The sequence below is a fragment of the Gorilla gorilla genome, chromosome 15 (assembly GCF_029281585.2).
Source record: "Gorilla gorilla gorilla isolate KB3781 chromosome 15, NHGRI_mGorGor1-v2.1_pri, whole genome shotgun sequence".
NCBI classification, from domain to species: Eukaryota; Metazoa; Chordata; class Mammalia; order Primates; family Hominidae; genus Gorilla; species Gorilla gorilla.
In genome coordinates, this window is record NC_073239.2 from 86,280,013 (window position 1) to 86,386,606 (window position 106,594).

At 41.5% G+C, this 106,594-nt stretch overlaps 2 protein-coding genes across 7 annotated transcripts; one reads left to right on the forward strand and one right to left on the reverse strand.

Annotated features, from left to right (window-relative positions):
- Positions 1-210: 210 nt before the first annotated feature.
- On the reverse strand, positions 211-18,434 carry ERH (ERH mRNA splicing and mitosis factor). 2 transcript variants are annotated; one of them, XM_004055362.4, is made up of 4 exons: positions 18,313-18,434; positions 14,902-14,989; positions 7,036-7,156; positions 211-720 (listed from the first exon to the last, which is right to left on the reverse strand). In XM_004055362.4, exons 1-4 carry the CDS (start codon positions 18,313-18,315, stop codon positions 618-620), a joined length of 315 nt encoding a protein of 104 aa, XP_004055410.1. In that variant the 5' UTR covers positions 18,316-18,434; the 3' UTR covers positions 211-617. The 2 variants fall into 2 exon arrangements, with proteins under 2 accessions (XP_004055410.1, XP_055218171.1); XM_055362196.2 differs by lacking the exon at positions 18,313-18,434 and adding an exon at positions 17,711-18,046.
- Positions 18,221-85,747, forward strand: SLC39A9 (solute carrier family 39 member 9). Of its 5 annotated transcripts, none has more exons than XM_019009827.3 (7): positions 18,221-18,532; positions 47,364-47,472; positions 65,421-65,618; positions 76,613-76,681; positions 78,184-78,269; positions 79,104-79,238; positions 81,723-85,747. In XM_019009827.3, the coding sequence occupies exons 1-7, from the start codon at positions 18,221-18,223 to the stop codon at positions 81,951-81,953; spliced, it is 1,140 nt and encodes a 379-aa protein (XP_018865372.2). In that variant the 3' UTR covers positions 81,954-85,747. The 5 variants fall into 5 exon arrangements, with proteins under 5 accessions (XP_018865372.2, XP_018865374.2, XP_004055405.1 ...); XM_004055357.5 differs by having other exon boundaries at positions 18,466-19,553; XM_055362195.2 differs by lacking the exon at positions 18,221-18,532 and adding an exon at positions 65,184-65,324 and having other exon boundaries at positions 47,362-47,472.
- Positions 85,748-106,594: the final 20,847 nt, after the last annotated feature.

A 106,594-nucleotide genomic window follows, 5' to 3' on the forward strand; every position in this document is an offset into this window, starting at 1 on the left:
TAATTAAGATTCATTTAATTATGCTGGAAAAGTGAGGTAAAAGTATTATTAGCTTCACATAAATCACAGCAAAATGTGTTGCACACTACTTAAACTTTCTTCAAATTCTTTGTGTAGCAGCTATTGGTTTTTAAACTTAAAATGAAAAAATGCTTTGCAAGAAAATTCAATGTTCAAAGACAAAAAAAAAAAAAGCACTCAGGGAGAAAATATATCTAAAGGACATTTATTTATTTTTACCAAGACTTTATCTTGAGGACATGGCTAAACTGCATTTCCACCCCTCACCCCATCTTGAAGAAGGGTTAGTATGTGAATGTTATAAAGTAGATATGAACAGTTGAAGGACTGGAACCAACATTAAGTGACGAAGAACAACTTCCATCTAAATCATCATAAAAATGTTTAAGTAAAAAAAAAAAAAAGAGAAAGAAAAAGAGGAGGTAACGGGGGTTTCCGATTGAACAAGATCCTCACATTTCATCTAATACAGTCAATCTTGGCTAGAGTATAACAAAGTGGAAACAGGATTACTATGATACAAAACTTCCACTACAGCACGCTGTACACACCTGTGTTCCAAGCCCACCCGAACCCCCCCAGTGCTTCCAACACAATTATTTCCCAGCCTGTTGGGCCTGCCGACGAAGGAGCACGTAGATCTTCTCTTTAATCCAGTCCTTGTTATAAGGCTGGTATGTCTGGGTATCAGCTCGGTAACTGAGGAGAGAAAGGGAATAAGCAAAGTCACAGTGGTCAGTCACTGCCAGGTGTTTAAATCCCCAAATTATAACTGTCCAATGATGGCATAGATGTGCACACTTCCAAAAATGAACTTAATGAAAAGCTGAAAGAGCTACTTACACAGTCGTTGAATTTTAAGTGACATGAACTTTATATCACCTAGTACAATCTTATAGTGGAAAAAGAAAACATGACTTAGAACTTTTAAGTTAAATGCCCAATATGTTACATATCTACTTCTTGACAGAGTATGACCAGAAACCATGTGTTCTTCCTCCTACATAGTTTCTATTTTTATGGTTCCTTTAGTGATTAAAAAACAACAACAAAAAAATTGGCTGGGTGCAGTGGCTCATGCCTGTAATCCCAGCACTTTGGGAGGCTGAGGTGGGTGGATCACTTGAGGTCAGGAGTTCAAGACTAGCCCGGCCAACATGGTGGAACCTTGTCTCTACTAAAATACAAAAATTAGCTGGGCATGGTGGTGCACGCCTGTAGTCCTGCCTACTCGGGAGGCTGAGGCAAGAGAATTGCTTCAACCAGTGGAGGATGCAGTGAGCCGAGATCGTGCCACTGCACTCCTGTGAGTGAGACTCCATCTCAAAAAAACAAAAACAAAAACAACAATACTAGAACAAACTTTAGATTTGCAATGTTTATTCTGAATTAGCTAAAAAACCTTTAAAAAACATGCACTGGCGACAAAGATTTCTTGCTAATTTCCCTCCCCCTGTAAAGTATTAAGGAAATCTTAAACCTGTATTTTAGGATTTGCTTTTTAAAATAAATAATGCTAGAGGCCTATGGAGAAGAATTATCAGAAGATATAGTAAGCTCCAAAATATCTCTAATCAGAAGGAAAAGGAGTACACAGACTAGCATTAGCAGTAAAACTCCAATGGGACTGTGAGTAGTATCTAGTAAGATGTCACAGAGTACTGGGTGTCGCTTTAAATTCTTATCTGAATTAACTCATTTTTACAACCCTGTAAGTAGGTACAATTATCCTCACTTCCCCCCTCCCCACCGACCCCTGCTTTTTTTTGAGACAGAATCTCACTCTGTAACTCAGTCTGGAGTGCAGTGGTGCCATCTTGGCTCACTGCAACCTCTGCCACCTGGGTTCACATGATTCTCCTGCCTCAGCCTCCTGAGTAGGTAAGACTATAGGTGTGTGCCACCACGTCCAGCTAATTTTTTGTATTTTTAGTAGAGACCAGGTTTCACTATGTTGGCCAGGTTGGTCTTGAACTCCTGACCCTCCAGTGATCCAGCCGCCTTGGCCGCCCAAAGTGCTGGGATTACAGGCGTGAGCCACCGCACCTGGCCTCCTTTTTCATAAATGAGAAACCAAGGCTTTAAAAAGTGAAGCAAGTTATTAGCTAGGTAATGCTGGACTGGAGATAGATTTTAAATACTCCTGACTCCAGAGTCCTCACTGTTAATCACTAAGTTAGAAACCTAAACTACAATTTTTGGCAAGGGAAATAAATTCCAAAGTAGGAATGCTTTATAAAATTAACATCATATTCTTCCTCTGAACAGTAAGGTCACAATCTGGTTTATTAAAAATGTACAAGATTCCCATTTTTAAAAATGCTTAACCAAATTTAAAAATTCTAAAATGTAATTTTTTCTGAAAACTCTTTGTCCATGCTTCCTAATTAAATAAGCTCTAAGCTAGTCTACTGCAAAATGTAGCAGAAGAGACTATAACATTTATATTAACACTGGAAAATAACTTAAAAAGGAACAAAATTTCTCACAATTATCATATCTGGGTGGGACAGGCTTTGTTTATACCATTCCCCCCAACAAAAATCACTCTGGTTTGTGAACATTAAGGAATCCATCAACTTGCATGCAATTTTCCAACTCATCAAATAGTAGGCCAGGTGCCAGTGGCTCACGCCTGTAATCCCAGCACTTTGGGAGGCTGAGGCAGGCGGGCCACAATGTCAAGAGATCAAGACCATCCTGACCAACATTGTGAAACCCCGTCTCCACTAAAAAAAAAAATACAAAAATTAGCTGGGCGTGGTGGCGCGCACCTGTAGTCCCAGCTACTCGGGAGGCTGAGGCAGGAGAATCGCTTGAACCCTGGCGACATTGCAAGACTCTATCTCCAAAAAAAAAAAAAAAAAAAAAAGCAATAATGCCTTCTTTATGGAAAGCTGTGTGTCGATGGCTGTTAACCGGCACTTGAAAATGAGACAATTAAATGTTAAATACTTTAATAAAATGCCTAGTCATTGGCACAGATGAATCTTTTAACCTATTGTTATGGTCAATGAATGTAGGTTTATATAGGAACAGAAGCTGTGAGTCTGCGCAGTGAAATCAGAAGTGTCTTCAGTGATAACTTCTCTTACTGATCAGGAATACCTCTTGTCATTATAATAACTGACGGTGAAAATGTTCTTTATGTCTCTAAGCAAACAAGAAAATACTGCATAATCAAAAGGGTATTATTTTCACCTTACAAAAAGCTTATTTAAAAAACATACAGATCAGAAAACTGGAAAAATCTGACTCTGACTTTATACGAAATACAAATTTTCATGCCTAATTTTATTATTAATGCATGGTCAGTTTGCTCTGGGTTTAGTCATGTTACAAAGTAGAATCTTATTTATTCCATTTCCACCTACACTATTTAAAAAGAATTAATTAAAAAAAAGTCCTAGGTCACTGCCATGTAAATTTAATAGAAGCTATGAGCACACAACCATCTACAAACCAAAAATGGACCCAGTCTCTGGTCTGAGGAGTAATGGCCCAAATCACAGGATGTGCTGTGGCAGTGGGTGACCTCTTTGGAAAAAATACGTGATTTCTCCTGAATATTCAAAGAACAAAAAGGACATAACCAAAGTCACCTGGGGAAAATAGTTTTAAATCCTAAATTTGATTCTGAAAGTTTTTCAGAGGCCAGAAAATTTTCAACATTAGAAACAAACATAAATAGTTACAGGTTTTCAATCTATGATAATTTACGGTTTTTAACACTCTGAAACTACTAAAAAACCATAAATTATCATTAACCTCTCTTCTATATTTCTGGAAATACTGTAGGTGGGAAGAATTATCTAGGTAATAATTAAAGCTTTCCCCCTATTTTGCTTTAATATAGCAAATATTGTATTAAAAATCAGTTTAGTATGCTAGATATGGTTTCTAGTTTACATTTTAAAGTCTAATGCAGCCGGGCACAGTTGCTCATGCCTTTAATATCACCCCTTGGGGAGGCTGAGGAAGGAGGATCACTTGAGTCCAGGAGTTTGAGACCAGCCTGGGTAATATAGCAAGACCTTGTCTCTAAAATTTTTTTTTTTTATAAAGTCTAGTACAAAGTTAGAAAAGTTATGTTCTGTCATTAATGGCATACTTGTATATCATTAACATGTCACTTGTAACTGTTTTACTCTGTTCAATTTTCATATTGTTGAAAAAACCTCAACACCTTTTAAATCTCACTTGAAATTTATAATTTATCTCACACGTAGACATTAAAATTCATATCATTCTACTCCTGGCAAATTTAACAACATGCTTGTAATTAAAAATAAAACTCTATCCTGACTTCTTCAATCTAGTTGAAAAGGGAGTTGCTGCATATCTAATAATGCTGTGCTCAGCAAGCACTTGATCCTCACAAGGAGTCTTATGAACTAGATTTGTCTGAATTTTACAAATTAGCAAACTAAAGTTTAGCAATACAAAGCTGCCTTGTCAAAGGGAGCTAGCAAATGGTAGAGCCAGGATTCAAACCCAGCTATGTCTAATTCTGCCACTCCAGCTAGCTCTTAACCACAGCCTCCCAAGACAAGTAAAACATGATCCTTTGCTTCAAGTTTACTTCCCACTTACTGGGAGTAAGTACGACATCCCAAAAGCGTCAGGATTAGATCCTGAATGTTTCAGTAAGGTTCTTTTATAAAACCATAATGACAATCATTAATTTTTAATCAATGCAGAATATAGCTCTGTAATATAAATAAGGGAAATAGAAAATTATCAATAATTTTAGAAAGCTATTCCTCAAATAACAACACAAGTGACGTGCATTTATATAACCAATATTTACTCAGCACTAATTATGTACCAGAGATGCAGCAGTGAACAAACACAAAGCAACTTCTTCTTAAATTCTATCAATTAATATACACATTATTGGTAATTTCATATCCAGTGGATGATTCTGTCAACACTTAGGCCTCCCAATTCCATGAAGTCTTTTCCTCTAATGATCTCATCTCCTACCCTCTCTTGGCCAGATCCCTAGACCTTGTCATTTCCAACCACTTCAATTTCCTAATTTCAAGCATGTCATTCTCTGATCACCACTTCCTAACACTCTAATGTGAGCAATCCTTGATCCAGTGGGACCTACAATGAACTAATCTACCTCTGTTTCCAGCACCTCCTCCTACACCCCCAATTAAAGCTCATGGTCATTCAGTCATTGCTGTTATCCTCATATACGCCCTCAACCTTTAGCAAAATCTTTACTCTCTACCTACTCCTCACCTGTAACCATCCAGGTGAGAGAGACTAGGAAAAAAAAAAATCCCATGATCACAACGACTGATTTCACTTTAAATCACTATCAGATAGGTACTTTGGAGGACACTTAATGCATCCCTGAATTAATTGCAGTTCCCTAATTCTTTCACCTTCCTATTTCTTACTTTTCCACAAACCTGTAACACCTGTTTCAAATGATGTCCTTGCTCCTTATCTTTCTGAGATAACTGAAGCATACAGAAGATAATTCCACCCAGCTCCCAAATTTGCCTGTCCTCCCTTTTTTATGATTGAACTGTCCAAGAGCCAATTTGAGCTATCAGTTTCTCCTTCTCTGGTACATCATCCCATCAGCCTGCAAACTTACCATTACTTTTCCCACTTAAAAAAAAGCAATTTCTTTCTCCAGCTACAACCCCATTTTTCTGTTCTTTCAAGCAAAATTCTTAAAATAAAAAAAAGGAAAAAAAAAAAAAGCCTGTAATGGCCACCTATAAATCCTCTCTTCATTCCCTCCCATACACTGAAATCTGTAAGCATTTTACTCCTGGCACTCTACCACAACTGTTCTGGAAGTCACCAAAGACTTTCACAGTGTCAAATCCAGGGGTCAATTAAATTCTCAGTCCTCACATATCTGTTCTATCAATGATATGACACACTTCTTTATTTGGCTTCCAGGATATCATTGCTCCCTGCTCCTCCAATCTCCTAAGACTCTCTCCTTCACTCATTCCTCTGCAGCCTCAAAGGCTTCCTTAATGACTTCAAACATGCTAGGCACTCCTACTTCAGGACTTCTACACTAGCTGTCCCTCGTCCCCTCTGTCTGGTATGTTTTTCCTATAGATGTCTGAATGGCTTAAAGTACCACGCAACATTCATTTGAATGTTCTGAGTGATCAAAGCGAAATGGCTACAACTGGAACACAATGAAGAGGTACAGAAAACAAAACTCAAACATCCCAAGGAAATGCGTGTTTTGGAACTTTTGGGGAGACAGCATGGTGCAGCCCCATTCCATGATTGGCTCCAGTGGTGATCCAGGAAGTGCCTATGAGTAAGACTTGTATATTTCTCATCACTGCTCTTTCAACTTCTAGCACAGCACCTGACATGTAATAAATATTCAAGTATCTGATGACTGAGTATCGTATCATAAGGTGCTTCCATTTTCCTCGGTTAAATGAGCTGTATTTACACTCAATTTCTGTTCGCTAATGTAAAAAAGATTAGGTAAGTCTACAGTAACACTTTATGCTCCTTGTTAGTAGTTGTCAGAAGCAGATTATCATACAAACTATAACAAATACGTTAAAAAATCTCACTCTAACATACCAAAATATACGTACTTACACAGGGTAGGATTGAAATTAAATTTCAGCTATACACATATTTAAGTTTTTGAAATGTCATGAAAAAAAGATAATCTTAGTTTTAATCCAAAACCAATGGCTTTAGGACAAAGACTGTAAAGGAAAAAAAAATAAGGTATAAGGTACAAAGAACAGGGACATGGAACTTATTAATTAGGATCCTTTCTGGATACTAACTATATCAATTAGCAAAGTTACTTTTTTCTGTGCCTTTGGCTTTATGTTGCCAATCTCTTATTTCTGTAAGAGAAATATTAATTACTATACACTATGCAAATGCAAAGATCAGTATCAGGCACATAATTAGCTCCCAATACCATAAATCACCTCAAAGAGACAGAAAAACAATAGAAAATACAAGATAAAAGACATGTTGGCTAATACTTACACCAGGCAGCTGAGGTCTGCCAGATCATCGATGAAATCAAACAACTGACTGATGTCATATGTGATAGACGGACTGTTGGGATTCATTCTTTTCAGATGTTCTTCATACATTTTACAAACACCTAAGAAAGGATAGGAAAAAAAGCAAAATCTTACAATCGCATACACTTCTAGATATGAGCAGTGCTTATGAGCTGTGTTATATGTTGGTATCATATTTACGTTAATAAAGTTGGGCTGGGGAAAAGATGATAGATTGATGGCTTTTGATTATTGCCACTAGCAAATACTTTTTTATTTTATAAATTCACCAGGTCAGGTGTAGTGGCTTACACCTGTAATCCCAGCTCGTTGGGAGGCAGAGGCAGGAGCATCACTTGAGCCCCACAGTTTAAGACCAGCCTGCCTGGGCAACACAGGGAGACCTCATCTCTACAAAAATTAAAAAATTAGCCAGGCGTGATGGCGTGTGCTTGTGGTCCCAGCTACCTGGGAAGCTGAGGTGGGAGAATCACTTGGCTGCAGTGAGCCATGATTGCATCACTGCGCTCCAGTCTGGGCAGCTGAGAAATTCACCACAATGTTGGTGTAACTATTTTGTGTCTTAATAATAAAATGATTACTTCAAACCACTGGAGCTAAGGGACTTTAAAGACTTGCCATCTGATGGCTCAAACAAATAACATTGTGGGTCTTAACAGGTTTTTCAGTAATTCTTCCTAAAGCCACAGAGCAAAAAAAAAAAAAAAAAAAAAATTGGCAACAAGGAAAGAGATTATCCTAATGTATATTTAAGATCCTAGACTAGGCCGGGCACAGTGGCTCATGCCTGTAATCCCAGCACTTTGGGAGGCCAAGGCGGGCGGATCCACGAGGTCAGGAGATCGAGACCATCCTGGCCAACACAGTGAAACCCCGTCTCTACTAAAAAAATACAAAAAATTAGCCAGGCATGGTGGCAGGCGTCTGTAGCCCCAGCTACTCGGGAGGCTGAAGCAGGAGAATGGCATGAACCTGGGAGGTGGAGATTGCAGTGAGCCGACACTGGCCACTGCACTCCAGCCCGCGCGACAGAGCAAGACTCTGTCTCAAACAAACAAACAAAAAATCCTAGACTATGGATTCAGACAGACTTGAGTTCCAGCTCTGCCCCTGTCAAACCGAGGACAAACGATGCCATTCCCTGAACCACACCTGTCAAACAGAGTTAAGAGTGCCTCCTCATAGAATTGTGAGGTTTATTTGAAATAATACATATAAAGCATTAGCACATGAACAAGGATATAAGTACTTAAATATAATAAAAAAGATAATGAGCAAAATCATTAATAGCAAGCCCACATTACTAATTATAATTAGCTATAGAGTACATTATCTATTTAGTTTTTATTCAATAATACTCTCCTTTTTTTTTTCTTTGAGATGGAGTTTTGCTCTTGTTGCCCAGGCTGGAATGCAATGATGCGATCTTGGCTCACTGCAACCTCCGCCTCCTGGGTTCAAGCGATTCTCCTGCCTCAGCCCCCCAAGTAGCTGGGATTACAGGCACCCGCCACCACACCCAGCTAACTTTTTGTATTTTTAGTAGAGACGGGGTTTTACCATGTTGGCCAGGCTGATCTTGAACTCCTGACCTCAGGTCATCAGCCTGCCTCAGCCTCCCAAAGGGCTAGGATTACAGGCTTGAGCCATCGTGCCCGGCCTGATACTCTCCTTTCTTATTCCCACAAAAGGAGAATACACCTTTTCAGTCTATTCCCGCTGTCAACTATTTTAAGACTACTATGATGAATGGATAAGTGACATAAATGCTAGTTATCTAGAAAAAACATGTCCTATACTGTATACATAAGCCTTTTATTAGCTCCAAATTAACTTTATAAATTTCCTAATAAAAATACTATTCAACCACAGAACTATTAAACAACTATCTTAGGGTTTTTTATTGCTACTGGCATACTACATTGTGATCACAGAATATCACCCATGAGTTAATGAATGGAAAGAAAATAAAAACTAGGAAAATAAATTTGTATATGTTAAAAAGGCATTGACCCACAGTTATACTTTTTTTTTTTTTGAGATGGATTTTTTGCTCTTGTTGCCCAGGCCGGAGTGCAATGGCGCAATCTCGGCTCACTGCAACCTCCGCCTCCCGGATTCAAGTGATTCTCTTGCCTCAGGCTCAGCCTCCCGAGTAGCTGAGATTACAGGTGTGTGCCACCACACCCGGCTAATTTTTGTATTTTTAGTAGAGACGGGGTTTTGCGATTTTGGCCAGGCTGGTCTTGAGCTCTTGACCTCAGGTGATCCACCCGCGTCGGCCTCCCAAAGTGCTGGGATTACAGGCATAAGCCACCATGCCCGGCCTCCATTATACTTAATGGTTAAAGACGGGATGCTTTTCTGCTAAGATTAGGAAGAATACCAGAATATTTATTGTGCTACTTGTATTCAACATTGTACTAGAAGTTCTAGTCAGGGCAATTAGGCAAGAAAAAGAGATAACAGGCCTTCAGATTGGAAAGGAAGAAAGAAGTACAACCATCATTATTTGCAGATGACATTATCTTACAGATATAAAATCCTAAGGAAACAATAAAAATCTATTAGAACTAAGAAATGAGTACAGCAAGGTTGCAGGATATAGGATCGGTATATGAAAATAAGTTTTATTTCTATGCTTTAACAACAAGTCTGAAAATAAAATTAAGAAAACTCCATTTATAACAGTGTAAAAAAGAATAAAATTCTTAGAAATAAACGAAACAAAAGTAGTACAAAATGTGTACACCCTACACTATAAAATGTCATGGAAGGACTCTTTTCTTTCCCTTGAGACACAGTCTCATTCTGTTGCCCAGGCTGGAGTGCAGCGGCCCAACTGCAGCTCACTGCAGCCTTGACCTCTTAAGTTCAAGTGATCCTCCCAAGGATCTGTGACTACAGGTATGCGCCACCATGCCCAGCTAATTTTTGTACTTTTTTGGAGAGCAGGGGTTTCATCATGTTGCCCAGGCTAGTCTCAAACTCCTGGGCTCAAGCAATCCGCTCACCTTGGCCTCCCAAAGTCCTGGGATGACAGGTGTGAGCCACCACGCCATGCTAGAAAGTAAAGCCACCACACCATGCTTAATAAATGGAAAGACATCCCATGTTCATGAGTTGGAAGACCTGATGCCAATACTCCCCCAAATGATCTACGGATTCAACGCAATTCCTATAAAAATCCAAGCGGTTTTTGCAGAAACCAACAAGCTAATCCTAAATTTGACACAGAAATGTAGGAGACCCAAGACAGCCAAAATAATCTTGAAAAAGAACAACACTGGAGGATTCAAACTTCCTGATTTCAAAACTTACTATGAAACTACTCTAATCAAGACAATATGGTATTGGCATGAGGATAGGTATCCAGATCAATGGAACAAAAATGAGAGTCCAGAAACAAACCCTCACATTTATGGTCAACTGCTTTTTGACAAGCATGCCAAAACAATTCAACAAAGAACAGTATTTTCAACAAATGATGCTAGGACAACAGGATAGTCACATGTGAAAGAATGAAGTTGGACACATCCCTACAATAGACCAGAGACTTAAAAGTAGGAGCCCAAACTATAAGACCCATAGAAAAAAATAAAGGCATTAATATTTGTGACCTTGGATAAACCAATGGTTTCTTAGATATGACACCAAAAACACAAAAAGAAAAATATGCAAGTTAAAGTTTATAAAAATAAAAAACTTTTGTGCTCCAAAAGACACTATTAAGAAAGTAAGAAGACACCACAAACGGGGAGAAAACCTTTATAAGACATCTATCTGATAAAGGACTAATGTCCAAAAATATACAAAGAACCCCTAAAACTTAACCATAATCACTCAATGAAAAATAGGCAGAAGATCTGGATACCTCAATAAAGATGCAGACGGCAAATAAGCACATGAAAAGATGACATATGTCACTAGGGAACTGCAAATTAAAACAATAAGATACCTTAGAATGGCTAAAATCTAAATCAGTGACAACACCAAATGCTGGTAAGGATGTGGAACAGAAACTCATTCACGCTGGTGGGAATGCAAAATGGTCCTGCCACGTCTGAAGACAGTTTGGCAGTTTCTGACAAAGCTAAACATACTTGTACCACATAATCTAGCAATCACTCTCCTACGTATTTACCCAAATGAGCTGAAAACTTAGGTCCACACAAAAACCTACACAGAAATGTTTATAGCAGCTTTATTCATAATTGCCAAAAAATAGAAGCAACCAAGATGCTCTTCAATAAGTGAATGGATAACCAAACCATGGTACATTCATTCAAGGGAATATTATTCAGCAATAAAAAGAAATGAGCTATGCAGCCACACACACAAAAAGTAAGAACCATAAAAGCATACTGCTAGGTTGGCCAGGCATGGGGGCTCATGCCTGTGATCCCCAGACTTTGGGAGGCCGAAGTGGACGGATCACTTGAGGTCAGGAGTTTGAGACCAGCCTGGCCTACACAGTAAAACCCGTCTCTACTAAAAATACAAAAAAAGGTAGCCAGGCATGGTGGTGCAGGCCTGTAATCCCAGCTACTTGGGTGGCTGAGGCAGGAGAATCGCTTGAACCAGGGAGGCAGAGGTTGCAGTGAGCTGAGATTACGTCACAGCACTCCAGCCTGGGTGACAGAGTAAGACTCTGTCTCGCACACCAAAAAAAAAAAAAAAAAAGCATATTGCTAGGTTAAAGCAGCCAGTCTGAAAAGGCTTCATACTCCATAACTCTAACATGACATTCCAGAAAAGGCAAAATTACAGAGATGGTAAAAAGATCAGGGGTTTGGGGGTGGTGGCAGGAAAGGAGGTATAGGTGGAGCAATGGGGATTTCTGGTAGTGAAACTACTCTGTATGATACAGTAAAGGTAGATACATGTAATTATACATGTCAAAACCCACAGAATGTTCAACACATACAGTAAACCCTAACATAAACTGCGAACTTTAGTTAATAATAATCTATGAATATTAATTCATCAATCCCAACAAGTGTAATCAGACTAATAGAAGATGCACTAATAGGGGAAACTAAGAAGGGGAGGAAAGAAGGCGTATGCTGGAGCTCTGCACTTTCCAAACAATTTTCCCATAAGCCTAAAACTGCTCTAAAAACATGGTCTTAAAGTCTTTAACTGCTCTTAAAAAAAAGTAAGGGGGGAGGAAAAAAATGCTCTGATCTACAGGGGAATATTTACTACAAGAAAAAAAAAATAGAATAATAAAATTACCATTTGGCAACCAGATCATGTGAGAACTTATTTAATAATTATCTTAACATTTTTTTTAGTTTTTTAAATGGGAAATAAATCACCATTTTTAATTTTTAGAAAAAGAGCTACCAAGTCATGAAAAGACAGGGAGGAAACATAATAAATGCACATTGTTAAGTAAAAAAAGCCAGTTAAGAAAAAGCCACACACGATAATGATTCCAACTATATGACGTTCTGGAAAAGGCAAAACTATGGAGACAGTAAAAAGACCAATGGTTCCCAGAGGTTGAGGGTGGGGTAGGAGGGGATGAATAGGTAGAGCACAAGAAATGTTTAGGGCAGGGCAGTAAAACCATTCTGTGTGATGCTGTAATGGCGGACACATGACGCTGTGCATTTGGGAAAATCCACAGTAATGTAGGACATAAGAATGAAACCTAGTATAAACTATGAACTTTACTTAATGACAATGTTATCAGTAATGAATACTGGTTCGCCACTGTTACAAATGTACCACACCAGTGAAATTCATTAATAATAGGGGAAATTGTGTAGGGGTGAAGAAAGAGAGTAATATGGGAAAAACTGTAGTTTCTGTTCAATTTTTCTACAACCCTGAAACTGCCCTGAGAAATAAGAGTATTGCAGAATCAAAGACCAAATATGATAATGTAGGTTAGGTAACAATTTGCTAAGAGAGCTTGCATACAAAATCTACATCAATAGCAGGCAGAAACGTCAGCAGAGAAATGGATCTGTAAAGAGATGAAGAAAAAATGCCATGTTCTTCTTTAAGAATTAGAGTAGATGGCCTGGAGTGGTGGCTCACGCCTGTAATCCCAGCACTTTGGGAAGCCGAGGTGGGTGGATCACTTAAGGTCAGGAGTTCGGGACCAGCCTGGCCAACGTGGCGAAACCCTGTCTTCACTAAAAATACAAAAATTAGCTGGGCGTGGTGGCACACACCTGTAGTCCCAGCTACTGAGGAGGCTGAGGAAGGAGAATCATTTGAACCAAGAAGGCAGAAGTTGCAGTGAGCTGAGATGCACCACTGCACTCCAGCCTGGGCGACAGAGTGAGACTCTGTCTCAAAAAACAAAAAGAAACAAAGACACCTGCACTCATACGTTTACGGCAGTACTATACACAACAGCAAAGTCATGGAATCAACTAAGTATCCATCAATGGATGACTAGACAAAGGAAATGTGGTGTATGAGAATGCATGCGCACGCATACCATGGAATACTACTCAGCTATTAAAAAAAGAATAAAACCATGTCTTTGCAGCAACATGGATGGAATTGGAGGTCATTATCTCAAGTGAAGTAACTCAGAAACTCAAACATTTAATGTTCTTTTATTAGTGGAGGCTAAATAATGTGTGCACATGGACAGACAGAGTGGAATAACTGACACTGGAGACTACAAAAGGTGGGAGAATGGTGAGGGATGAAAAATCACTACTGCGTACAATGTACACCAGGTGATGGCTACACTAAAAGCCCAGACTTGGGTGGCGCGGTGGCTCATGCTTGTAATTCCAGAACTTTGGGAGGCTAAGGCAGGAGAACTGCCTGAGGCTAAAAGTCTGAGACCAACATGTGCAACACAGTGACCCCATCTCTATAAAAAAACCAAAAAATTAGCCAGGTATGGTGGCAGGTGCCTCTAGTCCCAGCTATTTGGGAGGCTGAGGCAGGAGGACTGCTTGAGCCCAGGAAACTGAGACTGCAATAAGCCATTATCACCACTGCACTCCAGCCTGGGTGACAGAGCAAGACCCCGTCTCTTAAGGAAAAAAAAAAAAAAGGCCCAGACTTTACTACTATGCAATATATCTATATAAGAAGACTACACCTGTATCCCTTAAATCTATTAAAACAACCTATTAAAAACAAACAGACACACAAGCCTATAGTGCTTGAGCTTAACCAGAATATATAAGGGATACCTGTAAAATATTTCCATACTGTAACAAAATAACATGTGACAAATAATAAGAGAATATTTATAAAACAACAAGCAGCTCTGGAAAGTCACTCATCATATACATTAGTTTAAAAAAAAAAACACCTAATACTTGTAGCAAGGAGGATACTATATACATAATTAATGTTTAAAATGTTCAACTGGCCAAGGCGGATTACTTGAGGTCAGGAGCTCGAGACCAGCCTGGCCAACATGGTGAAACCCCATCTCTAATAAATACACAAAAAATTAGCTGGGTGTGGTGGCCCATGCCTGTAGTTCCAGCTACTTGGGAGGCTTAGGCACAAGAGAATCACTTGAACCTGGGGGGCGGAGGTTGCGTGAGTCGAGATCGCATTACTGCACTCCAGTCTGGGTGATAGAGCGAGACTCTGTCTCAAATAATACATAAATAAATAAACAAACAAATAAATAAAATGTTCAATAATTATGGTCCATCCTAAATATCTGCTTTCCCTCCTAAAATCAGCAATTCAATAAATTTGGAGGGTTGGAAGTGATAAAGGCAGGCCCTGGGGTGGATGGACTATTAAAAAAAAAAGAAATTTGGAGGGGGAAAACCCAGTTCCTAAATGAGACATTTTTCTACTCCTTGATTAGTGTTAAACTCACCTTCCATGCATTCATTCACAGATTCGTAGTCAGCATAAGTTCTGCCTTCTGGCCTCTTGGTAGGCTGTACCAGCAAAATGGTGTGAGACTGCAGGGGGAAAACATGATTTCAATATAAGTTTCTATTTGAGAAATTCATAGTATGATAAAAAAAAAATCCCCATTTGTAATGCAATAATGATGCTAGTTATTAAAATGTAATTAGAGAGGCCAGGCATGGCATCCCATGCCTATAATCCTCGTCCTCTGGGAGGCTGAGAGGGGGAAAATCACTTGAGGCCAGAAGCTTGAGACCAACCTGGGCAACATAGCAAGACCCTGTCTCTACAAAAAAATAAAATTTGCCGGGTGCATGCCTGTAGTCCCAGCACTTTGGAAGTCTAAGGCAGGAGGATTCCTTGAGCCCAGGAGGCTGAGACTGCAGTGCGCCATGATCACACCACTGTATCGAAGAGTGAGGCCCTATCTCTTAAAAGAAAAAAAAAAGTAATTAGGATACTTTTCCCACAAAAATATTTATGTCTTAGTCTAAGTGTAGTATCTAGCTGGATTCACAACTCTGCTGTACGGTCTCCCTAAGTCTCCCAGTCCTACCGTACTTACTGCCTACAAGTAATCAGTATAAGCTACCTTGCCCTCCTTTTTCTTTTGTATCTTTTCTTCCCAACTAAATTATAAACCTGCTTAGGTTTTCTGTCTCCAGTGGTCACTTTCCATCTTTAATGCTCTTAAGTCACTAATAAAAACTCAGATGGGCTGATGAAAGGAAACAAAAGGGGAAATAGTATAATAGTCACAAGCATGGTTTCAACTTAAGCTTTTTTTCCAACCTTAGCATAAGAGCAAAGTCACATTTTATCCAGGGGTTAGACTTAACATTAAAGCAGTAAATTAGCAATATAAACATATCGTAAGAATTACCCTTAAAAATCCATTAAACTATTCACCTAGTAGATGACTTGCCTTACTGGGCTTTCTCATACCAAAATCACATATTAGTATCACACAGAAAGTTAGGTCATCACACTATGAGAAATGTGAAATAATGCCCGAAAAATAGCAGAGAGACTTGTCTTCCACTTCGTGCTCACTGGGAAACATGTTTTTGTTAGTGATCAGTCACTAACAAATCAATCTCAGTGTTTCTCAACCTGGGCTCTATTACATTTTGGGTTGACTGATTCTTTGTTACAAATGTCCCTTGGGGAGCAAAAAATCTCATCCAGCTGAGAATTCACTGGTCTGTTGAAAATATGACCCACCTAATTTTTTGCTACATGTGTAAGGTTAATTAAATGCAAGTATGATGCAACTCCACTGTAAATCCAGTCCCAAATCAAACTATTCACCTTTTTCCTTCTCTTCTGCCGTACTAGTATTTTTCAGCCAAAAACCAGAAAACAAAAATCTCCTAACAGGAACCCTAAACTGTTTTGGAATAACATAATTTTTTTTTGGAGACAGTTTTGTTCCTGTTGCCCAGGCTGGAGCGCAAAGGCGCGATCTCAGCTCACCGCAACCTCTGCTTTCCGGGTTCAAGCCAATCTTCTGCTTCAGCCTCCCAAGTAGCTGGGATTACAGGCATGCACCACCATGCTCGGCTAATTTTGTCTTTTTAGTAGAGATGGGGTTTCTCCATGTTGGTCAGGCTGGTCTTGAACTCCCGACCTCAGGTGATCTGCCTGCCTCGGCCTCCCAAAGTGCTGGGATTACAGGCGTGAGCCACCGCGCCTGGACAAAATGATCAGAATTTTTAACCATCAAATTGGAACTGAAATAGCTGAAGCCCAGACTTTCTGAATAAACAATGGAAAAATAGTACATTTAACATGACATGCAAAACCAAGGGTTATCATACCCTTCTCTCCCCATCAAGAACTAAATCACTTGGACTAAAAGTTTCAGAGGGTTTGACATAAAAACGGAACTTGGTGACAAGAGACGAAGGATTAACTCTCACCTGTAATAACCTGAGCAGTCAAAGCCTTTGTTAAATCGATTTAAAAGCCACAGAAAGCATCATATTAGATTATTTGTTATACAGAAGTCTTTGTAAGCTATCTACTCAAAAAGTTTGATTGAGTCATTTAAGAAAAAATAATTTTGTAGAAACCACGTGCATTCTTGCAACAGAGCTTGCCCTATACACTAGCTATCTCAACTGCTACTATAATAATTGTATTCCAATTCTAATGCAAATTAAAGGACTAATTTGAAAGGGTAAGAATGGAAAAAGCTATACAGCATGTTGCTTTTTATATCTAGTCTTAAAATGAACACCGGGCAAAGTTTACTATTTTCAATACTTACTGCCCAAAGACAAGGATTAAAAATCACTAAGAACATAACATGATACATTTTAAAAACTGTGGTCAAGTGGTTATCATTTTTAAATGGCATTGCTTTCCTGCTCAAATTCTTTACAGATTATACCACCTCTCAAGCCAGTTTTGGTCACTTTCTTCGAATTGGAGCTTACTGATCATCCCGGTTGGGTTCTAATAGAGCTGGTCTCTGAGCTGAGCCTACTTTTCAGCCTCCAGCCCCAAGAGGATATAAATACAGATAAGTACAGGATCGAGGGCTGAGGGACGCGCCACATGCAATACCTAGAGGTCTCAAAAACAGGAAAAAAAAAAAAAAAGGCAGAGCACAGGAAAACGAAAGCTGAGAAAACACACTGCAAAGCAAATACGTCCTCTCCTGGCCCACATGCTGGGTATAGCTGGATCTGTCAGCTTCGAGAATAGTTAGACAACCCTGGCCCATTGTTCCTACAGCAGGCTAGAGCATTTGGAGGGAAAAATACCATATCCGGCAGGGCCCGGTGGCTCACGCCTGTAATCCCAGCACTTTGGGATGCCGAGGCGGGTGGATTGCTTGAGGTGAGGAGTTCGAGACCAGCCTGGACAACATGGTGAAACGCCGTCTCTGCTAAAATAAAAAAACTAGCCGGGCGAGGTGGCGGGCGCCTGTAATCCCAGCTACTAGGGAGACTGAGACAGGAGAATTGCTTCAACCCAGCAGGCGGAGGTTGCAGGGGTCCGAGATCCCGCCACTGCACTCCAGCCTGGGCGATAGAGTGAGACTCTCTATCTCAAAAAACAAACAAAACACCACCCCCACGTCTCCCTCTACCGAGTAACAATCGGGAGAGAGTTCATCCTCAGGCCCAAGGCACGCCTGACCCGAGCGAGCAGGCGGGCGCGCAACCGCACGGCGGACCGGGTCTCCGAGGCCTAGAGTCAGGCCTGGCGTCCCTGCGGCGGGAAGGATCAATCCACCGACTAGAGTGGCGGGGAGCATCACGCGGCGCTGCATGGGGCTCGTGTGGAGAGGAAAACGTATGGGGCTGGGGTCGCTCTGGAGGCCGGGGACTCGGACTCGGGTAGCCGCGGAGGCCTTTCTCACCATCGCGCCAAACTCTCTTCGCTACAGCAGCTGCCGACACCGTCGCCGTTACACGAGCTTAACTACAACGCCGCTAACAGCCAATCCTCGCGAGAGGAGCCGCCGGAAGTCGTCGAGAATGCAACGCAAAAGAGCCTTTTGGATCATAGAGGCACAGTCACTTCCGGCAGCTAGAGCAGCTACTGACTCTGTTTCAGCCATCTTCGATAAAGGCAAAGAGGTAAGTAAGGGAAAGTTTCCAAGCTTTAGGAAGAATTATTTTTTTTTCAAGACGCTGTCTTCCGTACTTTCGTTATTAAACATACGGCTCAAGTGATCACCGGTATAGACAGTGACATCAGACATCTTTAATTAGCCCTACTCAAAAATGGCGGCAACGTAAGTATCCTGGGCCAGAGGTCGGTTGTAACCCGGAAGTGCCTTTGTAAAGGAGGGGGTGGTTAGACAATCCGGAAGTGGATGGAATGAAGAGGTGCCACTTGGCGGCCATGGCAGCTGTAGTATCGGCGACTCCGGGTCAAGGCCCGGTCGAGTGCAGTACCATGGGCAGCACCGGGTATGGGGCAGAGACAGCTTTGTGTCAACTTTGCTGCTGAACCCCTAGGACCCATCGTTAGAGACCTGCAGGACTCCTTTCCTCATCCCAGGCTCGGAGGAGAGTTTGCTGGGACTGGTGGGCTGGTTTCCTGCTCTGGGGGGCGGATCACCTTCGGGGCCGCCTCTTGGAGACAGGGGCGCCTAGGGAACGAACAGGTTCGCTTGAGTCACTTACCCGCCGCCGCCTAAGACATTGTGCCACCCTCAATCCGACAATCGAAGAAATCGATCATTCGCACATTTTCCCCATTGACTTTTTCCCATCTCTGTTAACCCACGAGAATCTAATGACTGGCATCTGAGAACCCAGAACCTGGGACCTTAGATTGCTGTAAGCTTTCTCTGGTGCTAATATCAGCAAAAAGGGTCTGTTGCCGGGTACATTCAAGAGGAAGGTGCCTCGTGAACACATCTGCTGGTGGGAAGGCCTAAAGAACTGGAAAGCCCACTCTCTTGGAACCACTACACCTGTTTAAAGAACCTAAGCACCATTTAAAGCCACTGGAAATTTGTTGTCTAGTGGTTGTGGGTGAATAAAGGAGGGCAGAATGGATGATTTCATCTCCATTAGTCTGCTGTCTCTGGCTATGTTGGTGGGATGTTACGTGGCCGGAATCATTCCCTTGGCTGTTAATTTCTCAGAGGTAAGAAATTCTCAATTTTCTGTCAGCTGTCAGGATGGCTGTGAGATAGTAGTTTTAGTTGCAAAGGGAAGCTGCTTCCCTAGTTAAATCTCAAAGCTGAAGGTCTCATTAAGAAAGACTATCTTTTTTAAAAGATACATAACAGTTAATAATAGAAAGAAACCTCATATTCATTAGTGGAATTCTTAACCTGGGGTGGATAGATATTCCACGGAAGATCCTAGAGTATTCTGAATCCCCTAGAATTGCTTACAAAAATTTGAGGTTCTGTGCATTTACCTGGAGAGAGGCACCATAACATTTCTTTTGATTCTCAGAGGTTTCATGAAATCAAGATTCCAGATTGTTATCAAGAAAATAAATGGAGGGCTGGGCGCGGTGGCTCACGCCTGTAATCTCAGCACTTTGGGAGGCTGAGGTGGAAGGATCGCTTGGGCCCAGGAGTTCTAGACCAGCCTGGGCAACGTGGCGAGACCTTGTCCCTACAAATGAGGCTGAGGCAGGAGGATCGCTTGACCCCAAGTGGTTGAGGCTGCAGTGAGCCGTGTTTGGGCCACTGCACTGCAGCCTGGACAGCAGAGTGAGATCCTGTCTCCAAAAAAGAAAAAAAAAAAAAGAAATGGAGAATGTTATTTTTCTACATGAACTGAAATCAATATGATAACTTCTTTTTGAGAAAGTCAAACACACCTTTCTGAGGAAAGCTGTTTTGTTTTGTTTTTTGGATGCCTGTACTAGAATGAATGTAAGAAAAAACTAAAATAGATTGTTTTTAACTCACATTTCCTTTTAAAGAAGGGGAGCCTTGGAATTGATATTCTGAAGTTGTTTCAAATCTATTTGCTTAGCAATGAATTTTTGGTTAATACGTTTTGACATTTTCGTTAATTTGATTGGCACCTTGAACAGACGTTAAGCGAGGGTCCCGGGAAGAGGGATAGATGAAAGCACTGTTCAGTGAACATGCTGATAGGTCCTTTAGGTAGGCATAAGGAATTCACGAAGTGCACAGCGTTCAAAGATTTAGGGGGGGAAAACTACTACATTCAGAGGGAACAAGATTTCATGAGTTTGTCCTAGAGTTCAGCAGTAAAATAGGCCCTAGTTTCAATGCCATTCCTGAAAGTACTTTCAAAGGAGGCCTGAAGTAGAAAGAAAAGGTATAAATGAAATATTAAGTACACCTTGAAGAAACCTGAGGAAGAGGAGACATTACAGGTGAAAATAGCCTGTGGGTGGGAAAGAAGGTGGGACAAGGTGTTGTCAGTTTGAGGAAAAGTAAAGCCCATAGCCAGATGGAACAGATGCTTAAATTGTTGCTGTTCTTTTTCTGTTTCCTTTTTAATCTGTACCCCTCAGCATCTAATGATAGCATTTTAAAAAATTACGTGCATTACCTAACTTCACTTAAAAAACTCAAGCTGGGTGTGGTGGGGCGCGCCTGTAGTCCTAGCTACTCAAGAGGATAAGGTAGGAGGATTGCTTGAACCCAGGACTTGGCCTGGGCAACATTGAGACTCTTTCTCTTAAAAAAAAAAAAGAAAAGAAAAATCAGTGACATATAGATGAGGAAACGGAGACTGGATAGGTTCATGAAGTTTGTTAGAATCAGAAGAGAGGTATTTTTTCAGTCTAGCTTTTCTGACTCAGACTAGTTCGTAGCCACTAAGCATTTCGGCAAAGGTACATGGTACATATACATGGTAGCCTGTGTGCCAAATCCAGCCTGCAGACTGTTCCATTAGCAGAAGTTTATTATTGTTGTTCTTTACCAGTATTTCCTCAAGGCAAAGGTTGGGTCGGGCTGAGTAGCAGCTGTTAGGCACAATCCTCCTTGCCCTTGAAGCCTGTTTCACTTATTTGGGTTACCTGCCTGCCCAGTACTTTGTGAACCTGCTGTGTTTCCTTTGACATAACCATATTTTCTTATAACTATATTAGAATTGAATTGACATTAGTAGGGCTGACATGTGTGAGACTTGGGTTGGTTTGTATATTTTTAAACATATTGAAGTAACATTTATGAATAATCATAATTAATTCTGATAAGCAACCAGTAAAACTTTTTATTTCTATAAAATGCCTTTAACTTTACCAATTCCAGTATTTTTTCAAACTACCTTGAATGATTATTGCAATATGCAGATATATACTATTTCCTTTTTCACTAGAAGGAAATGTTTACAGGAGTGGTGTTAATAACTGGGCCATTAATACAGATAATTAGTATGTCATGTCATTTGTGGCTTTCTTAAATTGATGGTCAGGTGGTCTTTTCCAGCTGTAGGTCTTAAAATGCTAAAATCAGCATTCATAATATCTGTTTATTATTAGAGTAGATGCAATGCATTTTGAGCTATTAGAATAAAAAATGAAAGTTATATATAACTTAAAGACATCCTAGAATTCAACTAGGATTTCTATCTCCTAGGAACTAAACATATTTTCTAGGTAAATTATGCCATTATTATGGACCAATGTTGTAATGAAACTAGTGAGATGGTAAATTTGTAAAAATAAATTTCATCACGGGGGACTGGAAAGCACCATTTCTTTCCTTAGAAAATAATTCCCCAAACTCCTACACTGGATAAATGACTTGCCTTTTTAAGGAAGTCTGGCTTTCTTAGAGACTAGTGTTATTGTTTTACAGTTCACTTTCGTTTACATCAGGGGTGTCCAATCTTTTGGCTTCCCTGGGCCACATCAGAAGAATTATCTCAAGCCACACATAAAATACACTAACACTAAGATAGGTGATGAGCTAAAAAAAAAAAAAAAAAATGCAAAAAAACCTCATAATGTTTTAAGAAAGTTTATGAATTTGTGTAAGGCTTCATTCAAAGTGCTCCTGGGTTGCATGCGGCCCACAAGCCATGAGTTGGACAAGCTTGATTTACATGAAAAGATATGCTTTTTATTCATGTTTTTAATCTTGCTGCTGCTTTCTCATTCAATACTTTTTCTAAAAATTTCTCAGAACAGGAATAAAAGTCAGATGATCAATTATGGCAAGATTAGTATTTAAAAACGAGTTAAAGTTAGGTAGTCTGAAATTGCAGTAGTGGTGGGGTCTGCCTGCCAGATGTGACCACCAAGAGGTTTATGTGACATTGATTTCTCTGTCAGTTTCTCCTCACCCCAAAACTACCTTTCTTGATACTTTTGTGGCCTTCTTCCTTGCCCTTTGACCTGGCAACTGTACTTTCATGCCTTAAAAATTTATAAAACAAAGGAAAAAAAATCCGATTCTCAAATGCAATTATAAGTAACTATGATAATCAGGATGTAAATTTTTTCAGGATACAGGAAAGAGAAACACTTTTAACTTTTAAAGGAGGCCAGCCATGCACTAAGTGGCTCACGCCTGTAATCCCAGCACTTTGGGAGGCTGAGGTGGGCGGATCACCTGAGGTCACGAGTTCAAGACCAGCCTGGCCAACATGGCGAAACCCCATCTCTACTAAAAATACAAAAATTAGCTGGGCGTGTTGGCACGCGCCTGTAATCCCAGCTACTCAGGAGGCTGAGACAGGAGAACTGCTTGAACCCAGGAGGCGGAGGTTGCAGTGAGCCGAGTCCCACCATTGCACTCCAGCCTGGGGAACAAGAGCAAAACTTTGTCTCAGAAAAAAATAAAAATAAATAAATAAATAAAGGAGGCCAAAGCATGCTTTACACAAAGGAAGCCCTGTTTGGTAAGGGAGCGAGACCCGTTGGTTTATAGTTAACACTGTCTTATGTTTTTTCGATTGAATTGCCAATGAGTAGTTTTCTTTGGCTCTAAATAACAATGTTACATAAGTAGGTTGAGAGCCTATATTACCTAGTATAAACTCAGTGCTGCTGCAGTTGATAAATGGAGCTATGATACAAAAACAGATGGCTCAAGTGGGATTTCAGATTGATTATCTGAGGGTTGTTACTCACCTGAGTATGTCTCCTCTTTGTCACAGAGCTGGTAACAGAGAGCAAGCTGTTTTTGGCTCAGAGCTCTACAGCAATATTCCTCAAACTGCCTGGTAAAGGATCAGTTTTTGTTTTTAATATTTATTTCAATCCATACCAATACACTTATAAAAATGAAATAGTAGGAAAATGAAGTGAAAAAAAGACATAGAAAATACAAGCCCAAATGTATTGTTAAATTCAACAGATAAAAAATTACTACTATAATTGTAATAATCATATTGCTCTAAAAATTTCTGAAGGCTTTATCTCAGTTTCCATACTTTTGTTATTGCACACCAGTTTGAGTTATAATGCCACATTTTTCATGTATTAAAACAGCAAAGCAGGCCAGGCGTGGTGGTTCACGCCTGTAATCCCAGCACTTTGGGAGGCCAAGGCAGGCGAATCATCTGAGGTCGGGAGTTCAAGACCACCCTGACCAACACGGAGAAACCCTGTGTCTACTGAAAATACAAAATTATTTGGGCGTGGTGGCGCGTGCCTGTAATCCCAGCTACTTAGGGGGCTGAGGCAGGAGAATCGCTTGAACCTGGGAGGCGGAGGTTGCAGTGAACCAACATTGTGCCATTGCACTCCAGCCTGGGCAGCAAGAGCAAAACTCCCTCTCAAAAAAACAAAAAACAAACAAACAGAAACAGCAAAACTGGGTGTAGTGGCGCACACTGGTTAGTCCCAGCTACTCCAAATGCTGATGTGGGAGGATCACTTGAGCCCAGGAGTTCAGGGTTTGCAGTGAGCTATGAGTGTGCCTGTGAATAGCCACTGGCAACATAAGGAGACCTACTCCCTAAAATAACCAACAGCATAAATCCGTAAGTTGGCAGATGAAAGTAGTGCTATTCTTAGGATGATTTTAAAGATGAATATGATTAATAATGCACTGATTTCAAAAGGGACTGTCTGAGACAGTATCATTGAAAGTCAGCGTTACTACTTGAACAAGCTATTAAAATCCAAATCTCTTCTCTTAAATGACCTTCTAGGATTGTTGTGAGGTTGAAATAATATAAGCACAGGCTTAACACTATGTCTAGAACATAATAAAAACTTTCAAAAATATTGAGGCAGATTCTCAATACTGATTAGAAAAACTTTTAAAGATTTTCGTTTTTATAACTTTGTTCTAATTTATAATTGTTAAACCTTTTATTTGGAAACAGACTTAATAATGGGAACCTCCTCCCCCTCCTCCCCTTCCCAGTCATGGAAACTTCTTGGCAATTTGTTTGGAATCCAAAAGTCTTGTTTTGGGGTTTGGTTTGCATTACTATTTACCATTCTATTTGGAGAGGCCAGGGCTTTTCCTCTACCCTCCCTGCTTTGTACTATTTTTCTTAGTATTTAACTCTCTTTTCTTCATTATGCTTACTCTCATTTTAAGCTTTGTTTTGTTCTTTCATGTTTTAAAGTTTTGTGTCTGTATTAGTCCATTCTTACACTGCCAATAAAGACATTTCTGAGACTGGGTAATTTATAAACGAAAGAGGTTTGATTGACTCACGATTCAGCATAGCTGGGGAGGCCTAAGGAAACGTACAATCATGGCAGAAGAGGAGGCAAACACATCCTTCTTCATGGGGCGGCAGGATGGAGAAGTGCTGAGCAAAAGGGGGAAAGCCCCTTATAAAACCATCAGATCTCGTGAGAACTCACTGTCACAAGAACAGCAAGAACTCACTATCACAAGAACAGCATGACCTCCCACCAGGTCCCTCACATGGGAACTACAACTCAAGATGAGATTTGGGTGGGGACACAACCAAACCATATCAGTGTCTGATTATAATAACTGACTCATTCATAATAAGTATCTTTAGGGGTTTGAGTTACCCGCAGATCAAAGGTTTATTGTGTCTGAACAAATTTATTCAGTATGCTTCTGCCTCTGCAATAGGTTCTCTTTGAAGTAGATTTAACAATGTTACATTTTTAAGGACTTTTATATTGTCTGGTACATTGCTCTTACCCTCTTATGGTAATACGAGAGATTTTATACCTGTTTGGAATTTCATTTGTAAATTCTAAGATTTGAGCCGGGCATGGTGGCTTATACCTGTAATCCCAGTGCTTTAGGAGGCTGAAGCTGAAAGTTTGCTTGAGGCCAGGAGTTTGAGACCAACCTGGGCAACAAGTGAGACCCTGTCTCAGATGAATGAACGTAAATTATAAAATTTTAAACTTTGCAATCTCAGTAAATTTATCCATATCTGGAAAGAAATCATCAGCTTGTCTTTTCTCAGATTGAACTACAGATTATTGTTTCATAAGGATCCTTGATAAAACTAAGTTTGGATCAAATAAAATCCAGTTGCAATATGATTCAGTATTATTTTCCTGAAAAACTTTGTTTTCTCCAGGATACTATATTGATAAACATAATTAAGACTTATCTGCATAATAATATTAATAATGTTTATTGAGCTCTTTCTGTATACCAGGCAATGATATGCACTATCTTATTAATCCTCAGGACCAAGACTATGAGATACTGTTAAACCTCACTTTACAAATGAGCAAACTCAGGCTTGAAGAGGTCACAGACTGTGGTAGAGGTGTGATTTGGAACTAAGTCATTTTGATTCCTGTTGCCAAATCAATCACTTGACTACTAAATGTTGCCTTTCCTAATGAATGCTGTGTAAAGGAGGAATGAAAATAGGATCTACCTAAATTGATGCCTTTAGCTCCCCAAATTAGGAATATCTTTCATACCTTCCACAGTATATCTCATGCTTTCTGCCTAGTCAGTGGAGTAGAACTTGAAACTCCAGAGGTAAACAGTCTCCAAATACCATTGAAACCTATAAGAAATAAGTTAATATGTCTTAGATGCCCTTTAAATTAACACCTGCCAATTTGGAATCTGAAGTAGTTCGTATTGTGAACTATCCAAGATGAATTTCACACTTGACATCCTCACAGGTTAGTCAGTCGTAAATTGTGCTGTTCAAGAAGTGACATTCTTTTCAAGAGAAGATGACGTGAAATGGATTCAGAATGTTTCTGTATATGATAGTCTTAACCTCTCCTCTAATTAAAGAATTTAGTGATGAGACTTTTGTTGAATGACAAGATCCCCTTCAGCTCAGTATGGAATTCCAGACTGGGCTGAGCGCAGTGGCTCACGCCTGTAATCCCAGCTACTCGGGAGGCTGAGGCAGGAGAATTGCTTGAACCTTGGAGGCGGAGATTGCAGTGTGCTGAGATTGTACCATGGCAATTCAGCCTGGGCAACAGAGCGAGACTGTCTTAAAAAAAAAAAAAAGTAGTAGTACTAAGTATGAGTACTGGTATTTCTTAAAACCTATAATGAAATTACAGAAATCTCAGTCTTCCTTGAATACTAATATTCAGTTTTTAACTTGTTGAAATAAAATGGAAATAAATATTAGTTAGACTGGAAATTCTTTGTTTTTTTTTTTTCTGAGATGGAGTCTTGCTCTGTCGCCCAGGCTGGAGTGCAGTGGCGCGATATCAGCTTACTGCAACCTCCCCTTCCCAGGTTCAAGCAATTCTCCTGCCTCAGCCTCCCCAGTAGATGGGATTACAGGTGCGTGCCACCATAACCGGCTAATTTTTTGTATTTTTAGTAGAGACAAGGTTTCACCGTGTTAGCCAGGATGATCTGGATCTCCTGGCCTTGAGATCTGCCTGCCTCGGCCTCCCAAAGTTCTGGGATTACAGGCATGAGCCACCACACCCAGCCCTGGAAATTCTTATATGGAAATTCATTTTTAAATGAAAAGGTCTTGAGGGTAACTAATAGATAATTACATCAAACTATCTATTGCAAACCCTGTATTTATCTGAGGTTAATTACCTTCCTTCCTTTCTTTCCTTTCTTTCTTTCCCTTCCTTCCCTTTCTTCCCTTCCTTCCTTCCTTCCTTCCTTCCTTCCTTCCTTCCTTCCTTCCTTTCTTCTTTCCTGCCTTCCAAGTTTCACTCTTGTTGCCCAGGGTGGACTGCAATGGCATGATCTTGACTCACCATAACCTCCGCCTCCCAGGTTCAAGTGATTCTCCTGCCTCAGCCTCCCAAGTAGCTGGGATTACAGGCATGCACCACCACGCCCCACTAATTTTGTATTTTTAGTAGAGACAGGGTTTCTCCATGTTGGTCAGGCTGGTCTCAAACTCCTTACCTCAGGTGGTCTGCCTGCCTTGGCCTCCCAGAGTGCTGGGATTACAGGCGTGAGCCACTGCGCCCGGCCAATTTTCTTTCTTTCTTTTTTTTTTTTTAATTTTGAGACAGAATTTTGCTGTTGTTGCCCAGGCTGGAGTGCAATGGCACGATCTCGGCTCACTGCAACCTCCTCCTCTCAGGTTCAAGAGATTTTCCTGCCTCAGCCTCCCAAGTAGCTGGGTGGCACCTGCTACCACACCCAGCTAATTTTTGTGTTTTTAGTAGAGACGGTTTCACCATGTTGGTCAGGCTGGTCTCAAACTCCTGACCTCAGGTGATCCACCTGCCTCGGCCTCCCAAAGTGCTGGGATTACAGATGTGAGCCACCAAGCCCAGCCTGAGGTTAATTTTCTATTAACCGAAACATTGTACCCTAGCTCCTACACCTTGTTGTATACTCCTTTCATTAGTTCTTTATGCATTTGACAGAGACAAATTGGGGAAAGAAGATAGATCCTAAAAGCCAAACACTGAACAATTAAATATGTCTTGTAGAGAAGCAATTTAGCATAGTGTTTAAGATTATATATTCTGGGCCAGGGACGGTGGGTCACGCCTGTAATCCCAGCACTTTGGGAGGCCGAGGTGGGTGGATCATGAGGTCAGGAGATCAAGACCATCCTGGCTAACATGGTGAAACCCCATCTCTACTAAAAATACAAAAATTAGCTGGGCATGGTGGTGCGCATCTGTAGTCCCAGCTACTCGGGAGGCTGAGGCAGGAGAAGGAGGATCACTTGAACCCAGGAGGCGGAGGTTGCAGTGAGCCAAGATTGCGCCACTGCACTCCAGTCTGGGTGACAGAGCGAGACTCTGTCTCAAAAAAAAAACAACAAAAAAAGATTATATATTCTGGAGCTAGACTACATATAGGTTCAGATCATGGCTCTGCCGTTACTGGCTGTGTAAACCTAGGCAAATGGAACTTTCTATGTCTCTATTTCCTTGTCTCTAAGGTGGAGATAATAGAAGTATCTACCTCATAAGATTGTTTTGAGGATGAGTGAGCTAATATATGTAAAGTGACTATAATAGAACATGCCTGGCATAATAAGTACTTAATAAATGTTATTATAATTATGATGAAGGAGAAGAATTTTAGTAGCACCTCCCTTGTGTAGAACTTGGCCGTCCAGAAGCCACATTAATCTAAAGGACCAGCAAAGTCTCTTATTAGCCAAATAGCCTGAAGAACAAGCATTTTGTTTGCTTTATACTGTTCCTGGTTCTCATTTGGCTCCTGTGTATCTTTTTTATGTAATTCTGGTAGGCTAGTGAGCCAGTTATCAATTTATTTCCTCTCAGCTTTAAATTCACTCTTCATTGACTATTCTGCAAAAATGCATCTGAGCCCCGTAAATATTTTTCCTCTACCAGCTGGCACAATGTTATGCTTTGTCTGCAAGGGGTACTGGAGAGAAATTGTAAGTGGAAGCGGTTTTCCTTCTTGGTTCTGGCATGCTTGCCCGGCACCAATTTCTGTAGCACAGGCAGCCTGCCCGGTGTCCAGTTCCTGCAATGCACCCAGCTTCTTCAGCACAGGTTCCTGCAGCACATGTGGCTGTGGCTTTTCCAGCTTCTAGCCAGACTTCCCTGAGACCCAGCTCCTGCAACACCAATGGCTTCTCCAGCCCTAGCCTCCTGCTGCACACACAGTTGCTCACGCACCCAGCAGTCAGTAGTTTCCCCTGGCACCCCCTTGGGTGGTTTTGTAGTCTTGCCAGTGAGCCACTTTCCCCAAAACCTACAGTACAGATTTCCAGCAAGTTCCACCAGCATGGCACTATAGAAACTTCTCTGCCATTCGCCAAGCCCCAGCCATCCCCTCTTCAACAGAGTTTGGATCTCAGCCTTTGTGGGGCCTCTTCTTTGAGCACTCTTATCTTAGTGCTAGGATAGTAGCTGCGCCTTATATCTGCTATTATATTCTTTTTTTTTTTTTTTTTTTTTCTGGAGATGGAGTTTTGCTCTTGTTGCCCAGGCTGAAGTGCAATGGTGCGATCTCGGCCCACTGCAACTTTCGCCTCCCAGGTTCAAGCGATTCTCCTGCCTCAGCCTCCCAAGTAGCTGGGATTACAGGCGCCTGCCACCATGCCTGGCTAGTTTTGTAGTTTTAGTAGAGACAGGGTTTTTCCGTGTTGGTCAGGCTAGTCTTGAACTCCCGACCTCAGGTGAATCCGGCCTCCCAAAGTGCTGGGATTACAGGCATGAGCCACCGCGCCCGGCCCTGCTATTATATTCTTTACAGTTCTCTCTTAGTCAATTCCTCATCATTCTAGTCCCCTTTTATGCTTTTATAGGTATTCCTTTTTTCTTTCTTTCTTATTTTGAGATGGAGTCTTGCTCTGTTGCCCAGGCTGGAGTGCGGTGGTATGATCTTGGCTCACCACAACCTCTCTCTTTGGGTTCAAGCGATTCTCCTGCCTCAGCCTCCCAAGTAGCTGAGATTACGGCTGCCTACCAACACGCCCAGCTAATTTTTGTATTTTTGGTAGAGACAGGGTTTTGCCATGTTGGCCAGGCTGGTCTCAAACTCCTGACCTCAGTTGATCAGCCCACCTTGGCCTCCGGAAGTGCTGGGATTACAGGTATGAGCCACCGCGCCCAGCCCCCTTTTGTAGGTATTCTTTATGTTAAACTTTCTCTCTTCAAATTACTTTATGCTTTCTCTTTCATGAAAGGACCCTGACTGATAGAGGTAGGTAATGGATCATAAAATCAAATAAGGCTGAACAGAGAATTAAGCCTGGAGTAAAATAAGACAGCCCCAGTGTCATGATATATGGCAGCTGACCTTCAGTGTCAGTGCCTGGGAGTCATTAGGGAGAAGTGAGAACTGTGGGCATCTAAAGGGCACATATCATTTGATGACACCAAATCTTCCTATTTTTCCAAAGCTAGAAATCTGGATTTTTATATGAAGTCTCCTGAATTTTATCCTTTGGCTACTTATTCAAATATTGCATCAGTGCGTGGGCCAAACAATCCATGTTTGTGAGTCTACAAGCCTCTAGACTGCCTGATTTCTAAGCCCTCTGCATATAGAAGGGGTGGGCAAGCAAGTAGAGGAAGTAAGTTACAGCATGGCAGTGGGGGTGGGAGAGACAGAAAAACATTTTGAATTATTACACAACGTCAAAGTGCAGTTGTTTAGAATCACTTAGTAGAGGGGAAAACATCTCTATGTTCACATTAAAGACACTATATTCTCTAATCTGACTATAGTATAATAATTAATGACTACATGTCAACTGATATGTCAGGTTCTACGTTGATTTTAACAGTAACCTTGAAAGGGAAGAATTCTTGTCCTGCTCGTAGATAAGGAAACTGGGCTTCAAGTTTAGTAAGTACAAATCCCCTATTTATATAGCCTTTAATTAAATTAACAATTTTTTAAAAGATGCTGTGGAAAATTTGGAAAATATGGTAACGTATAAAAGGAAAATAAAAGTATTATCCTACTGTTGAATTAGAATCACTAATAACATTTTTGTTTCTTTTTTTTATTTGTTTGCATTTTTAACATAGTTAATTATGGTTGATATGTACAATTTACATTCTCCCTTTTATAACCTGGTAGTATATCATAAGCATTTTCCTTTATTCTTAAAAACTTGTTCTAGTTATTTGTTGTTGTTGTTGTTAAGGCAAGGTCTCACTTTCTTACCCAGGCTAGAGTGCAGTAGCATGTTTGTTTTGGCTCACTGTAGCCTCCGCACCCTGGGCCCAAGCGATCCTTCTACCTCAGCCTCCCTAGTAGCTGGGACTCAGGCATGTGCCACCAGGCCCAGCTAATTTTTGTATTTTTTTAGAGGCAAGGTCTCACTATGTTGCCCAGGCTGGTCTCAAACTCCTGGGCTCAAGTAATCAATCGTCTTGTCTTGGCCTCCCAAAGTGCTGGGATTGCCAGTAGGGGACACTGTGCCCTGCCTTGGGCGTTTTAAAAAATGTCCTCATTACATTCAATTATGTACAGAAATTCTTAATATGCATTTAATATGTTTTTACATTTTTGTCATGATAATAGTGTTGCATGAATATTTTCTTGTCTCAAGCATTGAGTGTATTTCAGATTATTTTTTTCAGGGATAGAATGATGGGGCTAAAGGACATGAATGTTCTTCAGAAGGTTCTCAATCTATATTACCAGTTTTTTAAAATGCATTTTTACAACAAATGCAAATAACGCTATATTCTCACAAACATTATCATTATTCATTTTTAAAACTGTACCAATTTCATAGAGGAAAAGGTATATTTACTATTTTAGTCTGCTCAGTTCAGTTGAACTCTTATGTATCAATGATATATTTATTGGCAATGCTTTTCCAGGTTATTTTTCAATGGATTTTTGTTTGTTTTGGCTTTGTAGTTACATCAAACGATCTTACGGGATTTATATTTATTTCTTTTATGTTTAGAAAGGAATTTTATGCAAAAAGAAAAATAAATTAATCTTATTTTCCAAGATTGGAGGAAATGGCATTAATAAAGTACTTGCTTGTTATTACTGCCTTAGAAGGTGTTAAGCAACCTTGATGTCAAATGAGTTAGGAAATAGGAAGCTTATACGCCCCCGGCAACATGGCAGAATTGTAACTTCGTTCACTGGAACTTTCATTATTCTTGCAGTGGAAGTGCTTAGAAGCTTTTTTTTGCATGCTACCGATGATGCTGAAGACAAGTAATAACAACACCTACTCTGCTAAGTGCACTAATATCCTGCTCCTACACAATAATAATACTAGTAGCAGTAGCCCCTTCTTACAGAGGAGGCCATGAAGCCCAGGAAGGTTAAAGACTTGTCCTGTTTCACACAACTGCTCCTTAGAGCCAGGAAGCTTTTGGGCATCTTGTTTCAGCTGTAAGGACTTGAAGAACCAAATTAGATCTGAGTTTTCTTTATTATCTGTTACTAACACTTAGCAGCAGATAATGTAGTGGCTAAATTGACATTAAGAAATATCTCTTTCTTGAAGCAGGTTTGTTTGTAAGAATATGGGGAAAAACTTTGTTGCCTGAACAAGAGTTACTTCATAGCCTGTGATATTTTATCTCTTCAGTGCCTAAAACTTTGAAGGGATCAATCTTATGACAAGAGATGTACCTTTGATTTTTTTTTTTTTAGGAAGCTGTAGCTGATACTTTGACTACTAAAATGGGCATGGCACAAGGAAGATTGAGATAAAATGTTTTCCGTATCAAAAGCTTTTAAAGACTGGATGCGGTGGCTCATGCCTGTAATCCCAGTACTTTGGGAGGCCAAAGCTGGTGGATCACTTGAGGTCAGGAGTTCGAGACCTGCCTGGTCAACATGGTGAAACCCTATCTCTACTAAAAATACAAAAATTAGCTGGGCATGATGGCACATGCCTGTAATCCCAGCTACTCAGGAGGCTGAGACAGGAGAATCGCTTGAACCTGGAAGGTAGAGGTCGCAGTAAGCCAGGTTCACACCACTGCATTCCAGCCTGGGTCATAGAGTGAGATTCCATCTCAAAAAAAAAAAAAAAAAAAAAAAAAAACTTTAAAAATTGTTGGCTTGTCTTTAGGTGAACCAATTTGTTGACTGTTTCTGTGAGCAGGGAAAGAAAGACCATTTAATTACCTTGGTGTCTGCCAAGAAATATTAAACTGACTTCAAAGCTTGTGCTGATGGTTAACGGCATAGGGTGCAAGCTGTTGTTTTAATTAATATATCTAGCAGATCCTTTGGTTTAGTCAGGCTGCAACTGTGAACTTCTAAAATGAGATAACATAAAACCAATGGCATTGCACAGTTCATGCCTCTCCTGAGCAAATACTTCATTTCACTGACAGAAACTGTTGGTTTGGGAACTGTCTTTTCATCTTGAATGACAGTTGGAATTTGTAGTTCTCCATTTAAATAAACTTTTTAGTGATTTACCATAAGCAAAAGAGAGAACCTGTCAGCATTTTGTTAACTTTAATATAAACACAACTTGAGACTGAATCCCAAGTTGTGTGAAAGAATACAGCCATACAAATACATGAAGCCACAATTCTAGCACTTAAAATAAATCAGATTGAGTCTAAAATGATCAGGTAAAGAATTTTTTTTCAAATTAAAATAGAAAGTGCAATTGGCAGTAATGCTTATTTTTTGGACTGCTGGTTCTTTTCATCAAAAGTGTTGTTTCTGTAATATTGGTTGCCATGAAAAGGCTCATAGACATTTATCAAGCTGATAAAAATTTTGTAGGACAATCTTTACATTGCTTTGCTGAAGATTAAAACAAGGACTGAGGCTGGGCACAGTGGCCTGTAATCCCAGCACTTTGGGAGGCTGAGGTGGGAGGATCACTTGAGTCCAGGAATTTGAGACCGGCCTGAGCAACACAGGGAGACCCCACGTCTACAAAAAAAATTTAAAAATTAGCTGGGCATGGTGGTGCACACTAGTGGCTTTAGCTTCTCAGGAAGCTAGAGTGGGAGGATCACTTGAGCCCAGGAGTTTGAGGTTGCAGTGAGCTGTGATGGTGCCACTGCACTCCAGATTGGGTGACAGAGCTGTCTCAAAAAAAAAAAAAAAACAAAAAAACAGGCTGGGTGCAGTGTCTCATGCCTATAATCCCAGCACTTTGGTAGGCCAAGGCAGGCGGATCACCTAAGGTCAGGAGTTCAAGACCAGCCTGTCTCTACTAAAAATACAAAAAAATTAGCTGGACGTGGTGGCATGTACCTGTAGTCTCAGCTACTAAGGAGACTGAGGCAGGAGAATTGCTTGAACCTGGAGGTGGTAGCTGCAGTAAGCTGAGTTGTGCCTCTGCACTCCAGCCTGGGCCACAGAGCAAGACTTCGTCTCAAAAAAATAAATAGTAAATAAATAACTAACAAAACTCCTTTCCTAAGGAGTTTTGAGCTGCTTGGGAAAAATATATGTCATAGAAGATGTTTGCACTAATAAGACAAATGACAGCATTGCTTCAAATTTATTATGAAATTCTGTTATGATGCTTAATATATTTATATGAAATTCTATTATGGCCTTGTATTGTATTGTATTGTATTGTATTGTATTGTATTTTTGAGATGGAGTCTCGCTCTGTCACCAGGCTGGAGTGCAGTGGCGCGATCTCGGCTCACTGCAACCTCTGCCTCCCAGGTTCAAGCGATTCTCCTGCCTCAGCCTCCCGAGTAGCTGGGACTACAGGCACATGCCACCATGCCCAGCTCATTTTTGTATTTTTAGTAGAGATGGGGTTTCACCATGCTGGCTAGGATGATCTCAATCTCTTGACCTCGTGATCTGCCTGCCTCAACCTCCCATAGTGTTGGGATTATAGGCATTAGCAACCACACCCAGCCTATGGCCCTTTATTAAATGTATTTGCCCGCTGGGCGCAGTGACTCACACCTGTAATCCCAGCACTTTGGGAGGCCGAGGCGGGTGGATCACGAGGTCAGGAGATCGAGACCATCCTGGCTAACACGGTGAAATCCTATCTCTACTAAAAATACAAAAAATTAGCCGGGCGTGATGGTGGGCGCCTATAGTCCCAGCTACTCGGGAGGCTGAGGCAGGAGAATGGCGTGAACCTGGGAGGCGGAGCTTGCAGTGAGCCAAGATCACACCACTGCACTCCAGCCTGGGCGACAGAGCGAGACTCCATCTCAAAAATAAATAAATAAATAAATAAATGTATTTGCATGCCCCTTGAGTGAAACTATCAATTCTGAATCGACTAATCACTGAAAATTCTTGATATAGTTACAAGGAATATATGAGGTCTATTTCCTGGCATGAATATTCTAAAGAGGTTCCGCTACATTTGTGTAATTGTTTGTATCAGAGCCCAGTGGCTGGTACCAAGTCCCCAGTGCTTTGCATGGTGGTGGGCATTTAATTCATTCTTTCAATAAATATTTAGGGGAAACTGCTGTGTGCCAGATACTTCCTTATAAATTGAGAATTCAGCAGTAAATTAAAGATCTCTGCCCTGACAGAATTGGTAATTTTGTGGGGAAGGGGTTACAGGGACAAACAGTAAACATAGTGTTGGGTGGATATTTAACTTCATTTGGTAAATAAATGCACTTAATTTCAAAGTGAACTGAAAACAATACAGTAGTTTTACCTCACGCTGCCTTTCTTTGAAGGAAATACTGCAAAGCTAGATGATTCATTCAGATTTACCTTGATGGTCTCATCCTACAAACTCAAATTCTTTGTTTCTGAATGTTTGATGGTATTATAATTTCATGTTTGCACTTAGATCAGGGTTTTCCAGCTTTTGGGTTTCATAGATCAGTCATATATTTAAAATTTCAAAGAATCGGCCGGGCGCGGTGGCTCACGCCTGTAATCGCAGCACTTTGGGAGGCCGAGGCGGGCGGATCACGAGGTCAGGAGATCGAGACCATCCTGGCTAACATGGTGAAACCCTGTCTCTACTAAAAATACAAAAAATAAGCCAGGCATGGTGGCAGGCACGTGTAGTCCCAGCTACTCGGAAGGCTGAGGCAGGAGAATGGCGTGAACCCGGGAGGTGGAGCTTGCAATGAGCCAAGATCATGCCACTGCACTCCAGCCTGGGCAACAGAGCGAGACTCCGTCTCAAAAAAAAAAAAAAAAAATTCCAAAGAATCAATACAGGATTACCTCCTTTTAATTTTGCCATGTAAGGACACTAAAAATAAAAACAAAAACTGTTGTCACCATCATTTCTTAAAAGAAAGGATGTTATAACCAAAATTAGGTAGGATATAATCTCAGAATAAAAAATAGTTCTTTACATTGAAGAAATAAAGCTTTATGATGTGCTCACTGTATTGTCCTTATTTTATTTTGTCATGAACCATTAGAAACTGTCAATAGAGAAGAATTATAACTATTTATGATTTTGTTTTTTCTCTCAGTGTTGCTGAGGGATTTTGCTGATTCATACTATTTTGAAAGGTTGCATGAATATCATCTTTTTTGGAGATAAATTTTTTTATAATGGATTGTATGTATTATGCTATGCAGTGAGCATTGTCATGAAGTGCAATGCCGAATCTAATCATCCCTGTAACCACTAACTAGCTTAGTCATGTGATCTTGGGCAAATCACTTCTCATCTTTGGCCTTCGATTCTCCATCTATATATTGAGAGAAAATCATTTTTTATATTTTCTCCCAGTTCTTTAATTTGAATTGATAACTTTGGTAGCTAATATCCCTATTTTTAAAACATGGGTCTAAAGATTAATAAAAGCCTTCACTGTGCCTTTCTAAAAACTTGCACCAAACTCTTTGCTGTTTATATTTCATATTCTTTTTTTTTTTTTTTTTTTTTGAGAGAGGGTATCGCTCTGTCACCCAGGCTGGAGTGCAGTGGCACAGTCTCAGCTCACTGCAACCTCCGCCTCCTAGGTTCAAGCGATTCTCTCTCAGCCTCCCGAGTAGCTGGGACTACAGTTGTGCACCATCATACTCGGCTAATTTTTGTATTTTTAGTAGAGATGGGCTTTCGCCATGCTGGCCAGGCTGGTCTCAAACTCTTTTCCTGCTTTTAAAACTTATCTCAGTGTAGTTTTTCATGTGACCCCAGGGTAGAGTATTATGAAGCACTTGGTAAGTGCCTAGTGAATTGTGGGCTGATCCGGAATTGTGAACACCACTGGTTTCCCCATAATGTTATTGACATAAAATTGTGGTGAATTATTTTTAAGAAATATCTGAATGGCAGATGAGATTGTTTAAGGAAAATTTTTGGAAGGGCCTTTTAGTATTCGAATTAGATCTCTGACCTTGATTTCAGAGAACTGCCGTGAGGAAAGAAGCCTTGTTAAAACTGAATATTCTAAAATGAATCCTTTCAGAAGTCCTGGCTGAGTAAATTACTACCCAATTAATTTTTTTTATAAATAGATAATTTTATAGAATGAAAGGTACAGATCTTAATATAGTTTGATGAATTTTAGCAAATGTTTACAAATGTAACATCCCAATCAAGATTTAGAACATATCTATTATTCTAGAAAGTAACCTGATGCCACTTTCCAGTGAATCCCCACTGTGTGGCCACCCTCTCATCCCTGGTCACCAGAGGCAGTCACTGTTCTGATTTCAATCTTTGTAGATTAGTTTGGCCTGTTTTTAAACTTCATATACATTTATTCATACAGTATATACTCCTTTGTGTAAGGCTTCTTTCACTCAAACATCAGGAAAATGTTTATGAGATTTATTCATTTATGTGCTGTATGTAGCCGCAGTTTATTCCTTTTTATTACCAAGTGGTATTCCATTGTTTAAATATACCACAATTTGTTTATCCATTCTCCTGTCGATGGACATCTGATCCAGATTGTGGCTATTCTTGATGTAGCTTCTATGAATATTCTTGTACAAGTTTTTTGTGGACGTATGTTTTCATTTCTTTTGGGGAAATGAAAAAGGGGAATGCTAGTTTAACTTTATAAGGGACTGCTAATTTTCCAAAGTGGTTGTACCATTTTATGCTGCCACCAGCAACGTGTGAGTTTTCCAGTTGCTCTATATCTTGTAATTATTTAAAGTTATCAGTCTTTTCAATTTTGGCCATTTTAATGGGTATGAAAAGGTATCTTGCATAGTTTTGATTTACATTTTTCTGATGACTAAATGATGTTGAGCACCTTTTCATGGGCTTATTAGCCATTCATACATCTTTTGTGAAGTGTCTGTGCAGTGTTTTACCCATTTTTAATTGGTTGTTTGTCTTTTATTATTGAGTTGTAGAAGTTCTTTCTACTTCAAATACAAATCCTTTGTCAGCGTCATGGAGTCTGTTCTGCCTCCCAAGCCAGTACCCCAACCACTGGAATACTCTCAGTTTACAAGTACCTCATAGCCATTCTAAATGTATAAGGGTTGACCTGGCTGTGTGCTGGGGATCAGGGGGGATTCTTCTCTTGCTATATGGCAAGTATTAATTGGTGTTGACGTTGCAGCTTTAGTTTCCCCTTTCTCAATAGATACATAGATCGCTTTCTTCCTCTCCAAACAAGGAGGGAGTAATGTTTCAACCAGCCTTTCAGCTAAAAAAAACTATTTTCCCATAGAGATAATATTTACAAAAGCTAGTTAGGCTCCCAGCCTCTCAGTCAGAAGTTCAGTAATGTATCAGAGATAATAGAGCTACTGTTTTTGCTAACTAACCTCTTTTTTATTATCATTATTATTATTAAACTTTTAAGTTATAGGGTACATGTGCACAATGTGCAGGTTTGTTACATATGTATACATGTGCCATGTTGGTTTGCTGCACCCATTAACTCGCTATTTACATTAGGTATTTCTCCTACTGCCATCCCTCCCCCAGCCCCCACCCCACGACAGGCCCTGGTGTGTGATGTTCCCCACCCTGTGTCCAAGTGTTACCCCATGACAGGCCCTGGTGTGAGATGTTCCCCACCCTGTGTCCAAGTGTTCTCATGGATCAATTCCCACCTATGAGTGAGAACATGCTGTGTTTGGTTTTCTGTCTTTCCAATAGTTTGCTCAGAATGATGGTTTCCAGCTTCATCCATGTCCCTACAAAGGACGTGAACTCATCCTTTTTCATGGCTGCATAGTATTCCATGGTGTATATGTGCCACATTTTCTTAATCCAGTCTGTCGTTGATGGACATTTGGGTTGGTTCCAAGTCTTTGCTATTGTGAATAGTGCTCCAATAAACATACGTGTGCATGTGTCTTTATAGCAGCATGATTTATAATCCTTTGGGTATATACCCAGTAATGGGATGGCTGGGTCAAATGATATTTCTAGTTCTAGATCCTTGAGGAATCACCACACTGTCTTCCACAATGGTTGAACTAGTTTACACTCCCACCAACAGTGTAAAAGCGTTCCTATTTCTCCACATCCTCTCCAGCATCTGTTGTTTCCTGACTTTTTATTGATCGCCATTCTAACTGGTGTGAGATGGTATCTCATTGTGGTTTTGATTTGCATTTCTCTGATGACCAGTGATGATGAGCATTTTTTCATGTGTCTGTTGGCTGCATAAATGCCTTCTTTTGAGAAATGTCTGTTCATATCCTTTGCCCACTTTTTGATGGGGTTGTTTCATTTTTTCTTGTAAATTTGTTTAAGTTCTTTGTAGATTCTGGATATTAGCCCTCTGTCAGATGGGTAGATGCAAAAATTTTCTCCCCTTCTGTAGGTTGCCTGTTCACTCCGATGGTAGTTTCTTTTGCCGTGCAGAAGCTCTTTAGTTTGATTAGATCCCATTTGTCTATTTTGACTTTTGTTGCCATTGCTTTTGGTGTTTTAGTCATGAAGTCCTTGCCCATGCCTATGTTCTGAATGGTACTGCCTAGGTTTTCTTCTAGGGTTTTTATGGTTTTAGGTGTAACATTTAAGTCTTTAATCCATCTTGAATTAATTTTTGTGTAAGGTGTAAGGAAGGGATCCAGTTTCAGCTTTCTACATATGGCTAGCCAGTTTTCCCAGCACCATTTATTAAATAGTGAATCCTTTCCCCATTTCTTGTTTTTGTCAGGCTTGTCAAAGATCAGATGGTTGTAGATGTGTGGTGTTATTTCTGAGACCTCTGTTCTGTTCTATTGGTCTATCTTTCTGTTTTGGTACCAGTACCATGCTGTTTTGGTTACTGTAGCCTTGTAATATAGTTTGAAGTCAGATAGTATGATGCCTCCAGCTTTGTTCTTTTTGCTTAGGATTGTCTTGGCAATGCGGGCTGTTTTTTGGTTCCATATGAACTTTAAAGTAGTTTTTTCCAATTCTGTGAAGAAAGTCATTGGTAGCTTGATGGGGATGGCAGTGAATCTGTAAATTACCTTGGGCAGTATGGCCATTTTCATGATATTGATTCTTCCTATCCATGAGCATGGGATGTTCTTCCATTTGTTTGTGTTCTCTTTTATTTCGTTGAGCAGTGGTTTGTAGTTCTCCTTGAAGAGGTCCTTCACATCCCTTGTAATTTGGATTCCTAGGTATTTTATTCTCTTTGTAGCAATTGTGAATGAGAGTTCACTCATGATTTGGCTCTCTGCTTGTTATTTGTGTATAGGAATGCTTGTGATTTTTGCACATTGATTTTGTATCCTGAGACTTTGCTGAAGTTGCTTATCAGCTTAAGGAGATTTTGGGCTGAGATGATGGGTTTTCTAAATATACAGTCATGTCATCTGCAAAGAGGACAATTTGACTTCCTCTTTTCCTAATTGAATACCCTTTATTTCTTTCTCTTGCCTAATTGTCCTGGCCAGAACTTCCAACACTATGTTGAATGGGAATGGTGAGAGAGGGCATCCCTGTCTTGTGCCAGTTTTCAAAGGGAATGCTTCCAGTTTTTGCCCATTCAGTGTGATATTGGCTGTGGGTTTGTCATAAACAGCTCTTATTATTTTGAGATACGTCCCATCAGTACCTAGTTTATTGAGAGTTTTTAGCATGAAGGGCTGTTGAATTTTGTCAAAGGCCTTTTCTGCATCTATTGAGATAATCATGTGGTTTTTGTCTTTGGTTCTGTTTATGTGATGGATTATGTTTATTGATTTGTGTATGTTGAACCAGCCTTGCATCCCAGGGATGAAGCCAACTTGGTCTTGGTGGATAAGCTTTTTGATGTGCTGCTGCATTTGGTTTGCCAGTATTTTAGTGAGGATTTTTGCATCGATGTTCATCAGGGATATTGGTCTAAAATTCTCTTTTTTGTTGTTGTCGTGTCTCTGCCAGGCTTTGGTATCAGGATGATGCTGGCCTCATAAAATGAATTAGAGAGAATTCCCTCTTTTTCTATTGATTGGAATAGGGTTTCAGAAGGAATGGTACCAGCTCCTCTTTGTACCTCTGGTAGAATTCAGCTGTGAATCTGTACCTCTGGTAGAATTCGGCTGTGAATCTGTCTGGTCCTGGACGTTTTTTGGTTGGTAGGCTATTAATTATTGCCTCAATTTCAGAGCCTGTTATTTGTCTATTCAGGGATTCAATTTCTTTCCTGGTTTAGTGTTGGGAGGGTGTATGTGTCCAGGAATTTATCCATGTCTTCTAGATTTTCTAGTTTATTTGCGTAGAGGTGTGTATAGTATTCTCTGATGGTAGTTTGTATTTCTGTGGGATCGGTGGTGATATCCCCTTTATCATTTTTTATGGCATCTGTTTGATTCATCTCTCTTTTCTTCTTTATTAGTCTTGCTAGCGGTCTATCAATTTTGTTGATGTTTTCAAAAAACCAGCTCCTGGATTCATTGATTTTTTTTTGAAGGGTTTTTTGCATCTCTGTGTCCTTCAGTTCTGCTGATCTTAGTTATTTCTTGCCTTCTGCTAGCTTTTGAATGTGTTTGCTCTTGCTTCTCTAGTTCTTTTGTGATGTTAGGGTGTCAATTTTAGATCTTTCCTGCTTTCTCTTGTGGGCATTTAGTGCTATAAATTTCCCCCTACACACTGCTTTAAATGTGTCCCAGAGATTCTGGTACGTTGTGTCTTTGTTCTCATTGGTTTCAAAGAACATCTTTATTTCTGCCTTCATTTCATTGTTTACCCAGTAGTCATTCAGGAGCAAGTTGTTCAGTTTCCATGTAGTTGTGTGGTTTTGAGTGAGTTTCTTAATCCTGAGTTCTAGTTTGATTGCACTGTGGTCTGAGAGACAGTTTGTTGTGATTTCTCTTCTTTTACATTTGCTGAGGAGTGCTTTACTTCCAACTATGTGGTCAATTTTGGGATAAGTGCAATGTGGTGCTGAGAACAATGTATATTCTATTGATTTGGGGTGGAGAGTTCTGTAGATGTCTATTAGGTTGGCTTTGTGCAGAGTTGAGTTCAAGTCCTGGATATCCTTGTTAACCTTCTGTCTTGTCGATCTGTCTAATATTGACAGTGGGGTGTTAAAACCTGCCATTATTATTGTGTGGAAGTCTCAGTCTCTTTGTAGTTCTCTAAGGACTTGCTTTATGAATCCGGGTGCTCCTGTATTGGGTGCATATATGTTTAGGATAGTTAGCTCTTCTTGTTGAATTGATTCCTTTACCATTATATAATGGCCTTGTCTCTTTTGATGTTTGTTGGTTTAAAGTCTGTTTTATCAGAGACTAGGATTGCAACCCCTGCTTTTTTTTGCTTTCCATTTTCTTGGTAGATCTTCCTCCATCCCTTTATTTTGAGCCTATGTGTGTCCCTGCATGAGAGATGGGTCTCCTGAATACAGCACACTGATGGGTCTTAACTCTTTATCCAATTTGCCAGTCTGTGTCTTTTAATTGGGGCATTGAGCCCATTTACATTTAAGATTAATATTGTTATGTGTGAATTTGATCCTGTCATTATGATGTTAGCTGGTTGTTTTGCCCGTTAGTTGGTGCAGTTTCTTCCTAGCATTGATGGTCTTTGCAATTTGTTATGTTTTTGCAGTGGCTGGTACCGGTTGTTCCTTTCCACGTTTAGTGCTTCCTTCAGGAGCTCTTGTAAGGCAAGCCTGGTGGTGACAAAATCTCTCAGCATTTGCTTGTCTATAAAGGATTTTATTTCTCCTTCACTTATGAAGCTTAGTTTGGCTGGATATTAAATTCTGGGTTGAAAATTCTTTTCTTTGAGAATGTTGAATATTGGCCCCCACTCTCTTCTGGCTTGTAGAGTTTCTGCTGAGAGATACGCTGTTAGTCTGATGGGCTTCCTTTTGTGGGTAACCTGACCTTTCTCTCTGGCTGCCCTTAACATTTTTTCTTTCATTTCAACCTTGGTGAATCTGACAATTATGTGTCCTGGGGTTGCTCTTCTTGAGGAGTATCTTTGTGGTATTCTCTGTATTTCCTGAATTTGAATGTTGGCCTGCCTTGCTAGATTGGGGGAGTTCTCCTGGATAATATCCTGAAAAGTGTTTTCCAGCTTGGTTCCATTCTCCCCATCACTTTCAGGTACACCAATCAAACGTAGATTTGGTCTTTTCACATAGTCCCATATTTCTGGGAGGGTTTGTTCATTTCTTTTTACTCTTTTTACTCTTTTTTTCTCTAAACTTCTCACTTCATTTCATTAATTTGATCTTCAATCACTGATACTTTCTTCCACTTGATCGAATCAGCTACTGAAGCTTGTGCCTGTGTCACGTAGTTCTCATGCCATGGTTTTCAGCTACATCAGGTCATTTAAGGTCTTCTCTACATTGTTTATTCTCGTTAGCCATGCGTCTAATCTTTTTTCAAGGTTTTAAGCTTCCTTGCGATGGGTTTGAACATCCTCCTTTAGCTCGGAGAAGTTTGTTATTACTGACCTTCTGAAGCCTACTTCTGTCAGCTTGTCAAAGGCGTTTCCATCCAGCTTTGTTCCATTGCTGGCGAGGAGCTGCAGTCCTTTGGAGGAGAAGAGGTGCTCTGGCTTTTAGAATTTTCAGTTTTTCTGCTCTGGTTTCTCCCCGTATTTGTGGTTTTATCTACCTTTGGTCTTTGATGATGGTCACCTACAGATGGGGTTTTGGTGTGGATGTCCTTTTTGTTGATGTTGATGCTATTCCTTTCTGTTTGTTGACAGTTTTCCTTCTAACAGTCAGGTCCCTCAGCTGCAGGTCTGTTGGAGTTTGCTGGAGGTCCACTCCAGATGCTGTTTGCCTGGGTATCACCAGCAGAGGCTGCAGAACAGCAAATATTGCTGCCTGATCCTTCCTCTGGAAGCTTCGTCTCAGAGGGGCACCTGGCTGTATGAGTTGTCAGTCAGCACCTACTGGGAGGTATCTCCCAGTTAGGCTACACAGGAGTCAGAGACCCACTTGAGGAGGCAGTCTGTCTGTTCTCAGAGCTCAGACACCATGCTGGGAAAACCACTGCTCTCTTCAGAGCTATCAGGCAGGAACGTTTAAGACTGCAGAAGTTTCTGCTGCCTTTTGTTCAGCTATGCCCTGCCCCCAGAGGTGGAGTCTACGGAGGCAGGCAGGCCTCCTTGAGCTGCGGTGGGCTCTACCTAGTTCGAGCTTCCGGGCCATTTTGTTTACCTCCTCCAGCCTCAGCAATGGCGGATGCCCCTCCCCCAGTCAGGCTGCCTCCTTGAAGTTGAATCTTGGACTGCTGCGCTAGCAGTGAATAAGGCTCCATGGGTGTGGGACTCGCTAAGCAAGGAGCGGGATGTAATCTCCTGGTGTGCCGTTTGTTAAGACTGTTGGAAAAGCACAGTATTTGGGTGGCAATGTCCCGATTTTCCAGGTACAGTCTGTCATGGCTTCCCTTGGCTAGGAAAGGGAAATCCCCTGACCCCTTGTGCTTCCCCGGGTGAGGCTTCGCCCCGCCCTGCTTCAGCTCGCCCTCCCTGGGCTGCACCCACTGTCCAACCCGTCCCAGTGAGATGAACCAGGTACCTCAGTTGGAAATGCAGAAATCACTTGTCTTCTGCGTCGATCACACTGGGAGCTGCAGACCGGAGTTGTTCCTATTCGGCCATCTTGGAATGGACTGCTCGTTTGCTAACTAACCTCTTAAAAGAAACAAACAGATGAAGTTCATAATGTACCATTAAATTATTGAAAGTTTTTCATAAACAACATATATAATTATTCCCTTGTGGTTTTGTTTATTTTCAAAAATGGGGTCTCTTTATGTTGCCCAGACTTGAGTATAATTCAGCGAGATCATAGCTCACTACAGCCTCAGCCTCCCCATATCTGGGACAACAGGTACATACTACCATGCCTGGCTTCTTGTAGTTTTTTATTATTTTTTATTTTTTTAAAGACAGCTCTTACTATGTTGCCCAGGTGGGAGTGCAGTGATTATAGCAGATGTGATTATAGCACACTATAGCCTTGAACTCCTGGGTTTAAATGATCCTCTGCTTCCACCACCCGAGCAGCTGAGACTACAGGTGCACACCACCATGCCTGGCTCTCCTTGCCGGTTTTTTTGTTTTGTTTTGAGATGGAATCTTGCTCTGTCACCCAAGCTGGAGTGCAGTGGCGCAATCTCTGCTTACTGCGACCTTCACCTGCCGGGTTCAAGTGATTCTCCTGTCTCAGACTCCCAAGTAGCTGGGATTACAGGCACACACCACCACGCCCAGCTAATTTTTGTATTTTTGTAGAGATGGAGTTTCACCGTGTTGGCCGGGCTGGTCTCAAACTCCTGACCTCAGGTGATCCACCCACCTAGTTGTAGTTTTTTTTTTTTTTTTTTGAGACGGAGTCTCGCTGTCGCCCAGGCTGGAGTGCAGTGGCGCGATCTCAGCTCACTGCAGGCTCCACCCCCTGGGGTTCACGCCATTCTCTTGCCTCAGCCTGCGGAGTAGCTGGGACTACAGGCACCCGCCACCCCGCCCGGCTAATTTTTTGTATTTTTAGTAGAGACGGGGTTTCACCGTGTTAGCCAGGATGGTCTCGATCTTCTGACCTTGTGATCCGTCCGCCTCAGCTTCCCAAAGTGCTGGGATTACAGGCGTGAGCCACCGCGCCCGGCCCTAGTTGTAGTTTTTAAGATCATTTTTCATACTTCTAAGATCCCAGTAAGTCATATTAGGGTATACTGCTGCTTCAAGAAACTTTGAAACCTAATCTTTTTGTATGACAAGAGGGAGTCCCTCAGACTTGGCTAAAAAGAAGACAATTAGGATTAAGTTGGATTAAAACCACAGAAGAATTTTAGCATTAATGTCTAAATACATTTTTTTCATCGTATGAGTAATACATGTTTATTGTAGGTAAATTATAAATGTTTTAAAAGTTATGTATTTATATATTGCAAGTTATAAATTTTAAGTAAAAAATTGTTAATGTTTAATATAACTTGTTCTACTTATATATATAAATATTTTTTATAAATATGAGATTATCAATACATATTGATTGCCATCAGCTTTTTCCTCATAGCAGCATATCATGACTTCCTATATCTGTTAACATATTTATTTCTTAATTTTTAATGGCTGAGTGGTGTGGTACTCTGATGAAATTTATAGTTTATTTAGCCAGTCTTCTTTATTGGACATTTATTTTCAGGTTTGCATTAGTAATAAGCACAGTGGTCATCTTTGCACAATTCTTTCTTAGGATGAATTTCTAGAAGTAAAATTTCTTTATCAAAGAGTTCACATTTTTGAGGCTTTAAATCTAAATGCCAAAGTGTGGTCTCCAGAGGTTGTAGCAATTCACATTCCTTCCAGTATTAAAGTGTACTCATTCTTCCTATCATGGATAGTAGACATTTTCCCAAATCATTGTTAACCTGGTCATTTAAAAAATTTCATCTCACTCAGGCACAGGGGCTCACGCTTGTAATCTCAGCACTCTGGGAGACTGAAGCAGGCGGATCACCTGAGGTCAGGAGTTGGAGACCAGCCTGGGCAACATGGTGAAACCCCGTCTCTACTGAAAATACAAAAATTAACCAGATGTGGTGGTGCACGCCTGTAATCCCAGCTACCCGGGAGGCTGAGGCAGGATAATCGCTGGAACTTGGGAGGTGAAGGCTGCAGTGAGCCGAGACCACGCCACTGCCTCAGGCCTGAGCGACAGAGCAAGACTCTGTCTCAAAAAAAAAAAAAAAATTCATCTCTTTGTTTTAATTGGCATTACTCATGAAATTGATCATTTTTCATCTTCACTGTCTATTGTAGATGTTGGTCTCACAAATGAGCAGCTCACAGTCTTGATTACAGATACTTCAGAAACTTTTTCCCATTCATTAATCAAAGTTTGCAATGATTTCTTTTGCTTTCTCCCCAGGAACGACTGAAGCTGGTGACTGTTTTGGGTGCTGGCCTTCTCTGTGGAACTGCTCTGGCGGTCATCGTGCCTGAAGGAGTACATGCCCTTTATGAAGATATTCTTGAGGGTGAGAAAGGGAAGAGCCTTACTTGAGATATGTTATTGACTTGGAGGGTTAGCAGGAAGAAGCTTAGTGGTATGTTTTCTGAGCACAGTTCATGTTTACCATAGAGTTCTACCCTGAGAAGATTTGTTGAGAGATATCTTGATATCTTTGATATTGACACATCCTTAGCAGTTTGTCAACTGAATGTCCCAATTGATGAATACCACTTAATGTTTATTTGCCACAGTGCATGAATATGAGTCATTTTAAGTTATGACAGTTCTTTCTTAATGCTTACTCAAACACTTCCCAAATCCCAAATGATAGTGGCTGCATTTTTTGTTTAATTTAAAAATATATGGATATAAATAAATTTAAGGACCCTTTACAGTAAACTTTATAGATAATTGATGAGGACCCATGCAGTAAAGGATAACTGAAAAAATTAAAGAGGCCTTTCCTGACCCTAATAGCAACAAGCAGAGGGAACAGTATAGCTGTGTGAGAGTAAATGCTTGGTGGTCAGCTTGGCTTACTCACCAGCAAAGTAATTTGGTCCTTCACACAGCTGAAAAGCATACTTGATTCACATTTGTGACTTAGCAAAATCCGATTACTACATGTCATGAAACTTCACAGTTACCTGTGAAGGATTGACACCACAGCTGTTAAATCCATGAGCTGAATCCTCAAGTACCAAGTCTACCAGAAGTTAAGAATAGTATAAAGAGGTAGGCACTTCCAAATTTCTTACTAGATACAATATAATAAATACTTTTTCAGATCTTGGTAGAGGAAAAGAACTGCGTCCTTTATCCAGAATGGTGATGCTCTTAGGCCTGGGGTTTGATAGACAAAGAGTTTTGGCAGATATAAATGAGGATTGCAGAAGTGTTGCAAGATAGGACAGGGGCTGAGGAGTGGTCAGCTGTATTGGGGAACAGTAATAAATCAGGAGCCTTAAAGCAGTGGTCTCTACTTTTTTTATGGTCACACATCCTACAGAGGGAGGGAGGAATGATTTACATGCACTATTGCACTGATTTAATGTGTACATTATAAAATACGCTCCTAAAATAGGAACATTTTTGAGGCCTGAGATTTAAATATACATAGAACAGTATTTTCTTTCATATTCTAGTGGGTCATCTTGAATTTTTCTGGGATGTGATTCCACTATAGAAATCACTGTCCTAACATTTGTCCTTTTATGGGTGGCAGTTGTTTTCTAAAGTTGTCTGATAATGAAAATTCCTTGAGGAAGAGGTACATTTTAAAAGTATGATTTCCTGACCTCCAGGAAGGATCCCGGGAATATCTATTTTTAACAAGTTGTCTGCGATTCTTACGAAACAAGTTTCAGAAACACTGGAGTAGAGGAAAGAAGTGCTTCAAGTATAGTTTCTTTGTGTTATTTTTAATATCAATTTGAGATATAATTTACATACCATGTTTCAGGTATAGTTGGGGGTTTTGGGTTTTTTTTTATTTGTTTGTTTTGAGACATGGTCTCACTGTGTCGCCCAGGCTATAGTCCAGTTTTGCCATCACAGCTGAAATCTCTTGGGTTTAAGCAATCCTCCCACCTCAGCCTCCTGAGTAGCTGGGACTATAGATGCACACTGCTATGCCTGACTAATGTTTAATTTTTTTTTTTTGTAGAGATAGAGTCTCCTTCTGTTGCCTAGGGTGGTTGCCAATTCCGGGACTCAAGTGATCCTCCCAAGTTGGCCTCCCAAAGTGCTGGGATTACAGGTGTGAGACACCTCACCCAGCCCAGGTGTAGTTTAAGACTAAAATTATCTACCATGTGTTAGGTTGTGTGTAGAGAAAAACTCTCTCTAACTGTGTTTTTCCTGTGCTCTCACACCACAACAATCATAAACACAGAAGAAAACTTCTGTAACCAGATGCGTGGAGATATCTCCCCACTACCAAGCAGCAGACACCAGCCAGGTGTCCTCCAATTTAATTCTGACGCTGTCTACCTGGAGGCAGTATCAGATCCCACAGATCGAGTGCTCAGTCCCCAAGACTGCTCCCTCCTTCACCCATCACCAATAGCAAGCCTGGGCCTCTGGAACTTCTGACCAACTGGCTTCAAGTTGGGGTTCCCACAACCCCCTCTTTGGGTTCAGTTAATTTGCGAGAGTGGGTCACAGAACTCAGAGAAACACTTACATTTACCAGTTTACTAAGAATGATATTTTAAAGGATACAGATAAACAGCCAAACAGCCAGATGAAGAAATACAAAGACTAAGGTATGGAAGGGTCCTGGGTCCTGGAGCTTCTGACCCTGTGGAGTTGGGGTGCGCCACCCTCCTGGCACATAGATGAGTTCTTCACCTTTCTGTCAGCCTTCATATATGTTCAGCTAGCCAGAAGTTCCCTGAACCCTGTCCTCTTGGGTTTTTATGGAAGCTTCAAGATGTTAGCATTCCTCCCTGCAGGGTTTAGGATGGTACCCTCTCATGGGAGCTTAAGACCCCAAGTCCTGCCTTGGGGCAGGTGAAAAGAGGGCAGGAGAAGGTCAGAAGCCTGCTGTTGAGGCCTAACACACCCAACAGTATAACAAAAGACTGCAACAAAGGCTATGTAAGTTATGAACCAGGAACTGTGGACAAAAACCAATATATACACATAATGTTTGTGTGTGTGTGTATATGTATGTAAGTGTATAGTGTATATACTATGTATATATGTGTTTACATATATACACATATGTACACACATACACACACACGCATACATAAAATAACACCACAGGTTGCATTCCCTTATTTTCAGTTTTCCTGATTTTTGACCCAAAATAATTTTTTTTTTTTTTCAGACAGGGACTCACTCTGTCTCCCACGCTGGAGTGCAGTGGTGTGATCACTGCAGCCTTGACTTCCCCAGGTTCAGGTGACCCTCCTACCTCAGCCTCCCAAGTAGCTGGGACTACAGGCTCATGACACCACACCCAGCTAATTTTCAGATTTTTTTATGGAGACAGGATTTCACCACGTTGCCCAGGCTGGTCTTGAACTCCTGGGCTCAAGTGATCCACACACCTCAGCCTTCCAAAGTGCTGGGATTACAGGTGTGAGCCACTGTACCCAGCCAGAGTAATTTTGTGGTGTCATTTGAAAACAGATTACAAAGTGCTTTATAAGTCTCTTCTGAAAATAAGCATTCTGGTCTCTTTAACCTTTCATCATAGATTAGTTTCCAGCCCTAAGTCATTTAAATTTTTTAAAAAATATTTTCATTTATATATTTAGCATTCACACTTTTGGTGTACACATCTACAAGTTTTGACAAATGCATAGAGAGTGATGTTATTACCACTGCAATCAAAATACAGAATAGTTTTGTCACCCTAAAAAGTATGCTTGTGCTGTCCATTTGTAATGTTTTCTCCACTCTCAACCCCTGGCAACCACTGATCTCTGTCTATATAGTTTTGCCTTTTCAGAATGTCATAAATGGAATCATGTAACCTTTGGGTCTGGCTTCTTACTTAGCATAATGCATTTGAGGGTCAGTATATGAAGGGAAAATGTGTATTATGGAAAAACTATGGATGGATTTCAAAAAACTTTTTTGCACAAAAATGAACTTGCGCTAACTTGTTATAACATGTCTGAACAGGATCTACTTAGAGGCACTAAGAAGGTTAAGACAGCAGTTTGAAAAGAGCCCATATTGGAGCAACATGAATTCTGCTAAGATAGAAACAAGAATAAACATCAAATTTATGGGGAAGGTTGGGTGTAAGAATGATAAAATCATTGATGGTTTACAAAAAGTTTATGGGGGCCGGGCGCGGTGGCTCACGCCTGTAATCCCAGCACTTTGGGAGTCAAGGCAGGTGGATCACAAGGTCAAGAGATCGAGACCATCCTGGCCAATATGGTGAAACCCCATCTCTACTAAAAATACAAAAATTAGCTAGGCGTGCTGGCACATGTCTGTAATCCCAACTACTGGGAGGCTGAGACAGGCGAATCGCTTGAACCTGGGAGGCGGAGGTTGCAGTGAGCCGAGATTGTGCCATGCACTCCATCCTGGCGACAGAGCGAGACTCTGTCTCAAAAAAAAAAAAAAAAAAAGTTGATGGGGACAGTGCCCTAAAGAATTCAGCAGTTTACAAATGACTAACTTGTTTTAAGAAGGGACAAGATGATGTTGAAAATGAAGCCTGCAGCAGCAGACCATCCACACCTATTTTCAAAGAAAAAATTAATTTTGTTCTTGCCCTAACTAAAGAAGACCAACAACAACACAAAAAATAGCCAACCCCATAGCCCTCTAAATTGGTTCAGCTTACACAATTCTGACTGAAAATTTTGCACTGAACAAACTTTCCACTCAATAGATGCCAAAACGGTTGTGCCCAGATCAGCTGCAGACAAGAGCAGAGCTTTGAATGGAAATGGGACCCAAGTGGGATCAAGATCCTGGAGGTTTTTTTCAAAGAATTGTAACAGAAGATGAAACATGGCTTTGCCAGTACGATCCTGAAGTCAAACCACATTCAAAGCAATGGCTACTGAGAAGTGGAAGTGGTCAGTCAAAGCAGAAGTGGGTCGGTTAAGAGCAAAGGTCACTGGCAACAGTATTTGGGGATGTGCAAGGCATTTTACTTGTTGATTTTCTAGAGTGCCAATGAACCATAACATCTGCGTATTATGAGATGCGTATTATGGTTTTTAAAAAGTTACCCAAAGTGTTAGCAGAAGAATGCCCAGAAATGCTTGATCAGAGTCCTCCACCACAACAATGTTCCTGCTCATTGCTCTCATCAGACAAGGGCAATTTTGCGAGATTTTCAGTAGGAAAGTTTTGGGCATCAGCTTTATAGTCCTGATTTGGCTCCTTCCAACTTCTTTTTGTTTCCTAATCTTAAAATCTATAAAGGGTACCCATTTTTCTTCAGTTAATAATGTAAAAAAGACTGCATTGACATGGTTAAATTTCCAGGACCCTCAGTTATTTAGGGGTGAACTAAATAGCTGGTATCATCATTTACAAAAGTGTCTCACACTTGATAGAGCTTATGTTCAGTAATAATATTTATATTTTTAAATTTTTTTAATCTTTTAATTCCATTTTTCCACAAGCTTTTTGAAGTCCCCTTATATTGTTCTGTGTATCAATAGTTTGTACCTTTTTTTTTTTCTGAGTAGTATTTCATTGTTTGCATGAACCATGTTTGGCTATTCCTTCACCAGTTGGAAGATGTATATATGGGTGGTTCCTGGTTTGGGTGACTATGAATAAAGTCACTATTAATGTACTGGTTTTTGTATGAACATGAGTTTTTATTTTTCTTGCATACTTACAAGTGCCAGCCTGGGCAACATAGTGAAACCCTGTCCTTACAAAAAATTAGCCACGCATGGTGCCTCACACCTGTAGTCCCAGTTACTTGGGAGACTGAAGTGGGAGGATTGCTTGAGCCTGGGAGGCAGAGGTTGCAGTGAGCTGAGATTGTGCCACTGCACTCCAGCCTTGGCATCAGAGCAAGACAAAAGAATACTTACAAGTAGGATTGCTGGGTCACATGACAAATATATGTTTAATTTCATAAAGAAACTGACAAACTCTTCCTAAAGTGGCTGTAATATTTTGCATTCTCATCAATAATAGATGAGAGTTCCAGTTCTCCCCTTCCTTGTCAACACTTAGTGTTGTCTGTTTTGTTTTAGTTTTTTATTTTAGCCATTCTAATAGCAGCATAGTGATATCTCAGTGTGGTTTTAATTTGCATTTCCCTGTGATGATGCTGAACATCTTTTCATATGCTTAATTGCCATTGTTATAGCTTCTGTGGTGATAGCAAACATTTTGTTCATTTTAAAAATTGAGTTTCCTTATTACTGAGTTTTGAGAGTCCTTTATATATTCTAGATACAACTCCTTTATCAGATACATGTTCTGCAAATATTTTCTCCTAGTTCATGGCTTATCTTTTCATTCTCTTAACAGTATCTTTTAGAGAGCAGTTTTTAATTCTGATGAAGTCCAATTTATCAGTTACTTCTTTTGAGATTTTGCTTTTGGTGTCATATCTAAAACCCCTTGCTGAGCCCAAATTCACAAAGTTATTCTCTTTTGTTTTCTTCTAGAACTTTTATGATTTTCAGTTCTACATTTAATCCTATGATCTATTTTGATATAATTTTGAATGCAGGTGAAAGTTCATTTTTTGGCATATGGGTGGATATTCAGTAGTTCTAACACTATTTGTTGAAAAAAATCCCTTCTCTATTGAATTATCTTTGCACTTTTGTCAAAAATCAATTAACTGTATTTATGTTGGTCTATTTCTGGATTCTCTGTTCTGTTTTATTGATCTGTATGTTTACCTTTTACCAGCACTACGTTGTCTTGATGTAGCTTTATAGCAAATCTTGAAATCAAGTAGTGGAGTCCTTCTTTGTTCTTATTTTTCTTTCTTTTTTTTTTTTTTTTTTTTTCTTGAGACAGGGTCTCACTCTGTCACCTAGGCTGGAGTGTGCAGTGGCATGATCACAGCTCACTGTGACCTTGAACTCCTGTGCTCAAACAATCCTCCCACTTCAGCCTCTCCAGCAGCTAGGACTACAGGTGCATGCCACCATGTCTGGCTAATTAAACTGTTTATATAGAGACAGCCTCACTCTGTTGCCCAGGCTGGTCTTGAACTCCTGGCCTCAAGTGACCCTCCTACCTTGGCTGGGGTTATAGGCGTGAGCCACCCCAGCCAGCCCACTTTGTTCTTATTTTTGAAAATTGTTTTGGCTTTCCATAAAATTCTTTGCCTTTCCATAAACATTTTAAAATCAGCTTGTCAAATATCTATGGAATAAATCATGCTGAGATTCTAACCAAGATTAAGTTTAATCTATAAATTTGGGGGAGAATAGACATCTTAAGAATCCATGAGCCCAGTGTATCTCTCCATTTATTTAGATCTTCTTTGATTTATTTCATCAGTGTTGTAATTTTAGCATACAGATCTGCAGATAGTTTATTGATTTATGCCTAAATATTTCATGTTTTTAGTAATTGTAAATAATACTTTATAATGTTTTCAATTTCTAGTATTCTAGTATATAAAAAGTTCTAATATAAGAAATTTCATTACATATAGGCACTTTTTTGTAGATTCCTTGGGATTTGCTACATAAATAATCATGTCATCTGTGAATAGGGACAGCTTAACCTTTTCCTTTCCTATCTGCCTTTTTTTTTTTTTTTTACCTTCCTTATTGCATTGACTAGACTATCCATTATGAGATTGATTAGGGATGAAAATGAACATTCTTGCCTTACTTTCATTCAGTCTTTCACCATTAAATATGAGGTTAGATATAGGTTTTTTATGGATTCCCTGTTTCTCTTTTTTTTTTTTTTTTCAACTTTTATTTTAGATTCAGGGGGTACATGTACAGGTTTGTTACCTGGGTCTATTTCATGATGCTGAGGTTTGGGGTACAAATGATCCCATCACCCAGGCACTGAGCATACCAATAGTTTTTCACCTTTTACCGTCTTCCTTTCCTCCCCTTCTAGTAGTCACCAGTTTCTATTATTGCCATCTTTATGTCTATGAGTACCTGATGTTTAGTTCCCACTTGTAAGTGAGAACATGTGGTATTTGGTTTTCTGTTCCTGCATTAATTTACTTAGGATAATAGCATCCAGCTTCATCCACCTTGCTGCAAAGAACATGATTTCATTCTTTATATGGCTGAATGGTATTCCATGGCGTATATGTACCACATTTTCTTTATCCAGTCCACCATTGATGGGCAACTAGGTTGATTCCATGTCCTTGCTATCGAGAATAGTGCTGTGATGAACATAAGAGTGCGTGGTGTCTTTTTGGTACAGTGATTTGTTTTCTTTTGGATAGATATGCAGTAATGGGATTGCAGGGTTGAATGTTAGCTCTGTTTTAAATTCTTCGAGAAATCTCCAAAACTGCTTTCCACAGTGACTAAACTAATTTACATTCCCACCAACAGTGTATAAGTGTTCCCTTTTCTCCCTAGCCTTGCCAGCATGTTGTTTTTTGACTTCTTAATAATATCAATTCTGATTGGTGTAAGATGATATCTTATTTTGGTTTTGATTTGCACTTCTCTGCCGATTAGTGATTTGGAGTGGTTTTTCATGTTTGTTGGCAGCTTATATGTCTTTTTGAGAAGGGTCTGTTTTTGTCTTTTGCCCATTTTTTAATGTGGTTGTCTTTTACTTGTTCTGTTTTTTAAGTTCCTTATAGATTGTGGATACTAAACCTTTGTCAGATGTGTAGTCTGTGAATAATTTCTCCTATTCTGTAGGATGTCTGTTCTCTTGATAGTTTACTGTGTAGAAGCTGTTTAGTTTTATTAGGTCCTACTTGTCGGTTTTTGTTTTTGTTGCAATTGCTTTTGAGGACTTAGTCATAAATTCTTTCCCAAGGCTGATGTCCAGAGTGGTTTCCTAGGTTTTCTTCTAGGATTCTTATAGTTTGAGGTCTTACATTTAAATCTTTAATCCACCTTGAGTTAGTTTTTGTATTTGGTAAAAGGTAGGGGTCCAGTTTCATTCCCCTGGATATGGTTAGCCAACTATCCCAGCACCATTTATTGACTAGGGAATCCTCCATGGTGACTTTGTTGAAGATCAGATGGCTGTCAGTATATGGCTTTATTTCTGGGTTCTCTGTTCTGTTCCATTGGTATATGTGTCTGTTTTTCTACCAGGACCACACTGTTTTGGTTACTATAGTCTTATAGCGTAGTTTGAAATCAGGTAATGTGTTGCCTCTGGCTTTGTCCTTTTTGCTTAGGATTGCTTTGGCTATTTGATCTGTTTTCTGGTTCCATATGAATTTTAGAATAGTTTTTTTTAGTTCTGTAAAAAATGATGTTGGTAGTTTGATATAACATTGAATCTGTAGATTGCTTTGGGCAGTATGGCCATTTTAATGATATAAGGAAGTTCCATTCTGTTCCTAGTGTGCTGAGAGTGTTTATCTTGAATGGTTGTTGAATTTCATCAGATGCTTTTTTCAGTCTGTTAATGGAGTGAATTGCAGTGATTGATTTTCAAATGTTGAACTAGACTTGCATATACCCACCTCCTAGTTATTATATATAATTCTTTTTATATGCTACTGGATTCAATTTACTAATATTTTATTAAGGATTTTTGTGTTTCTGTTCATGAAGAATACTGGCCTGTGGTTTTCCTTTCTAATAACATCTATGTGTGGTTTTATCAGGGTAATGCTGGCCTCTTAGATTTGGGAAGTGTTCCCTTCTCTTTTATATCCTAGAAGAGAATATATAAAATCAATAATATTTCTTCCATAAATATTTGTTAGAATTTATTGGTGAATTTGCAATCTTGGCCTGGCGTTTTCTGTGATGGAAGGTTATTAACTATGAATTCAGTTTTTTAAATAGATAGATATAGGACTGTTCAGGTTACCTATTTCTTCTTGAGTATGCTTTGGAAGTTGTGTCTTTCAAGTAATTGATTTATTTCCTCCTACTTTTTAAAGTTTCTTTAGGTAAAGCTCATTGATTTGAGGTTTCTCTTCTCTTATCTTCTCTTCTCTTCTCTTTGCTTTTCTTTCTTTTCTTCTTTCTTTGAGGCAGGGTCTCACTTTGTCGCCCAGGCTGGGTACAGTGGCACAGTCTCAGCTCACTGCAACCTCCACCTCCCAGGTTCAAGTGATTCCAATGCCTCAGCCTCCCAAGTAGCTGAAACTACAGGCATGTGCCACCAGGCCTAGCTAATTTTTGTATTTTTAGTAGAGACGGGGTTTCACCATGTTGGCCAGGCTGGTCTCAAGCTCCTGGCCTCAAGTAATCCTCCCACCTCGGCCTCCCAAAGTGCTGAGATTACAGGCATGTAATTCTTTTCTTTTCTTTTTTTCTTTTTTTTTTGCAACAGAGTCTTGCTCTGTTGCCCAGACTGGAGTGCAGTGGCATGATCTTGGCACACTGCAACCTCCATCTTCCGGGTTCAAGCAATTCTCCTGTCTGAGCCTCCCAAGTAGCTGGGATTACAGGCACCCACCACCGCGTCCTGCTAATTTTTGTATTTTTAGTGGAGACAGGGTTTCACCATATTGGTCAGGCTGGTCTTGAACTCCTGACCTCAGGTGATCCACCTGCCTCGGCCTCCCAGAGTACTGGGATTACAGGCGTGAGCCACCACACCTGGCCTATTCTTTTCTAAGAATTTAGGCTAGGCATGGTGGCTCACGCCTGTAATCCCAGTACTTTGGGAAGCTAAGGCAGCTGGATAACTTCAGACCAGGAGTTTGAGATTAACCTGAGCTACATATGAAGACCCTGTATTTACAAAAAAATTTTAAAAATTAGGTGGGCGCAGTGACTACAAAAAAATTAGGTGGGCGCAGTGACACACACACCAGGAGGTTGAGGCTGCAGTGAGCCATGATTATGCTACTGCACCCTAGGCTGGGTGAAAGAACAAGACCCTCCCTGAAAAAAGAAAAAAGAATTTAATGCTATAAATTTCTTTCTAAGCACTGCTTTATTTGCATCTCAAAATTTTAGTGTGCTATATTTTAATCTTTATTTAGTTCAAAATATTTTCTAATTTTTCATGCAACTTCCTCTTTTACCCATGTGTTACTTAGAATTGTGTGATTTAATTTGCAAATTTTTGAGTGGTGGTTTTTAAAATTTGGTTGGTTGCTTGGTTTTGCCCCCGATTCTTTCTGTTACTGATTTCTAGTTTAACTTTATTATGGTGAGAAAATATACTTAGCATGATTTGAAAACTTACAGATTTGTAAATGCTTTTTTAATCGTCCAGAATATGGTTTATCTTGTGGGACGTTCCATGCACACTTGAATAGAATGTACATTCTCTTGTTCTGTAAATTTCAAATCAAGTTTGGTCTTCTATATCTTTGCTGATTTTCTGCTTCTGTCTATTACTAAGACAGGAATATTGAAGTCTTCAAATATGATTGTGGATTTATCTGTTTCTCTTCATTTCTATTAGCTTTTGCTTTATGTATGTTGAAGCTCTTTGGTTAGGTACCTACATGTTTAGGAGTGCTATGCCATGGTGAATTGACCTTTTTAATCATTGTGCAATATCCCTCTTTATTCCTGGTAATATTTCTTGTTCTCAATCTACTTCATCTAATTTTAATATAACCATTCAGTTTTCTCTTGATCAATGTTTCCATGGTTATATCTTTCCCCTCTATCCTTTTATTTTTAGCCAGTGCCATTCATTTAAAGTGGACTTCTTACAGATGGCATATAGTTGTATCATTTTTTTTAAACTCTAGTTTGACAACCTCTGTCTTCTAATTGATGTGTTTAGATGAGCGATTAGCAAACTTTTTCTGTAAAGCATCAGATAGTAAATATTTTAGACTTTGTGAGCCACGTGATCTTAATTTGTACTTCTTACCTCGGCCATTGTAGCCAGATTCCCTGATTCTTTCCTCTGTCCTTTCCAGTCTACTATTTTCTTTTTTTTTTTTTTTTTTGAGACAGGGTCTCGCTCTTTTGCTCAGGCTGGAGTGCAGTGGTGTGATCTGGGTTCGCTGCAACCTCTGCCTCCCGGGTTCAAGCGATTCTCCTGCTTCAGCCTCACAAGTAGCTGAGATTACAGGGGTGTGCCACCACGCCTGGCTAATTTTTGCATTTTTAGTAGAGACAGGATTTCACCATGTTGCCCAGGCTGGTCTGGAACTCCTGACCTCAGGTGATCCACCTGCCTTGGCCTCCAAAAGTGCTGGGATTATAGGCGTGAGCCACTGTGCCCAGCCATTTCCAGTCTATTATTGATCCCATCCAGTGAATTTACTACTTTAGATATTATATTTTTCGGTTCTAAAATTTCCAGTTGGTTTCTTTTTATAAGTGTCTGTTTCTCTGCTGAGGATGTTCATTTATTTAAGGAATTTTTACCTTTAGGCCAGGCGCAGTGGCTCACGCCTGTAATCCCAGCACTTTGGGAAGCCCAGGTGGGAGGATCACTTGAGTATAGGAGTTCCAGACCAGCCTGGGCAACACAGCAAGACCCTGTCTCTATTTTTTAAAAATTATTTTTCCAAAAGTATGTTATTTTTAGCTTAGAGAACATAGTTAGAGTAGCTGCTTTAAATAAGTCTTTGAATGTTCCAGTATCTGAGTGATCTGTGGGTTGGGTTGATTGTCTTTTCCCTCGGTAATTGGTCAAAATTTCCTGTTTCTTTGTATGTCAAGTAATTTTTGGTTGTATGCTGGACATTTTGAATATGATAACTTGAGAATCTGAGTCCTGTCAAAATCTCTGGAGAATGTTTATTTCTTTTGTTTTAGCAGGAAGTTAACCTATTTAGATTCAGCCTAAAAGTTCTGTTTTGTTTTTGTTTTTTGTTTTTTGGATGATGGTTCTCATTTTAGCTGAGTTTTCAAAGCCTTTACAATGCTGCTTTGGCTATGTCCTGTGTATACTGAGTTCAGGGGTGAGCCTGGGACTTGTGCCGTTTATACATAGGATTAAAGAACCCCTCCCTCAGCTCTTTCCTCTCCAGTGTTCCTTCCACATTGTTTTGCAAACAGACCCCATTTTCCTGGTCCTCTGTCAAGAAAGACAAGGTTTCTCTATAGAGTTTTGGCTGCATGTGTTGCATGTGTGGCTGCATGCAACACTACATGTGTGGCTACCACATAGTTCCATGTGACTTGGGCTTCTATCAAAGGAAAGTAACAGCAGAAAAGGCAGAACAGCATAACCAGGTTTCCCCCATACACTTCAGACTACTGGGATCCCTTTTTCTTTTCTTTTCTTTTCTTTTTTTTTTGAGACGGAGTCTCGCTCTGTGCAATCTCGGCTTACTGCTAGCTCCGCCTCCCGGGTTCATGCCATTCTCCTGCCTCAGCCTCCCGAGTAGCTGGGACTACAGGTGCCTGCCACCACACCCGGCTAATTTTTTGTATTTTTAGTAGAGACGGGGTTTCACCCTGTTAGCCAGGATGGTCTTGATCTTCTGACCTCATGATCCGCCTGCCTCGGCCTTCCAAAGTGCTGGGATTACAGGCGTGAGCCACTGCGCCCGGCCTGGGATCCCTTTTTCTATTTGCTCTGGCCAGAAAGATGGGGTTTTAACTGCCTCTGTTGCCACCATGCAGATCTGCAAATGGGGCTGCCTTAAAGGCAGGACCAGGAAAGAAAAAAGAGGAGGTAAAGAAAAAAAGGGGAGACTTTCCTGTACTTCACTACCTCTTAGCAACCTCTTTTCCTGGTCCTTTGGCCAGAAAGACAGGGTTTTTCTAGAAGTTTTTGCTGCCTTGCCTTCACTTGCTATTGTTTACTTTTTGTAGTCCTGAAGTAGTTGTTTTTTGGTGTGTTTTGTCCAGTTTTTGTTGTAATCAGTGGGTGATTGACGTCAAAATGCGCTTACTGTAACATGGCCAGCATCAGATGTCTCCAACATTCCTTTTAAAATGTAAAATGTTAATACCCCTGTTAAAGAAGTTTTTTTTTTTGTTGTTTTTTTTTTGAGATGGAGTCTCACTCTGTCGCCCAGGCTGGAGTGCAGTGGCACCATCTCAGCTCATTGCACCCTCTACCTCCCGGGTTCAAGCAGTTCTCTGCCTCAGCCTCCCGAGTAACTGGGATTAGGTGCCTGCCATCATGCCCAGCTAAGTTTTGTATTTTTAATAGAGATGGGTCTCACCATCTTGGCCAGGCTGGTCTTGAACTCCTGACCTCGTGATCCACCTGCCTCAACCTCCCAAAGTGCTGGGAAGAGTAACTCAAAAAAAATGTGTGAAGTAACTTAACCATGATATTACCTTTCAGCTAAGCTGTCTCCAGATTTTTTACATCTTTCTTCATACTGATGAGTTTAGACATATCATTGTAATTTTGTTCTGGCTGCTTTACTCTCTCTTTTCTTACCCTCTTCCCTTACCCTTTTTTTTTTTTTTTTTTTTTTTTTTTTTTTGAGACAGAGTTTTGCTCTTGTCACCCAGGCTGGAGTGCAGTGACACCATCTCGGCTCACTGCAACCACTGCCTCCTGGGTTGAAGTGATTCTCCTGCCTCGGCCTCCCTAGTAGTTGGGATTACAGGCACCTGCCACTAGGCATAGCTAATTTTTGTATTTTTAGCAGAGACGGTGTTTCACCATGTTGGCCAGGCTGGTCTTGAACACCTGACCTTAGGTGATCCACCTGCCTTGGCCGCCCAAAGTGCTGGGATTGCAGGCATGAGCCACCGCGCCTGACCCCCTCTTTCTTTATTGTAGACCAAAACAACTTTTCTTCGTACTTCAAGAAAGACGTTTGTATACATGTTACTATAGCCTATGGTTTCGTTCTTCTGTGGACCTTATAATTATGATAATACATTGTTTTCAGAACTCAGCATATCATGTTAACTAAGTGCTCTGATGCTTTAATAAGCATTATTAAATACTAATTAAAAAGGAACCTCTTACTCTTCTGTAATTATAGCTCTAAAATCACTGGAATTAGATGATTATCAGCTTTCACATTAAAAAAAAACTGTCTATAGAAACAAGTTTTAAGAACTTCAAAGATTGTTGGGTAATGCAGCACTTTACTGTGCAGCCAAAATTTGAAAACATCTCAAAATTCTTTGGACTGTTAGAATTGGTATGTTTAGGAAGGTAGACTATTGGGTCAAAGATGAAAATATAAATGTGATGTATTGTCAAAACTGCTATTGTCAGGCATGGCTCAATATAGATTATCCCACTCATTTTTACCAGTTCTGTAGGAATGCCATGTATCAGATTCTTTATAGAGGTATGATTAACTGTGGCTTTTTCTGTCACTTTACTGTACATTAAATAAAATGTAGGGGGCGCTAGCCAGAACAGTCAGGCAGACAAAAAAGATAGAAGGCATTCAGATTGGAAAGGAAGAAGTAAAGTTGTCTCTGTTTTCAGATGAGATGATCTTATGCATAGAAATACCTAAGGATTCCACACACAATAAATATTAGAACTAATAAACAAATGCAGTTAAGTTGCAGGATACAAAATCAGCATACAAATATCAGTTGCATTTTTATACACTAACAATGAACTACTTGAAAAAGAAACTATGAAAACAATTTCATTCATAATAGCATCAGAGGGGGAGGGAAAGCATTAGGAGATATACCTAATGTAAATGAGGAGTTAATGGGTGCAGCACACCAACATGGCACATGTATACATATGTAACAAACCTACATGTTGTGCACATGTACCCTAGAACTTAAAGTATAATTTAAAAAAAAATATTAATAGCATCAGAAAATAAAATAAAATACTTGGGCATAAATTTAACCAAGGAGGTAAAAGATCTATATGCTGAAAACTATAAAACATTGATTAAAAAAATTGGAGAAAATGTAAGTAAGGTATTCTGTGTTCATGAATTGGAAGAATTAATATTGTTAAAATATCCATAGTACCCAAAGTGATCTACAGATTTAATGCAACCCCTGTCATAATTCCAGTGGCATTTGCTATGGTTTGGATATTTGTCCCCTCCACATCTAGTGTTGAAACTTGATCCCAGTGTTGGAGGCGGGGCCTGGTGGGAGGTGTTTGGGTCATGAGGGTGGATCCCTCATGCACATATTGGTGCTATCCCCTTGCTGATGAGTGAGTTCTCCCTCTATAATTTAACAAGAGAACTGGTTGTTTAAAAGAGCATGGCACCCCTCCCCTCTCTCGTCTTGTGAAGTGCTGACTCCTCTTCCCTTTCTGCAATGATTGGAAGCTTCCTGAGATCCTCAGATTCATGCTTCTTGGACAGCCTGCAGAACTGTAAGCCAAATAAACCTTAATAGAACGATCCTAAAATTCATATGTAACCACAAAAGGCCCTGAAGTCGGGGTAATTTATAAAGGTCAATTAAAGAGGTTTAGTTGACTCACAGTTCAGCATGGCTGGGGAGGCCTCAGGAAACTTACAATCGTGGCGGAAAGCGAAGGGGAAGCAAGGCACCTTCTTCACAAGGCTGCGGGAAGGAGAAGTGCTGAATGAAGAGGGGAAGGGCCCCTTAAAAACCATCAGATCTTGCAAGAACTCACCATGTAATGCACCTGTAAACCCAGCTACTCGGGAGGCTGAAGCATGAGAACCACTTGAACCCTGGAGGCACAGGGTTGCAGTGAGCCGATATCATGCCACTGCACTCCAACCTGGGTACAGAGTGAGACTGTCTCAAAAACATAAGAATAGTGTCAGGCACGGTGGCTCAAGCCTGTAATCCCAGCACTTTGGGAGGTCAAGGTGGGCGGATCACTTGAGCTCAGGAGTTTGAGACCAGCCTGGGCAACATGGCAAAACTCCATCTCCACAAAAACAATATAAAAATTAGCAGGACTTGGTAGCTCACATCTGTAGTCCAGCTTCTTGGGAGACTGAGGTAGGAGGATGACTTCAGTCCAGGAAATGGAGGTTACTGTGAGCTGAGATTGCACCACTGTAGTCTAGTCTGGGTGAAAGGGCCTTACCTGTCTCAAAAAGAAAGAGAGAGAGACAGAGAAAGAAACAGAAGAGTACATTGTAACTGTTGTAAGGTTGGATATTATTTTGTGAAACTGTTTTGTTTTGTTTTGTTTTTTTGAGACAGAGTCTCGCTCTGTTGCCAGGCTGGAAGGCAGTGGCACAATCTCGGCTCACTGCAACCTCCGACTCCCTGGTTCAAGCGATTCTCCTGCCTCAGCCTCCTGAGTAGCTGGGATTACAGGCACGCGCCACCGTACCCAGCTAGTTTTTGTATTTTTAGTAGAGACGGGGATTCACCGTGTTGGCCTTGATCTCCTGGCCTCGTGATCCGCCCGCCTTGGCCTCCCAAAGTGCTACGATTACAGGCATGAGCCATTGCACCTGGCCTGTTTTGTTTTGTTTTTAAGAGACAGGATCTCTAGGCTGGACACAGTGGCTCATACTTGTAATCCACCACTTTGGGAGGTCGAGGTGGGAGGATCACCTGAGCCCCAGATTTCAAGACCAGCCTAGGCAACATAGGGAGACCCCATTTCTACAAAAAAATTTTCAAATTAGCTGGTTATGGTGGTACTTGCCTGTGGTTTCCCAGTTACTTGGGAGGCTGAGGTAGGAGGATTGCTTGAGCCCGGGAGGTCGAGGGTGCAGTGAGCCATAATTGCACCACTGCTGTACTCCAGCCTGGGTGAAAGATGAGACCTTGTCTCAATTTTTAAAGAAGGCTTAAATTGCTTAATCTGATTATAAATGATAAATGTCTAGTATGTTATTCTCTATTCATGAAATATAACAAAGATAAGCATTTTGGCCTTGAAGCATTTATGTTTTAAATGACAAATATGTTACTGTAAACTGGGATTATCAACTGGCCAGGTATCATTTACTGCAGTTCAGAGTCTCCCAACCTCCATATTTCTAGAACTGAATTTAGACTGAAGGATGTGCCTCTTAAACTGCTCTGCCCTTTTGGTTTCTTGCTGGCAATTGTCTGCTGATATTTTATAAAGCTAAAAATTTTCTACTCAATTTGTTCCTTATTTGACATTTTTATCTCAGCCTAGGTATAAACTAGATGAATTTGATTGCAATTATTTTCATTGTTACTGCTCTTCATTTGCCTGTTTTCATCAGAAAAAACAGTGTATTTTCTGGTGAGATTGGCATGAATTTCTCAGATAAAGGAATATTTGGGGATGGTGTCCCTTTGGGAATATGATTGCTTTCTTGCATGGTGATTTGCTTCCACTTCCCAGGTGTTGAGAATAATAGGCAGTCAGAAGGTCTGCATGCCAAAGGCAGAAGACATTTGGGAATTTTTTCATCATGAACTTTAAGTTGAAGGAGTTAATGATTGGCTGGATTACAATATAAAAAGTGGATGTCTTTACAGTAAAGTAAGTAGAGCTTGAAATACAAAGAATGGAAACTCCTACATGAAAATGTTTTTAGGGGAAAAACATATTTTCTCTTTATGGTTTATTCTGCTCTAGGAAAACACCACCAAGCGAGTGAAACACATAATGTGATTGCATCAGACAAAGCAGCAGAAAAATCAGTTGTCCATGAACATGAGCACAGCCACGACCACACACAGCTGCATGCCTATATTGGTGTTTCCCTCGTTCTGGGCTTCGTTTTCATGTTGCTGGTGGACCAGATTGGTAACTCCCATGTGCATTCTACTGACGGTGAGTGGCTCCAAGGCTTTCTGGGCAGTGCAATACATTTGCAGTTGAGAAAGTTACAAACGATCAAATATTTCAGTCTGTATCAGTGGCCATATTTAGTGCTAAAACTCTTGTCTTCCTTGGGTTCTAGTGAACATTTAACTAAGTGGGGAGAGCTAGTGAGTTGTGGCATGTGGCGCAAAGAAGTGTTTATTGGTTTATTACTTTGCTTGTCTTAAAGTTGTCACATTTGGTTGAGAGTCTAGGGCAGAAGTTCTTAACTTAGTTTTTTGCTGTGGAGCCCTTAGGCAGTCTAAAGACTGTGGACCTTTTATTGGAATATTGTTTTTAAATGTATAAAACATAGTACATAAGATCAAAGAGAAAACCACCTTTGTTGAAATACAGTTACTAAAACATCAGAACAAATTTGTGATATAGTAATGTATGTCTTTATCAGTGCATTAAATAATGAAATAATACATTTAAATCCTAAACAAGTTAGAGTTGAATTTTATTTTCTAGGACATTAGTATGCTAGATATTACATAATAATATGCTTGGCTTAAGAACATTAAATTATGAGGTAGTCTGTAACAAGGCAACATGTATGTCAAGTTAAACATCTAGTTGATTTTGGGTTTTTGTTTTGATGGTTATTGGTGTAGAAAATCTTGATTTACAAAGGTATTTTCTTACAAATGTACCTAAACACATTTGTAGCTTGCTTTTTAAGGAATCATAAGCTTCTCTAAAGGACAACTAGAATTCCCCAAGACTTTTCAAATTTGACTCCAGTCATAGTAACTGTTTTGTTTTAAGATCAATGAATTTACCTTTGGCTAGGTCAACATTTTTCATACGATTTATATTAATAAAAAAGGATTCTGATACATGATACACTTTGATCCTATGGTGATAGAAATAAATTTGGGAGTTATAAAACTTCTCCAGGGATTGATACGTAGACATATTTTTTCAGATATGTCAGCAGGGAATTTTGCAGATAGGAAATATTGGAAAGCAGCATAAATATCTTGGTCCCCAGTGGGAGAGCCTTGTGACTATCACTGTTTGGTGGCTGAGTGACTGTTAGATGCAGAGCTACTTGATAGTTGCCCAGCTCCATCACATGAGCATCTGCAGACAGGAAAGCTGTAATCACGCAGTATGGCAGCAGTTCTATAAGTCCTTAATTTAAAGTAGTGATGAGTGAAAGCGATAATTTAAAGATCATCTACAACCGTAAAATAACCTGATTAGTCTGATTTCTACTAGCAGTAAAGATAGTGCTGATATTACCTGTGGTTTATTGTCTGCATTCATAATTAAAGGAAATGAGGGGGCAGTCACAATGACTCACCTGTAATCCTAGCACTTTGGGAGGCCAAGATGGGCGGATCCTTTTGAGTTCAGGAGCTTGAGACCAGCCTGGGCAACATGGCAAAACCCCATCTCTACAAAAAATACAATAATTAGCTGAGCATAGTGGTGCGCACCTGTAGTCCCTGCTACTAGGGGGACTGAGGCGGGAGGAACGCTTGAGCCCAGGAGGTTGAGGCTGCAGTGAGCTGAGATCACGCCACTGCACTCCAGCCTGGGTGACAAAGTGAGACCCTGTCTCAAAAATAATAATGATAATAAAAATAAATGTGGCCAGGCGTGGTGGCTCATGCCTATAATCCCAGTACTTTGAGAGGCTGAGGGGGAAGGATCACTTGAGACCAGGAGTTCAAGATCAGCCTGGGAGACATGGTGAGATCCCATCTCTACAAAAAAAGAATAAATTACCCAGGCATGATGAGGCATGCCTGTAGTCGCAGCTACTCAGGAGGCTTAGGTGGTAAGATCACTTGAGCCCAGAAGGTTGAGACTACATTGAGCCACGATCACACCACTGCACTCCAGTTCAGCCTGAGCAAGAGAACAAGATCCCATCTCAAAAAAAATAAAGACAAAGGAAATGCTAAATTTCAGAGGTTAGTAAAAATAAAAACGCATTTTTTTCAAGTTAAAGTCACAGACATCCCCTGAATTCTACCTGTATTCACCTCTGTAGACCCCAGGCTAAGAATCTTTGGTCGACAGAAAAATCTGCAGAAAAGCAGGCAAAAGACATGAACAGATAATCGCAATAAGATATTAAAATGGCCCTTAAACTTATGAAAAGATGTTCAATTTCACTTGAATACAAGTCAAAGCTATGCTGAGATACCGTTTCTTACCTGTCAGGCAAAAATTCAGAAGCTAAACAATACACCCGATTGGCAAAGCTGTGATAGAATAGGCACTCATATATTGGGGTGGCAATGCAAAATGGTACAATGCCCATGGAGAGGAATTTGGCAGTATCTTACAAAACTACATATATGTTTACCCTTTGAAATCCCACTTCTAGGGATTTACTCAAATACAGCTCCAATATGAAAATACATATGCACAAGATTATTCAATGAAGCATTATTTATCATTGGAAAATACTTAAATGTTCAGTCATGGAGATTGGCTGAATGAACTATGGTATGTACACATAATGGAGTACCATGTAGCTGTAGAAAAGAGTAAAGATTCAGGCAGAGCGTAGTGGCTCACCCCTTTAATCCCAGCATTTTGAGAGGCTGAGGTAGGATGACTACTTGAAACTAGAGTTCAAGGCTGCAGTGAGCTATGATTGCATAACTGCACTCCAGCCTGGGTGACAATGTGAAACCCTGTCGCTCTAAAAAAAAATAATGAAAGAATAAAGATTCAGGTATCTGTGAACTGATAGGGAGAGATTTCCAGGAGGTATTGTTAAATGGAAAAAAAAAAGCAAAAAATGTAATGATCATCTAGCATATACTATGTTTTATGTAAGAAAGAAGGGGAAATAAGAAAAACATACAGTTGACCTTTGAACAATATGAGTTTGAACTGTGTGAGTCCATTTATACATGGATTTTCTTTCGATAAAAGTTACACTGAGTGTGGCTGCCTCTCCTGCCTCCCCTTCCACCTCCTTCACCTCTTCTACCTCTGCCACCCCTGAGACAGCAAGACCGACCCCTCTTCTTCCTCCTCATCCTCCTCAGCCTACTCAGTGTGAAGATGATGAGGATGAAAACCTTTATGATGATCCACTTCCACTTAATAGTGAATATATTTTCTCTTTCTTATGATTTTTAAATAACATTTTCTTTTACCTAGCTTACTTTTTTGTAAAAATACAGTATTAATACATATAACAAATAAAATACGTGTTAATCGACTTTGTTATCATTAAGACTTCTGATCAACAGTAGGCTATTAGTGGTTAAGTTTTTGGGGAGTGAAAAGTTGTATGTGGAGTTTTGACTGTGTAGGGGGTCAACACTCCAACATCCACATTGTTCAGTGCAGTGGTCAAGTGTATCTACTTACCTTTACAAAAAAAGAAACAGAAGAAGAACTGGCTAGAAAACAAAAGACATTTATTAACTGCATGGGGTGAGGTGGAGGAGTTGAGAGGGCAGAAGGGTTTTGGGAGCACATGATATTCCCCTGAGCATGCCTTTTTGGTATAATTCTGACTTTTGGAAACATGTTAATGTTCTACATATTCAAAAAATAGGATGAAACCAATATGGATGGGAGCGCTAACTGAAACAGATGAATTGTATTTCAAGTGAATAATACAATCACACTGAAGGGATTTAACAAAAACTAATTCAAGTAAATTATGAATGTAGTATTTGACTATATATGTTTAGTCTTGGGTAGAGTTGGGAGAAAACCATAAACAAATACTGAACTCGTTGTTGTTGTTGTTGTTGTTGTTGTTGTTTGTAATGGAATGGGCAAAACAGTTCTGAAGCTGCTTTAGATGTTTAGGATTGAGTCAATGGGTCATGTTGATGTTGGTGGAGTCAGGATTCTAAGTGTGGAAGAAGGAACACACAAGTATGGAGTGGAGGAAGGCAAGAAAGAACCCCTATAGAGACTTATTGGAATTGGAAGTATTGGACTCGGGATTTCTAAATGTATTTGGTTTTGTATATATATTTATATATACATATATATATATGTCCTAGCTCTGTCTGAAGATGGGGCCTAGAAATAAAGACATCCCACTAGCATGAGCATGCCAGGGCCCTTCAGAGAAGACTCAGGGCTGATTCCAGGACAGGGGCAGGGTAAGTACAAGTGAGCTTGGAACATCTAGAACTGAAAAAAACAGAAGGAAGGAAGAAGATGGGAGCATGTCATAGGATATAGGAACCCTCTTAAAAGGGTTCCCACTGGCCACATGTGGGATAAGTTGAGCACCAACATAATTAAGAACAGTAATAAAGCATAAACCATTCAAAAAATGGGAATCTGGCCGGGCGCGGTGGCTCACACCTGTAATCCCAGCACTTTGGGAGGCCTAGGCGGGTGGATCACCTGAGGTCAGGAGTTCAAGACCAGCCTGGCCAACATGGTGAAACCCCATCTCTACTAAAAATACAAAAATTAGCCAAGTATGGTGGCACACGCCTGTAATCCCAGCTACTGGGGAAGCTGAGACAGGAGAATTGCTTGAACCCAGGAGGCGGAGGTTGCAGTGAGCCAAGATTGTGCCATTGCACTCCAGCCTGGGAGACAAGAACTAAACTCTGTCTCAAAAAAAAAAAAAAAAAGAAAAAGAAAAAAAAATGGGAATCCATGAGCCCATCCGTGATATATATATATAGAGAGAGAGAGAGAGAGCGAGAGAGAGAGAGAGAGAGAGCACTTGCTTATAGTAGAATGCTCCAGTTGTTAAATGTAGAAAGAGTGCTGGAGTTGGAAAAATACTCATTTTTGCAACCCTCCGTAAAGGTTGGCTCAGGCACGCATCATCAATGAATGTTAAATGTAGGGGGCAAATTTTTATTTCCTTATTGGCTTCAAGGGGAAAGAAGTAACTAAATGAAGAAATCAGATGATACCTTGATCGGATAGTCAAAATTAAGGTCACAAGCATTCTGCTTTTGATATGACCAAGTAAGCTCTCAGATCAGCCTCCTTACAGGTAACTAAAAATGCTGGACAGAATTCAAAAAACCAGTGGAGAGCAACCCAAAGCAAGCAAATTCTGGAAGGGAGTCAACACTTGGAACAGGGTGCATTTCCTGTTTTTACTGCTTTCAGTAGTCAGCCCCCTGTGGGACAGCTAAAACTCTGATAGAAAACTCAGTCTTTCTGGACTGAAGAACCAGAGGACAGAGTTCAGGAGTTTCAGTGGTTACAGCACTGAAAATAAGGGAGAATCCTAGAAAGAAGAGAAACTCAGCCCCAAATTCTGTATATGAACCGCCTCGGTCTCCAGCTGACCCTGAACCATGCTTGGCAGACTCCAGGTAGCTCAGCTGAAGATAATTATGAACTAAACTGGGCTGGATGCAGTGGCTCATGCCTGTAATCCCAGGACTTTGGGAGGCCAAGGTGGGTGGATGGCTTGAGCCCAGAAGTTTGAGACCAGCCTGGGCAACATGTCAAAACCTTTTTTCTACAAAAAAATACAAAAATTAGCTGGTTGTGGTGACCTGTGCTTGTAGTCCCAGCTACTTAGGAGACTGAGGTGGGAGGGTAGCTTGAGCCCAGGACAGGGAGGTTACAGTGAGCCAGTATTGTGCCACTGTATTCTAGCCTGGGCAACAGAGGGAGGCCCTGTCTCCAAAAAAATAAAAAAAATGATGGGGCACAGTGGCTCACGCCTGTAATCCCAGCACTTTGGGAGGCCGAGGCAGGTGGATCACAAGGCCAGGAGATCGAGACCATCCTGGCTAACACGGTGAAACCTCGTCTCTACTAAAAATACAAAAAAATTAGCCAGGCATGGTGGCGGGCGCCTGTAGTCCCAGCTACTGGGGAGGCTGAGGCAGGAGAATGGCGTGAACATGGGAGGCGGAGCTTGCAGTGAGCCGAGGTCACGCCACTGCACTCCAGCCTGGGCAACAAAGCGAGACTCTGTCTCAAAAAAAAAAAAAAAAAAAGCACAAAAAAAAAATTAAACTGAAAATTGAGCAGCAACCCAAAAGACATTTTGCAGTTTTAATCCAACTAAGCTACTTAAAGCAAAACAAACAAAAAAGTCACTCTTTGGAGGAATATAACAAAATCTGACTATCCATGAGATAATGTTGGCAATGTCCAGGATATAATTCAGAATTAACACCACCAGTGAGCAGCAGATGTACATCCTGCACCTCTAGATGTGATACCCGGAGAAGCATCATCACCATTGTAACATTTCATCCAAGAACCCGTAGTCTAAGGACATACACACAAAAGTTTTTATTACTAAAAAAACAAGAAAGGAGGAGAATATATTATCCAAAAATGGCAATGTCATAAAAGTCAAAGCGAGAGGAAATGTTCCAGATTAAAGGAGACTAAAGAGTTACAAGTAAGTGAAATGTGTGATTCTAGACTGGATCCTTCCTGGAAAGGAAACATGCCCTGAAGTAAGTACTTTATTGAGCAGTTGACAAAATTACAATATGCAAGAAAATTAGAAAAAGTGTCAGTGTTGATAACTGTACTGTGATTATGTAAGAAAATATCTTTTCTCTTAGAAAATACACATTGAAGCATCTGGGGATAAAGGGTTATTGATGTGTGTGTGCAACTTACTTTTAAATGTTAGAGAAAAAGAATGTGTGTGTGTACAGAGAGCGTGAGTATAAATGATGAAGCAAATGAGGCAAAATGTTAATCAATATATTGGTCCATCTGAGAAAAGGATGTATGAATTTTTTTTTAACTATTCTTGCAACTTTACTGAAGGTTTAAAATTATTTCCAAATTAGAGTTTAAAAAAATTGTGGGAGTAAGCTTAAAACAAAACAAAATAATTTTGGTCTAGAACGGTTTTTAATCTCCTTGTATTTACTATGTGTTAAATTTTTTTCCATGGAGTTATATTTTTTAATAAAATCTTATCTTGGAAAGTTGATGTAAGAATAAATGGTTTTATTCACGTGCCTTACTCCAAACAGCAAATGAGAAGCACTGTTGGGTGGTATTGGACTCTGGCTGTATTACACAGTTGGCCACACTGAGCTCCAAGACATTTTTCTTGTGATTCTTGTCAGTTTCAGTTTAAAGTAGGCTGGGCCTGGTGACTCAAGCCGGTAATCCCAGGCGATTTGGGAAGCCAAGACGGGAAGATTGCTTCAGCCCAGGAGTTTGAGACCAGCCTGGGCAACAAAGCGAGACGCCGTCTCTACAAAAATCTTAAAAATTAGCTGGGCATGGTGGCATGTGCCTGTAATCCCAGTTACTTGGGAGGCTGAGATGGGAGGATTGCTTGAGCCCAGGAATTCGAGACTGCAGTAAGCTATGATTGTGCTACTGTACTTCAGCCTGAGTGACAGAGGAAGACCCTGTGTCTTAAAAAAAGAGAGAGAAAGAGAAACAAGGATGGTCGAATTTCACACTTGTGAACCTATAGTTCAGGGAGTTGTAAATTTCTCCTACCTGACCTTATTCATGGTCAGGACAGTGTTGTGAGTTCAAGAACAGAGAGTAGCTGCAGAAAGTAATGACCTTTTCTGTGTTCTCTGATCCTGGGAAGGGGCAAGTGGCTCTAGTTTCCCTCTGACATCCTGCTCTGTGTGTGTGTGTGTGTGTGTGTGTGTGTGTGTGTGTGTGTGTATACACATGTGTGAGTGTTTGCTTATGCAAGAAAGGAAGGGGGCTGGGCACGGTGGCTCACACCTGTAATCCCAGCACTTTGGGAGGCCGAGGCGGGTGGATCATGAGGTCGGGGTTCGAGACCAGCCTGGCCAACATAGTGAAACCCCGTCTTTACTAAAAATACAAAAAAATTAGCTGGGCGCGGTGGCGGGCACCTGTAATCCCAGCTACTTGGTAGGCTGAGGCAACGAGAATCGCTTGAACCTGGGAGACAGAGGTTTCAGTGAGCCAAGATCACGCCACTGCACTCCAGCGCGGGCGACCATGCAAGATTCCATCTCAAAATAAAAAAAAGGAAGAAAGGAAGGAAGAGGACCGAGCTGGGGCAAAGCTAGCCTTCTCCCAGGGTATCTTTCTTCCGTACCATTCTACTTTCTCAGAATCCTTGATCTGCCAAAGAGAAATTTGGAAAATGATGAAATGGCCACTTCACTTCTATGTGTTTTGAAACATGTATGTAAATGTAAACATGTTAAATATGTGAAATAAAATTTTTCCTCCTCAGTAAGTTGAAAGAAATTTCCATTTAACAAATGATTTTTTTAAAAAAACCTGATTCTAAAGATATATATGGTGATTGTCAGGCCAGTCACAATGGTGCATGCCTGTAATCCCAGCACTTTGGGAGGCCAAAGTGGGAAGATGGCTTGAGGTCAGGAGTTTGAGACCAGCCTGGACAACACAGCAAGACCCATCTCTACAAAAAAGTACTTTAAAAATTAGCCAGGCATGGTGGCACTTGCCTGTAATCACAGCAGGTGGCTGAGATGGGAGGGAGAATCATTTCAGTTCGAGGCTGCAGTGAGCTGTGATCGCACCACTTCACTCCAGCCTGGGCAACAAGCAAGACTCTGTCTCTAAAAAAATAAAAATAAAATGTGTGGGCGCAGTAGTAGCCAGTAATCCTATACAGAGAATTAAATGTAGCTTGTGTTCCATTATTCTTCTTCCTGTTTTATCTCTGAAGTCATTGTTTTTGCTGGCTTTCGTGTGTGATGACCTGGTTTTACCTATTTTCTGCAGAGTTTTATGTATTATAAAATGTCAATAAAATGTATTTATTAAATTTATGCTAAACTGCAGTCTTTATAGGTTTATAAAAACTTTCTAATTTTAAAGCCTCTAATTGTTTAAGATCCTAAGTATAACTGGATGATAAGGCTTTGTATAAAAAAAGGCCAGAGCCAGCTTGCACACAGTGTAATTTGACTGTTCCTTCCAGTTCAGGGTAGCATTGAGCTATTTGCTGGCTCAGGGTGATTAGGGTCTTTAGCTTCCCTTCTTTGCAGTGTTTTAATAGGAAAATATCATTTATTAATAAGAGGTAATATCTTACTTTACTTGTATACTTTTTCCATTGTAAACCCCTTCCTTTTGTATGCTGCACTCCTAAGAAGATTAAATCCCCTGTAACTTACTTGACTGATGTTCATCTGTCATTTTACCTGGCATTTTGATGTCCCCATCTTTTAACTTTATTTGCTTGTATGTTTCCTACAATAGCACTGACATCTTTATTTAATACACATAAATGCTTTTTTCACTCTTCAGCAAGGATTTATTAAGTAACTGTTGGGTGCCTAGTGCTGTGCTACATTGTGTCAGACATGTTAAAGGAAAAGAGAGATAGAAAATTTAATGCTTTAGCATTTACAGTCCATCTGGGGATAGAAAACATTCAAGTGAAAATGGCTTTGTATATCTGAGGTGGTGTATAGAGGAACCTTTGAAGACTGCCTGCATAGATCACTAGGTCTAGGCAAGGGGAGAGTTGCTTTGAGCTGGAATCAATTTTTTAAATTTATTTTTTATTTTTATTTTTAATTTTTCTTGAGACAAGGTCTTGCCCTGTCACCCGGGCTGGAGTCCAGTGGCATGAGCATGGCTTGTTGCAGCCTTAAACTCCTAGGCACAAGTTATCCTTCCACCTTAACCTCCTAGATACCTGGGACTACAGGCATGCACCACCACACTTGGCTAAATTTTAAAAATTTTGTAGAGATAGGGTCTTGTGATGTTGCCAGGCTGGTCTCAAACTCCTGGCCTCAAGTGATCCTCCCCCCTCGACCTCCCAGACTGCTGAAATTACAGGCATGAGCCACCATGCTTAGTCTTCAATTTTTTATTCTTTCTTGAGGGAAGTGGTTCTGTAATTAGACTTTGATTGATGTCCAAGTGTTGGCTTAACAAGCTGAGAAGTTCAGTATGTGCCAAGAATTACAGGTGAGGAGACTTGGGGAAAGGAGAATAAGAAGGTTTTGTTCGATGGTGTTAAGCAAACTGGTTTAACTAGACTGGGCATTGAGAAATAAGTTGGAACTAGTTGATAAAGGGCTTAAGAACCTATCTAATATAGCAGTTTGCCCTGAATTTGAAAAGCAGCAGATTCTTAAATGGTAACTGACACATCAGAAGGGTGGTGGGTTTTTTGTTTGTTTGTTTTTGAGACGGAGTTTCACTCTTGTTGCCCAGGCTGGAGGGCAATGGCACAATCTCGGCTCATTGCAACTTCTGCCTCCTGGGTTCAAGCAGTTCTCCTGCCTCAGCTCCCAAATAGCCGAGATTACAGGCGCCCGCCACCACACTCAGCTAATTTTTGTATTTTTTAGTAGAAACGTGGTTTCACCATGTTGGTCAGGCTGGTCTCAAACTCCTGACCTCAGGTGATCCACCTGCCTTGGCCTCCCAAAGTGCTGGGATTACAGGTGTGAGCTACTGTGCCCGGCCAAGGGTGGTGTTTTCAAACGATGAATCTGACACGGATGTGTAAGATGAATTATATTAGGGAAAAATGAGAGTAGGGAACCTGATGCTAATTTAGGTTTGAGTGATGAAAATTTAGGTTAGGGTGATGGCAATAAAAATGTGACAGATGTTAGAATGAAGATAAAGTTGCAGGATGCTAAGGAAGAGATAGACAATGACAATTAGATTGGTCTGGAAAGAAATGATCAGAGGCCATAGAGCACTTTCCTTGGAATAGTAGAGGAAGAGGATTAAGGAATAGGAGGAAGTTGGGGCCGTTGGGGGTTACACATTTCAGTGTACCTGTTAAGGTAAGGCTGAGTCAAATGAAGAGTTCCCTCTTAGCCACCTCTTCAGGACAGGGAAATCTTCTAAGGGTTTGAAGCAGAAAGAAAAAAGATAGTGGCTGGGTGCGGTGGCTCACGCCTATCATCTCAACACTTTGGGAGGGTGAGGCGGGCGGATTATTGGAGGTCAGGAGTTTGAGACCAGCCTGGCCAACATTAGTGAAATTCTTTCACCTCCAGACCAATGTTTGAACAGTTTCTGTCTCACATAGCTTAACGCTGTCTTTCTCATTTTCACTTTAGATCCAGAAGCAGCAAGGTCTAGCAATTCCAAAATCACCACCACGCTGGGTCTGGTCGTCCATGCTGCAGGTAGGGTTGGATTGCAGTGGAACTTCTTTGTTTTCTATCGCACAGGGGAGACCTTAGTGTTTATATTTCAGGGACTGTCCTCATTGAATGCTCTTGGACTGGCCTTTGAGGAAAAGGTTTCTTGATGAAGTCCTCCAACACAAGCACAAGCCTGGTGTGCTCAGTGTCAGGGGTTTGCAAGCTAAGAATGGTTTCTATACTTTTTAATGGTTTAAAAAAAAAAAAAGAGAGAGGAACATACTGTAGCACATGAGAATTATATAATTCAAATTAAGGAAGTTTTATTGGAACACAGCCTTGCCCATGTATTTATGTATTGTTTGTGACAGTGAATTTGATTAGGGAAAAATGAGAGTAGGGAACCTATTGCTGATTTAGGTTTGTTTGAGTGATGAAAATTTAGGTTAGGGTGATGGCAATAAAAAATGGAGAAAGGCAAATGTGACTGATGTTAGAATGAAGATAAAGTTGCAGGAGGCTGAGGAAGAGATAGACAATGATAATGATCCATCTCTTTTGTTTTTGTGCAACAGTGGCAGAATTGAACAGTTGCAAGAGACCAAATAACTGCAAAGCCTGAAATATTTACTGTCTAGCTCTTAAGAAGAAGTTTGCTCTTTTCATTCTTGGCTCTAGAATGTCATCTGGAAAAGAGCCTTGGCACTTCTGTCCTGAACAGCTCTGTTACCAGTTTATACACAAAGCACCAGTTTAAGCAGAAGTGGTATGCAGTGAAATGCAGAGGTCTTAGCATTGCTGACAGGGTACACTTTAGAATCATAACCCAAACCTAGTCCTAGTAATAGAATTCTGTCAGTGGCAAAGAAAGGCATGTGAAAGGTGGTACACTGTTACCTGGCCCTTTCTAAGTATAATATGCTTTTCTAACAAATTTCATTCATTCAAGCAGTGTTTACTCATTAAGTAGTAATCATCTATATAGAGTTCTAGTATCTTTATTTTATTTATTTCTTTTTTTGAGACGGAGTCTCACTCTGTTGCCGAGGCTGGAGTGCACTGGCACGATTCGGCTCATTGCAAGCTCCACCTCCCGGGTTTAAGCAATCCTCCTGCCTCAGCCTCCCAAGTAGCTGGGACTATTTTGTTTCTTAACCTATAAGATTAAGAGATGCTTCCTTTGAAATTCTTCTTTGGTATTTCCCTTGTTAGAATTTGATTAACTAATCAATGGGTTTTTGATTAGTTGGAAAATTGAATGTTAGTTTTCCAGTAACAACAACAGCAACCAAAATAACTAACATTGAATACTCTGGGCCAGATGCTATGCTCTTTACATAAGTTATCTCATTTAATCCTCATGAAAACCCTAAGAAATACATACTTCATTGAACACATTTTAAAGATAAGGCTGGCGTGTAGAAAGGTTAAGTAACCTTACTAGATCCAGCTGGACCTGACTGTAAAGCTCATACACTCAACCACTACACTGTTATTGTTGTTGTTGTTTATAGTATTTTATGTTTCCTTGTTTCCAAATATAGCTGATGGTGTTGCTTTGGGAGCAGCAGCGTCTACTTCACAGACTAGTGTCCAGTTAATTGTGTTTGTGGCAATCATGCTACATAAGGTAAGCAACATTTTGGTGTAAGGTTTGGTATTGAGTGTATTCATAATTAAAATTTCTCATGGTACTTAATGTTTTTCCTGGAATGGGAACATTTTCTTCATTTCATAATTGCTATTCATTTTGGAAAATTGAATAAATCTGTTCATAGCTTCTTGTTCCCATTTTCTTAAGCTTTTCCTTGAGGGGTTTCAATTTTTTTGTGTAGACATATACACAAATTGTCAAATTCTCCTCAGATTTTTATATTTCATAGTAATAATTTCTGTTCAAAAGTATTTTTCTTTTCTTGACTGTTTCTCTTTTTTACTATCCAAGAAACACACAAATAGGATCTTTTCTTGGCTTAGAACATTAATTCCTAAGAGGCATAACTCAGCGTTGGTACTCTGCCTGGTTTTGTTTTTTGGTTTTTTGTGTGTGTGTGTGTGTTTTTTGTTTTTTGTTTTTGAGATGGAGTTTGCTTTTGTCACCCAGGCTGGAGTGCAATGGTGTGATCTCGGCTCACTGCAACCTCCGCCTCCTGGGTTCAAGCGATTCTCCTGTCTCAGCCTCCCAAGTAGCTGGGATTACAGGTGCCCACCACCACACATTTTTGTATTTTTAGTAGAGACGGGGTTTCACCATGTTGGCCAGGCTGGTCTCGAACTCCTGACCTTAGGTGATCCGCCCACCTCGACCTCCCAAAGTGCTAGGATTACAGGCGTTAGCCACTGTGCCTGGCCTTTTGTGAGTTTTTCTTTGTATGAGAAATCATAGTCAAATGGCATATACTTGTTGATGTAGAAGCAATCCATACTTCTAGAATGATAATAAGAGATGATTTTTTATTTCCAGGCACCAGCTGCTTTTGGACTGGTTTCCTTCTTGATGCATGCTGGCTTAGAGCGGAATCGAATCAGAAAGCACTTGCTGGTCTTTGCATTGGCAGCACCAGTTATGTCCATGGTGACATACTTAGGACTGAGTAAGGTAAGCTAATCTATTCCCAGCTATCTAAACCAGTGTCTTGTGATCTCTTAGAATTTATGATCTCTTAGATTGAATTTTTCCAATACATTACTCTCTCAAACTAAAGATAAAATTAGGAGTAAAAACTGTACGGGGTAAATATCTTAATTCCAATGTGTCCTCTTCGTATTAGCATTTTCCTATTCATTTAATTTGAAAACTTCTTCCCTATCAATCAGTTCCAAGAATATTTGCATAAATATGATAGCCCTTCAATATTTAAAATAGTATAACGTAACCAGCCATGCTAGCTTCATTTGACAGATATCTAATAAGTCAAATCTGTCCATATTTAATGTGAGGTAGACACAGGAAGCGTGAGTAACAAGCCACATAGCCGCTTTGAGAAGAGCAGCAGCTGGGCAGAGATTGCTGTCAAGAGTTTAAAAAACTGACATTGATTACTGAAGTGATAGAGTAATCTTTTAAAGGGAACAACATACTGCTCACTGAAAGAAGAGAGGGCTTTTCAGGTAAATGGAAAGGGTTTTTATAACACACTGTTAGCAACTAAGATCAACAAACCCTTGCTTAACAGGAACTTAGCCATTCTTGGTCTCATTTTTCACATGTTCCTCCTCTTCTCCCAGCTCTCATGTCCCCAGATAGTAACTGTACAGTTCTTTCTATTGAATACTTTGTACTGAACATAGCTTCAGACCTGAGGTAACATGTGCTCTTCTGTCTCCAAGCTGGACCTTCCCATGCCTTGTAATCCTGTCTGTAGCTCTTAGCAACAACCCTCCACATTTTACCCAAATGTCAACTGGCAGGCAACTGGAGGAAAATCTTAGAAGCAAACTGACTCAGGGCTAGTTGATGGGAACTGCTTTCCCCAGCACCCTCTCTAAAGGTCATTGATTCTTCTGAGCATCAGTCAATTCAGTATTTGGCAGTAAAACCCATATTAATAGGAACATGTAAAAAATGAGACCAAGAATGGCTAAGTTCCTGTTAAGCAAGGGTTTGTTGATCTTAGTTGCTAAGAGTGTGTTATAAAAACCCTTTCCATTTACCTGAAGAGCCTTCTCTTCTTTCAGTGAGCAGTATGTTGTTCCCTTTAACAGATTACTCTATCACTTCAGTAATCAGTGTCAGTTTTTTAACCTTTTGACAGGAAGGTGCTGATAATTCTGGAGACATGGAGTTACTTGCTGCATCTATGGCATGTCCTTTTCTTAAAATTTTAATTAATTGTCTTAGTCCATAGGTCTACTTTTTTAACAGAAAAGGTTGAAATTAGTTTTATAAAGATTAGCTTATGAGATATACATATTATACACACACACATTTTTTTTTTCCTTTGAGATGGAATCTTGCCTGTCACCCAGGCTGGAGTACAATGGCGCAATCTCGGCTCACTGCAACCTCTGCCTCCCAGGTTCAGACGATTCTCCTGCCCCAGCTTCCGGAGTAGCTGGGATTACAGGCGCCCGCCACCATGCCCAGCTAATTTTTGTATTTTTAGTAGAGACAGGGTTTCACCGTGTTGGCCAGGCTGGTCTCGAACTCCTGACCTCGTGATCCGCCCACCTCGGCCTCCCAAAGTGCTGGGATTACAGGCATCAGCCACCACGCCCGGCCGCTTAAGAGATATTTCTAGGCTCTATGAGGTCAACTACTGCATCTTGATTACCACTGTATCTCAAGCACCTGGCCCAGAGCCTGGTGCATAGATGATGCTTGTTAAATATTATAGAATAAATAAATTCATGTCTGAAATTTAATATCTGCAATAATATGTTGTTGATTCTATCTCAAGAATAATACAAGCCAAACCTGTTGAACCAGCACTTAAAGTTTGTTTTAAAAAGCAATTGTGAACCAGGGGCAGTGGCGCATACCTGTAGTCCCAGCTACTTGGGAAGCTGAGACAGGAGGATTGCTTGAGCCCAGGAGTTCCAGGCTGTAGTGTGTTATGATTGTGCCTGTGAATAGCCACTCAACTCCAGCCTAGGCAACATAGCGAGACCTCATCTCTAAAGACAGATACAGTCAATGAATGGATGGACAGAATGATGGAACTGTGGTGAATGTAGTTTAATAATAGTGTGTGGTACATATCAAAATTGCTAAGAGTAAATTTCAGATGTTCTCACTACAAAATATGATAAATATTTGAGATGACAGATGTTAGTTTTATTTAATTATTCCACATTTTATTCATGAATCATAATGTCACTTTATACCCTATAAATATATATAATTATAAATTGTTGATTTACAATAAATTTTTTAAAAAATCAATTGCGTACATCACTGATATTCTTAAACCCTTATTTGGAAGCTTCCCATGAATAACTTAAAGTTGCTGTGTTCTCTAGATGTCCCCAGTGTCCTAGACAGCACCAGTTAAGAACAGTGAGTGTTTTTTAATTGGGACTTCTTCCTGACCCTGAATTTTACTTGACTTAGTTTTTCCTCTTTCTCTCTTCTAATTCACAGAGCAGTAAAGAAGCCCTTTCAGAGGTGAACGCCACGGGAGTGGCCATGCTTTTCTCTGCCGGGACATTTCTTTATGTTGCCACAGTACATGTCCTCCCTGAGGTGGGCGGAATAGGGCACAGCCACAGGCCCGATGCCACGGGAGGGAGAGGCCTCAGCCGCCTGGAAGTGGCAGCCCTGGTTCTGGGTTGCCTCATCCCTCTCATCCTGTCAGTAGGACACCAGCATTAAATGTTCAAGGTCCAGCCTTGGTCCAGGGCCGTTTGCCATCCAGTGAGAACAGCCGGCGCGTGACAACTACTCACCTCCTCAGTCTCTTGTCTCACCTTGCGCATCTCTACATGTATTCCTAGAGTCCAGAGGGGAGGTGAGGTTAAAACCTGAGTAATGGAAAAGCTTTTAGAGTAGAAACACATTTACATTGCAGTTAGCTATAGACATCCCATTGTGTTATCTTTTAAAAGGCCCTTGACATTTTGCATTTTAATGTTTCTCTTAACCCTATTCTCAGGGAAGATGGAATTTAGTTTTAAGGAAAAGAGGAGAACTTCATACTCACAATGAAATAGTGATTATGAAAATACAGTGTTCTGTAATTAAGCTATGTCTCTTTCTTCTTAGTTTAGAGGCTCTGCTACTTTATCCATTGATTTTTAACATGGTTCCCACCATGTAAGACTGGTGCTTTAGCATCTATGCCACATGCGTTGATGGAAGGTCATAGCACCCGCTCACTTAGATGCTAAAGGTGATTCTAGTTAATTTGGGATTAGGGTCAGGAAAATGATAGCAAGACACATTGAAAGCTCTCTTTATACTCAAAAGAGATATCCATTGAAAAGGGATGTCTAGAGGGACTTAAACAGCTCCTTTGGCACGTGCCTCTCTGAATCCAGCCTGCCATTCCATCAAACGGAGCAGGAGAGGTGGGAGGAGCTTCTAAAGAGGTGACTGGTATTTTGTAGCATTCCTTGTCAAGTTCTCCTTTGCAGAATACCTGTCTCCACATTCCTAGAGAGGAGCCAAGTTCTAGTAGTTTCAGTTCTAGGCTTTCCTTCAAGAACAGTCAGATCACAAAGTGTCTTTGGAAATTAAGGGATATTAAATTTTAAGTGATTTTTGGATGGTTATTGATATCTTTGTAGTAGCCTTTTTTAAAAGACTACCAAAATGTATAGTTGTCCTTTTTTTTTTTTTTTTTTTAGGTATTTCTCTTAGCAGATCAGCAATCCCTCTAGGGACCTAAATACTAGGTCAGCTTAGGGGACACTGTGTCTTCTCACATAACCACCTGTAGCAAGATGGATCATAAATGAGAAGTGTTTGCCTATTGATTTAAAGCTTATTGGAATCATGTCTCTTGTCTCTTCGTCTTTTCTTTGCTTTTCTCCTAACTTTTCCCTCTAGCCTCTCCTCGCCACAATTTGCTGCTTACTGCTGGTGTTAATATTTGTGTGAGATGAATTCTTATCAGGACAACCACTTCTCGAACTGTGATAATGAAGATAATAATATCTTTATTCTTTATCCCCCTTCAAAGAAATTACCTTTGTGTCAAATGCCGCTTTGTTGAGCCCTTAAAATACCACCTCCTCATGTGTAAATTGACACAATCACTAATATTCTGGTAATTTAAACAATTGAGATAGCAAAAGTGTTTAACAAACTAGGATAATTTTTTTTCATATTTGCCAAAATTTTTGTAAACCCTGTCTTGTCAAATAAGTGTATAATATTGTATTATTAATTTATTTTTACTTTCTATACTATTTCAAAACACATTACACTAAGGGGGAACCAAGACTAGTTTCTTCAGGGCAGTGGACGTAGTAGTTTGTAAAAACGTGTTCTATGACGCATAAGCTAGCATGCCTATGATTTATTTCCTTCATGAATTTGTCACTGGATCAGCAGCTGTGGAAATAAAGCTTGTGAGCCCTCTGCTGGCCACAGTGAGGAAAGTAGCACAAATAGGATACAGTTGTATGTAGTCACTGGCAACAATTGCATACAATTTTACCACCAAGAGAAGGTATAGTATGGAAAGTCCAAATGACTTCCTTGATTGGATGTTAACAGCTGACTGGTGTGAGACTTGAGGTTTCATCTGGTCCTTCAAAACTATATGGTTGCCTAGATTCTCTCTGGAAACTGACTTTGTCAAATAAATAGCAGATTGTAGTGTCTGGTTTGGTTTGGACAGTAGTGCTTTCTATCATATTGTTGTGTGCAATGGTAATTTGTTCTACTGGCCAAAGCCTCTTTCAGCAGTGCCTTGCCATCATGCTTAAAAGTTTGGCTAGTATATCTTGCTGGATGGAGCCTTGAACTCCGGCAAGGATTGAACCATCTGACTTCCAAATTTGCCTTCCCCTCTGGACCTCACTATTAACAAGCAAACCTTTCAGGGCCCTCTTAGCTCTCAGAAGCTATGTATGGGCTTTCCCAGATTTTAAAGCTGCTGCCTCGAGAACTACTCATTTCTCTCCTGGTCAGCAGACAGAAATAGCCATACTAATCTCATAGGGCTCAAATGCATCTTCAGGCAGCAGGGAACCAAGCAGCGTGGCACAGGCCTTCTTGACTGGAGGAAGAGCTTGCTGGCATGGTGGGCAGTATTCCAGGAGAGGCCGTGTCCGTTTTCACTTCTTGGCACATTTCAGTTCCGTTTTCCTCTTGTTTAAAACTGCCTCTTTAGATGTGGATGCCTTAATGCTGTAACACATTTGAAAACATTGGCAATACTTAAGTTGCTGCCATGATTACAGATGGAATTATTGGCTACCAAAGAGATGCAATTGATGATGAGAAGCATGATTCTTCCTTCCATATAACCAAAGTTAATCTTAATTGCAATTTGACTCCGTTTCCTTGGTAGGGATAGACTTTCTTCAGATTCCAAGTGCTCTCTTAAATGGCAAATTAAGTTCAAGAATACTACTGCTCCATTCCCCTCATTTATTCTCCAGTTAATTGCTTGTCAGTTCCATTTCAAGAAAGCAGTGATGTTCCAGGTTTGATTCAGTTTTCCTGTGCACACTGTTGCCAATTTTTTTTTTTAGCAAAGATTCTGCACTGGAACGTAGATAGTTGGAAACAGTACTACCTACCTAGAGGTTATGTGTTTTCTCTTTCTCCCCGCTTTCACCTCTTTCTTTCCCAATTCAAAACAGCCAAGTGAGCCCTGTTCTGGTATTTTGAATCATTAGAGAAAAGAAAGGGAGTGGCTGTTTTGAGTTGTCCTTTCTTTGCAGAAAGGAGAAAATGTGATTGTGGGTTTTTTTACTAGCCTACTTCTAAGTGTCACTGCCTGGTTTTTCTCTTTTTCAAGGATTAGAACTAAGAGGACACACCAGCATCGGAGTGTATTAAGCCCCTGAAACACGTGGTAGCTAGGGACTGAACACAGGAACCGTATGACAGCAGCACAAACCCCCAAAGGATGTTCCTGCCTTGTGGGCCCCTGAGCCCCTTGGGAGACTGAGAATCATGACCAGATTCATCCAGAACTGCTGCAGTGTTAAGTGAAAATCCTCTGTAGTTGTTCTGCAGAGGAACCTTCCTTCCATTAGAAAATTTCTGCTCAATACAGAATGGTCCACATCACCCAAAGTGCACTGTTGGAGATGCTGTGAAATTAAAACCTCTTTGTACCTGAGACATCTAGATTCACCTCAGGAGGCCTGAAGGAAATGTGTAACTTGTGGGAAAGAACTAGACAACCATTTAGGAATTCTCTAGATATACTCAGCCTAACCCAGTGGCTTAACACAAGGAGATTGGCTTTGATCTTTTTTTCTTGTGGCATCTTCCAGCAAGTTAGAAGTCTCATGGGATAAGACTGCAGTTCCCCTGGTTCAATAGCTGGAACAGTGATTTTAAATGTCCCTTTTTCTGGATCCCTTGTAAACATGAAATCATTCCATGGATGGCTGCCTTATAATTTTGTCTCTTTCCACTTTAATTGTGAATGGTTAAAAAAATGCTGTTTTCTGATATTAAATTTTTATTAGTGCATATGTTAATCTGAGTGGCTCATTACTTATCCTTTTGGCAGTTTGTTTGATGACCAGAATTGACCTGTATTTGAACATCAGAAAAGAGAATGAAAAGTTGTGATGGATGGTAGAAAGATGTACCTACCACAGGCACATCCTTTAGGGAAGGGAGGGAGAAAGGAGAGAGGGGAAATTAAGGACTTGATAGACCAATCTGCCCTGAAAGACACAAATGCATTGATAATTGTTTTTGCCTTGCTGTTGTTAGCAAATATTATTTATGAAGGTAGCTCTCTCTACTCTCAGAAAAGAGAAAGAGGCAACAGATCCAAACCACAGTGGATTCATTTCAAAGGGCAGAGTTGTTATATGAGTAGATAGATGCTATGAACAACTGACCCTGGAAATTAAAGAGATTTGATTAGAAGCGTGACTTGTGAATTTGATAAATGTTTTTCTCCCTCTGTGGACTTATGGTTAGTCATTAGATTTCATTAAATACTACTGGCCCACTTTGTGCTGGTTTTCTATATGTATAGTTACATGTATAGCTAGTTACAAAGATTGTGCTCAGGGCAGGCATGGTGGCTCACGCTTGTAATCCCAGCACTTTGGGAGGCCGAAGTGGGTAGATCACCTGAGGTCAGGAGTTCGAAACCACCCTGGCCAACATGGTGAAACCCCGTCTCTACTGAAAATAGAAAAATTAGCCAGGTGTGGTAGGGGGGGTACTTGTAAATCCCAGCTACTCGGGAAGCTTCCCTGAGATCAAAACACACACACACCTGGGCTTAGCCAAAATAGCCACCAATCCTTTTCTGTTTGGTGTCATTTTTATTTTATTTTTTCCTGCTCACATGATCTGTTTTTTGTTTGTTTGTTTGTTTGTTTTTTGAGACGGAGTCTTGCTCTGTAGCCCAGGCTGGAGTGCAGTGGTGTGATCTCGGCTCACTGCAAGCTCCACCTCCCAGGTTCACACCATTCTTCTGCCTCAGCCTCCCAAGTAGCTAGGACTACAGGCGCCCACCACCACGCCCAGCTAATTTTTTGTATTTTTAGTAGAGACGGGGTTTCATTGTGTTAGCCAGGATGATCTTGATCTCCTGACCTCATGATCCGCCCTCCTCAGCCTCCCAAAGTGCTGGGATTACTGACGAGAGCCACCACGCCCAGCCTGATCTGTTTTTTAATCTAGGTGCTGGTTACAGGGTTATAGCAGGTGAAAAAGCAGTACACATGATTTGTGCTTTTTACCTTATGTCATAGCTCAATAAAAAGTCTTTAAAAGTCAGTGTCACCAGGTGTGATGGTTCATGTCTGTAATCTCAGCCACTTTGAGTGGCTAAGGTGGGAGGATTGCTTGAGCCCAGGAGTTTGAGACCAGCTTGGGCAACATAGTGAGACCCCCATCTCTACAAAAAATTTTTTTAAAAAAATTAGCTGGGGCCAGGCACGGTGGCTCACGCCTGTAATCCCAGCACTTTGGGAGGCCGAGGTGGGTGGGTCGCGAGGTCAGGAGATTGAGACCATCCTGGCTAATATGGTGAAACCCCGTCTCTACTAAAAATACAAAAAATGAGCTGGGCATGGTGGCGGGTGCCTGTAGTCCCAGCTACTCGGGAGGCTGAGGCAGAAGAATGGCGTGAACCCGGGAGGCAGAGTTTGCAGTGAACCGAGATCACGCCGCTGCACTCCAGCCTGGGTGACAGAGCGAGACTCTGTCTCAAAAAAAAAAAAAAAAAAAAAAAATTAGCTGGATGTAGTGACATGCACCTGTGGTCCCAGCTACTTGGGAAGCTGAGGTGGGAGGATTGCTTGACCCCAGGAGGTCAAGGCTGCAGTGAACTGTGATCACACCATTTCACTCCAGCCTGGGCAACAGAGCAAGACTGTCTCAAAAAATTCACTTAAAAAAAAGAAAGAATTCTGTTCTAAATTAAGAGAGTCTGAAGAGATGAAATAATCAAATCCAGTGATTAACCTGGATTGGAGGTTCCTTTTTGATTGAACCAGATCAGAAATTTGAAAGTTCAAAAAACATGTTGGGGATGACAGCTGCACAATTCTGTGAACCTACCAAAAGCTATTGAATTGTACACTTAAAAAATGGGAACTCAACATTAAGGGCACATTCCTCCACAAAACTGCCCTCCAGACACCAGCAGCAAGTTCAGGAATTCCCAGGCCATCCTTACTTCTGACTAGATGGCTGCAAATTTGGAGTTTCCCACAGCCACTCTCCGGTCAGTAATTTGCTAAAACAACTCACAGAACTCCAGAAAAAACTATGTTATGATTGTAGTTCTATTATAGCAAAAAGGACAGACCAGAAACAGAAGAAGAGGTGCCTGGGGCAAAGTCTGAGAGAGTTCCAAATGTGAAGCTTCCCTCATTCTCAGGTACACATTGCCCTCCCAGCATTGAAGCATGAAAATACTCTGACCAGGGATGTTCGCCTGAGTTTTGGTATCTGGAGTTTTTATTGAGGCTTCGTTATTTAGGCATGATTGAATCATTGGCTATGTGGTTGAACTCAATCTCTAGCCCCCTTTTCCTTCCTGGAGGTTGGACTTGTATCACATGACTCAAAGCCCCAACTCTTAACTACATGGTTGGCTTTTCCGGGTGGCCAGCTCCCAGCCTGAGTCATCTTGCAAACATAAACTATCCAGGGGTCTTCCGTGAGTCACTGTGTTAGCAGAAACTATCACGTGGGATCCCAGGGGTCCACCGTGAATAATGAATACTCCTATCACTCAGGAAATTCCAAAGGATTAGAGGTTACTTCCCAGAAACCAAAGACAAAGGCCGCCTAATTCTTTACTACACAGATGGTCAGAGCTGGACACTTAAAGGTGAAACCTGGCCAGGAGTGGTGGCTCACGCCTGTAATCCCAGTACTTTGGGAGCCCGAGGTGGGTGGATCACTTGAGGCCAGGAGTTCAAGACCAGCTTGGCCAACATGGCAAAACTCTGTCTCTACTGAAAATACAAAAATTAGCCAGGCGTGGTGGTGCATGCCTGTAATCCCAGCTACTCGGGTGGCTGAGGCATGAGAATTGCTTGAGCCCAGGAGGCAGAGGTTGCAGTGAGCTGAGATCGCACCACTGCACTCTAGCCTGGGCAACAGAACAAGACTCTGTCTGGAAAAAAAAAAAAAAAAAAAGTGAAACCTCAACCAAGACTCAAAAGAAGTGAGTACCTGAGCCAAGCAGATACCTGGGAGGAGAATATCCCAGGCACAGCAAATAGCTAGAGCGCAGTTCCTAACATTAGAGCTTACTTGGCTTGTTCAAGAAGAAGCAAAAAGACAAGTGCAGCTGGAATGGAGTGAGGAAAGAATAGTTGAAAAGGAAGGGCCGGGAGCAGTGGCTCACGCCTGGAATCCCAGCACTTTGGGAGGCCGAGGTGGGTGGATCACGAGATCAGGAGATCGAGACCATCCTGGCTAACACGGTGAAACCCCATCTCTACTAAAAATACAAAAAATTAGCCGGGCGTGGTGGCGGGCGCCTGTAGTCCCAGCTACTTGAGAGGCTGAGGCAGGAGAATGCCGTGAACCCAGGAGGCGGGGCTTGCAGTGAGCCAAGATCGCGCTACTGCACTCCAGCCTGGGCGACAGAGCAAGACTCTGTCTCAAAAAAAAAAAAAAAAAAAAAAAGGAAGACACGTGGAGGGCCTAATTAAACTGACAAAGTCTCAATGCAAGCACTGACACAGAGATAGTGGAATGAAAGAGCCCAGCAGTAAGAAGCAGAATATTTAAGAATCTAAAATATGGCTAAAGATGACTTAAGGAAAAAAGAAAAAGCCACAGCGTAGAAAAACACAATGGTAAATGTTGGGAAATTTTAAGAAAAGCAATCAGATTAAATGCTAGGTTTATACCATATATGCAGTAAATGGTAGCTGGACAAAATAGTGAAATGTTGAAAGAAAAAAATGGATAAAATGGAAGCCAGTGTAAAGTGATACTACATTTCTAAAGAGCATACCAAGAGTTTGAATATATTTATGCTTTTTATCCCAGGCCTTCCACCTTTGGAATTTATTATAAGCAATTACAAAAATATATATTCGCCTAGAAATGTTTATGGGAAATGTATTTTTAATAGCATAAAATTGGAATTAGCCTAAATATACAATAATATATCTCATTGAGATTATGCCAGCAGAGGAAAAAATGGGATGATGTAATCTTATGTGACTGAAAGCTGGAACAAAATTTTGTTTATAGTTAGAAATATTTACCTGTGTTAATATAGTCTAGTAAAAATACATAAATTGAGTGACAAGGACTTTCAGTTATGAGTAACTTATTTTCTTGTTACTAAATGGCACATATTTGTGATTATGCCGCTTTGTAATTTTTTTCTTTTTTTTTTAGAGACAGGGTCGCCCAGGCTGGGGTGCAGTGGTAGGATCACAGCTCACTGTAACCTCCAACTCCTGGGCTCAAGCAACCCTCCCCCACCTCAGCCTCAGCCTGTAGTTAGGACTACAGGCACACACCACCACACTCAGCTAATTTTTTTAATTTTATTTTTCGTATGCAGAAATGAGGTGTTGCTATGTTGCCTGGGCTAGTCTCAAACCCCTTGGCTCAAGAAATTCTGCTCTGGCCTCCAAAAGTGTTGGGATTACAGGCATGAGCCATGCTGCCATGTCCCATATTTTTTATTAATAAAATTTTTTCATATCTCAGAGAAGGAAATCTTTCTACTTAAGCCTTCATTAAACTGAGTTCATCTCACTCTACTGAAACTTAAGATTCCTGTTTCCAACTCAAAAGGTCTTTTCTAGGTTGTCATTCTCCTCTAACTTTCTGGCCCCTGGACATTGTTAATTACCCTCTTTGAGAGCAAGGCAGTCACTCCTCAGGGAAAGCAGAATGTCCCATGCAAAGCCTCCTCCTAACATGATTCTATCCCCCAGCACCAAAATATCACTTCACTTCCTATCATCCAGGGCTGTTTCTTATATACCAACATATTACTCATAAATGAGAGAAATACAAACTCCTCCAGGAGGAAATAAGAGACTTGGTTTAAGGGTTCAGACCCTGCCCCTTAGTCATTAAGAGCAATCACTGAATAGCCAGAAATGTAGGTGGGATAGTCAATCTGGTGAAAGGGGAAGATAAGGCCCCGTGTGGTGGCTTATGCCTGTAATCCCAGCATTTTGGGAGGCTGAGGCAAGAAGACCACTTGAGGCTAGGAGGTGGAGACCTGCCTGGGCAAATAGCGAGACCCTGTCTCTATGAATAAATAAATAAAGCCAGGCATGGTGGCACGTGCCTGTAGTCCCAGCTACTCAGGAGGCTGAGTTGGGAAGATGGCTTCAGCCCAGGAGGCAGAGTTTGCAGTGAGCTGAGATTGTGCCACTGCACTCCAGCCTGGGTGATAGAGCCAGACTCTGTCTCATAAAAAGGTGGGGATTGGGGGGAGATGGAGTTTCAGGTGAGGGTCAGTAGAGCTGCTTATTATCAGCCCTCAAATCTCAACTATATGTGAACAGGAGGCACCTCAGAAGCTCCTTGGAATTTCACCACTAATAAATCATTTCTGAACAGGAGTTACATCTTCAACCATGGTGGAATGATGTCTATCTAGTGAGCCAAATTCCTGTAGTTCTCCAATACCTCATCTTGATACACAGCCTTCTGTGCTGGTTTCGATCAACCCCACTCCTTAGAGAAATAAAGGCCACATTCTTGAATGTCAGTAGGCCAAGAAATAAACACAGTTATTCATGAAGAGGTCAGGCATTCACATGTTTTGGGAGGACTTGTGGAATTAGTTAAGACCAGGGAGATAGTTCATGGATAGGACCATGTTTTTATCCAGTGTTCAGAGCCGTGAGTTAAACAATAACAGATTAGTTAAATTATGGAAAAGCAATACAATGGGATACTATGAGATCAAAAATGTAATTACAAACATGTTCATGATTAATTTCAGGTATGAAAAGCAGTTTACCAGACTGCATGTGGCAGATACTCCTTTCGAAAATTGTAATATAAGGATAGTGAAAAAGAAGGGCAGAGATAAATGAATACAACTAGTTCAGAAAATTATACCCTCAAATTTCAACTGTAATTATCTCTGGATTGTGGAATTGTGAGTAATGTTTGATTTATTCTTTTTATTATAAGTGCTTTCACATTTGTTGACAATCACCATATATTTCCTTCCTTCCTTTCTTTCTCTCTTTCTTTCTTTCTTTCTTTCTTTCTTTCTTTCTTTCTTTCTTTCTTTCTTTCTTTCCTTCTTTCTTTTCTTTCTGGGTCTTGCTTTGTCACCCATGCTGAAGGGGCAGTGGTGCAATCATAAGCCCATAGCTCACTGCAGCCTCAAACTCCTGAGCTCAAGCGATCCTCCCACCTCATCCTCCTGAGCAGCCAGGACTACAGGTGCATGCCACCATGCCTAGCTAAGTTTTTAATTTTTTGTAGAGATGGAGTCTCACTATGTTGACCAGGTTGGTCTCAAACTCCTGATCTCAAGCCATCCTCCTGCCTTGGCTTCCCAAAGTGCTGGGATTACAGGCATGAGCCATTGTGCCCCACCCAACAATCACCATTTATTTCTATAGAATTAGGGTTTTTTTTTAAAAGTCATTTGTTAAATGGAATTTTTCAACTTAGGAAGAGAAATTTTATTTTACATTCAAAATGTGCATATTTGCATTCAAAACACATAGAAGTGAAATGGCCATTTCATCATTTTCCGGATTTCTCTTTGGCAGATCAAGGATTCTGAGGAAGTAGAGATGGTATGGAAGAAAGATACCCTGAGAGAAGGCTGGCTTTGCACCAGCTCGGTCCTCTTCCTTCCTTTCTTGCATAAGCAAACACTCACACATGTACACACAGAGAGAGAGAGAGAGGAGGATGTTAGAGGGAAACTAGAGCCACTCACCCCTTCCCAGGATCAGAGAACACAGAAAAGATCATTATTTTTGGCAGCTACTCTCTGTTCTTGAACTCACAACACTGTCCTGACTATGAATAAGGTCAGGTTGAATACATTTACAACTGTCTCCTTGAACTATAGGCTCACAAGCTTAAAATTCAACCATTCTTTCTTAAGTTGTTTCTCTCTCTTTTTTTTTAAGAGACAGGGTCTCTCTCGCTCTATTGCCCAGGCTGGAGTGAAGTGGCAAGATCATAGCTCACTGCAGCCTCGAACTCTTGGGCTCCGGTGATCCTCCTGCCTGAGACTTCTGAGTAGCTGTGACCACAGGTGCACGCCACCATGCCTGGATAATTTTTTAATTTTTTTGTGTAGATGGGGGTCTCACTCTGTTGCCTAGGCAACGTAGAATTATTGGCCTCAAGCAATCCTCCCGCCTCACCCTCCCAAAGCACGGAGACGACTGGTGTGAACCATTACTCCCAGACTTAAGTTGTCTCTTTTTTGTTTTTTTTTTTGAGACTGAGTCTCACTCTGTTGCACAGGCTGGAGCGCAGTGGCATGATCTCGGCTCACTGCAACCTCCGCCTCCCAGGTTCAGGCATCCTCCTGCCTCAGCCTCCACTAGTAGCTGGGATTACAGGCACCCACCTCCATGCCTGGCTAATTTTTGTATTTTTAGTAGAGATGGGGTTTCATCTTGTTGGCCAGGCTGATCTCGAACTCCTGACCTCAGGTGATCCACCCACCTAGGCCTCCCAAAGTGCTGGGATTACAGGCATGAGCCACCGCGCCCTGCCAAGTTGTCTCTTAGTATCAGTAATCAGTAACTAAGGTCTGAGGTTTGCTTTAATTACAGTTTTTCGTTTGATCCTCAGCACCAAGCTGCAAGCCCAGCATTAACATTCTTTTTTTTATGAACAAAGAAAACTAAGACAGGCTTTAAGAAACTAGTAAATGGCTGGGCACACTGGCTCATGCCTGTAATCTCAGCACTTTGGGAGGCCAAGGTGGGCAGATCACTTGAGGTCAGGAGTTCAAGACCAACCTGGGCAACATGGTGAAACCCCATCTCTACTAAAACTGCAAAAATTAGCCAGGCGTAGTGGTGCACACTTGCAGTCCCAGCTACTCGGGAGACTGAGGCATGAGAATTGCTTGAACCCGGGAGGCAGAGGTTGTGGTGAGCTGAGATTGTGCCACTGCACTCCAGCCTGGGTGACAGAGCTCAAAAAAAAAAAAAAAAAAAAAAAACACTAGTAAATGGCTGAGTTGGTATTTGAATCCATGTCTGTCTGACTCTAAAGTGTGTGCAATTCCACCACATCACTGTGCTACAAGGGAAATGCTGCCTCTGCCCTCTCCTGAAGAATGTATAAAGAAAGAGGCAATGTGGTGTATTTCCTGGAAAAAGCATCTTGGAAGAAAGAAAGCATTAACTTCTTGCACATGATCATCCTTATCAGAAGCAGCAGTAGTGGCATTATTTTACATTTAGTCCTCCCCAGTAACTCAATGAGCTATGTGCTATAATTCTCTTTCTTCTTTCTTGTCTTTCTTTTTTTTTTCTTTGAGACAGAGTCTCGCTCTGTCGCACAAGCTAGAGTGCAGTGGCATGATCTTGGCTCACTGCAAGCTCCGCGATCTTGGCTCACTGCAAGCTCCGCCTCCCAGGTTCACGCCATTCTCCTGCCTCAGCCTCCCCAGTAGCTGGGACTACAGGCGCCCACCACCATGCCCGGCTAATTTTTTGTATTTTTAGTAGAGACGGGGTTTCACCATTTTAGCCAGGATGGTCTCGATCTCCTGACCTTGTGATCTTCCTGCCTCGGCCTCCCAAAGTGCTGGGATTACAGGCGTGAGCCACCGCGCCTGGCCATTTTTTTTTTTTTTTTTTGAGACAGTGTCTTGCTCTGTTGCCCAGGCTGGGAGTACAGTGGTACGATCATGGCTCACTGCAGCCTCTACTCCGGGCTCAAGCAATCTTCCCACCTCAGCCTCCTGAGTAGCTGGGACCACAGGCATACACCACCACTCCCGACTGATTTTTAAATTTTTATTTTTGTAGAGATGGGGTCTCCCTATGTTGCCTAGGCTGATCTCAAACTCCTGGGCTCAAGGGATCCTCCCGTCTTGACCTCCCAAAGAGCTGGGATTACAGACATGAGCCACCACGCCTGGCTCATCCCCACTTTCAAATGTGGAAACCAAGGCACATCTCTGAAGCTGGAGCTCAGGCATTCTGGCTCCTGAGTCCACACTCTTAACTACACTGTAGAGGTCACAAGGTCTGAGAGAAACTGGATCAAACCAAGAGAGAGTAGCTCTGGAGTCTAGACCTGGTTCAAGGACAAACTGTACTACCTTGAATAGGGATGGTTTTCTCATTCAGGACTGGGCATCACAGGGGCTGGCCAGCATCCAGGACCTCGGAGTCCCAGTCATTCAGAATCATGCTGCCTCAGGATGTCTCGAGTCCAGGGCTCCCCACACTTTCCCATGCCAAAGGTGCCTAACAGCAAAAGAGAATGAACCACCACCCATGGTAGTCTAGTATTTGGCCAAGAGATGTCAACCCATACACAGGAAGCTCCTTGACATCTCACTTTTGCTGACTTTGTCTTCTCCTTCATAATCCACATTTATTTTACCATAGATATAATGTTTAAAATTAATTACCAGATAAACTCTTAGGCTGCCAGAGCTTAAGGTTCCTTCCAAACCTTCTGGTGAAACGGCTGCTTCACGGAAATGGTGAGAAAATGTTTCACACATTTTTACACAATCACACACAAGTGTGTATCTACTTCTAAATGGTCCCAGCCACACACTCAACGACCCGTGCTGAGTCAGAACCAAACACCACACACCATCACAACAATCACCACACACAGCGATGGTCACATGCCCACTCGGTCACTCACCCACAACCAGAGAGAGAATCACACACAGGCGGCACACCCAACACCACAGCCCTTCAAGCAGCAACCCAGGGAATCAAACACTCACCTGCCTACACATGTATGTATGTCTGTTTTTAATTCTTCTAAGCTAGAGCTGCATCCTCCCGTATACTGTTTATAATGTAAGAAGTAAGCAACCTTGAGTCTTTGTCCTTGTGTCTGGCATGCTCTTCCCCGTCCTTCAACTCTGGATGCAATGTCTCCTTCCCTTAGGCTTACCGGGACCACATGAGTTAAAACTGTAACCTGTCCCTACCCCCATGTTCCGTATGCTGCTCTATTTCTTTTTCGGTAACGTTAATCACCGTGTCATGTGCTTTATAAAGCAGCCATGCAACACAGAGCAATGTTTTGGTCAATGATGGACCACATTTATAACGATGGTCCTCTAAGATTATAATACTGTATTTTACTCCACCTTTTTCTGTGGTTAGACACACAAATACTTACCATTGCTTTGCAACTGGCTACAGTGTTCAGTACAGTAATGTGCTGCACAGGTTTGTAGCCTAGGAGCAATAGGCTGGACCATACAGCCTAGGTGTGTGGTAGGCTATGCCGTCTAGGTTTGTGTAAGTGCACTCTATGGCAGGGGTCCCCAACCCCGGGCCACAGACCAGTACTGGTCCTTGGCCTATTAGGAACCGGGCCACACAGCAGGAGGTGAGCGGCAGGTGAAGAAGCATTACCACCTGAGTTCTGCCTCCAGTCAGATCAGCGGCAGCATTCGATTCTCATAGGAGCACGAACCCTACTGTGAACTGCACACACAGGGATCTAGGTTGCGTGCTCCTTATGAGAATCTAATGCCTGATGATCCGTCACTGTCTCCCATCATCCCCAGATGGGACCGTTTACTTGCAGGAAAACAAGCTCAGGGCTCCCACTGATTCTACATTATGGTGAGTTGTATAATTATTTCATTATATATTACAATGTAATAATAGAAATAAAGTGCACCATAAATGTATTGCACTTAAATCATCCTGAAACCATCTCCCCCAAACTCCAGTGCATGAAAAAATTGTCTTCCGTGAAACTGGTTCCTGGTGCCAAAAAAGTTGGGGACCACTGCTCTACAGTGTCCAAACGAGGACAAAATTGCCTAAGGACATGTTTCTCAGAATGTATCCCTACCCCACCCTCCCACCAACCCTCCCTCTCCCCGCCCCAGCTGCAGCCCTGATCCCTGGCAGGACCAGCTGCTGACCCTGCGTGTGTGTAGCTCCACCTCTGCCTCACACTTGGTGAGGGCTGCTTGGGAGTTAGCAGTATCAGAAAGGGCATGGAACTGAGTGTACAGGTGGGAAATTAACTGGGTTCAGGTTACTAACTCAGTGCTGACCAGCCACAGCAAGGTGCTGTATGACTAATTTAGGAATCAGAAAACCCGGATCCTATTACTGGCTCAGCCACTGATTTTTGTTACCATGTTAGCCACTGCCCGATTTTGTAATTTTTGGATAGGAATGTGAGTAAAAGTTTGTGTCCCACTCTGGTTGCACAAGAACTGAGGAATCCCGACAAATTCAGGAGCCATCAGAGGAGGGAGCCCAGTGGAGAAGGGGATCGAGGGGGAGATTGGGGTCTTTGAGGAAGCTAGAAGGACCTGGATTGCTTGCTTATGTCTGGAATGCTCTTGAGGGCAGAATTTGATAACCATCTTCAGATACTCCAACTACTGTCTCACCAAAGCTTCCACTCCTGAACTCTTGTTTCCTTCCAGCCCTCCAGCCCCCATCTGAATTGGGTGTTCGCTGGGCTAGGGGCAGAGGGTGGGAATGGCAGTAGAACCTATATTGTATTTTCATCTGTCCCTGCCTTCGCCCTGCTCAGTACTTGACAAACTGAGAGGAGCGGGGCCTCCTGTTAGGAGCCTGCCAGGCACCCTCCCCACCCACTCATCATGGCAATAAAGGAAAATCTGAGTTCCTTCAAGGGAAATTCCAGGCACCTAGCTAGCCCTGAGAAGTGGGTGAGCAATTTCATAAGCAAGAAGGCAAAAGCAGCCTAAAACAATAACCAAGGAAGTTAGAGTCTCAGAAAGTTTCGTTCCCTTTAGAAACTAAAGATAATATCTTACCATATTTTCCTGAGTTGCTTTCCAGAAACCCAGACCCCCACCAAATGATCTGCTGGCACATAGACCTCAGATAGGGGGAAATGAGGGCTGAACTCTGACCACCGGTTTGCGACCATGGGCCAGAGCTAACATTCTTTTCTGCTAACTCCGAATTTTTAGACAAAGTTTTGCCTCCTTTACCAAATGCAAATCAGAAAATCTTTGTGAATTCACCTGTGACCTGTGCCCCACCCGCCTTGAGATGTCCACCTTTTTAGGTCAAACCAACGTATAGCCTCCATTGTATTAATTTATGGTTTATGACTTTGCTTGTAACCTCTGCCTTTAGAAAGTCTTGCCTGTAAGCTGTTTGGGAGTTCTGGTCTGAAGTATAAACTGCCAGATTCTCCTTCCTTGGCACCCTGCAATAAATGCCTCACTTTCTCTGACTGCAATCCCTATGGCTGTGTTTGGCTTTGCTCCACCGGGTGTGCGGATGCAAATTCAGTTTAGTAACAAAGCCAGAAAAGAACACGCTATTGAACCTGGAAAAAAAATTCCGAGAAAGTATGATGCAGAGAGTTAGATGTCCTGGTCACCCCCTTCTTTTTTTAAAAAGAGACTGGAGATCTTGTTCTGTCATCCAGGCTGGAGTGTGGTGGTGTAATCACAGCTCAATGTGACCTCGAGTTCCTGGGCTCAGTTGATCCTCCCACCTCAGCCTCCCAAAGCTCTGGGATTATAGGTATGAGCCACTGTTCCTGGTTAGCTCCCTTTTGATATATGAAGACAAGAGTGTTTTAAAGTAACTTGCCCAAAGTCTTCTCATTGAGTAAAGATGGAGCTAACGCTGGTGACCAGCCTTTGGCTCCTAGTCCAATGAATTGCTAATTCTGTTCTAGATGAGGGGCCAGCACCTTGGCTTTCCCTTAGATGTTCTGGGAGAGTGTGTGAGATCATAGCAATAAATGGCTATGGGCTTATTGGCCAGACTCAACATATCTGCCTCTTACCATTCCCAAAATATACTTGCTCTTAGAAGCCAAATTAATGTATGTTCTAATTCATGCATCACCCACAAGAGGGAGCACTGAATACCTTCAGGGTGTCTGCTGAGTGTGCTGCCCACAGCGATGCCGGTGGGTACCAAGAGCTAATGTTAGTGCGGTAGAGTAGCTGGCAGGCTGACAGGGCGGCATGGTTTTCCAGCCACTCCCAAAAATGCTTCTGCATTGGCAACATTGGGTGTGAGTGATTACTGGGCAGTGAGAGGGTGGGGTGGGGTAGAAGCCTAGCAAGAGGCTGGCCCTGCTGATGAGAACACAGCCCATCTAGTCTAGTGCCAGGGAGCTCAAGTGGAGAGAGACTTTGAAGCGGGGGCCTGCTTATGTGGCTTCAGGCTGTGCTTCCCCGCAAGTGAGCCTTCCCACAGGGGCCCCAGGGGACCCTGCTGCCCAGCGCACCCAGAGATGGGTCAACTAGTCTTCTGTGCCCACACACCCTTGTGGCTCTCCCTCCCCCATAGTCCTTTGGCCTACTGGCTTCGCACCTTCATGTGGTATCTTGTACCCCACCTCAACTCTCTCCTGGGTTGCCCTGGGGGAAACCCAGTCCTGCGCAGGTAGAGGAGCCCAAGGCCCATCATGGCCTTAGGAAATACAATCAAAATAGGAATATAATTCAACCAAGGGGAGGAGGAAGTGGCATCAGAAAAGGCATCACTGCTGGGTGGAATGGCTTACACCTATAATCCCAGCGTTTTGGGGAGCCAAGGCAGGTGGATCACTTGAGGTCAGGAGTTCGAGACCAGCCTGGCCAACATGGCAAAATCCTGTCTCTACTAAAAATACAAAAATTAGCTGCATGTGGTGGTGTGTGCCTGTAATCCCAACTATTCCAGAGGCTGAGGCATGAGAATCCCCTGAACCAAGGAGGTGGAAGTTGCAGTGAGCCGAGATAGAGGCACTGCATTCCAGCCTGGGTGACAGAGTGAGACTCTGTCTCAAAAAAAAAAAAAAAATGGCATCACTGCTGGGTGCAGTGGGTCAAGCCTGTAATCCCAGCAACAGGAGGATCTTTCGAGCCCAGTAGTTCAAGGCCAGCATGGCCAACATAGCAAGATCCCTAGGCCCTATTAAAAAAAAAAAAAGTTTATTAGTTAGACGTTTTGGCATGTACCTGTAATCCCAGCTACTTGGGAGGCCGAGGAGAGAGGATTGCTTGAGCTCAGGAGTTCCAGGCTCAGTGAACTATGATGTCATCACTGCACTCTAGCCTGAGCAACCCTATCTCTTAAAATAATAATAATAATAATGTTTTAAAAGAAAACTAAAAGACATCACTAAAGAAGTCTTTGGGCTGAATGTTGAAGAGGGATTTTGGGAATAAGAGAAGCATTCTAGACTGAGGAGACAGCAAGTGAGAAGATGTGAAGAGCATGGGACCTTCCCAGGCTAGCAGAACCAGCGTGGCTGGAGCAGAGGGCCAGGGGAATGACTGTGAGTGAGCGCGGACAGGGGCCAGGGACTAGATTGTGAAGGGTGTTTGTATTAGTCTGTTTTCACACTGCTGATTAAGACATACCTGAGACTGGGCAATTTACAAAAGAAAGAGGTTTATTGGACTTACAGTTCCATGCGGCTGGGGAAGCCTCACAATCATGGCGGAAGGTGAAAGGCATGTCTCATATGGCAGCAGACAAGAGAAGAGGGCTTGGGCGGGGAAACTCCCCTTTTATTTATTTATTTATTTATTTATTTATTTATTTAGAGACAATGTCTCCCTCTGGTGTCACCCAGGCTGGAGTGCAGTGGCACAGTCTCAGCTCACTGCAACCTCTGCCTCCCAGGTTCAAGCAATTCTCCCACCTCAGCCTCCTAAGTAGCTAGGATTACAGGCACGTGCCACCACAGCCTGGCTAATTTTTGGATTTTTAGTAGAGATGGGGTTTCACCACATTGGTCAGGCTGGCCCTTTTTAAATCATCAGATCTGATGAGACTTATTCACTATCATGAGAACAGCACAGGAAAGACCCACCCCCATGATTCAACTACCTCCCACTGGCTTGCTCCTGCAACACATGGGAATTCAAGATGAGATTTGGGTGGAGACACAGCCAAACCATATCATTCTGCCCCTGGCCCCTCCCAAATCTCATGTACTCACATTTCAAAACCAAACATGCCTTCCCAACAGTCCCCCAGGTCTTAACTCATTTCAGCATTAACTCAGAAGTCCACAGTCCAAAATCTCATCTGAGACAAGGCAAGTCCCTTCCACTTATGAGCCTGTAAAATCAAAAGCAGGTTAGTTATTTCCTAGATACTATGGGGGTACAAGCATTGGGTAAATACAGCCATTCCAAATGGGAGAAATTGGCCAAAACAAAGTGGCTACAGGCCCCAGGCAAATCTGAAATCCAGCAGGGCAGTCAAATCTTAGAGCTCCAAACTGATCTCCTTTGACTCCACGTCTCGCATCCAGGTCACACTGATGCAAGAGGTAGGTTCCCATAGTCTTAGGCAGCTCCACCCCTGTGGCTCTGCAGGGTACAGTCCCCCTCCTGGCTGCCTTCACTGGCTGATGTTGAGTATCTGAAGCTTTTCCTGGTGCATGGTGCAAGCTGTCAGTGGATCTACCATTCTGGGGTCTGACCCTCTTCTCACAGCTCCACTAGGCAATGTTCCAGTAGGGACTCTATATGGGGGTTCCTGCCCCACATTTCCCTTCTGCACTGCCCTAGCAGAAGTTCTCCATGAGAGACCTGCCCCTGCAGCAAACTTCTGCCTGGGCATCCAGGTGTTTCCATACATCTGAAATGTAGGCAGAGGCTCCCAAACCTCAATTCTTGACTTCTCTGCACTCGCAGGCTCAACACCACGTGGAAGTTGCCAAGGCCTGAGGCTTGTGCCCTCTGAAGCCATGGCCCAAGCTCTACATTGTCCCCTTTCAGCCCCGGCTGGAGTGGCTGGGATGCAGGGCACCAAGTCCCTAGGCTGCACACAGGAGACCCTGGGACCGGCCCATGAAACCACTTTTTCCTCCTAGGCCTCTGGGCCTGTGATGGGAGGGGCTGCTGTGAAGACCTCTGACATGCCCTGGAGACATTTTCCCTATTGTCTTGGGGATTAACATTTGGCTCCTCATTACTTATGCAAATCTCCATAGCTGGCTTGGATTTTCTTTTCTATCACATTATCAGGCTGCAAATTTTCTGAACTTTCATGTTCTGCTTCCTTTACAGAACTGAATGTCTTTAACAGCACCCAAGTCACCTCTTGAATGCTTTGCTACTTAGAGATTTCTTCCACCAGATACCCTAAATCTTCTCTCTCAAGTTCAAAGTTCCACAAATCTCTAGAGCAGGGGCAAAATGCTACCAGTTTCTTTATTAAAATATAACAAGAGTCACCTTTGCTCCAGTTCCCAACAAGTTCTTCATCTCCATCTGAGACCACCTCAGCCTGGACCTTATTGTTCATATCACTATCAGCATTTTTGCCAAAGCCATTCAACAAGTTTCTAGGAACTTCCAAACTTTCCCACATTTTCCTGTCTTCTTCTGAGCCCTCCAAACTGTTCCAACCTCTGTCTGTTACCCAGTTCCAGAGTCACTTCCACATTTTTGGGTAACTTTTCAGCAGCGCCCTACTCTACTGGTACAAACTTTTGAGTGCGGACAGGGCCAGGGACTAGACTGTGAAGGGTGTTTGTATTAGCCTGGTTTTATGTTGCTGATAAAGACATACCTGAGACTGGGCAATTTACAAAAGAAAGAGGTTTATTGGACTTACAGTTCCATGTGGCTGGGGAGACCTCACAATCATGGTAGAAGGTGAAAGGCATGTCTCACCTGGTGACAGATGAGAGAAGAGAGCTCGTGCAGGGAAACTCCCCTTTTTAAAACCATCAGATCTGGTGAGACTTATTCACTATCACGAGAACAGCACTGGAAAGACCTTCCTCCATGATTCAACTACCTCCCACCAGTTCTCTCCCACAACACATGGGAATTCAATATAATATTTGGGTGGGGACACAGCCAAACCGTATCAGTGTTAGAGCCAAAGTCAGGAGGTAGGAGCTGGGGTCAAGAGAATGGGACCCAGCAGAGGGCTTTACACAAGAGACTTACAGGATCAGCTTGGGGCCTTGAAAAGAGCACGCATGATGGTGGGGAGCTGGATTATTTAGGGAGTCAGCTGTTGGTGGGAAGAGTCACCAGAAAATGGTATTGCACAGTCCTAGTGAGAAAGGTGAATATGAGCCAGGCATGGTGGTGTGGACCTGTGGTCCCAGCTACTCAGGAGGCCAGAGTAGGAGGATCGCTTGAGCCTAGGAGTTAGAGGCCAGCCTGGGCAACATAGGAAGACCCCATCTCTAAAAAAATAATAATAATAACAAAAAAAGTTGGACATGAAGCAAGTTGAGAGTGGAAGGAGGAGTGGAAGGAGGAGTTCCTTCAGAACATGAAAGCCCAGAGAAGCCCAGTGATTGTCTGTAGTTCATACAGCTGGTGGCAGAGCCTGGACTTAAACTTACGTTAACACTAGAAGCAGGTGACCAATCTGCCATCTAGAGATTGCTTTCACATACATTCCCAACCCCCCCGCCACACACGCAGACTATTTTATAGAGGAGGGGAAGTTGAGGACCTGAGAGGTCAGTCTCCATTTGGTTGGCAAATTGAAACACGAAATGGCAGCACCTGAACAGAGGCTAAGCGAGGACAAATCGATTCAGTAAGCATTTGCTGAGCACCCACCACATGCCCTGGACTATGTCTTCAAGGACCTCCGAGTTTGAAAGGGAAGAAAACACATACAGAAAAACTCCAAACAAGGCAGACAGACGTGTGTTAGAATGGGCGATGGACAAAGATCCACGGGAAGCCAGAGGAGGGTATGGTTTCAGCTGAAATCGGCGCCACAGCCTTGTGGAATCTAGGGCAGAGCCTGAATGGTGGAATGAGGCTTGGAGGAGGGAAAGGGGTTCCATGGATGACACTTGATGCTGCAGCAGGGCCTGGCCTGGAGCTCAGGTCTTTCTGCCTCTTCCGCTTCTTGGCCCCTCAGGGATACTTGGGCTGGGCCCAGCTGACAGACAGATGCCGGTGCTGAAGCCAGAGTCGCAGCATTCCTGGGTCCTTCACTTGGCACAAGCCTGGAAACAAGTAGACACGACGTGGCCTGCCTGAGGGTGGGGTCAGGGACAGAGGGGCAGGGAGCTGAGGAGTTGGCACTATGGGAAGAGCCACTTTTGTCCAGGTTGCTGGGAGCTTCTGTGGCTCATGGTAGTCCAATAAGGATGACTCCAGGTGACCTCTGTCATCATTTTCTATTAGGCAATGTTTCCTGCCCATTCCTGGTTTTAGTGGGCTAAATAATACCCTTGTGTATAAGATTTTTTTTTTTCTTTTTTGAGACAGAGTCTCGCTCTTGTCTCCCAGGCTGGAGTGCAATGGCACAATCTTGGCTTACTGCAACCTCTGCCTCCCAGGCTCAAGCAAGTCTCCTGCCTCAGCCTCCTGAATAGCTGGGATTACAGGCATGCGCCACTATGTCTGGCTAATTTCTGTATTTTCAGCAGAGATGGGGTTTCGCCATGTTGGCCAGGCTGGTCTCAAACTCCTGACCTGAAGTGATCCATCCATCTCGGCCTCCCAAAATGTTGGAATTACAGGCATGGGCCACCACGCCCAGCCTGAAATATAAGATTGAAGAGATGGATTCCCTACGGTATTCACACATTTCCTTACCATGGGCTAGTCACTTAAAATGGCCATGCTAATATTTGTTTTATGGAAAAGTGGGGACTATCACATCTGCCTGCAGACTACGGATAAAAGCAATATTATAAAAATGTATGTTCAAGCCTGGGCAAGATAGTGAGATCTCATCTCTTAAAATAAATAAATAAATAAAAAATAACAGGATGTGGTGGCGTGCATCTGTAGTCCCAGCTACTCAGCAGACTGAGATGGGAGGATCACTTGAGCTCAGGAGGTCGAGGCTGCAGTGAGCTATGATCACACCACTGTACTCCAGCCTGGGTGAGAGTGATACCCTGTCTCTAACAACAACAACAAAAATATGTTCATTAGGAGTCTATCCCTGAGCACAGCTAAAATTCTGTAGCACTCGTAGAATTGCTTCATCAGTTCTACAGGAAATTGAGCCCTAGGTGAGTTGGCAATTGAGAAAAATTCCTGAAAAGAGAGGAAAGACTGAAAGTGGTCTAGTATTTCCTAGACTGCACTTCACTTCACATGACAGTGTGCTGCAAGGTGAAGGGGAAGGGCTAAGGACTCAGGCCAAACTTCAGCTTGTCACTTTCCCTCATTCAACACATATTTAGGACCTATATCATGTTCTGGGAAATTACTAGCTATGTGACTTAGGTAGACAACTCTTTTGAACTTTATTTTTCTCATCTGGAAAACTAAAAATAATATGTATGTACCTCATAGGTCTATAGTAAAAATTAAATGAAATGTGTCTGTTGTAAATAATGTATTAGAACATCAGCTCTGTGTCTGAGCAGTGTAGGGCACTTAGGGATCCTGAGTTTTCACCCCTGACTGGTCTCACTTCCTGGCAAGATTGGGCGGCCCTGACCCACTTGGTCTAGCACACAGGATTGGCACCTGGCTTGTTCTGTCTTCTGCAGAACTCAGCCAGGAATTCAGCACTCCTACCAGCTGGGGTAGAGAACACAATGGAAGCAGAAACAGCTTCTCCCAAGGCTGACCCGGTGCAGTCTGGGCTGGTCAGTCAAGGGGAACAGAAACCACTCAAGTATCTAGTGGTTGATCAAACTCCAGCTGTTTGCCTCAGAGCCTTCCTTCCACCCAGCCTTAACTGCTATTATCTGAGGTCTATTCATACGTCCTGTATGCAGAGGGAATAGGTGAAGATTGGTTGCTCTTTGTCATTGAAGAAACCTGTGCTTCACTTCTCTTATTGAAGGAATCAGCCTTCCCCAGGATTATCTGGGCTCACTGGGCCCTACCGTGTAGGACTTCTTTTGAATGATTGCAGGTATACTGCCTTTCTCTGGCCCACATGGCTCACAAGCTCACCACTAGTCCTCATCACCAGCAGCCATAAGCTGCAACTGACCTGATTCAGCAGAAAAGAAATGAATGTACTAAAAAGATATTGGGAGAGCCAGGGAGCCAGGCCTGAGGCAAAGCTTCCAGGAACCATACCTAAGACGTGCTGCAGAAGCTGTTGGATGAGAATGCTGCAGCTGCCCCCGAGTTCTTGCTGCTGCTGTTTGTGCACTACTAGGAGCCCACCTCCCCATGACTGCTGTGGTACCCACCACACATGCTGCTGCCGCCCCAGGAGCACACAGCTGTCACCCAAGGCACGTCAGATGCATGTGCCACCATGTTCCCTTGAAAAGTGCAAGCCTGTGTATGCTTTTTCCTCACATTTGTTACCTGCAACTCAAAGTCAGGGGCCCTTGACTTGTGAACTCGAGACCACAGGCTCCTAACACAAGTTTTCTAGCTTTCATCTTAGAAAAGCAGGACACCTGTAATCCCAGCATTTTGGGAGGCCGAGGTGGGAAGATCACTTGTGGCCAGGAATTCAAGACCAGCCTGGGCAACATAACGAGACCCACATCTCTCTAAAAAAAAAAAAAAAAAAAAAAAAAAGAAGAAGAAAGAAAGAAAGAAAAGAAAAGCAGGACTCCTAAAGTGGGAAGATTTCCAAGCATTAGACCATGTGTCAGAAATAGACAAAAAATATACAGAAAATGTCCACTTTGTACTCTGGCCCCGGGCTTTCATCATCTTCCCAGTCCCACCTCCTCCCACCTGATGGACCCAAGCCCTGGGCCCTGTGTTAAGGCTTGGCCTGAGATGTTCTGCATGGGGGCCTGAGCCATGAGAGAAGTGCAAGGAATTCAGATGGGCACTTCTG

Excerpts from the sequence above, each read along its gene's own strand:
- SLC39A9 (XM_019009827.3), top strand. The coding sequence starts at position 18,221 with ATGGGGCTCGTGTGGAGAGGAAAACGTATGGGGCTGGGGTCGCTCTGG. Across the intron at positions 47,473-65,420 it reads TTATGAAGATATTCTTGAGG|GAAAACACCACCAAGCGAGT; the intron begins GTGAGAAAGGGA and ends ATTCTGCTCTAG. Across the intron at positions 76,682-78,183 it reads TCTGGTCGTCCATGCTGCAG|CTGATGGTGTTGCTTTGGGA; the intron begins GTAGGGTTGGAT and ends TTCCAAATATAG.
- ERH (XM_004055362.4), bottom strand. Across the intron at positions 7,157-14,901 it reads TGTGAATGAATGCATGGAAG|GTGTTTGTAAAATGTATGAA; the intron begins GTGAGTTTAACA and ends ATCCTTTCTTAG. Across the intron at positions 721-7,035 it reads GCAGACCTCAGCTGCCTGGT|TTACCGAGCTGATACCCAGA; the intron begins GTAAGTATTAGC and ends TTCTCTCCTCAG.